Source organism: Crinia signifera, chromosome 2 (assembly GCF_055691185.1).
Source record: "Crinia signifera chromosome 2, ASM5569118v1, whole genome shotgun sequence".
Lineage (NCBI taxonomy): Eukaryota > Metazoa > Chordata > Amphibia > Anura > Myobatrachidae > Crinia > Crinia signifera.
This window is the reverse complement of record NC_139218.1, coordinates 226966351-227110529: the sequence shown is the minus strand read 5'-3', so window position 1 is coordinate 227110529 and position 144179 is coordinate 226966351. Positions and strand designations below refer to the sequence as shown.

The window sequence follows — 144179 nt, the reverse complement described above, 5'->3', positions numbered from 1 at the left end:
TATTACTTCCACTCTCCGGAAAGCAGATATCCCATATCGATGGGGGTACCCTACTAAACTCCTTATTTCCTGTGAAGGCTCCACCATCTCTATTACTAACCCTGAAGAGGGTATGAGACTACATGCTAATTGGAACCTAGCCGATTGCCCGAACGCTCCTCTCCCTAGGCGGTCGACTCCAGCAGGTCTGGTCGACGCATGAGAAATAGCGGTATTATCTGTTCTGCTTATTACAGGTCTTTCTGGCTCGGTGGTTCTATGTTTGGTCTTAGATATATCCATTTGCTCCCCTGATGTTGATGACATGATATACCCAAATCTTCTACATTCTGATACGTAATTTAGCCATGTGTTATACTGCCTAGCTATTTGCAAATTTGATGTTGCTTTTTTGTTAGTTTTTCTCCTTTGTATATTTGTTATGTATGTATTTATACGTATCTTTACATGTGTATGTATGCTGGTGGATCTCTGGCTCTCGGTGATATGCTCAGGAAATGTAAATATACACGGCGGCGGCAGGGCCTCAGGTACCCCTGTCGCTGTTGATGCCAAGCGTCTCCTGTAACAAAACAGGTTTTTCTTCCCTTTTTCGACATTCACCCCAGAGATCCATATTTTCTATGTTCATAAGGTTCTTGGTTTATGTCTGTCTGACTATTGGGTGGCTGTGGGGGAGGGGGGGTTGGCCACCACCCCCTCTCATCTTGATAGGTGAGGCGCTGCCTCTTTGGCGCCTTACTAGGACTCCATATGGAGTCTGTTTGTTATTTCTTTTTTTTATGTGCTTCTTGTCCATTATCCCTCCCCCATGTGTGTTGTCTGTCTCATGTCTTCCCCTCTGCGCACCAAGGTCGTATGCCGTCACCAATACTGTTTCTATGTTTGAAAATTACATATTTCTTCTCTTTCTACTATGGTTAATGTTATATCACTAAATGTCAAGGGTCTGAATTCCCCACAAAAGCGAAAACTGGCGCTTTCCTCTTTTCATAAAATGAGGGCACATCCCAACATATTTGGTGAACTCGGACGACTTTAAATCGTACCTTACCTATCATTGGACCAATTACGTTGATGATAACCTTGACTACTGGAACAAACCAGATGTCTTCTGGGAAGCCTCCAAGGCAGTGATGAGGGGACACATAATCGGCTATGTCTCTAAAAAACGAAAAGAAGCCAAAGCCAAACATGATAGCCTCAATAGAGAAATGACAGCAGCCTTCCAAAACTACTCCAATGACCCGACTGACTCTAACATGCAAACTTACAAACAAGCAAGACAGCTCTTCGAAACATACTTAGCCACGCAGGCAAAACACTCCATGAACTACGCTAGGAATAAATACTATAGGTGGGGGGACAAAGCGGGCAAATTATTGGCAAAAATGTCGAAACCCCTGAAACGACATAATGTCATTACTTCCCTAAAGCACCCGACAACAAGTAGGATTATTAACACGACTCCAGAAATTGCAATGCAGTTTCAAAATTACTTCAAAAAAATATTTACCGCCACTCCAGTGGACCGCAACGCACTAAAATCATCTTTTCCCCCGGAAACACTGCCCCCTCTCACCCCTGACCAGAAACTAGCCCTCACTGGAGACATCACAACGGAGGAAATTAACCAGGTTATTGCCAAACTGCCCAATGGTAAGACTCCAGGTCCAGATGGATTCTCTGGAGAATACTATCGGATGTTACAATTCCAGATCACCCCAACTTTACAGGAATTATACCAACACATTTTTAACGGAAACACAGGAACACCCTTTTTCAATGAGGCCCTTATCACACTTATCCCTAAACCAGAGAGAGACCCCACACTATTATCGTCATATAGACCTATTAGTCTGCTCAACGTGGATTATAAAATATTAACTAAAATAATGGCCATAAGACTCCAGTCCATCCTTCCAGATATACTCACCGACTCACAACTGGGATTTATACAAGGCCGTCACTCGGTCAAAGCCGTTCGCACGGCGTTGGCAGCAATAATCTCCTCCCGTGATACCCACCACTCAAAAAATATGCTCCTGAGCCTAGATGCTAATAAAGCATTCGATATGGTACTATGGCCACACTTGCTTTTTGTTCTAGAGGAGAGAGGATTTGATGTAACTTTCACCACCTTAATTCAATCTATATTCCACAATCCATCAGCATCACTGTTAATTAATGGTCGTAGAGGCGAAAGCTTTATCTTGGAAAGAGGGACCCGCCAAGGCTGCCCGCTGTCACCACTCCTGTTTAATATTGCACTAGACCCTATATTACGAACTCTACATAACTGGCAAGCTTTCAAGGGCATAAAAATAGGTACCCAAGAAGTCAAACTATCAGCTTTTGCAGACGACATACTTTTATACATAAACAACCCAGAACACACTTTACCCCTACTATTGGACAAGTTAAAGACGCTTGAACCCCTGACAGGATTTAGCATAAATGTGGAGAAATCTAGAGCTATGTTACTTTATGGACCTAATAATCCCCCACAATGGACGACGCAATTCTCCCTAAATTGGCAAAAAACATACATACCGTACTTAGGCGTCCTACTGCCCCGGAACCCAAGTAACCTATATAACCTAAACGTCACTAAAGCCATTTCCAACATGACAAATGACATTGCGAAATGGGAACGCCTCACCTTGTCATACATGGGAAGAGCCAACCTACTAAAAATGGTGGCAATCCCTAGATTGCTCTATCCCATACAAACACTACCGGTGTTACTGACAAAAAAAGACACTCAACATCTCAACATGTTATTTCGGAAATTCATCTGGAATAACGGCCGCGCCCGAATTGCACTGAGGAAGATGATGCAGCCGGTATTTAACGGCGGCGTCAACTTCCCGGACATCACTACATACAACTATGCAGCCCTGTTCAGGCACCTACGCGACTGGCTACAGGATAGCGCAGTCTACACAACCACAACACTAGAGCAAGAATTTTTACAAAACACAAATTTGATAAGCTTCCTACACCAACACGATCAAGAAATCCCTGAAAACATAAAGTTAAACCCTCTTCTATGGACCACCAGGAAAATTTGGCACATCTTAAGGCATAAAGCAGGCCTGAACCAATATCACTCCCTATTCCTACCCCTTTTGAAAAACCCGGCATTTTTGGATGGCATGGCTGCTCACCCTTTCACGGCATGGAAACTATCAGGAGTTATGTCGTTAAGATCACTAGTTCAGACAGAGGAAAAACGCGTGCTGCGTTTCAATGAACTCTCGGCCCAAATCCCAATGGTCAGTCCGTACCCGATAGCATTTTTACAAGCTAGATTTTATGTGTCCCATGTGATTGCCCATTTTTCAGATGCTGACTGGACTAACACCTTAGATACAATGCTATCCTATACTGTCCCGACCTCCAGAGCAATATCTATCCATTACACTTATCTAAGGGAAATAATAGACCACTCAAAGATAAAAGGGGGAATGTCCACATGGCTTACCCATTTCCCATCTATGGATGTGGCGCAGTTACAGAAAGGCCTCCTGTACTCTAGACAAACCCTCAAAGCTAGCATGTATACCCAACTTTTTCTCAATATATATCACAACACATACCTATCCCCGGTGAGGAGATATCATATGGGAACCTCGGAAACACATACATGTCCTAAATGTCGAAGGGAAAATGCAGACAACTTTCATTGTTTATGGGGGTGCCCAATAATTAGGTATTTTTGGCTCCTAGTGAAAAGATACGCAGAAGCCACACTAGTCACACATGTTCCTTTCACACCCGAATGGGCGATATTGGGCATTGTAGACCCAAATCTACGTATGACAAAAAACACTAAAAAACTTCTGCTTGCCCTGAGCGCTGCGGGCAGGAAAACAATTCTCCAAAGCTGGACTGACAATATGCCACCCCAGTTCCCGCTGTTTCGAACAAAACTCCACTTCCTATTCAAAATGGATTGGGTGGAGGCCATAGTTGAGAGGAAGAAAAGAGTGGAGACCTTTTTTCAACTGTGGGAGTCTTATATCCCGACCTTACCCCTCACAACACGGAAAATGATACATGCTGGCCTATGCTCAACCACATGGTACCTCACGAGACTTGCAGCCCAGGACACTCCGGTGCCCCTGGACTGAATTTAACTGAAATAACTGTAACAAATACGCATGTTTCATTCAAATGTCTTTATTTAACATGTTGAATTCCATGTAACAAGCAATTTAATGTATAAGATATGTCTGTACAATGTCTCAATAAAAAAAGTTTATGGAAAAAAAAAAAAAAAAATGAGGGCACATATTGTCGCTATCCAGGAAACTCATTTTAGATGCTCTGACCCTCCTCGTTTCTTTGATAGCCATTTCCCCCAGTGTTATATGGCGAATGGCCCGACTAAAAAAGCAGGTGTGGCCATTCTCTTTGCGCTTCACAGCCCCTTCGTATTAGAATCCCAACTAGTGGATCCAGAGGGCCGATATCTTATACTGGTGGGGACCCTGGACGGCATTGCAGTCACCCTAGTATCATGCTACGCCCCTAACTCTAGACAATTAACATTCTGTAGGAAATTATGTGTGAAGGTTCAGCAATGTGCGAAAGGTGCCATAATGATGCTAGGGGACTTTAATTTAGTTGTAGATCCTACAGTTGACAGATCCCGCCCGACGAAATCTCCTCTTCATGGCCCCCAGCCCTCCCACTCCAACCCCTCTGGATTTAGACACTTGCTCGGGGAATATGACCTCTATGACGCATGGCGTACCAAACACCCGACGGTTAGGGACTATTCGTTCTACTCTCATGTGCATTCCTCGTATTCTAGGATTGACTTAGTCCTGACCGATAAATGGACCTTACCGTCAATCACCAAGATTGACATTCTACCTATGACTTGGTCTGACCATTCCCCTATATTTGTTGCCTGGGATATAGGGGACCGTAGAATGACCCCGAGCCCTTGGAGACTTGGCAAATATATGTTGTCCCAACCAGAAGCCTTTCAATCTATTCAGCAATCTATAAAAATGTATATGCACTCCAATGCCCCCGAGGACACATCTGTTTTTAACCATTGGTGTTCCCTTAAAGCAGTGATACGTGGAACAGCCATTCAAACTGCCGCTAGGCTCAAAAGAGCCCAAAAACTTAAATTTGCTCAGGCAGAAAAGGAGGCAGCAAGACTAGAAGAGGCGCATAAAAGAGACCCCCTTAATAAATCCATCTATAGACTTTTGCTTTCTGCGAGGGAGAAGGTTAACACCTTTTCACTCCAGGAAGTGCAGCGTAATCTGTCTCGTATGAATCAGAGATTTTATGTTCTTGGCAATAAAGCTGGTCGGCTTCTAGCCCGTAAATTGAGAGGTCGTCGAGCTAAGGCTCGTATACACCACGTGTACACTTCTAGGGGCTCAAAGGTCTCTGATCCAGACGATATTGCTAACGCCTTTGCTGAATACTATTCCCAGTTATATAATTTGCATTCTGACTCTAATACACCCCAACCTCGGAAGCAGACATATTATCCTTCCTTAACAAACTAGCTCTGCCTAAGTTGGACCCTGAGACTTGCCTGGCCCTAGATTCCCAGTGGTCCCTCCCTGAACTTGAAAAAGCTATTGACGGTCTACCCCGGGATAAGGCCCCTGGACCGGACGGATATCCAATCAATTTTTATAAAAGCTACAAAACGGAATTGGCCCCTATATTACTGAACGTCTTTAACGAGGCATCCAATACCAGGAGGTTCCCAAAATAAATGTTGGAAGCACAGATTGTAGCGATCCCAAAGCCTGGTAAACCCCCCTCCTCAGTTCAAAACTATCGCCCTATAGCGTTGCTGAATACAGATATCAAACTCTATGCCAAACTGGTAGCAAACCGTCTATGCCCCCTTCTCCCTTCCCTTATCTCTGCAGACCAGGTGGGCTTTGTCCCGGGAAGGCAGGCCCCAGATAATACTCGTAGAGTCTTTAATGTCATTGAACATTGTGATTTCCATAACACTCCGCTGTTAGTATTGTCGTTGGATGCAGAAAAAGCATTCGATAAATTACACTGGGGATACCTAAGATCTGTCCTAATGGCATTTGGTTTTCAAGGTAGATTTCTAGACTCTATCTTAGCCCTGTACTCCGACCCGTCTGCAAAGGTATTTGTTAACGGTAATCTCTCCTCTGCGTTTAATATAGGTAACGGCACCAGACAGAGATGCCCTTTGTCGCCCCTTATATTTGCATTAGCGATCGAGCCCCTGGCTGAGACTATTAGAATTGACAGAGAGGTGGAGGGGCCAGTGATTGGAGGTGTAGCCCATAAAATCAGCCTGTTTGCTGACGATATCCTCCTATGCCTGTTGAACCCTGAAACTTCTCTTCCCAGACTCCATGCCATTCTCGACGAATATGCAAAAATATCATATTATAAATTGAATACCTCCAAAACTGAAGCTCTCCCACTTAACATCTCCCTGGCGACACAGGCCTCCCTCAAAGATAGTTATAAATATGCATGGCAACAGCGTTCTATTAAATATCTGGGGGTTCAGTTGGCCAGAGACGCTGACCTTATCGATTGTAATTTCCTACCATTACTCTCCTCATTCGAAAAGCTGATAAAAGAATGGCTGCTTCACAAAATCTCATGGTTGGGGCGTATAGCTGCAGCTAAGATGGTGTTGTTGCCTAAAATGATGTACCTTTTTCGTGCCATCCCGCGACCTATCCCCAGACCCATCAGTCTTAGAGCTAACCAGCTATTTTCACGATATATCTGGAAGGGTTCTAGACCCCGTATTGCCAGACATATCTTAGTTTTGCCTAAACACTCCGGTGTTGCCTATCCAGATCTTAACAGTTATCATTCGGCCTGTATACTCAGTCAAGCCCGTGATTGGTATGATGTCACCTCCCCCAAACCCTGGGGTGTTATAGAAAGATCCTTTCTGGAAAAGTATAATCTCACCGAATTATTTTTACTCCCCGAGCAGGCCATCCCATCCTGGAAGGGCCCTGGAATCTCAATCAGGACCACTCTGCAAGCATGGCACTCTGTGATTTCGAATGACCCTGATGTGACATTACCAGCCCCCAGTCTCACTATTGGGACTCTGGCTAGCCTCATTCCCGATCTTCAACTAGACCCTTGGAGGGAGAGAGGCATTACTTGCTTGAAGGATATTTTTGGTACAGATGCCTTGCTTTCCTTCTCCCAATTACAGGCACAATTTGATATCCCTAAAGCGGATTTCTTTAAATATCTACAAATACGCCACTGGTTATCCACTTATAAGGTTAGGCCGTTCACTACTTTATGTCTGCCTACTGCGGTCTCTTTTAGACTGGCCTCCCCTAACCACAGAGGAGGGATATCCCGTTGGTACCAATATATTACTTTGTTAGGCAAGAAGGGGAAATTAAATTCACAATTTAAATGGGAGAGAGATTTGTCCAAAGTGTTTCTAGATACTGAGTGGGATTCAATCTCTAAGTCATGTTTTAAGGTATCTAAATGCCTCCACCATTGTGAAATGTTCTATAAATTGTGTCATAGGGCCTACTTTACCCCACAGCGGCTGCACCTAATTTGGCCGTCGGTGTCTAGTCTATGTTGGAGAAACTGTGGATGCATCGGAACAATTTTACATACTTTCTGGGAATGCCCAGTTTTGCAGCCGCTGTGGACTGAAGTATTCTCCCTAATCAGCGAAGTTCTTGGGATGCATGTACCTGTCGATCCCGTGGTTGCTCTGTTCCATCATACCCCAAATCCTTCTAGGCTGTGATAGCTACCTACTGGGCCACATTTTGATCTCTACAAAGGCAGCCATAGGACAATTGTGGAAATCGCACTCCATACCCAGTATACAAACTATAATTAATAACACTCACAAACACTTTCTGTTTGAGACAGCGGGCTGCAGATACTCCTCCTCGCCCTCCTCAATTCATATAAAATGGTTTAAATGGAGTGAATATCGGGAGAGACAGGGACATTCTACCATATATAGTGACCCCATTGACATGTCCGTACTACTTTCACCTGAGCTTGGCGACTCCTCCTAACTGAATATGATATCAGTCCTTGGTGTGTGATATGTGCGTCCCCCTACCTTTATTCCTCCTTCTGTGTCTGTGTTGTTCTGTTCTGTTGTGTCCAATACCACTTTTATTGTTTATAGGATAAGCTTGTCCTAAAAATGTCCTACATGCTGACATTGATTTTTGTGTACTTGTACTTTGTTTTCGGATTCTGTGTGTATCAAGTTTATATACATTCCTATCTGTATGTATATTAATATGTTCATTTTTCCAAAACCAATAAAACATTTAATATTTAAAAAAAAAAAGAATACAAAATAATCAGTCCATATGGAAAGGCATTTGGATTTGAAGGGTCTCCAGTTAATATAATTGTGAAATAAATGGTATTTATGAAATTAGCAGCAGTGAATAAGGCAGTTCAAGTGTAGAAATCCGCACATTGAGGGCATAGGTAGTGAAATAAGCCAATCCTTTTTAGCATGTAACACGCAATTGGTATTCCTTGGCAGGAAAGGTCTGTTAGTAAAATCAGCAGTAATTTAGATGTTTACCAAGAGGTTAAGACAGCGCTTGAAACTGGGTGTTCTATTTTATATTCAAACACTTCAAAAAGCGACCAAATATCAGTATCATTTTGAAATTAATATACACATTTTAATTCAATAAATGAATGAACGAATAAAATACATAGAGTATATACACCGGCCGGTGTTTAGTATAAAGGATTCAGTATGAAATCCTGGTGGTCGGGATCCCGGCGTTCAAAATCCCGACGCCGGAATCCCGACCGCCGAAATCCCGACCGCCGAAATCCCGACAAGGGGGGGACGTGGATCGCCCCCCCTTGCGGGCTCACTGCGCTCGCCACGCAGCGGGCCCGGTGCCTCGCTACGCTCGGCACGCTAATTTATTCTCCCACCAGGGGTGTCGTGGACACCCACGGAGGGAGAAAGTGTCGGAATTTCGGCGGTAGGGATTCCAGCGTCGGGATTCTGAACAGAAAAGAAAATAAAAAAGTCCAATATGATGCTTTTTAAAAAAGGCAGTCCTTTGTCTCTTATTGGGTTAGTGCAGTTAATGATTAATTTGTCAGAGATTAGTAGTTCCTCTGTTCCCAATTCTGTATTTCCTTGTTAGTCGCAAAGGTTACTGATAATAGTCATTAAAAATTAAAAAACCTTTAGAGTAAGTAGCCCACCAGATATTGAGGCGGCGGCAAACTCTGCTCCACCAAGTTTCCTGACAACAGGTATATTATACTTGCGGTCTCCGCCCGTGATTTTCAGTCAAAGTGCCGGCCGGCAATTCTCTGTGGCCACAGTTAGTGATTTGACACGTTTCCGTAATGACGCTGCACAGTGTTTGTGGCTGGCGATTCTGGACCTGTACAGCGTGCATACCAATTATCGGCTTCTATCTACAAACAGCCACCGAGCTGTGAGAATCCCTCTATCTAACAAGGACTGGACACCGCACGATTGGGTAAGCAAAATTTACCAACTTTCAGCTCCCTACATTGCAAGGGTAGAGAAATATCTAAATTACTGCTGATTGTACTAACAGACCTTTCCTGCCAACGGAATACCAATTGCGTGTTATGCTTGGCTTATTTCACTACCTATGCCTTCAATGGGCGGTATTCAATGACCTGAATCGTTGGTCACAGCGATTCAGATTTTACATTCGCCAGCCATTCACCGTTTTTTTTACGTCGATTCGCCAAGCGTAGGGATTCGTCGGGAGTCGCCGGGACTAGCTGTGTCACCCTATTCAACGTGGCTGAGAATCGCCGCCCCCAACGGCGATTCTCAGCCAATCCGGCGTTTCCCTAAACAGCTTCAGTACTGTAAGAAATTGCAGTGAAATGCAAGAAAAATGCAAATTACCCTGAAAAAACGATTCCAATACAGCAGACTGCAAAAGCTGTGTAATCTCCTCAAAGGCCAAACGAAGGAGTGAGGTGGGGAGGAGAATCATGGGTAAGTGAGGTGCACCATGGGTAAGAACAGTGCTTTGTGGGAGAAAAAAAAAATACCAGAAAAAATTAAATATATATTTGTATAGCACTTCTACGACCATCAAATCACACAAGGGCAGCAAATAATATTAGATTACACCTGCAGAGTGAAATTAAACACTTAAAACCAATTATTTCACAGGTTCATAACAAAGTTCACCATAAAAAGATGACGAGGGACACTCGGTGAGGAACGGCGATATGAAACAAGAAATAAGAATCGCCAACTTCTCATTGAATACACTTTTGGCGATTCATGGTGATTCCCGTCGACTACCGTCGAATCCCCATGAAAATTCCTAGAGACAAAAACCGGCGATTTGTAGAGAATAACATTTGGCGATTGGTGCTTCATTCACCGGTCGTCATCGGCGAATAGAGGTCGTTGAATAGGGTGATTCGCTTTTTCAGCTCCAAAAATCGCCGGCACACACGAAAAAAACACAGAATCGCCATAAAACTTGGCGATTCTGCCTCATTGAATACCGCCCAGTGTGCGGATTTCTACACTTTACATTGAACTGCCTTAATCACTGCTGCTAATTTCATAAAAGCCGTTTATTTCACAATTATATTAACTGGAGACCCTTCAAATCCAAATGCCTTTCCATATGGACTGACTATTTTTTATTCTTATTTACATTTTTGTTTTTATTACTTGTTTCTATATGTATTGTATTTTACGTGTCTTAATTTTATTGATATAAAGGGGGAAATTTACCAATATGAAAAACCTAGTTTTTCGTATTGGTATTTCCCCTACGGTTGCATACGACTGTTTAAGTCGTATGCAAAGTCGTGTTCCGGAGGGGAAATTACAAAGCAGTCAGATACGACTGCTTTGTAACCCTCCGATGGTGTAACAATTCGTATTAGCTGGCCATATAGAAAAATAAATAAATAAAAAAAAAAAAACGGCGTGGGGTCCCCCCCCCCACAGCCGAAACCAGCACCAGGCTGAAGGAGCCGGGGCCGGTAATTAAAAATCAGGGAACCCGACAAATAGGGGTTCCCCGATTTTTAACAACCAGCCCCAGGCTCCAGGTCCGGGGCTGGTTCCCAAAATACGGGGGACAAAATGACTAGGGAGTGGGGACCCCCCCAATGAAGGGGTCCCCCCCCTCCAGGACTTACCTGACCAGGCTGAAGCCTGGTACTGTCCCCGATGCCCCTGGGCGGTGGGCATCGGGCTGATTATGGTGTAAAAAAATAGATTAAACTATTGTTTTTTACTGTGGCACTACAAGTGCCAGCAAGCCTCCCCAGCAAGCTGGGACTTGGAGAACCACAAGTCCCAGCCTGCTGGGCATTAAAGGGCCCGCTGGCACTTGTAGTTCCACAGTTAAAAAAATAGTACACAAAACACACTGACACACTTTTAAAATAAAACTTTAATACATACAAAGCCCACACATACTAATACTTACCTATCTTCTTTCCGTAGGTAGCCCTGATGTCCTGGTCCTGTGTCGTCGTCTTCTGGTCCTGTGTCGTCTTCTGGCTCCATGTCGACCGTCGCTGTCACTGTTGCCATCCGGATCCGACGAAATCCATTTGGGAAGCTGTGGAAGGAAACCATACTCACCTGTCCCAGCGCGACGTAGTCCAGGTAAGTGTCTTGGCAAAAAAACAAACCGACACCCCGAAACCAGCCGGACTGAGGGAGCTGCACGGTACTCTGTGTACATCGTGCGGCTCCGCCTCCCGAATGCCGCTATTGGCCGCCTTGCGGCCTAGCGGCCAATCAGGAGCCGCTAGGCCGCAAGGCGGCCAATAGCGGCATTCGGGAGGCGGAGCCGCACAATGTAAACAAACACCGTGCGACTCTCTGTCCGGCTGGTTTCGGGTGTCGGTTTGTTTTTTTGTCAAGACACTTACCTGGACTACGTCGCGCTGGGACAGGTGAGTATGGTTTCCTTCCACAGCTTCCTCCATGGATTTCGTCGGATCCGGACGGCAACGGCGACAGCGACGGTCGACATGGAGCCAGAAGACGACACAGGACCAGAAGACGACGACACAGGACCAGGACATCAGGGCTACCTACGGAAAGAAGATAGGTAAGTATTAGTATGTGTGGGCTTTGTATGTATTAAAGTTTTATTTTAAATGTGTGTCAGTGTGTTTTGTGTACTATTTTTTTAACTGTGGAACTACAAGTGCCAGCGGGCCCTTTAATGCCCAGCAGGCTGGGACTTGTGGTTCTCCAAGTCCCAGCTTGCTGGGGAGGCTTGCTGGCACTTGTAGTGCCACAGTAAAAAACAATAGATTAGTCTATTTTTTTACACCATAATCAGCCCGATGCCCACCGCCCAGGGGCATCGGGGACAGTACCAGGCTTCAGCCTGGTCAGGTAAGTCCTGGAGGGGGGGGACCCCTTCATTGGGGGGGTCCCCACTCCCCCAGGGCCCCTGGCCAGGCTGACCGGTCAGGGGGTTAATGTTTTGGCCGCGGGACCTTATATCATAAGTGTCCCCCGGCTGTTACATTACCCTGCTGGCTGGTTGTGCCTGGGACTGGTTCTTGAAATACGGGGGACCCCTAGTCATTTTGTCCCCCGTATTTTGGGAACCAGCCCCGGACCTGGAGCCTGGGGCTGGTTGTTAAAAATCGGGGAACCCCTATTTGTCGGGTTCCCTGATTTTTAATTACCGGCCCCGGCTCCTTCAGCCTGGTGCTGGTTACAGCTGTGGGGGGGACCCCACGCCGTTTTTTTTTTAATATTTATTTGTTTTTTCTATTTTTTTACACCGCAGCCTGCACGGATCTGACTGATCCGTGCAAGCTTAAAGCAAATAGAACAGGAAAATGGTGTTCTATTTTCCTGTCGTATTTGCGTGGGTGTTTCACACCACTTAGCAGCCGTATTATCAGTACGGCTGCTTAGTACATCAGGAACCACCATTCTTTTGAATGGTGATTTCTGTCGTATCCTATCGATGGTGTAGGACATTCGTATTTGTAAATACAAATACGAATGTTCCATCTTTAGGACTACGAATTGTTGTATTTTTGGGATTGTAAATCCCGAAAATACAAATTCGTAAAAAAAAGGTGTATTTCTCCCTACGAATACACCTTTTTTCTACGAATCCATTTTGGTAAATGTCCCCCAAAGTTGTTACAATTTAAGCAGTGTGTCCAGATTTATTTCTATTCAGCATATACTCATCCAGCAGCACAAAAGCATTACAACTTTGTAATTTCTGCCTCCATACCCTGGCCTACACTAAATCATTGACCCCTCTATACCCACCACTACATCAATGACTCTTTCATACTCTACACTACATCACTTGACCCCTCCATATCCTGCACTACATCACTGAGCCCTCTACACCCTGCGCTACATTACTGATCCCTCTATATCCTGCACTACATCACTGACCCCTCCATATCCTGTACTCCTTGCTATTAGTATGGCTGACAGACACTGCTTAGGTCGACAGTCAATAGGATGTCACCATATCCTCGACATATGGCCAAATTGTCAACATATGTATATTCGACAAATGAAAATGACAGCATGAGTTTCCTTGGGGTTTGACATTTTTTTACTTTTTTATATTTTACTATCCACGTGGACACAGATGAGGGGACATGGTACACTAATTAAGGGTCCTTGGGGGAGGTGCTCTAACATTCCCGGCGAATGTGTCAGTTTACTGTTTTTTTTCCACTGTAAATACGTGGCGATATCCCTTTAATCTTCTCCATATTCTCTATCCTTTTGATTACCGCATTCACTTTGCGGTATTGTCCTCCTGCGCGATCTCCGTTTTAAATTTTTTTATCTTCTGCGCATGCGCCCGCTCTGAGCTGTGCGGACATGCGTACTGGCTTCATATGGGCGCCGCCTGTGCCTGTCCCCCGATTGGCTAGATCATTACAATAATTTGGTATGCTGCTGATATAATAAATAAATAAATAAAAAACACAACATAAAACAAAATTTTATAAATAAAATAAAGATTAAAGGCACCACAAACGTCACTGCAAAAAAACCCACCAATTTCTAAACTATATTACTACCTCTCCGTAACCCTAAGAGGGGCGAATTAGAAAGTGGCTCTAATTAGCGCGGCGGGGCTCAGAGCATAAGGTGCGCGCGCCTTTCCAATACAAAGCTATGGGGAGGGAAGCTCGCACCGAAAAGGAGAGGAATGCAGAAGTGCTGAGAGACGCACTAATCCGCCGGATGAAAGAGCATACAGAGAAGAGACAGCGGTGCCGTTAAAGTCGGCTCACCGCTGCGTACAAGGTTAGAGAATCTCCCCCCATGTGCTTAAGTGTCAACATTAACACCAAAAAATTGTGAAAAAGTCATGCTGACCTTTCACGTGTCAACCTTCATGTGCAAACTTTTGCCCATGTTGACCTTGAGCATGTCGACCTAGACAGTGTTGACCTAATATACAGTACCACACCTTTTGCTACTTCAGAGTTTATAGCAGATTCCCTGTTCTACTGTACTTGCACAGACTGGGCTGCACTTGACTCATGCACTGAACACCAACCCACCCTTCACCTTTTCTCCAGTCTGCACCATCAATGTATTTACACTGCACCTGGCTGCTCAGGCTTTTACTGCTCATTTACATATGGAGGGCAGGAGGAGTCGTAGGATGGGCCAGGGGATAGGCAGAGCAGTGGAGAGGCAGCCAGAAACTTCAGCACAGACAAAGTCATGAGGGGAAACACAGGACATCCGAGGGGGCGTAGCAGAGGAGAGGAGAAAGCAGCACGGCCACGAACCAGGGGTGGAGAAGGTACGCAGTGGAGACAGACAGGGACCCTGCATCAGAAAGTATACAAACTTGCCGATGCAGGGGGCAATGGAGCAACATGCAATGATATGCTACATTTTGCAATATGACATCGCTACAGATGTCTTTGTCGGCCATGCAGTATGAACGACAGGGGCCCGATATGGGGTATGGGTCATAGGGTCGACAGTAAGAAGATCGACATACGTTAGGTCAACCACTAAAGGTCGACAGGGCTTAGGTCGACACATATAAAAAGGTTGACAAGCCCAAGGTCGACAGAGTCGGAAGGTCAACACAAGCATTAGGTCCACAGTGGGAAGGTCGACAGTCAAAAGGTTGATATAAGTTTTTCACATTTTATTTGTATGTCAAATGTTGGCATAAGTTGACATGGACACCGTATCAGTGTACCGTGTCCTCTCGCAAATGGACACCGTATCAGTGTACTGCATCCCATCGCTGCGTGCTCCATGCTTCGGGCACACTATTCTATTCTCCCTCCGTTCCCTAGTGGATGGTAGGGTATGAGGATACCGCCTGTTTTTGAAACTCATGTCAAACCTTTGACTCTCGACCTTCCCATTGTCGAATAATGCTGTGTCGACATTTCAACCCTATCGACCTTAGGCCTGATGACCTATTTCTGTGTCAACATAAGCCCTGTCCACCTAATATTTGGGCAACCTAATGTACAATATGTCGACCTGCATACTAAGAAACTGTAAATAATAATAATACTGTTGGCCTAGCGACCGTATCTGCATATGTGCCAATGTAAATGATATGTTGTTCCGATCATCCAGATCAGACAATATATCGCCTAGTGCCCTAGTGTGTACCCAGCTTTACCAGCTGCTGGAGAGGCAAATCAACAGTAAACATCACCTAACCTTCTACCTCCCTCTCTTTGTGGCTACTATTCTTGTTACTACCTTCCTGATTCGAGTCTGCGTAATATGGCTGCAGGGAATGAATAAAATTGGGTACTTGTGTATTATCACGGCGCCCACAAAATCGGCCAAAAATCGGCCGCAAATCGCATGCAAAAATCGGATGCGATTTTGCGGCCGATTTTCGGCCGATTTGCATGCTGTTCCATCATTGCACACCCCCGATTTCTATCGTAGTGCATTGCATGCAATATAGTGGCATGTGATGCATGCCATGCGATGCATGGGAAGCGATTTGATTTGTAATTGTACAATCACCCTGATGGGTGCTTACAATGTTAAATGCACCCCCATTGTCAACACCACCCCCACTATCAATGCCAACCCGAAGTGTGGCGAGCGCAGCGAGCCCGCGAGGGGCAGCGGTACGCGTCCTTTCGACCTTTTCATAACCCCACTATCCACGTCGGCGTGGAGTTGATTTTAGATAGTGTGGCGAGCCACCGAGCCCGAAGCGTGGCGAGCGCAGCGAGCCCCACGAGGGGACGCAGAATACATGTAAAGTAATCCGCGTCCGCTCGCCACGCTTCGGGCTCGGTGGCTCGCTGCGCCCGCCACACTATCTAGTATCAACTCCACGCCAACGTGGATAGTGGGGGTATGAAAAGGTCGGAGGACGCGTACTGCCGCCCCTCGCGGGCTCACTGCGCTCGCCACTCTTTGGGTTGGCATTGATAGTAGGGGTGGCGTTAACAATGGGGGTGCATTTAACATTGCGAATCACATCGCATCGCATGCCACTTGCTGGCGTGCAATGCTATGCGATATTTAATTGTACAATCAGGGGCATTTCCCGAAAATCACATCGCATACCATTGCATACCATCGCATACCATCGCATAGTACCTGGGAGTGTGCAAGGATGGAATAACATGAAAATCGGCAGGAAATGGCCGAAAATCGGCAAAAAATCGGCCGAAAAATCTCATCGCAGGTCGAATCGGCCAAAAAAACCGACCGCAAATCGGCCGATAAATTGGGCGCCATGATAATACAAAAGTACCGAAAATTGCATTACACATTTGTCACATAAGTGCCACTTACCTACATGCTCATTGCCAGGAACTTCATGCTCTATGCCAGGGGCTTCATGCTCATTGCCAAGGGGGATTGACCTTGCTTGTTACTAAGGGGACTGACCTTGCTCTCCAGCTTGCACATCCATGAGCTGACTGCAGAATCACCCTTAAGCTGGGTAAACATTAGCCAATACCATAATATAATGAGATTGTTAAAGATTTCCCTTTAACTGGCTGGAACTCCTTAAGCCAGTGATGGGGAACCTTTGGCCCTCCAGCTGTTGTTGAACTACACATCCTAGCATGCCCTGCTACAGTTTTGCTATTTGGCCATGCTTAAACTGTTGCAAGGCATGCTGGGATGTGTAGTTCAACAACAATGTTGTTGATGTGCAATGTGCAAGCAGAATAAACCTACCAAAGGTGGTAAAAAATATGCAAAGTGAACCTTCATAGTGTCCATTTATGTGTAACTAAAATTTTCAGCCCTACGCTACCCATACATCAGCGATGAATTGGGGGCAGTTTGACGAGTTTGTGATGATTACCCTAATTGAGATGTATGGGCTTCCGCAATTAAGGATTACAATTAAAAAGCAATTGACATTTTGGACAATCTGCGAAGGATCGGATTTGCGATTGCTAATGTATGGTGGCAATCTGCCTTCTGTGCGACCGTTTTGACATTCGTACAATTCTTCCATTGCTGACAATCACTGTTATAAAGACTACAATTAAGAGGTGTATAGGCATTTTCAGATTTGAAGATCTAATGTGAAGCTAAAAAATCTGTAGTGTGTGGGTGCAAATTGCAAGATTGGGAATTTGTTCAATCGTGAAATAAATTGCAAAATCATCAAATTGTTGATTTCAGATCACTGATGTATGGGAGCCTTAAGTCTGTAAAACATGCAGAGGCGTAGCTATGGCGGAGCATGAGCTCCGGGCGCCAACATATCACCGGGCGCCGGAGCCATGCACTCTGCCGCTGGCTCCCCCGCTCCCTGCTCGCCCGCCCCCCCAACACCCGGGGGTCTAGGTGGCCGGTGGCCACCTACGTGCTGTTGGGAGAGGCCGCAGGAGGGAGCTTCATCAGCTCTTCTGCATTCCACCCCTGCTGGCCTCTCTGGATCCGGCCGCCATCTTCCTTTCTTCTGCTGCTGGCCTGTCCTTCTTTTCTTAATGTAGAAGGGGCGCCGGAGATCTTTTTTCTTGATCCCAGCGTCTTCTGGTCTCTTCCGCGGCCGCCGTAACCCTTGTCTCCGCCGCCGCCGTCTTCTGCTCTCCCTGGCGTCTTCACTCTTCACTCCTGGGCCCCGCTGGCGTTGGACCCTCCTCCTTCTTCGGCTCCCGGCGGCGTCTGACGCCGGGGGAGGGGCTGAGTACGGCGCGACAAGCGCCGATAGGCTCGCTGCAGCCGTTTTGAATTGGCGCCAATGTTTAAATGCCGGGGGCGGCGGTTTTCATTGGCGGGCAAAAAGGTGCCAATTTCAAACAGCTGCCTCTCTCCACCGCAGCGTTGCTCCCTCGCCCGGAATGTCAGCACTGGGATCGGTTCTTTGATCCCATGACTATCTGGAGCTGGGTCCTGCTGGAGACACAGCTCCATCTCCTCTGCCTGCCACTGGTATACCTCCCAACTTTTGAAGTCCCGCAGGCGGGACGATGCTCCTGCGCGCCAGAGGCGCGTCGAAATTTTCGGGGCGTGGCCTAATTTAGGGCGTGGCCTATACTCGCGGCTCTTCCGCGAGGCCACGCCCCCATTGTGCCGCTATGGGGGCATGACCCAGAGGCTCTGTGAGCCTCTAGCCATGCCCCCAGGCTGCGGGAATAGACGCTGTGCGCATGCGCACAGCATTTATTCCCCGCTGCTTAGCAGCTGACAGGGGGGACTCCCAACAGCCCCCCCACACCGCGGGACACTGCCGCCCGCGGGTGGGACATCGGGACAGGCCCTGACAATCGGGACTGTCCCGATAAAATCGGGACTGTTGGGAGGTATGCACTGGGGCTCCGTTGCTGGGAGCATGGAACCTGTCCGAGCACCGGGGCACATTATTACATATGCATACCTCCCAACTTTTGAAGTTGGGAGGTCGGGATGTTCACGCGGCTTCGCCGCGCGCGCTCCCGATAAGGGGGCGTGGCCTCAAGAAAAGGGGCGTGGCCTCACGGGGTGACGCGGCCTCCGGCCACGCCCCCGTTTTCGCCGCTCGTCGGCGCTGAATAGACGCCATGCGCACAGCGTCTATTCTCGGCAAGCTGGGGGGGCTCCCAACTGTCCCCCCCACCGTGGGACAATTACACAGAGCCAAATAAGAAGTGATTAAGAAGCTGGAGCCGAATAAGAAGTGAATAAGAAGCAGGCCGAATAAGAAGCCAACTTCAGCCTCGTCGCTTCTTAGGAGGCACTGGCAATTCCCCCCCACACACACACCAACCAACCCGCCCCCCCCCCCCCCCCCCCCGCCCGCCCGTCTGTCCGTACTTACCGCTCGCTGGCTCTGCAGGACTTCAGGCTCCACTCAGACACGCAGAGATGGCAGCTGCTGGATAGGAAGAGGACGTCACTGTGACCGCCCAGCAGCTTGCGCACATAGGCTGGAGGCACAGTGACGTCCTAGAGAGCGCGGGGGCGTGGTTTATATCTCCCAACCGTCTCGGGAAGCCGGGACTGCGGTAAGCAGTACCGGGACGGAGGGACATCGGCCGTAAATCGGGAATGTCCCGCCGAATCCGGGACGGTTGGGAGGTATGCATATGCACAAAAATATAGTGAACAATATCAATATTGTGCATATCGTTAACTAAAATCAGTAATGTGCACATAGCTTTATATAAGGTAACAAGCACATCCAATGGAAATCATTAGTACAGCCTCTGTGCTACAGCCTTTTAAATTTGTGATGTTTATGTAACAATCAGTTGTTTTTGTAAATGGTGAAAGCTATAATGCCAGAAATTTTTTTCCAGATATTTATTGCTTTAAAACCTGTTGCTTCACCAGGATATTGGTGACCCTTCACAGAATAAGAAAAAAAATGTTTATGTACTGCAGCAGGCTGCTTTAGAACTACATATCCCAGCATGCCCTACCACAGTTTAGCTATTTGACCATGCTAAAACTGTTGTAGAGCATGCTGGGATGTGTAGTTTACCAGCAGCTTGATGGTAAAAGTTTAAACATAAAAATGTAATTCATTACGTGTAAAACTACTTGAAAAACACATGATTTTGTTATTAATTTGTACATGCCGTTATTTACTACAATGTTTTTTCGCGACAGTTTTTTTTTTAATCTAATTTTGCCAGTCTTCAAAATGGCCGCGGTGGGTTCGCTCTCCATAACACCCGCAGTCTCCTACTCGCGTGCTCCACGCTGTGCGTGCTGCGGAAGGGGCTGAGTGGGAGGCAGCGTGCATATGGTGGTATATGTCTGGAAGTTTGGCGGGATCCTCCTCCGGCTGCGTCACTAGCGCACGCTCTCTCGTCTTTTTTCTCGCGCGGGAAGTAGCAGCTCCTCCGGTGACCGGCTGGCGGCCTCTGTCCCCGCTGCTGTGGCAGGTCGTTTAGACGAGGCGGGAAAAATGGCGAATAAAGAAAGTAAGGGAGCTCTCATACCGCTATTACCAGGACGGCTTGCCGTTAGGGCCGAGGGAGCGGCGGTTTCGTCGCACATGCCGTTAATCTCTATGTTGCTGATGGCGCTCTGTACATAGATGCCCGTCTCCTCATCCAGCCTCCGCGTTTAGTGGCTACAGCCACATGCCCCGTATGTGTTGTGCACTGCAGCCATTCCCACGTCTCACCAGGCTGTCTACTATTCGTACTGAGTGCTGCACAATAGACCTGCATCGTAGTGTTGGTAGAAACCTGCAGATTGGCCTGGTGTAAGGGTTCTCCTATATGCCATTAGTAGACGGCACTAGACCCTCTGTTTACCCATGTATTCTGGTGGGTAAATACCCAATTCATGAAATGATTCCACTATATAGATCTGATGGGGACTATGTAAAAACCGGACCGGACTACACTCCGGAGACCACCAGACAGGACATCACAATCTGCAGTCTGGAGCTTGTAGGGTCCTGTCCGGGGGGTGTCCTGTCCGGGGGGTGTCCTGTCCGGGGGGTGTCCTGTCCGGGGGGTGTCCTGTCCGGGGGGTGTCCTGTCCGGGGGGTGTCCTGTCCGGGGGGTGTCTTGTACAGGGGGGTCCCTGTGATAGCTATCGCCAGGGACATGGGGAATGGGTGATTACAGCCTCCCTGTGTGGTCCGGACCGTCCGGTTTTTGCTACATGACCGGACCATGCAGGGAGTCTTTATACTGCTCCTTTCCCTGGTGACAGGCAGTGCGCCCCCCCCCCCCGACAGGACACCCCCCGGACCGGAGGCTACAAGCTCCAAAATGCAGAGTTTGATGTCTGGTCCCGTTTTCACCCATACCCGATCTGATGGTATTTTATTTACAGTTTCTTATATAGCACAGCATATTCCTTTGCGCTTTACAATTGGATCAAACAAACTGGGTAGATACAAACTGGTACTTCCTCACTTTTGTGTCCACTGTAGTTAGCCGCTACTTAATTGTCACATAAAGATTTTCTGCGAGGGAACGGTTACAAATCTGCTTTAGATGCATTGGTCCATGCCACCATCTATTAAACCTTCAGTAAAGTTGTAGCGAGCCTGTAGCGTGGTGAGCTGACAATGATGCTTGCCAGCACCACGTAAGTCCCGTAGCGTAAGCGGTGGCCGCAAAGATGAGGATGTACCAATCCTATTTTATGCATGTAATTCTGTACGTATGCAATCAAAATACTGTTACTTTCCAATCTTGCTAGCCATAAATAGGCTTTTCAGAATGTGCCTTTTATCTGGGGTACAGGTTCTATGGCTGGGTAGAGCCAGCTTTAATTTAGCATGCAACAGAACCCATAATTCATATGCCCTGTACACACTATGCAATTAGGGTTAGGTATTCATTTTTTTTATATAGTAAAAATCGAATAGACATCAAATGGTTTTCATCTGCATTCCATCCTTTTGCGTGACATCGGAATCAAGTAGAAAACTAAACTAAAATCGAATGTGTACACTATGCCATGCGATTTGATCCTGATCGAATCCGGATTGAATTAGACTATTGCTGCCCATACACGCCCCGATACGGGCGTGCGTTTCGTGCTTAACAAGCACGGATTGCATTGCATTGCCTGTGCATGCAATGTGATGAAAACAAAGTACAAAACGTATGTGCAAGCACATACTTTTTGTACTGTGCGATGAGGTGCCGCGGGAGCGCGCGCCTCAAAGCACAGAACGCACAGCCCGCATCGCAGCATGTATGGGCTGCTTATGAATCACACTGTGTATGGCAAGCATTCCCAACCACGGTCCTCAAGGCACACCAACAGTACAGGTTTTGTAGATATCCAGGCTTGAGCACAGGTGACTTATTTAGTATCTGAGGGATTCTGATTAAACCATTTGCTGAAGCCTGAATATCACTAAAACGTGCACTGTTGGTGTGCCTTGAGGACCGTGGTTGGGAATGCCTTGTGTATGGGGCTATTGGTGTCCTAGTCCATAGGGATATTATGGCAAGTGTTGAATGTTATCTTATTCTATTGGCATATTATTGAAGTTGTTCAGGTGCCTTATTAAAACTGTCTGTTTCTAGTGTTTGAAGATACTGTTGAGGAACGTGTTATCAATGAGGAGTACAAGATCTGGAAGAAGAATACTCCATTCCTCTATGACCTGGTTATGACACATGCCCTGGAGTGGCCGAGTCTCACTGTGCAGTGGCTTCCTGATGTTACTAGGTAATGATCAGCTTATATAATTAGGCCGCTGTGTATATTTGTTGCTGTGCACACCTCTGATACTGATCTTTTCAAAACATGCATTCTTTACAATGTAAGTTCTCGCAAGCAGGGCACTCGTCCTTCATTTGCTTCATTGGCTGCTATTGTATTCACGGTACAATTACAAGGTGTGATGCACGTTTTAGCGCACAGCACAAAGTATGTGCTGCCAGTACTTTTTGAACTGGAATGCATTGCATCTAGTTCAAAATGCAGTTCTTTAGCTCGTCGCATGCGTTTTGAACTAGATGTGATACACTCTAGTTCAAAAGTCTATCGCTCATAAGTCTCATTCATATTTTGCTTATTTGTTTGTTCTGTAATAGGGTGCTGTGGATCCCTTGTGGCACCATATAAATAAAGGTTAATATCTATAGGATCTAGCTAGTACATAAGTCATATTTAAAGTGTGATTAAATTACTGAAGTGGGCGTTTACCAATTGGAGACAAGTGGCCTGAATCTTAAAATAAAAACTTACTAATTCTGATTTACTTTGCCTATAAGGGCAGATTGACTTCAGGTAAGAACCAGGTCAGTTACTATAGATTTTTAGCAAGTCTTATCTGATGGATCCCCATTTACTTTGCATTTTCCTATGATGAGCAATAATAAACCACAAGTATTGCTAGTGAGCAAGTATGCCAACTTTAGGTGTAGCCAATGCTATTGAAGACTTATGGGTTATTCCACCACTTCTAGTTTATCAAAACACTTTGCGCTATTGAGGTGTGTGCCCAACTTTAGTGAGGAGTGTTTTTTTTTTTTTTTTTCTTTTGAAGCTATTACTTGATGATTGGCAATGTTTACCTTCATTATACCGTATAAAACTTTAGGTACTTGTGTAATAGCATGGCGCCCGTTACGTAGTTAGCGTAGTGTTCACGCGACCAGCGTAGTCGGCGTCCTTGTCAAGAAGTAGCATAGTGTTCCCGCGGCCAGCGTAGTCAGTCAGTGTTACCGTAGTCAGTGAGAGGTGAAGTGATTGCAGAAAGGCTGCAGAACCTCTCACTATGTTTAACCTGCCGCCGACAGGAGAAGTCGGTGGCTTTTTTTTCAGCAGCACCATTTGCTGCCACTGACACAAACCTGTGTTAATGGACACCCAATGCACTTGAGTATGAAGGAGTGCATTAAAACCTGCCGAAAGAAGATAAGTCTCCGTGCGGCACATTGGTTTCCGGGGTATCGTATCCCATTTCTTATCCTTATTTATTCATGGGCAGAGGAGCTCACAAGCATATTGTGAGCAACAAATAAACCACCGTGCTGTACAATAACCTTGGACTTAATGTTGCAGCCCCAATGACGGATTGGCGGTCCGGGAAAAATAGTTGAGGTGGACGAGTCTTTTTGTACAGATAGACATGTCTGGCGCATGCTGCTTCAACAGTGGTTGTTTGGAGGCATATCCAGAGACACCGGTGAGTGTTTTATAATGCCGGTGGACAGATGTGACTCCAGCACCCTGATGTCCACCATCAACAAATGTATAGAACCGGGAACGACTATATACTCTGATTGCTGACGTGCATATAACACTCAACAGCTGGAGCAGGCAGGGTACCACCGCTATAATTTTGTTGATCCGGAGACTGGGGTTCGTACCCAAAACATTGAATGCCTTTAGGGATCTTGTAAGAGGTGTAACAAGGCAAAGGGGCACTGCACGCCAAAATCTGGACTCCTATCTCCAGGAATTCATTTGGCGCAAAACTGTCAGCGCAAAAAATGCTCTCCAGCGGATTCTACATGCCCAAACCTGCTCGCAAAGGCTGACAACTGCGTCAACTTCAGCTGCAGTTTCTATGAATGCAGAAGCTGAAGAATAACTTATTTTCTTTGGTCTTTCATATTGTACTTTAAGTGTGTTTTTTTTGTATTTTTTTATTATTCACTAAAATCCAGTTACCTGTTATCATACATCTGAGACTGCAATGACGACATGTGTTATGTCAGGTGTGAATGTGTTCCTGAAACACCCCCACTATTCACGCCAGCCCGAAGTGGACTTTACATGTATTCAGCGGGGCTCACTGCGCTTGCCACACTTTATAACATCAACTCCACTCCGATGTGTATAGTGGGAGTATGAACAGGTCGGCGGGACGCTTAACGCATCCCCTCGCGGTGGATAGTGGGGGTTTGAAAAGGAGGCATTTGCCAGTATGTAACATGGAGCACTGGCAAATGCCTCCTTTTTTGTGCATAAGACGCACTTGCGCCCGCATACCCCCTTTGTGAACGAGACGTACATGCTACTGAACCCCCGGAGTGTCTCCCTGAAGCGGGCACGGTTGCCGTACCCTGCTGCAATAATTACTGAGACGCACCTGCGTCTCAGACAACTGGAGCGTGCCGGCGCTAGCATGATCCACTCTCCGCCAGCGCAGGTGATCCGGCGATGTGTGAGGCGCTCACTAGGCTTGCCATGGATGCCGGGGACAGAGCCGGGCTGCCGCGGAGTCATTACGCTAACTATGCTATGCAGCTGTTGGGCTACGCTGACAGCATAGTTTAGCCTACGCTGAAAACGTAGCGTAGCCGGTCGCCATGCTATTACACAAGTACCAAAGCGTATTTTAAAATGATACACTGTAGAAGATAATGTCGTCCTGTAAATGTTGTAAAAATGCATATGCAGGCCAATAATGAAAGCCTGTAAGTGGAAAACATAAGCTGGGCACACAGTTGAGATGAGAGATTCACTTTATTGTCATTACCCCACAATAGGGCAACAAAATTAAGTTTTAACATCTTCCCTAATTCATTGTATGGCAACGACAAACTTAATCACAGTACATGAAACATTAAAGCACTTACACTACCTAGAATTTAAAGCTACAACTGCTGTAAGAAAAAAACTATTCCTCGGTCTGCTTGCCCTATTTTTAAAACATCTAAAACACCTACCAGAAGGTAAAAGTGTGATTAAACCCTTTGCTGGGTGAGTCAAATCCTTTATAATATTTGCACGGCGCTTACAGCGTTTCCGCTGAATAGCTTCCACCGTTTGAAGTGTGGTCCCTACAATCCACTGGGCCGTTTTAACAACCCTCTGTAACATCTTACGCTCTGCAACTGTGCAATTACCGTACCATACTATAGCACGGCAATAAAAAATCATCAGAATACTTGCTGACAACTGATGTATTTTTAACACCCTTAAACAATGTAGTTTCTGTGCAAAACATTACTTGGATCATTCAGTGTTTACGGTAAATTGTGCGTACGCCTGGTTTACTGATAGCTGCATGGCCAATCAGAAGAGTGCGTACTATTTACGGCTTTTTGTGTATCGCAGAATATTCTGTTGAGCTTTACATGATGTTTGTCAGAATTGCACAGTAGGTATAGCCAATCTAGCTTTGTCTAGGAGGGGAGGGAATGCTTCCTGACCATTGCTGTGACAGGCTTTTCTGGTGTGTTCCCCTCATGTTAAGTGCATAAATCTGGTAATATATGGGCGTAAATTAACAATTTATTCCCAGACACTAGAAAATGGCCAAAAAAAGTAAGTGTTTGGATAAATTTGTTAAACAGAATGGTTGATATTCATTTGCTCCCATACATTACAAGATTTTCTTCTTCAGGTTTTATGGTCCCCACAGGGTGACATCGGGGTTGTAAGTGGATCCAGAGGACTGTAGCACCAATCAGCACAGCTTTGAGACATCCCAGGATGCATTACTCCTCACCCCTATTACCCCTCTTCCATGCTCAGCTCCTCTGGGTTTTTTTTGTTGGTGCCAGCAGGAAGGAAGGGTGCACCATTGTTTTGTCAGCAGGGACTGCCTGAGACAGGCTTTTTTTAATTATTATTTTTTTTCTTACAAACTTTATTTTTTACTAATGTTAGAAGGGCTAGCAGCGCTGTCAGTCCTAGTGACTACAGCGCAGCAGCCCCATCACCCCTATTGGTGCCAAAACTCCCCCACGACCTGGGTGAAGTGGGGTTCTTGCAGCAAAGCTAGTGCCCGGTGTTTAGCACCGCTGGACGCCGAAATCCTTGGGCAGCGTGGCCGGCAATACAGGGGCAGGTAAGGCTCTGTCTGAGTGCATAAATCTTTGTCACACTGTGGGACAGCGAGACGGCCTTCAGTGGATGGTGTGGACACTTCTGCTTGCAGCTTGAGCACTTGGGTGTCCATGATACAGGAAGGTGGTAATCTCCTACTGATAGCCCCAGCCTTTCCTCAACGTCATTGGTTTGTAGACCTGCAACATCTGTCAGTACAGCAACAGTTTAGTTTGTCTCTCCGATCGCACTTAGTCAGGGGCCTTGCCTACACCCAGATCTACGGCGCCTGTCTTTGAAGGCATGGTGCTTGAGTCTGATCTTCTAAAAAATGAAAGGATTCTCCAAAAATAAAAACCAGGCAATACTCGGCTAGTAAACACGCTTCTGCCAGAATATACTATAGTGTGGCATACATATTTCATCTGGTGTGCAGCTTGGGGCTATGTTCAAAATGGCAAGACTACTTACTTTTCTACAGAGAGGCTTAGACTTGGGTCTAAGACTAGCTTAATTGAAAGTGCATTGCATATCTCGGGCCTTTCCATCTGGTTCTAAAGAAAGATTGCATCTATCCCAGACATACGTACTTTCCTTCAAGGAGTGATACGTATCCGACGGAAGCGGTACATCTGTCAGAACAGACTTAGGTCTACAGTCATTAGGTCGACCCCGGAAGGTCGACAGGGTTAAAGGTCGACATGGCTCAATGTCAACATGGGCCAAGGTCGACATGGTTTTAGGTCGACAGTCATTAGGTCGACATGAGTTTTTCACTGTTTTTTTTACCTGAATGTCGACAGTCGACATGGACACAGTTGGAGTCGAACCACAGCCCCTCGCATCGCTCGCTATGCTTCGGGCACGGTGCCTCGCTGCTCTCGGCACACTATTTTATTCTCCCACCATGCCCTAGTGGATGGTAGGGCATGAAATACCGCCTGTCGGCTCAAAAAACTGTGAAAAACTCATGTCGACCTAATGACTGTCGACCTTGAGCCATGTCTACCTTTAACCCTGTCGACCTTCCGGGGTCGACCTAATGACTGTCGACCTAAGTCTGGTCTGACAAATGACAGTTTCCCTATCCGACATCCATATGTGCCGCCAATGACACCGTGGGGTCTGTCCTTGGTTTTGCAGGCATTCGGAAAACCTCCTTTCGAAGCACTGCACACAGTGGAATTTAAGTGGCTCACTGCTATGTTGCGCTTCCTGTTGGCAATTGCTTCTGCTAGACATGTATTGGACTTGATTGCCCTCTCATGCCATTCCCCTTTTCTTCCACTCAGGGCGGCTCTGAGAACCAGTTCTACACACCTTCCTAAAGTAGTTTCCAGGCTTCATATAAACCAGGAAATTGTTGTCCCACCCTTCAACTCAGAGGATCTGTCTCCGGCTGAGCGTTCTTTGGATTTAGATAGGGCTCTAACTACATAAGTTGACTGTACTGCTTCTATTTGGAAGTCAGAGGCATTATTTGTATACAGTGAGCCAGAAACTGGCTCACTGGATACGATTGGCCATTCAGCAGGCTTACCAGCAAGCTGATCTTCCACTACCACCGTCTATTCGTGCACATTCTACCAGGTCGGTAGGTCCCTCATGGGCAGCATGCCGAGGGGCATCTGCTGAGCAATTTTGCAAGGCCGTAACGTGGTAATCTGTTCATACATTCACTGTATTCTATGCATTTGACACGTTCACCTCCCAGGATGCTTCCTTTGGTCAAGTTCTTCTGACACCTCAGGCTGGTAGCCTCCCTTGAGTACTGCTATTGGTCATCCCTGATGTCACCCTATGGGGACCATGAAATCCGAAGAAGAAAACTAGTTATGGTAGAATTACCTTCGGTTAACTTTCTTCGGGTTTCATGGGACCCACAGGGCACCCACCCTTATAGGCCTGAGGTATTCCTTGTGGTATACAAGATCTGATTTAAACTACCTTTTTCACTACTTCCCCCTGTGTGAGTGTTCTGGTATGTTCATCACCTGTCTTCTCCATTTCCTGCTATTGGCTTGTTAACAAACTGAGGTGCTGAGCATGGAAGCGGAGTTATAGGCGAGAGGAGCTGTGCATCCTGGGATTCGAGAAAAAGGGGTGTACACTACGTATCTATAGGCGCTGTCTTTAGCTGCTGCTCTAGAGGGCATTGTGGGGGCCCTCTGGAAATGACAAAAGTGAAAAAAGAAGGGGTTTTGAGCAGCGCTGAGTTTCACTGAGAATCACAAATACAAAGTTAAACAGTTTAATGTGTGCACAAATAACAAACAAGATAAAAAGCAAATTGAATAAAATTGATAAAATGGGTCAATGTTGCAACAGATTAATCCTGCATAATTGAGGAATAGAGGAGATTTACTCCGCAAAAGGCTTGGTCTCAAATAAGGCCTTTAAGATCTCCAATCACTTATTGGTGTAATATGGTTCACCACAAAACTTGGAGTGAAAAGAGAAAAATAGTTCTGGAATATTACCCAGCTTTTTGATGTTGGTTGGCCAATATGCAGTCCTTCTTGAGTAGTCCACAGTAGGCGAATAGCACTTCGCTGGCAAAAGTGGAGACGGCAGGGTCCTATGCTGTCAATAAAATTCCAGTCTGAAACCAAGGCGATGAGATGGCTCAATGCCTTTCGGCACCTAAAAGGCACATTCCTCAGGTGCCGAAACACGTTGAGCCATCTCATCGCCTTGGTTTCAAACTGGCATTTTACTGACAGCATAGGACCCTGCCGTCTCCACTTTTGTCAGCGAAATGCTTTTCGCCTACTGTGGACTACTCAAGACGGACTGCATATTGGCCAACCAACATCAAAAAGCTGGGTAATATTCCAGAACAATTTTTCTCTTTTCACTCCAAGTTTTGTGGTGAACCATATCACACCAATAAGTGATTGGAGATCTTAAAGGCCTTATTTGAGACCAAGGGGGATATTCAATCGCCGTCGAGCATCTCCCGTGGGGGAGATGCTCGACGGGCCCTATTCAATGCTGTCTTCCCCGACAGCATTGAACAGGGTTTCCCGGCAGAACGAGCCCGACATCTCTAGCTGTCGGGCTCGTTCTGCCGAGAACAGCCGGGAAGTGACGAGCTGCCTGCTGCAGCTCGTCACTTCCCGGCCGCAACTCGCGGCCACGCCCCCTTCTCGTCCTGCTGCAGGCGGGACATTGAATCCCGCCTGCATGTTCTCGGTCGAGCTGACCGAGAACAGGACTGGGTCACGGCGGGCGAGCAAGCTCATCTGCCGTGACCCGAAGATTGAATACCCCCCCAAGCCTCTTGCGGAGTAAATCTCCTCTATTCCTCAATTATGCAGGATTAATCTGTTGCAACATTGACCCATTTTATTCAATTTGCTTTTTATCTTGTTTGTTATTTGTGCACACATTAAACTGTTTAATTAACTTTGTATTTGTGATTCTCTCAGTGAAACCCAGCGCTGCTCAAAACCCCCTTTTTTTTTTTTTCACGTGCATCCTGGGATGTCTCAACGCTTTGCTGATTGATGCCACAGTCCTCTGGGTCTGCTTACAACCCCAGTGGTTCCCATGAACCTCACGGAAAGAGTCAACTGAAGATAATGGGCCCCATACATCAGCAATCACAATTAATGGATTTCCAGATCCAGGGATTTTTTGGCCAGATAAATGGATTCTACAATCTATCTGACTTTCCCACACATTACAGATTTATTTCACTGATCGGCAGATTTTTCCATCTAAAGATTGCATCTTCATTTCTGGAAATTGCCCAATCGATTTTGTCATTTCAGCTGTTCATAATGTAAATAATGGGCCCCATACATCAGCCATTAATTGTGACAATCCTGAGATCTGGAGATGATTGCCACAATTAATTTTAGATGTGTGGGCTCCCCCTTTTGGCAATCCCAATCAAAAAGTTATAGGGATCGCCAATCGAATGCTTATTAAATTTTTAAACATGCTTAATAATCTGGTATTATCTGTGGATCTTTTTTGTGTGGGCAAGTCAAAAAGATTGTAGAATCCATTTATCTGGCCAAAAAAATCCCTGGATCTGGAAATCCATTAATTGTGATTGCTGATGTATGGGGCCCATAAAGATTGCACCTTCATATCTGGAAATTGCCCAATTGATTGTCATTTCAGCTGTTCATAATTTAAATAGATGAAGACGAATTGGGAATGCCCACACATATAAAAAAGATCTGCAGATAATACCAGATTATTAAGCATGTTTAAAAATCTGAGTAAGCAATCGATTGGCGATCCCTATTAACTTTTGATTGGGATTGCCAAAAGGGGAAGCCCACACATCTAAAATTAATTGTGGCAATCATCTCCCGATCTCAGGATTGTCACAATTAATTGCTGATGTATGTGGCCCATTACTCTTGTTTTTGATCCCACCTGACAAATTTGACAGAGAAAAGATTAGGGGGAAATTTACGAAGATATGTGATGTTGCTATGGGCAACCAATCCGATACGGTCTACTATATTCTAGAGCAGGGCTGGGCAACACCGGCCCTCCAGATGTTAATGAACTACACATTCCAGGATGCTTTGCATTAGTTTTGCTATGTGGCCATGCTGAAACTGATGCAAGGCATGCTGGGATGTGTAGTTCATCAACATCTGGAGGGCCGGTGTTGCCCAGCCCTGTTCTAGAGGGTGCTAAATAAGTGGATTCTGATTGGTTGCCCATAGCAACAGAACATGAGAAGTAGAATACACATCTTAGTAAATTTCCCCCTAGGTGTGTACCCAGCTTTAGAAACAGTAGAAATCCATTCATGTGTGTTTTTTTTTTTTACCCAGTCAGTTAACATGTGGTTTTTTTATAAAGTAACTTGTATTTTGCAGCGTTGGAATTTTGGCTTTTAATTGCACACTATGGGGGAAATTTACTAAGATGGGAGTTCTTTCACATGGATGCTGCAATTACAATCTACTTATTTAGCACTTTCTTGGTGATGATAGATAATATCTGGTTGCTCATAGCAACATCCCATGTAACCTAGAACTCCCATCTTAGTGAATGTCCCCCTATATTTTGAAAAGTGATTCAATTACATTCCTTGTGGAAAAATGTGAACATTTAACCCAATCTAGTCTTTCTACTTTTTTTTTTTCCCCGTTATCTCATTTTTCCATTACTATACATTTTCAAAAAGTGCATGTGGTCTTACACAAGTCTGTTTGCATCTGTTGCCCCTGTAGACCAGAAGGAAAAGACTATGCCTTGCATTGGTTGGTGCTTGGGACTCACACATCAGATGAACAAAATCACCTTGTAGTGGCTCGAGTACAAATTCCCAATGATGATGCACAGTTCGATGCTTCTCACTACGACAGTGAGAAAGGAGGTAAGACTCAATGACATGCTGCTATGAGGCTACCTAGTTATCACTCTTCAGCTGTGGCCATATGTTATGTGATTTTTGGGCTTTTAATTGCATAAGGTAGGACTGGTATAAGAAAAGGGATAAATGCAATACAACTGGCAAGTTCCACATTCCTTCTATTTTTGTGTTTCCAGAGTTTGGTGGCTTTGGTTCGGTTAGTGGCAAAATTGAAACTGAAATAAAAATTAACCATGAAGGCGAAGTAAATCGGGCCAGGTACATGCCACAGAATCCATGTATTATTGCAACTAAAACTCCCTCATCGGATGTGCTTGTATTTGATTATACAAAGCACCCATCCAAACCTGGTGAGTATGGCAATTGTCTGAAGTTAACAAATAACCCTTAATGATGATTTGCAAGATAATACATCCTATCTAATGGTTTAAATTGTGTAAGGGCTAGACCACTGCTCCAGAGCATCTTCAAAACAGAATGTCTTTTATGTGTGGTGAATTTTTATTACCCATGAACCTGTGATGGGGCCATGTGTGCCCAGGCCTCATTGATGTGTGTGGTGAGTGAATGCTAGCCTGCCTAGTCCTGTCCAACAGAAGAACTACTTTTGCACAAATAGCTGAAAGTTTGTGCTGGCTACTATAGAAAGGAGTCAGATATGGTGCATTGCTGCGTCGTTGCAGAGTTGTCAGTGTTTGCCCATGCTGATCCCTGTCTACCTCAGAAAACTTCTTTTTTGTGTCAGAGCTTCAGAACTGGATCATGGAGCAACGGAAGAAGGTAGGCTGGTCTGAAGCATTTTCGTACATGTTACATGGAAGGCTGTGTGTGTGAGTTCTCCTGGCAAAGACGAAGGCAAGCTGTTGGGAGAGTGTGAGATTCTTTGGCCAATGTCTGCTGGGAAGCACTGGTCTTGAATTAATGTGAATGTTATTTTGATGGGTACCAGCTACCTTATTGTTGAAGACTACACTCTGTAAAATGCAGAGGTATCACTGATGACTGTGGCTTCTTGGAGCAGGATAATGCACCCTTCCATACAAAAATTGTTTGGTATTGGTTTGAGGACCATGAATGTTCAAGATGGTTTGGCCTCCACAATTTCTAGATTTCAATCCAATTAGGCATCTGTGATGTGCTGGGAAAACCAGTGTGAGCCATGGAGGCCCCACCTCCCAATGCACAGGATTTAAGTCTGCTGCCAACATACTAGTGCCACATACCACACTTTCAGAGGTCTTGTGGAGTCCATGCCTCCTGTTTCATCATGTTCAACAACCAAAAAACAGGTCTCATCAAATTTCAGTTAATGGTTATTAGCTTTTGCTCTTCAGTATCCCCTGTAACTGCATCTCTTCTGTAGGGAGAAATCGCATTGATTTATTACATAGAAGGCAAAATATGATATGTATAAATGCCACTCCACTCTTACTGGGTTTTTGTTATTTAACAATATAAAGAAAAAAATTGATATTCTGAGAACTACATTCTTGTTTGCTGTTATCTGAATTCTGGTCTTTAGTTAATTTTAATGTCTCGCTTTCAAACCTTATTTACTAATCAAAGATTTGGTAGCCCAAGAAACACTTTTATGCTATTAAGTTTATGAGTTTCCTGGCCTTGATTGTAGATCCTAGTGGAGAATGTAATCCTGATCTTCGGTTGAGAGGTCACCAGAAGGAGGGTTATGGCCTCTCCTGGAATTCCAACTTGAGTGGACACTTGCTAAGTGCATCAGATGATCATGTAAGTAAGCGCTTCTCTTACCATTAGCAGATATTGTGATGTAGCAACTAATGCTTCCACATGCAGTTCAGCTTTCTTAAACACCCTCGTTGTTTAAGGAAGATGGAAATCCCGGTCTCATGTTTGGTGCATTATTGGTAATTTTAAAATGCTGTGGTCTACTATTGCACCTATTTTACTGCCCACTAGTAGCACTTATGCAGTGGACGTATAGATTATTTCTGGGCTTGATAAACTATAGGTTTTAATCTTACATGCAGGGTACACCTCCAATACACTAATTATATGGATATTGAGATGCCCTCGAAGTTATGATGTAACTACGAGTATTACTACAGCTAAAGGAATGATTCCATTGGGGGTATTTTGGGTGTCTGTCAGTGATTCAGCTGTTGCTTTAATTTGGCGCCCATTAGCATCTGGTTTAGCTGTGTGAAGCGACTAAACCAGATTATTCGTGCCCTATACATGCAAAATCCCATTTGGAATATAATAGCACATATCTGCTTGCCGACTGAAGAAGCTGCCAGCAGAATAGTAAGCGCTTGTGGTGAACATGCCCTAGTAGCAGAACAATTTTTCAGGCACCATCTAGTGGCCAGCATCTAAAAAACAATTGAATTGCCCATAGTGGGGTATTTTTTTATTTTATTTTTTTAATGCATTTCTTATGCATTTTCCCTTTTAGTTCTTACGCTTTTTTTGTTTGTTTTATTTACTTATTGCAGACTGTTTGCTTGTGGGATATAAGCGCTGGACCAAAAGAAGGCAAAATAGTTGATGCTAAAGCTATTTTTACTGGACACTCAGCTGTGGTTGAGGATGTCGCATGGCACCTTTTGCATGAATCTTTGTTTGGCTCCGTGGCAGATGATCAGAAGCTCATGATGTAAGTTGTTTAATTTTTTTATAGAATTTGTATGGTTTCTATACTTTTTGGTTACTGCTTATGGTTAAGTTAGTGTCTGAAAATTTAGTAAAAAATAAAAAGGGATACTATTAAGGGTAAGCTGCTAAAATATGTAATGGAAATTACCAAGGGAAATATATTCAGAATGTGGTGCACCTGATTAAGGTAATGAATCAACAAATCCAAAAATGTTCACATAAACCTCAATGTAAAAGAGCAAATTGGCACACATTCAGATATAAACACAAAGACAGTGAATTCATGTCTGGTTTGTACCCACATATGAGCTGCTAAGGTCCCAGCTATACAGTGTGGCAAAAAAGTATTTGGACAGCCACCGATTGTGCAAGTTGACCTACTTAAAAAGATGAGGTCTGTAATTTCCATCATAGGTACACTTCAACTGTGAGACAGAATGTGTGTGAAAAAAATCTGGAAATCACATTGTATGATTTGTAAAAAATGCATTTGTATATTCTTGCGAAAAATAAATATTTGGACATTCAAAGTTATGGTGTGTACAAACTTGTCTATATAGTCAAAATATCATCTAGATCTCATGCAGATCGCACAAGTTTTAACCCTAACGATCCCGATGCGCGCTCTTGTATCGCAGCCAGAAAGTCTTGGCTGCATAGACTATATAGTGCAGATCTGCACTATATAGTCTAAATTGTATGCAGATAGTCTAAATTGTATGCAGATAGTCTAAATCAGGCATGTCCAACGTTGGCCCTCCAGATGTTGGGAAACTACACATCCCAGCATGCTTTGCCACAGTTTTGCTATTAGAGAATGCTAAAACTATTGCAAAGCATGCTGGGATGTCTAGTTTCAAAACATCTGGAGGGCCAACGTTGGACATAATTGTATGCAGATGTCTAAATCTGTGGTAGCCAACCCTAGTCCTCGAGAGCTACCAACAGTGCATGTTTTGCAGGTCTCCTCACAGAATCACAAGTGAGCAAATTAGCTCCATCTGTATCTTTTAAAATGTGTCAGTGATTAATGAGTGCACCTGTGCAGCAGCTAGGTTGTCTGGAAAATGTGAACTGTTGGTAGCTCTCAAGGGCTAGGGTTGGCTACCACTGGTCTAAATTGTATGCAGATAGTCTAAATCAGGCATTCCCAACCACGGTCCTCAAGGCACACCAACAGTGCAGGTTTTGTAGATATCCAGGCTTGAGCACAGGTGACTTAATTAGTACCTGAGTGATTCTGATTAAACCATCTGTGCTGAAGCCTGGATATTACTAAAACCTGCACTGTTGGTGTGCCTTGAGGACCGTGGTTGGGACTGCCTGGTCTAAATTGTAATATAGTCATGATTGTACAAGTGTGTACACACCATAAGGTATAAGGAAATGTTTTGTAATATAACCTCTGTTGCCAATTACAGAGGTCAAAAGTTTCCTGTAGTTCTTGAACAGGTTTGCACACACTGTAGCAGGTATTTTGGCCCACTCTTCCATCTGTTCTTTTCGATATGTCATGTTTTTGGGTTGTCACCGGGCAACACAGATTTTCAGTCCCTCCACATACTTTCAATTGGGTTGAGGTCTGGAGACTGACTAGGCCACTCCAGGACCTTGAAATGCTCCTTGCGGAGCCACTCCTTAGTTGCCCGGGTGGTGTGTTTGGGTTCATTGTCATGCTGGAAGACCCAGCCACGTTCCATCTTCAATGCTCTTATGCTGGGTACACACCAGAATGATTTGGCCTCCATTACCCCAAGTTCAATACGGTCTCGACCGATTGTATGTAAATTGGGATTGTTTTGGCATGTTTTAGTTCCGATCCGCGTCCCGTCCCTGCGTTTTGCAGATCTACCTGCTGCAGTCTGGATTTGAAAACTACCCCTTCAACTGGGTACAGATCGGGATTGGAATCTGATCGGATGCAGATCGTGTGCTCCAGCAGATCGTGCGACCATCGAATGGTCGTCTCTCGATCATGATCGTTCTGTTGTGTACCTAGCATTACTGAGGGAAGGAGGGTTTAGGCCAAAATCTCACGATGCATGGCCCCATTCATCCTCTCCTTAATACAGATCAGTCATCCTATGCCCTTTGCAGAAAAGCAACCCCCAAGTATGATGTTTCCACCCCCATGGGTATGGTGTTTTTGGGATGCCACTCATTCTTCTCCCTCCAAACACTGCAAGTGTGGAGTTTATACAAAAAAGTTCTATTTTGTTCCCATCTGACCACATGACATTCTCCCATTTCTTCTCTGGATCATCCAGATGGTCAATGGCAAACTTTAGACGGGCCTGGACATGTGCTGGCTTAAGCAGGTGGACCTTTCAGGCACTGCAGGATTTGAATCCATGATGACGTAGTGTTACTAATGGTAACCTGTGACTGGTCCCAGCTCTCTTGAGGTCATTGACCAGGTCTCCCTGTGTTGTTCTGGGCTTATCTCTCATCGTTCTCAAGATCATTGATACCCCACGAGGTGAGAGCTTGCATTGAACCCCAGGTCGAAGGAGAGCCACAGGTGTTTGAAGATCAGCAGCCATTTGAATGGGGGGTTGCCAACCTCCAATAGGACATAACCAACCCCCCCACCCCCCCCCCCCCCCCCCAAAAAAAAAAAAAGTGGCGCATAGTCCAAACAGTAAGTAACTATTCCAGCCACGTCCAGTACCCCCAGACATGCCCCTCAAATACTCTGCTGAGCGGCATGCCCCCCACGACCCAGATGTGCCATGCTGGGGAGAAGGAGAGGAGGCTTCATACCATTTTGACACAGAAAAGGTCAAGTAGGACCCCAATTTTTTTTTTTTTTGTAATCAGTAATTTTTATTAATTTTTCAATTACCAAAGTGCCCAAGTGGGCAAACACGTCAATCCATAAACATTTTACATACAGTAGAATATATGTTACAACACGGGTAGCAGAGAGTGAGTACATTCCAAGGACCACAATTCCTGTAGGGATTATAAAACAGGAATACCCGAAGGCGCCATTCGGGTAGATGTCCAGCATATAGAGACATGAATGCTCATAATATCTTATCATAATAGGATATTTAGTATTGCTTAACATAAATTCCTAACAAATTGGCCGCATAGCAAGTAAAATGAAATTTCAAAATAGTCTGTTAGCATTGACGTGTCAAACATAAAACAATATACCTCCCCATTATCCACTAACACCCACAAAAATAACCCACCCACAAATCCCAATGCAACCCTCCCGCATAACCCCCCCACCCTGTACAACCCACCCCCAACTAAGGCGTACCTGGATCCCCCCCCCCCCCCCCCCCCCAGCAAACTAAACTGCTAATTTAATAAGGGATAAATTAGTGGCCTGCTGCTGTAAATAGCTAGCCTAAGATCCTAATTTCACCCTTTCTCATATCCCCCCAGTTCCTACGCTATAATACCTATCTAACCCCCCTCCCGTCCCCCCCACCCCATATAAAGGATAACAAAAGGAATGCCTAACAAAGGCAGTACAAAACAGGATCAGAGCATATAAATATGGAAGGATATAGAAAGGATAACGAACAGGGGCTAAGATAATGACCATATCAAGACCAGGATTAGTTCCAGAGCTTAAACAGCATGGGTCACCAGGGGCAACTGACTCATAGCATATAGTAAGGCAGACCTGAGCCTTATGGGACAACAGGAGAATAATCAAATATTGCCCTGTAATATAAAAGCATAAAATGCAAATGTAACAACATAGCAATAAGGAAAAACACAGGAGTATAAAAGACGTATCCGACGGATCATGGTATCTGTGGCAACAGGTCCATATACGTATATTAATACACTAATCTGGCCAACGTCCAGCATAAGTATAGGAGAAAGACAAAGTCAGTAGTGACCCATCTTACATGGGAAGAAGCAGGAGAGCGATCAGCACATGGTTTTTGTGCCCGAGGATGTATACATGGGATGCCGAGGTAGCACAGCATGAGGTTCAGAGATGAGTCGCATGTTCTAGGAGTATATAGGTTCCGGAGGTAGGTAAAGAAAGACTCCTGAAAAATGAAATCTGAAGCAGTCACGTAACAGAAGCATGGAGCCATCATGGCGGACGGATACTCAGTGAAAGGATTTCAGGTACAGGGGTGTATCCATCCAGTATACTGGAAAGTTTCTGAGATGCCCCTATTGTAGGAGATCTGGAGATAGCATCTAGAGCAGTGGTAGCCAACCCTAGCCCTCGAGAGCTACCAACAGTTCACATTTTGCAGACAACCTAGCTGCTGCACTCATTAATCACTGACACATTTTAAAAGACCCACAGATGGAGCTAATTAGCTAATTAGCTCATTTGTGATTCTGTGAGGAGACCTGGAAAACATGCACTGTTGGTAGCTCTCGAGGACTAGGGTTGGCTACCCCAGATCTAGAGCATCTGAGACTGCAGGTAGCATCAATCTCAGTGGATATCTCATCGAATGCTGGATAAATTTTGTATATTTGTGATCAAGTCAATTGTAGGTGCCGACATTATAGTATCAAGTTTAGTGATCATAGTACGAATACCTGTATCATGAAAGCCAGAGATAGAAAGAACATCCCCCTGCATAACAGTGAGCCTGCCGAGTAGCCTGTCAGTAGAGGCATTTATAGCCTGTAGAAGTATTTGAAAGGAAGCATCAATGCTCATAGGCAGAGTAAACACAGCTGGGCTTATAAACGTGCAGGAATATAGATTGGCTGCCGTGAAGGAGCCGTAAATAACGACGGGGGTGGCTAGCACACCTCCAAGTCTGCAAAAGAGAACTGCAGCTAAAGGGTTTCTTGTACGGCCAACCAGGCAGTTCAGAAAGTATGGTCGGCGGCGTTCATTCAATGCAGGCCCTCACCAGGGTAGCCACGTACCGCAGTCTGCGTCCCACCGGCCAGTCTCCTCATCAGCAGGGAGTTACACACAGGAGGGCGTCTGGTTTGGACCGCCAGAGGCAGCGCCGACCACAGGCAGCGGGATGCTCTCACCCCCTGGCACCCCACACCCAATATGGCGTCTCACTCCAGCAAGTATATGCTGGCCGGGGATGCGCAGCAACAGGGAGGACAGCGCAGCGGCAGCGATCTCCCTGCCGCCGAGGACAGATCCCAGGTGCTCCACAGGTCAGGAAGGATAGGCTCAGGCACTTTTGGGGCAGATATGACCCCAGAAAAAGGATATTTAAACAGGATAGATGCAGAGCTCTCAGTCCCTGCTTCCTCCTACACGCTCGGCCAAGCCACGCCCCTAGGACCCCAATTTTACACGATCACTGTTATGGCACACGCTGTAATGCCGCTTGCATATACCACACAACATAAAGCCCATTGCACATGGCATGCACCGTAATACCCATTACACATGATGGCACACATCGAAAGTTCTCAGCGGCATGTCAGCGTAGTGGGTGAGGGCAGGGTGGTGCATTTTGAGGTTTTAAAAATGGGCAGGGTGCGGCACCCTGCAAAAGAAGCTTAGAGGGAACACTAAATTTAAAACACATTGTTTCAGTGCTGACGGGGACTTTTGTCAAGATAACATTGTGTCTGAAGAGATCAATATAAAGCAGACAAAGTAATGTGCAAAGTAAGGATTCTTTCAAATATGAAAGGTAATAGTTTATTTTTTTTTTATCAATTAACAAAATGCAAAGTGAATGAACAGAAAAATATAATTTAAAGCAGTATTTGGTGTGACCACCCTTTGCCTTCAAAACTGCATCAATTCTAGGTACACTTGTAGTTATATTTTTCAAGAAACTTTGCAGGGAGGTTGTTTCAAACATTTTCAAGCATTATCTACAGGTCTTAGCAAAGAATTTGCGCAAACCTATATCCTAACTTGTATAATCCCAGTCACTCTATATTGATCTGGGTCTGTTGGGGACATACTGTCATCACTTCCAGGACTCCTTGTTCTTTACACTGAAGATGGCCTGCAGACACATTCTTGTACCGCTTTTTGGCCCTACAGCAAACTGCCTCCTGTTACAGCCAAAGTTTTTAAAATTTTGGCTCGGTCTGGAGCACCTGCTGCCACATTCTCACATTCTGGTTACTATATTTTTGTGTATTAAGTAGTTTGGCCTTGTCTCCACATTGAAGGTATGGCATTGTGGCTGCAATTCTTCCATGAAGACCAAACATTAGATGGGCATACTTGGATTGCCACTGGTTTCTGCTAGTTCTGAGCCGATTGCACTACTAAACTTATTTCAATTTTGAAGGGAAGCAAGCTTGATGTGGTGGGCATCCACTGCATCTTCAGTCTTCAAAATTACCCCATTTTTTTATTTATTTTTGTGTTTCTAAAGCGCTTGGACTGCACATCTTGAAACCCCAGTCTACTTTGAAAGCTTTGCCTGGGATAGTACTTGTTGATGCAATTAAACAACCATGTCTGGTTTGTGTTCAGTCTTGCCATGGCGTATGACCATCACTTCACCAAGAGTTTAGCTGTTCCTTACCCAGTTAAGACATCTACACAGCAGTTTTTCCATTTAAAGACTTTAACCCTAAATATGAAACTGATCATTTATCACCTGTTTAGCATGACTTACTAATCCTACACCTAGCTTTCTATTTTTGAAAGCATTCTTAAGGTGGCCATCCAATAGTGCAACTACTGTGACGGATCGCATGTCATTTACATGCGTTTGCAATGTGAGGAGCGTTCCTCACTTTGCAGTTCCAGATCCTATGGGCTGTCATGAATATTTGATGTATCCCCTGCTAGGATCTCACATTGTATGCAACAGGACCGCATACAATGTATGGCATGTGATCCTGTCCCCTGGGAGCTGCCGGGTGAGTCGGAGTATTGCATGCAAGACCTCGTCCTGATGGATGGAGGACTTTACTTTGCAGAATTTTCTTTCCACACTTGCCTAATACTTTTACACAGTAATTTGTATGTATATGATTCTATTTTCTGTGTTTGCTGTGCAGTAACATTTTCCACCTTTTTGACTGAGGTAAAGTAGGGACTATTTGTGTTTTTCAAGTAAGTATTAAGTTTTGGAACTGGCATTGACCACAGTGTTCATCTTGAGCATTCAGATAGGTTTCTCACTGAAAACATTATTAAAATTTGCATCCTTTTGTTTAGTCATCTCGGACTGTGTAAATTACGTTGAAATCCTATTCTTAGTATCTGTATGCCGAATGACAGCAATTTTTTCAGTTTTTTTTTTTTTTTTTTACTAGATGGGACACACGGTCTAATACCACATCTAAACCAAGTCATTCAGTGGATGCGCACACGGCAGAGGTCAACTGCTTGTCATTTAACCCATACAGTGAGTTTATTCTGGCTACCGGTTCTGCTGATAAGGTATAGCTTTTTTTTTTCTTGTTTGTTTTCCACTTTATTTTTCCAGAAGCAACATTTCTCATGCCTTCTTTTTTGGAAACGCAAACAACCAACAAAATGTTTGTGCGCTGTAGTTTGAAACGGTTAAGCACTATTTTAAAATTGATAATGTTAATCAGTTTTTCTTTTTAAGCAGCAGTCAGGTGAGGGTATACTCAACCCACACAAATGAAGAAACATATAGACTGCGCTAAAATAAAGCAGCTTTGGTACTTATGTATTATCTGGGCTGCCGATTTTTTTTTTTGATTGTATGCCTTAACTTAAGGCATACAATCAGATGCGATATCGCATCGCATGCGACCATATCGCATGCGATGCCCCGATTTTTCCATAGGATTCAATGTTAAAATGGACTGAGTCCATTTTAACATGGAATTCAATGGGAAAAAGGGGTCCTTTTCATACCCCTACTATCCAAGTGGGCATGGAGTTGGGTATAAACCTGTGGCGAGCGAACGGTATTCTGTGTCCCCTCGCGGGGCTCGCTACGCACGCCACGCTTCAGGCTCAGGTTTATATCCAACTCCATGCCCACTTGGATAGTGGGGCAAGGAACAGGACCCCTTTTTCCCATTATATTCTATGTTAAAATGGACTCAGACCATTTTAACATTGAATCCTATGGAAAAATCGGGTCCATCGCATCGCATCCGATTTGGTCGCATGCGATGTGCCCGATCCGACCCCTAAATCGGGCGCCCAGATACTACATAAGTACCGCACCTTTAATTAAAATAGATCCCTGTTAATTCCATGTTGGGGTAAAATATACTAAAACTAAAGCAATATAAACAATGAAACATCAGAGTTTATGGCCATCAATATAGTTACGCATGCAGGTATAGGGCGGTATTCAATGAGAATACCTGTGAGGTGCAGCGAATCCTTTTAAGAATTCGCTGCACATTCGCCACGTTCCGGAGCCGGCGGGCTCCGGTATTCAACGTGTCAGGGGCTCGCTGCCCCTGACTGGCGAATATGAGCTCCTGCGGCGATTGCCGCAGGGAGCCTGAGGACGGTGGCAGGCAGAGAGATGGAAGTCTCTCTACCTGCCCCAGAACTTTGTGGGGGGGAGGTGGGCTCCCCGGGTGCCTGGCAGCACAGGCTGCCCCCCGGGGGTGCCAGCAGGGGACCGTATATTCACTATACCCGATCGTAACGATCGGGTGCAGTGAATATATGAATATGTAATGCTCGGCTCCGGCGCCCCCTGCTGGCTGCTGTGTAAAATATATATATATAATTTTTTTTTTTTATTAAATATATATTCATGTGCTTACAGAACATGAATAAAAATAGCATGCCCCTCCTCAGAATAAAATCCCTGATTTTTTTTTTTTACACCAAATGTAAAAAACAAAACACTTTATTTTAAAAGTTCACATTCCACTTCTCCATAAAAAGATAGCGATTGCTACTCGGTGAATCATGGCGAAAAAAACCTTGAAATGTATTCGCCATGTGGTCATTGAATAGGGTGATTCACCGTTTTAGTCAGAAATTCGCCAAACAGCACAAATTCGCCATAAAAACATGGCGAATCAGGCTCATTGAATACCGCCCATTGTGTTGGTAAGTCCAGCTATCAACTGTAATTAGTAAAAATCAACTAGATTGGAATTGTCCTGTTAGTGCTATACAGTCCATATATCCAGACACCAGAAACTGATGGTCAGTAGACCCAAACTACTCCCCATCAGTTTCTGGTGTTACCATGCCCCACACACAATGTTACATGGCATATACTGACAAATATCTATCAAACCAAAAAAAGCAATTTTCTGGCATGCAAAAAGCATTGGATAGCTTGGCCATAAAGATATCTTCCCTCGCATGAATTACAGGGGAGGGAATATATAATTTGCTTAATAGGCTTGCTTACACACAGGAAGTATTCTACAAATGACAAGGAGAATGCTGCTAAAACTAAAATAAAAAATAAAGTGTATATGTATGCCTCAGTTAGGTGCGAGACTAATTGAGTTTTGTTTTAATGAAATTTTTAATTTGTGTACATTAGAAATTCATTGCAGCATTTGCCGTTGTCTCTCCCACACACACAGTTGTGCCAAAACCCTTATCACCTGTGCAGACAACCCCCTTCCTCTATCAGTAGACGCTGGCTATAGCAAACACACCCCCCCCCCTCCCCCCCCTTACACACACACAATGAGGGAGAGCTGATGGTGCAGAGAGGGGGACACAGTAAGGGACAGATCTACAGTACTCTGCACGTTACTGATCCTGCTGCTGTCTCCGTCACACACATAGCTGCTGCTGTGCTTGCACTTTACTTGTGTTGTAGAAAACAACTGCATCGCTGCACACCCTGTGCAATAAGTGGTTGTGTGTGACTAATACAACCAATTATTACGCACGCAATGAATTTATTACAAAACAGTGTAAAGGTGCCCATACACAATGCAATAATTGCATGCGTTTTGGTCTAGATCGCATCGCACGCGATTTGCATGTGATACGATCAGGACTTTTTGAACTATGTGCAATGGATACTTTTTGATCTGCAACGAGTTGTGTGCGGAAGCGCACGTCTCACCCGCACAGTGTATTGGCACCTTAAGAACTGTCTCTTGCAGCTTGAGCTGAGGTGCTTCTGTCTGCTATGTGTGATACTGTCTGGAAAGTCATTGGCTCAGAACAGGAAGGAAGGTTAAAGTGCCCATACACGGTGCAATAACTGCATGCATTTTTGGTCTAGATCACATTGCATGTGATTTTGTATGCAATGTGATCTGGACCCAGTTGGAAAACTATATGCAGCATATCACACCCGCAAATTGCAGTGTATGGGCACCTTTAGTACTGTACAAAGCTGCACACCTGGGTGCTTGGGCAAGGGTAGCATACACTATCCGATGTGGCTGACTTTTAATGGACTGTCTGGCATGCCTGACTGATCAATATACCAGATCAGTCGCGCATGCAAGTTATAAAACTCTCTGGATACAATTATCTGGTTAATCAATGTATGCGCGACATGATCTGGCCAGTCTGCTAATATCAGGCTTATAGGACAGATCATTTAGTTTATGCCCAGCAATGGGAACAGGAGCCTTAATTCAGGTGTCTGTAACCACTTTATTTTTGCATGTCTTTGTGCTAGGTTTTTTTTCTTCACATTTTCTCCTGCCTAGCTATTCTGCAGGGAAGGGGATGCGGTCAATATGCCGGCTGTCGGAATCCCCACGGATGAAATATCGGCACCCCGATGGCTGAAATACCAGCACCGGAATCCCGATTGCCGTAATGCCTGCACTTTGTCCCTCTATGGGTGACCACGACACCCATAGGAGGAGAATAAAATAGTGTGCCGAGCGCAGTGAAGCACCGGGCCCGCTGCAATGGCAGGGCGATCCACGGCCCCCCTTGTCAGCATTTTGACGTTCGGGATACCGGCGTCGGTATTTCGCCTGTCGGGATTCTGACCGCCGGCATTTCATACCAAATCCCAGGGAAGTATGCTTGTTTCCATTTCTCTTGAGAGTAAGAACATTATGTACAAAGTAGTCCAAAATGTATAACCTTTTTTATTAATATTTTTGATGTTCCCCTGTATTGTAGCTTCTGTAGTTGTACTGCTGTATTGCAAACATCTTTCTGCTATTATGTTTGAACTGATTATATTCACAGCATTATGGTCATCAGGTTACCAAGTGTATTTGGGTATGGATCATTGGGTCGGCAGAATTAATGTTGACATACATTAGCTCGACCACTGAGTCAACACATTAAAAAGGTCAACATGCCTAAGGTAGACAGGCTCATAAGGTCGACACAATCATTAGGTTGACATTGGGAACGTCGACAGTCAAAAAGTTGACATGGGTTTTTCAGGTTTTATTGTCCCGAATGTCGACCGTTATGGACACAAAGTGCACCACGTCCCCTCACATGGCTCTCTGCACTCGCCATGCTTTGGGTACAATCTCTCCACGCCGTAATGGATGGTTGTGCATGATATACCACCTTTCAGCTCAAAAAAACCTGAGCAACCCATGTCCAACTAATGCTTGCCTACCTCTTGACCCTGTCAACCATTTTCTTGTGTCGAACTAAGGCCCGTCTACCTTCAGTGGCGGACCCAAATGTATGGCAACCTTAATAGTGTCGGCCTAATACCCGTATACTGTGTACTTGCCTTTCCATTTCAATAAGGCAGGAACTATGGCGTTATATTTGCCAAATTGATTCAATATCAAGATGTAAGAAGAATGTCTAGCAAAGTAATAGTGATCATATCTTATATGTATTTTACTCCCAACATTGGTGTGATTGCAAAAATGTGGCAACTATGCCAGTAAATCCATAAATCTGTAGAAAACTATGCTTAATGAAAAGCTCAGACTTAACTTTTGGATGTATAATTTGTAAGTTCTGCCCTTCGGAGTCCTACAAGAGGAATAGTTTGTGTAAAACCCTGGTTTTGTATTCAAACCATACACTATACTGTATTTTGCTAGTAGAGGTTGAGTATCCCTTATCCAAAATGCTCGGCACCAGAAGAATTTTGGATAACTGATTATTCCGGATTTCAGAATATTTTTATATTTCAATGAGGTAACTTCAGCTATTTTACATTTATGTTGTATAAACACATGAAATACACAAATATTTTTGTGCATAAAACAAGGTTTCAAAACAAACCGTTTGTGTACTATCTCATGCACTGAATTTGGATGCAAAGCAATCCTGGTCTTGCACATATTCAGTGCCAGTTACATATCATGTCCCCAGAAGTGCCAGTTACAGATGTTCCCAGTAGTGCTTATAGCAAGAATTGTTTGTTTGTTTTGTTTTTTTAACTTTCTGAAATGTATGGTTTTCGGAATAATTTGGATAAGGGATACTCAACATACAAATTAAATGAAACCATGGGGCAGGCTAGGTTTATTTTATTTGCCTGGTTTTTAAGAGCTGGTTATGTTTCTTTTTTTATAGACTGTTGCTCTTTGGGATCTTCGGAATCTAAAGCTGAAACTTCATTCTTTTGAATCCCATAAAGATGAAATTTTTCAGGTGAGAGGAACAGTAGTACCCTTCTTAAAAATAAATTTTTGGCTGTGTTCATCTGATAAGTAAATGACCGTTTGTGCTCTGCACATTTCCCTATAACTTATAAGATGGGTTCGAGATAGTACAGTATTTATCCAGACAAGTTTGAAATTTGACTGTGTAATTGAGGTTTTTCTTTTGTTTATAAAGGTACATTGGTCTCCTCATAATGAAACCATTCTTGCTTCCAGCGGTACTGATCGTAGACTTAATGTTTGGGATTTGAGGTAGGTATTAAATTGCACCCTTAAATTGAGTTTTTTTGTTCTTGCTCTGTACCTGACCGCAACACACTAATTCTCTACAGTGCAGCAGCTGTTAACTCATCTGAAAACCATGGTGCCATGTAGTGGATGTAATACTGAAAAATGTGTGCACTTTTGTGTTTAAAGTATATTGACTGACTAATAAACAATGGGGTGACATAATGACAGTATGTGTGGTGGTGGATGCTTAACACACACAGGAGAAACTGCAAATTCTTATTTTTTCTTTAATATATTCCAGTAAAATTGGTGAGGAACAGTCAGCAGAAGATGCCGAGGATGGACCCCCTGAACTTTTGGTATGCTCCCATGCAAACTGTTACACATTAATCCTCATCCTTATTTGTAAAATATTGCTGATCATTTGATCTAATGTATGTATCAACTCTGTATTTTCTCCATACTTAATGAAATGTGAATTTCAAATTGTTTTTGTATAGGATTCCTAAAAATGTAAAGCAAAATAAAATTAAATGCATTTTGCAATATGCTACACTAGAAAGACCTGACTTTTTTTTTTTTTTTTTTTGTGTTGAAATAGTTTATTCATGGTGGACACACTGCAAAGATTTCTGACTTCAGCTGGAACCCAAATGAGCCCTGGGTTATCTGTTCAGTGTCTGAAGATAACATTATGCAGATTTGGCAGATGGTGAGTGCAATCTGATGAAGTATTTCAAAAACTTGTCACTAAACCTGCGTTGACTACTGAAATGAATAATTAGCAGCCCAGTTTGAAGTTTAGACGAGGGTTTTCCACCCTCATCCCTCAAGGCATACTAATATGAACAGCTCCTGTTTACGTTATATCCATGCTTTAATACAGATGGTTACTACAAAATAGCATGTGCTCTTTTAAGCCATATAAGGAATAGTTATTGTACATGTATATCCTACATAAGTCTTAACTGATTATACCACTTTTACACCAGAATGCCGGGTAGGACCCGGGAAATTGAACCCGGGAAATTACCAGGGCATGCCCTGCCTCAGACCCCATTTACACTGCACTTCAATCCAGGTTATTCCCAGGTAATGCCCTTTTACACTGAGAACGGATCAGCCCTGCCTTTCCTTGCTGCTGTCATTAAAAAATGGATTTTTGGCCTGTTGATGAGGTCACAACAAATGGAACATGACACTCCTCAAGTTTTTTTGCTTTATTAAGCTGAAAATATGCATAAAATCATCATACATTGGAATCTTTATAGATGTAATGCATTCTCATAAAGAAAGATGAAGATGCGTATGAATACAAACGTGTAACACACTGGGACACACTGTGTGACAGCCAGCGTGTGTTCCTGCAGATGAGGCTGTAAACTCACTGGGGAGAGTGCTTCCAGCACAGACTGTTGCTGTAGTGTAGGGCACAGTCTGCACACAGCGTGGTAACGCTGCTTCTGCTGCTGCTCCATGTGCCCTGTGCGGTAGAAGTATCCAATCAGCTCTTCGTGGCCTTCTCCCTGCTAAATAACCCGGATAATGACCATTTACACCACCCTGAGCCCCGGATAAGCCCCGTGTCCGACCCTGAACATTTGCCGGGTCAGATCCCCGGGAAACAGGACCCGGGTTATTTTTTTTCACCCCATTTACACCATGCCCTGCCCCTGACTGGAGAGGCAATATCCCAGGTCCAACCTCTGGTGTAAAAGGGGTATTAGAGAGTATGTCCTGGCAATTACAGAAGAGAATATTTATTTTTCTGTAATTTAAAAATATACATAGTTGTTGAACAATTAGCAGTGCTCACCTAGTCAGTTCTAACAACCTTACCATGTTGGGAGTACTCTTCAATAACCAAACTTTTTTATATTCTATGAAGAATACCAACAATAAAAGAAAACTATAGTAAATGATGGAAAATTGATTCATTTTTGGTCATGGTTCTGAACTCATGGTTGAGATCAAGGGTAGCCAACGTCAAGAGTTACCACCATTTATGGTTCCCACACTCTGTGTGATGGTCCTATCCAGTTTGAACTTTTTAGTTAAAAATGCATTGTGTGAAGTTCACAACACACCAGGTTTCTTTTGCCTTGTGGTGTGTGCTACCTCGTAGTTCACATCGCAAGCCAAATAATTATGTGCAGGCACTACTTTTTGTACTAGACCACATTGCATCTAGTTCAGATTGCACGCTGTTGTAGCGTATCACTTATGATTTGAAGTAGATTTAAGGCAATCTAGTACAAAACCCATTTAGCACAAATAGCATTGTGTGCTATTTCTTGAGGACTGGACTTGGCTACTCATGGTGAAGATAAATGTATTTTGCAGAATATGAAAACTAGTGTTGAAAAGGGTGTTCTCAAATATACAAGAGGATGGCCAACTGTAGCCTTTAATATAAACTTGGATCTATAGTACTTCTCAGACATGTTGATAACCTGCTGATAAGGTGTGGATTTTCTTTCAGAATCATGTTTAGTTATTTGTTCTAATAAACATTTGTTCTGTTTCAGGCTGAAAACATTTACAATGACGAAGAGCCAGACATACAACCGTCTGAGTTGGAAGCACAGGGATCCTAGATCTAGAGATTTTGGGTGGAATTCGCCTTTTTTTTTTTTTTTTGTTAAAATGGCAGATGTTAACAAAAGTTGTGAAGTGGTTGATATTCATTTAAGTTAACTTTTTTTATCATTGAATACAGCACACTGACAGTTGAGTTTCCCTATCTGTTGTATTGTATTAAACATGTTTGTATGTGATACAGAGCTGGTTGGAATTTAAAAAAGTAAAAATAAAATAAAAAATAGCTCCCACACTAAAGTTTTTCATTAACTGAAGTGTAAAAGTGCTATGACTAATGTAGATTGCTCAAAAAGAGTCACGTTTGAAAGTAACTATGTAGGGGAATGCTATATGGATCCTTGCACTCGCCAAATACATTATTGGCTCACTCAAGTCATCCCCTCTGCTACACATAAAAGTGGCCACACTCTTGATCTTGTCTTCCAGATTGGACTAGAAGTATCTGACCTAAAGATAAACCCAGTCACATGGTCAGACCACCACTCAATATGGTTCTCAGTCGCAACCCCTCAAAATAGATCTGTGCCCATGGAATTGACCAAATATCGCCCTAGGAGGGCTATGACTCCTCAGGCCATGGCAGCTAACTTGAACCTCTCAGCAGTGATGGGGACCTGTAAAGATCCATGTTCCCTAGTCCATTTTTATAACAGGGCTGTGACAGAGGCACTGGATACTATAGCCCCATTGCGTATTCGACCCTGCAAACCACACCATCAAGCTCCCTGGTTTGACAACAGTATTCGTGATCTCAAGAAAAGGGGTCGTATACTTGAAAGACGATGGAGGAAGACAAACCTGGCAGAGGATAAATTAAATCTAATCAAACACATTGGAATATACCAATCAACAATCACCCGCAAGAAAACAGTGTTCCTTTCAAATGAGATCAGGACAGCAAAAAATAGGCCCGCTCAGCTTTTCCGTACAGTGGAGATGCTTTGCAAACCAGCATGCCTGCAGCCTGATGTAACCCTCTCTCAGTCAAGATGCAATGAGTTTGCCAAATTCTTTGCAGATAAAGTATCTATCATCCGGGCTGGAATCCCCACAGTGACACCAAAGGAGTTCCAACAGACCAAGCCTGCCAGTTTAAGACACTTGCCTTCATGGGACATCTTTGACCAAGTGGATGTACAATACATTGCTGGAATTTCCAGACTGTTGCGTCCCTCCTCCTGTGATCTGGACCCTGCCCCATCCAAGCTTCTTTTAGGGTGTATGGAAATAATCGGCCCTGCATTTGCAAAAATAGTTCAATGCTCTTTGCAGACAGGCGTTTTTCCCGAACCACTAAAGGAAGCATTAGTCAGACCACTTCTTAAAAAATCTAATTTAGACCCTGACTGCATGACCAACTACAGGCCAGTATCAAATCTTCCTTTTCTAGGAAAGGTTATTGAGAAAGTGGTTGCAACTCAACTAGAGACCCACCTGTTAACCCATGACATTTATGATCCATTCCATCCATTCCAGTCAGGATTCAGGAGAAGACATAGCACAGAAACAGCTCTGGTATGTGTGCTCAATGATCTTCTAAATGCAAGGGATAGAGGAGACTGTTCAATCCTAATCCTTCTGGACCTCTCTGCAGCATTTGACACCATTGACCATGGGATTCTAATTGAGCGCCTGAAGAATCTCTGTGGCCTGGGTGGCACAGTCCTTAGCTGGTTCAAATCATTTCTCGCTGGCAGGTCACAGAGAGTTGCATCGGGAGTATACTCTTCACCACCAGTGCCGTTGTCTTGTGGTGTCCCACAGGGCTCTATACTATCTCCCATGCTTTTTGCAGTATACATGCTTCCACTTGGTGACATAATCAGACGTCACGGCCTGGTCTACCACTGCTATGCAGATGATACCCAACTGTACCTGTCCTTTGCTCCAGGCACCGATAACACAATAACAACCTTAAATGGCTGCCTAGCTGAGCTCCAGGAGTGGATGAGTGCCAGTTGGCTGAGACTGAACCCAGATAAAACAGAAGTCCTGATGATAAATCACAGGACAAGACGGCAGCATAGCCAACTGACAGGTCTTAAGCTGGGGGGCACAGCACTAAAAAACTCTGATCATGTGCGGAATCTTGGTGTTGTCCTGGATAATGGCCTGACACTTAAACATCAGGTGTCAGCCACAATCAAATCCTCATTCTTTCATCTGAGAAACATAGCCAGAATCAAGCATTTAATTCCCTCAGAAGACCTTCCTAAAGTCATACATGCATTTATATCATCACGACTAGACTACTGCAATGCTCTCTACCTGGGTCTTCCAGCAAAAGAATTGCACCGCTTGCAGCTGGTACAAAATGCAGCCGCCAGACTATTAACTAACCAGCCCCGCTCCTGCCACATAACTCCCATTCTCTACGCCCTTCACTGGCTACCTGTAAAATGGCGAATCGTTTTCAAGATTGGCTTACTCACTTTCAAGGCCCTACATGACCAGGGCCCAAGGTACCTGCAACAGCTGCTGATCCCTTACTGTCCTACTCGATTACTACGATCCACTGAAGAAGGACTACTAACAGTACCCAGAATCTCCCTGAATTCATCTGGGGGTCGAGCTTTCAACTTTGCTGCTCCAACTCTGTGGAACTTTCTTCCTCGCACAGTGCGAGAAGCGCCCACTATAGAATCCTTTAAAAATAGACTAAAGACATACTTATTTACTCAAGCATTTCACTGACATCTACTGTTAAGTTTGTTTTGTATTTCGAGCTGTAAAGACAATGTGTGAAGCACTTTGAGTCCTATTGGGAGAAAAGTGCTATATAAATATCATTATTATTATTATTGATGCAACTTCAGGCTTTCTATTCTGTAATATGGAAAAGGGAATTCACTGCTCCACGTACTGCAATATTTGATAAGCTGATCACTTCATGCTAAAGTCTGCCTTCTTGGCCTGGCCAGTCCTGTGACCAATGTAGACACCTTTTTTAATTTGAATTACACCACCATTATTTCTTGCCTTTCAATTGTTGTGGGTTTCCTGCACACTGTTAAAATGCAATTACTCCCCAAGCAATAAGTTACCAGTAAAAACTGTTGCACAAGATGGGTGTGACCACATTTATATAAACAGGCATCGATCCTCTAAACTCAGACTGTAGCGTTTTCCATCTAGCTCAAGCCATATGATATATTACACTACATTTTGCTAGGATAAAATGGTATATGTGTGTAACTTCAAACCAAAAATATTTGTGATTGGAATTATATGTTTTTGGCAAGGCTTTTCAGGACTGTAAGGACTCTGCATGACCATATGCAGTTAAAAGAAATGAGAAACCATTTGTTACCTTGTTCAGCACAGCTTTCTGTATGGCATATGGAGCAAGCCTGAATGCATATTGTGAAGTTATCAAGAGTGGCTTAATGTTATCCTCTGCTTAAGATGGATGTGTTTAAATGTAATCTGCATAAGGTGGGTGCCTTTACCAGTCCTTGCTTCACTGGTCGTACTACTCTGATCTTAAATGCTGAAACTTCTAAGGATGTTTTGTTTTATTATATTTTATTGAAATTTTGGCATAAAAGAAAAATGACAAACACCCCAAACATATAGGAGGGCCGTTCGGGCAACAATGTAAAACTGCAAAACATGTGGAAATACAGCATAAATATACAATCGTATGTGGATGAGCAAGGTTTGTCTATCACATGGATACTGAATATCTCCAGAATCAATCATGGTACTTCATTCCCTGAAGGTGCCATTCGGGCATGACAATGCAAAAGCATTATAGAATGTTTAGTGAAATATTGATTGCAGACTGGGGTAAACAGCTTCCTCCTGCTTAGTAGGGATCGCTTATTATATTTTGCAGTGACCAAGTTGACCTAGAATAAAAAATATATGCCAAACTACCAAATATAAAAAGTATAATGATTCCCAAAGCAAACCAACTCCAAACCCCCACCCTGTATAACCTACCCCTAATTTAGGCATACCTGGAGCCCTTAAACCATATAAACCTTACCCCACTAACAATACTATGTCCTAAACTATACTAACCTAGTTAGACCCTCCCTCCCCGATAAGAAAGCAATAAACTAGTGGTCCTTAGACTAAGGGGGATATTCAATCTGGGGGTCTGTCTCCTTGACTGAGAACAGGCAGACGGGATTCAATGTCCCGCCGGCAGTGGGACGAGAAGGACATGGCGGCGAGTTGCGGCCGGGTAGAGGCGAGCTACAGCCGGCAGCTCATCACGAGACCGACTGCTTGTGAAGTCGGGCTCGTTCTGCCGAGCTCCCCTGTTCAATGTTGTCGGAAGACAGCATTGATTTGGGCCTGGCGGCCATCTCCCGCTCAGAAGATGGTCGGCGGTGATTGACTACCCCCCTAATATAAAACCCACTTAACCATCAGGATAGAAACATATACATCATAACTAAGCTATACCACTCTAATTAACCCCTTCTAACCACCCCACACACCCAATTGAAGGATAAAAGCAATATGAATAAACTGGGGCAGTGGTCCTGCAGTAGGTGCCTGTAACCAGGATCAGAGCAGACAGGAGGCAGCGAGAAGGCTTTCCAACCACCTCAAGTGGTTTGGTAGAAGTGAGCGTGGTCCGGATGGGCTTACAGGATATCTGCAGATGGAGAAAGTGTCCCCTCACATGTCTGCTGAAGCCACACCCCCTCTAAGGATGTTTTTAATAGCAACCTAGTCAATTATGTTTATTTACTTGGTGTTTGATGTGCCCTGCAATGTCAGATCAATGGGGCAGTAGCATAGTGCTTGGAGCAACTTCTGGAGTAGGCCTAGGTAAAGATTAGTGATTGGAATTTGATCTGCAGTTGACATCAATTGAAAAAATAAAACATGGGATCAAAGCCTGATTTAACTTGAATCCATAAGAATAAAGTCACAGGATATAGACAGTGTGGTAGCTGTTGTAGAATATTGCAACAAGTATTTGAAATGAGTCTTATGGTTTCCTTAACCCCTTGAGTGCCAACATTTAATTACCACATCCAAATATACAGTCTCAGTACATTAAAGCAAAGTACAAAGAAATGGTATAATTGGGACCCTTTTGTTGTAGAAACTGGAGGCAGTTCTTCATTACGAGCTGCCTCCAGCCACAAAAGACTAGACAGCAAGCAGAACCACACTTCTAATGTGGTGTTCCATCTTAGCTGCCAAGTTCTGCATTTACAACCACACCGGACAACAGGAACTGTAAACTACTAAAAGCTGTTACGGTGCCCATACACAGTGCGATCAGTGCATGCGTTTTGTACTCTTGCATGCAATACTTTTTTAACTAGCTTTGGATCGCATGTGCAGCACATACTTTTTGAACTGTGAGATGGGATGTGTGCGGGAGCACGCATCACGCCAGCAAAACGTACCGTGTATGGGCACCTTTAGACCTCAAACCTAAATGTACTTCGATATCCATGGCAGCCATTAGATTAGTTTTAAGTTCTTAACTAGGCAAGCAGAGACAGATCATTTTCAACATGCCTAATGACTGCATGTATAGGACTACTTGTATCTTGCAAATGCATGCAAGCAGAGGCGTACCTAGATATTCGTAGGCCCCATAGCAAAATTTTGTAAGGGTCCCCTTTTTAGCAACTGATGGTGATAAATGTATGTAAAACATATTACTTAGACAGCAAAGATGGGCCCCCTTCAGCTCTGGGCCCCATAGCAGCTGCACCCCTTGCACCTATGGTCGTTACGCCCTTGCATGCAAGTTATATTTGTATTTTTTGCTTCTTTATGGTCTATATACACACTATTAATGCTCCTAAACAAGAGAACACGATGGCTGTCAGGGCACTTCCATTCGGGTTCTGGTAGCTATAATGAATTGTCTGGGGACAACATTAATACCCCTTTCACACTGCAGCTCTTAGCTGGTATATTCCTGATTTTTTTTTTTTTTTTTTATAACCCTTTTAAAAGGGTAAGAGCTGCAGTGTGATAGCACCAGTCTGCATTTACTGGTTATAAATAACTGATATTTGCAAACTGGTAAAAAGCAGAGTCCTACACGGTTCAGAGCCATTTTTTATGCAGTGTGAACCGCTTAAGTACCCCCAACAGTGCATGTTTTCCAGGTCACCCGGCAGGTGCACTCATTATTCAGGCACATTTGAAAAGATCCACAGGTGGAGCTAATTATAGCACTTGTGATTCTGTGTGGAGACCTGCAAAACATGCACTGTTGGGGTTACTTGTGGACCAGGGTTGGGAACCACTGCTCTACACCATCAGTTTGTGAACAATAAAACTTTATATTTTACATTAAAAAATTAATGGTACTCTTTACCTAGAAGGGCGCCCGTCGCGGGCATCGCGGGTACATTTATGTGTGCCCGCGACGCGACCGACGCGATGACTGCGATTTCCCATTGAAACCCATGTTAAACATGGAAATCGTGTCGGTCGCGGCCGGCCATAAATGTACCTGCGATGCCCGCGACGCGATGCTCCCGATTTCCCATAGGAATCAATGTTAAAAGGCGCGATGGACCCGATTTTACTGTTAAATGGCTCAATGGACCCGATTTGGCCATAGGAATCAATGTTAAATGGGCCACAGAGCCCATTAACCCTTAAATGTCCACCCCAATTTTTAACGCCACCCCACGATCCACGTCAACCCGAAGCGTGGCGAGCGCAGCGAGCCCGCGAGGGGCGGCGGTACGCGTCCTCCGACCTTTTCATGCCCTACTATCCATTAGGGCGTGGAGTGAGAATAGAATAGTGTGGCGAGCGCAGCGAGCCACCGAGCCCGAAGCGTGGCGAGCGCACGCGGATACCTTCAAAGTTATACGCGTCCCCTCGCGGGCTTCACAGGTGTCCGTGGCGACGCCGACACCTGTGAAGCCCGCGAGGGGACGCGTCTACCTGTGAAGGTATCCGCGTGCGCTCGCCACGCTTCGGGCTCGCTGCGCTCGCCACACTATTCTATTCTCACTCCACGCCCTAGTGGATAGTAGGGCATGAAAAGGTCGGAGGACGCGTACCGCCGCCCCTCGCGGGCTCGCTGCGCTCGCCACGCTTCGGGTTGGCGTGGATCGTGGGGTGGCGTTAAAAATTGGGGGGGACATTTAAGGGTTAATGGGCTCTGTGGCCCATTTAACATTGATTCCTATGGCCAAATCGGGTCCATTGAGCCATTTAACAGTAAAATCGCGGTCAATCAGCCTTTTTAACATTGTTCCCTATGGAAAAATCGCGGTCATCGCGGCCATCCCGATTTACCCGCGATGCCCGCGATTTCAATCGCTGGCGCCCTTCTAGGTAAAGAGTACCAAAAAAAAAAATTATTTTACACTCAAAACAAACAGACACAACAACATATAGGCAGCGCTAAAGCCCACTCAAATACAACGAATTTGAACTACAGTAGGTTGGGTAGTTTCAGCTTCCTCCACAACTGCTGCATTGCCATCCAATGTGGTTGGGAAAGGGCAATGTTATGTAACATGCAGCAAGCCTGGACAATTACAACTTTTGCTAGGTGGTAAAGCAGTATACCTGATGATCTGTCCAAACACCTGAAACGACTTTTCAGCACCCCGAAGGTGCGTTCTATGACATTGCGGGTGGCAATGTGTGCTTCGGTATAGCGGTGCTGTGCATGGCCTTGCAGGGAACGCAGAGGTGTCATGAGCCGCAGGAGACACCCATATCACCTTCAAAGAAAAAAATGAGGTCAATACAGTATATGGTAACATATGTCCATTTGTTTTAAATGAGCAAGGGGAAAAAATGATATTTAAAGAAGTATGGTAAAAGAGAGGGACAGATTACACCTATATATTGGACACATCAGAAGCCACAACACACGAAAGGGTCACTTCTGAGTACAAAAACATGCACTATTGTACAGGGTACACTTACTGTTGGTAATTAGTGACGTTATAAACATGCATACCCGTAATTTATCCAGATTGACATGACCTTTAAAAGTGATTGAGGGTTAGATACATTTCTGGCTAAACTTTACACACTATTCACACACACTACACAGGAGTGCAATAAATGTATAGTATGTAAACGAACACATGATAGCACTATACATAGTGCCCAATCATTTACATAAATTAAATTGTACTTGCCAAGTTGCCAGCCCTCCGGCATTTGGTGGTCCTGGAATCGGTCCCAGAGGGCTGAGTTACGCAGAATATAGGCATCATGGCAGTTCCTTGGGTAGCCTGCAACCACACTGAGTATTTTGAGGTTTGCATGACATACCACCTGCCCGTTAAGAGAGTGACACCCATGCCGATTGATGTAGACGTGTCCCCTCACGTGCGGTGCCCGAAGCCCAATGTGGCTGCAATCTATGGTTCCGAGCACATTTGGGAATGCTGAGAGCCGATAGAAAGCCACCTTAAGGTCCTGCCACTGACTCACAATGTGGGAATCCGATATATGTGCACCAAAACTTCTTGAAAGCAAGTAACACTTGAGTTAAATGCTTAGAGAAAGTGGCTTGTGAGACCCCCAACAACCATGAGGTCACAGCCTGAGTGGAGCCTGTGGTCAAGAAGTAGAGGGCACACAGTAATTTCTGTAGCCCAGACACTGCATAGTTGGCACTCCCATAAGGGTCCAAATCATCTGTCACCTGCTCATATAAGTTCAAAAGGTTAGTGCGGTTCAGCCTAAACATCCCCACAACCTGTTGATCAGAGAGGGAGTCCAGGTACAGCCTATCACGATATACCTACGTGAAGCATGCAGTAGTCGGGGTACCTGGATCTGGCGTGCTGCTTCTTCCCTCCTCCAAACAGGCAAAATCACAAACAGCCAACTCCAAAACACTCTGCACAATCTCCATCTCTCAAACCCTCATAAGTGTCCTTAATGATGTTTGGGTATATGTAGGGGAGTTTATGAATAAAATTGTGGACACCTGTGTGAAAATTAAACATTTCTGCATTTGTACAAAGTTGCTTTTGGGTTAATTCGCCCATCAGGACCTGGTCTGCATCAGTGGTGATTTTTAGACACTTTTGAAATGCGCAATCCATTCAATAAGCGATTTGTATACTTTTCAATGCGAAAACATCTGGATGCGATAGAGTCGAATTATACTCACCGATAATTTCTTTTTCTTCCTAGAGATCCCATGGCAGCCATAACACTGGGATGTTCCCTTCCCCCATAGAATCAGACAGGATAATTTTTCTCTAGGACCGCCCACCTTGGGTATAATAGCCTCCTCTTCCTCCTCCTCCATGTCTTTTCATGTCTCCGAAATATGTCCTGGAGAAAAATACATAACATAGGGAGGGAAAAACCAGTGGCTGCCATTGGATCTCTAGGAAGAAAAAAGGAATTATCGGTGAGTATAATTCGACTCTTTCTTCTACGATCCCCATGGCAGCCATAACACTGGGACATACCCAAGTAAACACACGGGAGGGCTAAATACTGCATGAACTTATTTATATATAGAAGTTACTTGCCCAATAGGGCTTCTTGTAATACATGCGTCCCAAAGTGGGCAGTAGAAACGTTAAGAGAATAATGGTTCGAGAAAGTATGGATAGATGACCATGTTGCCGCCTTACAGATCTCAGCTGTTGACGCCTTCGCCTTATTCGCCCATGAAGTAGACACTGCCCGGGTAGAGTGTGCCTGCACAATAGAAGGTGGTGCTTTGCCCTCTTTCTTATAAGCGAATAAGATGGTCTCTCTAATCCAACGGGATATGGTCTGCTTCACAGGCGCTTTGCCCTTTTTTATTCCTTCCGGAATTACAAACAGGTGTTTAGTTAACCTAAAGGCCTTAGTTCTTTCCAGGTACAGCGTTATCCCTCTCACCAGGTCTAACGTGTGCCAGGCCTCTTCATCTCTATCTTTTGGCTGAGGGTAGAAGTCAGGTAAGGTTATCTCCTGGTTCAGGTGAAAAGCGGACACCACTTTAGGAATGAAATCTGGATGTGTCCGTAATACTACCCTATCAGGGAATATTATCAAATATGGTTCCTCCATCCATAGCGCTTGAAGCTCACTGACTCGTCGAGCTGAAGTCACAGCTTCTAGGAATACAACTTTCCAGGTTAGAAGTTTTAGCGGGCAATCTTCCAGTGGTTCAAAAGGATCTTTTGTCAACACCGTCAGGAGCAGATTTAGGTCCCAGGTGGCCACAATTGATTTAATCGGCGGTCTGATCCTCTTCATCGCCCTGCCGAACCTCTTAACAATTCTCTCCTCTGCTAGAGGCCTGTCCAATAACACACTTAATGCAGAGATCTGTGCCTTAATCGTTGCTGCGGCCAACCCCATCTGGAAGCCCTCAAACAAGAATTGTAATACTTGATCAGTAGGAATGTCCGTAAAGCCATCTTTAAACTGTCCCCAACTGATAAACTTATACCAGGTTTTATAGTAGGCCTCCGAAGAAACTTTCTTCCTGGCTCTCAGCATCATCTCAGTCACTTGTGGTGATAAATTGTGTCTCTTTAGGATCTGCCGCTCAATTTCCATGCCTCTAGTTGTAAAGTCGCCGGCTCTGGGTGCAACATAGGCCCCTGATGCAGGAGGTCTGGCCTGTTTGGTAACCGCCATGGCCCTTGTATTGCCATCCTTAAGACATTCGAAAACCAAGCTCTTCTTGGCCAATGTGGAAGAATTATCAGTACTAGTATTTGGTCTTCCCTGATCTTTTTCAGCACTTTGGTTATCATAGGGAATGGAGGGAACAGGTATCCTAGTTCGAACTCCCATCTGGTTGAGAAAGTGTCTAATGTCCTCGCTTGTGGATGATAATACTTTGCGTAGAATTCGCTCACCTTCCTGTTCGAATAGGTGGCCATCAGGTCCACTTCCGGCATCCCAAAGATCCTCGTTATCTGGAGAAAAACTTCTCCGTTCAGCTCCCATTCCCCTGGCAAAACAGTCTTGCGACTTAGATAGTCTGCTATCACATTTTTCTTGCCTGGAATATAGGTTGCAGAGATTGACCTCAGGTTCTTCTCTGACCACGTCATAATTTCTTCTGACATCCTCATCAATTTCAGACTTCTGGTCCCCCCTTGATGGTTTATGTGTGCGACTACCGTCACATTGTAGGACATAATTCTTAGATGTGTGTCCCGAATCTTGGACTTTAACTGGCACATAGCTTCCCAGACTGCCTGCAGTTCTCTGAGATTGGAAGAGTTTCTTGCTTCTCCCTTGGACCATGTTCCTTGGACCGACATCTTCCCGAGATGACCTCCCCACCCTACTAAACTGGCGTCCGTCATCAGAACCAGAAACTGTGGGTTCTCTAAGCTTGAGGTCTTGTTCTCCAAGTCCTGAATCCACCATCTCAGAGACTGTTTCACATGACTCGGTAGCCCTATCATATGATGATCTTTTAGGCCTCTTTTTAGCAAAGGCAGAAGGAACCACTGAAGTTGTCTCGAATTCCACTGAGCCCACGGTATCACTTTTATGCAGGAAACCATCATTCCTAGTAACTGCACCCCTTTTATTAGAGGAATCTTCTTTTCTTGCAAGATCTCTAGGATTAACTTCCTCATTTTCATGCATCTCTCGAGTGATAGAGCTACAGAATACCTTCTGGTATCTATCCTTACCCCCAAAAAAAGAATATTTTGGGTAGGTATCAGTTGGCTTTTGTCCTTGTTTATCACCCATCCGTGGCTTTGCAGGGTTTTCATGACCAAACTCAGACTTTGCTTCACTTCTTCCACTGAGCTCCCAGCTATCAATAAGTCGTCCAAGTATGGCCAGATCTGGACCTTCAGCTTTCTCATCTCCGCCACCAGCGTAATCAGTACTTTGGTGAAGACTCTTGGGGACGTTCTTAGCCCGAACGGGAGGCATGTGAATTGAAAATGCTGACCGGCCACATAGAACCTCAGGAACCTTCGGTGTTCTAGACAAATTGGAATATGGTAATAGGCGTCTTTGAGGTCGATTGACACTAAGTATTCGTCCTGTCTTATGCCCGTCACTATGGACGACAGACACTCCATGCGAAATTTTATTTTCTTGATAAAACAATTCAGATCTCTGAGATCCAGGATCGTCCTGAATCCTCCACTGTTCTTTTCCACCAAGAATAGATTGGAGTAGAACCCTTTCTTGTGATGAATTTTGGGTACTATCTCGATCGCCCCCTGCTCCAGTAGTTGATTTATCTTGGAGCATAAAGCTGACCTTTTTTCTTTTTCTGTAGGTATTCTGGATCTCAGAAATCTGTTCTGCCCTGGAATTATCATGAATTCGATATGATAACCCTGTTGGATTATCTTTAGTACCCATCTGTCGGTTATGGTATTCTCCCATCGACCTTTGAACCAGAGAAGTCTGGCTCCTATCACTGTCTCTTGGACATAGTCATGATCTTCCTCTGTCAGGCTGGAAGCGCCCACGAAAGGGCTGACAAAAGGCTTGCCGCGACGTATTAGCTCCGCCTCTCCTATAGTAAGGCCTACCCGGCCTGTAGCTCCTGGAGTCCCTATAGGATTGTTTAGCCGTGCTTGGATAAGGAAACCAACTTCTCTTGTCCTGTGGGAGACGTACAGATTTCCCTCCTGACAATCTCTGTATCATTGTGTCCAGGTTTGAGCCGAATAGGAATTTTCCTTCAAACTGCAGGGTAGTTAGTTTGTTCTTGGAATTTGCGTCGGCGCTCCAGGGCTTCAGCCACAAGGCTCTCCTCGCTGTTACCCCTGCCGCCATTGTTTTTGCCGCAAAAGCCACCGAATCCAGCGAGGCCTCGCACAGGTAATCTATGGATTTCTGCATAACGTCCAGACTTTTCAATACATAGTGTTTAGAGATTGTTTCTTCTATGTCTGTCTGCAGGTTAGATGCCCACAGTCTCAGCGCCCTGGACACTGATGCCACTGCCACCGTAGCCTTAAGCGATCCAGCAGAGGCTGTATGAACCTTCCTTAGTCCATTCTCAATCTTTCTACCCATTGAGTCTTTAAACGCTGCTGCGTCCTCCACCGGGATTGTAGACTTTGAGGTCAGCTCCGCTACAGCAGCGTCTACCTTAGGGATAGAGCACCATCCCAGGAATTCGTCATCTTTATATGGGTACATTTTCTCAATACGATTCCCAGAGTAAATTTTTTATCCATATTCGTCCACTCCTTAAAAATGGTCTCCCTGACCATTTTGTGAACTGGAAAAGTTCTCCCCTTCTTCTCTCTATCTTCGAATAAGGGATTCTTTGCCTCTGACGTACCTGATTCTTCTTTATAATTCATCGCTTTATAAATATTTTTTAGTACATTTTCAACCAGCTCTAAATTAAAAGATCTCACATCTTCCAATTCGCCTTCATCTGTAGAATCCTTTCTGTCACCTTCTATTTCTTCAGCTGAACCTTCCTCCTGGCTGAACTCTGCCTGGGATCTGGACCTTTTCTGAGTCTGAGACTGCGCAAACTCCTGCTTTGACACAAAGGACTCCTTCATCCAGTCCATAAGTTCTCTAAGGACATCTGACTTTTTCTCTTTCTTCTCCAATCTATCTTGTCCTGCCTCACATTCTTCACATAAAGATTTCTTCTGGGCAGATGCAAAGGTTCTATCACATGACATGCAGTTAGTCTGTATAAATTTCTTTTTGGCTGTTCTTTTCTTAGGAATAGCAGATACATCCTCATTTTGTTCTATAGGCACACTACAAAAGAAGAAAGTACTAAGTACTACTCTGTAGAAAAAACGCTAAAAATAAAACAACTAATGCCCACAAAAACCAAGGGCTTACCTCTGAGGGGCATTATCCGGCTTATGGGGAGAAGGCTCATCCATGATGCAAACAGGAATCAGACAGCCAGGCACTGAGAACACAGTGTAACACACGCTGTCCATCGCGTCTTTAAATATGGCGCCTTAACCCTCAGTTCCCTGGTTCACCTTAATTCAGGATGGCCGAGCGGAACCAATATGCTTCCCCTTGTTTCCGTGGGGAAGCATTTAACGCCCGTCCCCCGGCGTCTCAGGCGGAAGTGACGCGCGCGCACACTTCCGCCCCGTCTGCCTGATATGTCTGGAGTGTACAGACGCGGCTTCCAGCCGGTCTGCATCTGCTCCTCGTGGAACACGCACACAGCCCCGCTGCAGCCCTGCGCCATCCCAGCAACCTCGTTGTATACAGGCAGGAAACTGCACTAACATAGCTAAAGCTAGTTAGGCACCTCTTCTCCCCGGGGAGCCACCCCTTCAGCTCCATGCTGCATGAGGTAACCCTGCTTAAAATAAATAAAAACAGCCTACTCTGTCCTAACTCTAACGGAGACAGGAAAAAAGACATGGAGGAGGAGGAAGAGGAGGCTATTATACCCAAGGTGGGCGGTCCTAGAGAAAAATTATCCTGTCTGATTCTATGGGGGAAGGGAACATCCCAGTGTTATGGCTGCCATGGGGATCGTAGAAGAAAAAAATGCGAATTAAAACCGGCAAGTGAAAAAGTGTGAATTACCGCACAAAATTTACGTGACTTAGCGCACCCTATTAATTAAGCGCTTTTGCCAAAATGTGCGAAAACGCCATTTTGTTGACTAAAAATCACACAAATTTAACTAGCACATCCAATTAAATGTCACCCCCAGTGTCAATCCCTAAAACATCTGTGTTGGGGGGAGTTGGAACGAAGCACACACATGGAAAATACACCAATGTTCACACTCCAGGGCATGGTTTATGTTGCTGTTTTTGTGCTGTTTATCAGTAACATGCAAAATTATTCAGGAGGAAGAAGTTGCATCATGATATACATTCCCCCCCTCCCCCTCCCTCCTCCTTACAGAATAGTAGTGAAATACCAGCAATGTCGACATAGACCCCCAATTAGTGAAACGCCTTACTCGCCATGCTTTGCTCTGCACACCTTACCGTGCTCAGTTGTAGTCCGTGTGGATGGTAAAGTATGTAAAAGTCCAAAATATGAAGAAAAAAAAAATTATGAAAAACATGTCAACCCTTTCTTATGTCAACATTCTGACCCTGTTCTTTTTGCTGATACTACTCAAATGTTATTCACACTCCCCCTAGAAGGCCATTTACACTGCATCCATACACACCCTTGTTCCTTCCTCCCCCCCCCCAGACTTTACTATCAGCTAGTTTTACTTCTATATCTGTATACATATTATTTGTATTCTTTATAGTTATTTTCATTACCAAGTATTTTGATACTTAGTCATAGAACATTCTTGATCCGTGTGTCCATCATTTGTCTCATTTAATACCTACAAATCCTGTAGTGTTACTGTAGGTGCCTACAACTTCCATGAAACACCGGCCCTCATGTCTGTCAATTCAGATAGTTTCGGTCACACCACTCCCCCCGCAACATCTTCCCCCTGGCTGCCATTGGATTTGTCAGCACATTAGTATCCTGCACAGGAATCCCCTCCTCACAGCATCCTTTGAGAGAGCCCAGACGAAACACCTGTCAGGATGCCTCCGACACACCCCCAGCTTCCGTCCCCGTCTCCAGTCCCGGCAACCACGGTAAGCAGCTGCCTACTTCATCTCGGCAGAAGGCACAGCTTACAAGCTAAGTGTGCCCAGCGCAGGACCTTCAGCAACTTTTAGGCTCCAGGATAACTGATTGAACATAATATTGACACAATGTGAGCATAGCTGTAGCGGGTGTGGTATAGTAGCCCGGCCATCGGGATTCCGACAGTCATTAGTCAGACGTCGGAATCCCGATTGCACAGCGTGGGGAGCGCAATGAAGCCCCTTGCGGGCACGCTGCGCTCGCCACGCTGCGACCCCCACGAGGGAGCAGTCGGGATTCCGACGTCGGAGGAATGACTGTCGGAATCCCGACTGTCGGGGAGCCGTCCGGCACCCAGCTGTAGCAGACCTATTTAAACCCCAGGTTAATTTTGGTGGTTTCTGACTGTTGATTATTTCCACCAACAATATTGTTTTGTGTGAACAGCCTACTATATACCATACAGCATTTTAGGTCGCCCAGACTGGTTAAAGACCTGGGGAATAACAGATGTTAATTTTCTCCATCTTCCAAAACTCTACAGACCAGCCAATTTAGGAGAATACCCTCAGGCTGTCATGAAGGTCCCAGTTATATAATTTGATACTGGCACCAGTGGCAACCACTTGCACCAGCAACGAGGGCACATTCTTTACTTAATCTGAAACTGATGCATCCATCGGCCTAGATTCATATCGTTTTGTTGATCTGATACTCTGTAGTTTCTTAATATTAATTTTTCTTCACCTGCCCTTCCTTTTCTCATTTCCTCTCTCCTTTTAATCTTTGTGTCTTCTTTCTGGGAAGGTGGTCAGCGGTCCCCACCCCTCTCATCCACCATTGGATACCAACAGTAGATGGTGGACAGCAGAAGGGGAGACCCCACTACAACCACCAACACACCTTTTTCTGAAACTATTTTCTGTGCTCTCTCATCAGTTGTGCCATATTTGACCTCCTTGCAATGCTATTAAGTAACAGGGTGAGCCACTGAAAGCACTTCAGAAAGCAGAAGCACCTGCTTTTCCTTGGGCATTGATACTGGTGCCCTCTCATCTTGTTCCCATTACTACCATACATCACTGGGTCACCTGATCCCATTTCAATCTCAGCAGCTGAGCAGTGATTGGCTGGATCTGTACCCCTGGGAATATCCAGTGTTGTAATTTTTCAGGAAAGCAGATGCACTTTTCTGTCCAGCCAAGGTTTTCAATCTCATTTGACTTTTTCTATACCGAATCTATACCATCCACTCTCTGAACCTTTGCAATCCCCACAAGGGGCATATTGTATTGACATTACGTCACTCATTGAATGTAATCCACATTATTGGCTGCATGGACAGAGGTTGCCTCTTTGGATGTGTGTCAGGCGTCACTAATTGATAATTATTGGTATTAATGTCATGCATTTGTGCTATTTGATTTCCAATACTTCCTATCAGGTAGTTTATACTCTCACATTATTCTATCATTCCGCAGAATTAGCACCACTTATTAACATTTGTTTGTTTGTGAATTGACAGGCTTACCTATTTTAGCTTGAAATACATTAAAAGTTATATTTTAAACTAACCTCACAATTTACATTTTGTCACACCGTTTCAAGCGTGCCCTAAAAAACCTCACATATGTTCTCTTGCAGTCATCCTCATGACCACCCTTTTTCAGTTATATTGCTGATCATCTTTTTCGGAGCATCACCAACCAGACACATCCAGCAATTTAGCAGATGCAGTAATGACATTGGTTATTTAATCAAATTTAACTAAAAAAAAACATCGCAATTTAAAAGCCTGTGCCAATCCTTTTTGCTACTTTACCAGTCGACAAGTTGCATGTTGACTTATAACCCTACTATACCAAAAACACTGGATCGCACCCAGGTTTTTGATCCGCGCTTCAAGACGGGTGCAACCCGGTGTTTGCTCCCTTTTACACCACCACCGCATCCCCCCACCGTTTGGAGATGATGTCATCGCCACTACCTGGACCCGGACCGCTGTGCTGGGGGCAAGCCCAGCAATAAGGTAATCTGCTGGGCTGCCCCCAGCCCTTGTTCGGAAGGTGAATGGATGCCGCACACCTTCTCCGCTATCTGCAGGGTATAGCAGACAGCAGCACAGGTTGCACGTCCCCCATTGATTTAATGATGACCTGACGTACCCATTTATACCGCCCTGTAGCTCCACCTGTGCATCTTTTAAAATGTGTCTGAATAATGAGTGCACCTGCTGGGTGACCTGGAAAACATGCACTGTTGGGGGTACTTGAGGACCAGGGTTGGGAACCACTGATCTAAAGTGACACTAGCTTTATTAATCAGCACCAAAATGATGCAGTAGAGCAGGCTTGTCCAACCCGCGGCCCGCGGGCCGCATGCGGCCCAGGTCGGCTAGCAATGCGGCCCAGTGCAATTTTTTAAAGAGTAAAAAAAAAAACCTGCTGGGAACGGGCTTCAATGGCTGTTGTGGGGCATGATGTTTCTTCTGAAGCCCGGTCCCAGCAGTCCTTTGCGGAGGTGCGCGGGTGACGTCATCACACACCCGCGCACTGACGTACGGCGCTTACTAGATGTCAGACGCCAAAAGGAGTTGGTGGAGGCTGGCACTCAACGTGCAGTCGGCCGCCATAGGGAAGGGAAACAAAGCATATCTGCCGGCATAAAGACAGCGCTGGGTCCTGCTGCAGTGCTGAAGGTGGAGGGGCGGACGGCGCAGCAAGAATAGTAAGACTTTTTACAGGTCGGGTGGGGTGGTTTGGGGGGGGGGGGGGTGAAGAAGAGGAACTGTGGGGCATGTGTGTCACCTGGCACTGTGGGGGCATGTGTGTCACCTGGCACTGTGGGGGCATGGGTGTCACCTGGCACTGTGGGGGCATGTGTGTCACCTGGCACTGTGGGGGCATGTGTGTCACCTGGCACTGTGGGGGCATGTGTGTCACCTGGCACTGTGGGGGCATGTGTGTCACCTGGCACTGTGGGGGCATGTGTGTCACCTGGCACTGTGGGGGCATATGGCACTGTGGGGGCATATGTGTCACCTGGTACTGTGGGGGCATGTGTGTCACCTGGCACTGTGGGGGCATGTGTGTCACCTGGCACTGTGGGGGCATATGGCACTGTGGGGGCATATGTGCACCTGGCACTGTGGGGGCATGTGTGTCACCTGGCACTGTGGGGGCATGTGTGTCACCTGGCACTGTGGGGACATGTGTGTCACATGGCACTGTGGGGGCATGTGTGTCATATGGCACTGTGGGGACATGTGTGTCATATGGCACTGTGGGGGCATGTGTGTTATCTGGCACCCTGTGTCAGAATGTGAATTTTTTACTCATTCCCTGTGTCAGAATGTGTATTTCAGCTTATTTTCTGTGTCACAATGTGAATTACGGCTTATTCTCTGTGTCAAAATGTGAATTTTTACTCATTCCCTGTGTCACATTGTGAATTTTGGCTTATTCTCTGTGTCAGAAAGTGAATTTTGGCTTATTCTCTGTGTCAGAAAGTGAATTTCAGCTTATTCTCTGTGTCACAATGTGAATTTTGGCTTATTCTCTGTGTCAGAATGTGAGAAACAATGTCAAACATCTCACTAACTTCATTTCCAATTAAGTTTAATATGTTAACTATGTTTTCTATGTTTTTTTGGATGATCAGGTATCGTTACTGTTATTTTATTTTATGTGCGGCCCAAACCAAATTTTCATCTTCTAATGTGGCCCAGGGAAGGTGAAAGGTTGGACACCCCTGCAGTAGAGGGACATCATGCTGGCTCCGTACTCAGCCACCAGTATAGTGTACAGTGTTACCCAAGTGGAACACCTTTAAGCAAAACATTACAATCGTTTCTAGGATTACTGGCCCTATTATAACCATCAATTACACTTGAAAAACAACAGCTGAAAAAAGTAACAAGAATACGGAACGTGTTGGAAAAAAGAAAAAGGACACAGACTTCTCAATGAGCATACGTATTTACTTGATCTATACATGAATGAAAAAAAATGCCAGATTTACATTTGAGAAAAATCTCTATAGAATAATTTCTACTAAGCAAGAATTATCAACCAAATGCCCATTTTCCTATTTAAATCCAGGAAACAAAATATTGGTTGTAAAAATAAAGCAGTGTATTAACAGAAATTGTGTTTTTAGAATTTCACAGTTATTTTGCTACACAGACTGAAGAGGTAGATTTTCTTAAGAACACCTGAGCAAATGGAATGTTCCAACCAGATGCAACACAGACCAGGAATAAAAGAGGAAAAACAGAGTTATCAAGCAGCAGAGTGTAAGGGGGTAAGTTTACTAAAGTGGCTAAAAACTAAGCGGAGATGTTCCCATAGCAACCACAAATTTTGTCTATCATTTTATAGAATGCAAAAGAGAAAGGATACAGAAACTGGTTGCTATTGGCAACATCACCTCTTCATTTTTAGAAGCTTTAGTTAATGTACCCCTCGGGACAGTGATCGGAAAGACTTTAGATTTTAATTCTCAGAATAAAAAAAAAAAAAAAATCCTCATCAGGATTCACAAATATTAACCCGATTTACTAATAAAATGTTGATTGTTTTATTTTTATATAATTTTTCCAGACGCACTTCATGTTTGCATAAGGCAGCAGTTCCCAAACAGTGTACCGTGGTACCCTAGGGTGTCTTTTGGGACTTGCTGAGGTGCCCTGGATTGGTGGTCCATGACGAATTCAAATTATTTATAGTCAAAGTAATAGGCAAATTGTGGACAAACAGAAGGGAGTCCTGTCCATTATCCTATAACTGACAAGGATGAGATAAACACAATTTACTTAAAATCATTAAAAAAAATAATATTCTATCAATACGAAACTTATAACCGAGGGTAGTACAATTTAAACATGCTTGGGATAGGCATATTGATATCCTTACAAAAAAAATAAGGATCAAATATGGTTTGAGGTAACATGTTTTAAAGGGGCAGACTAGATGGGCCAAGTGGTTCTTATCTGCCGTCAAATTCTATGTTTCTATGGTTGCCATAAAAAAATTCTGATACTCAGGGACGCCATGACTCAAAAGTTGAAATGCCCAACACTGTACTACTTCTTAAGAGTATCTAAAATCAATTACTAAGAGACATTTATTTCTATAAAACAAACCTTATCAAGCAAGTTAGAGGTAATAATAATAAAAAAAAATATAAGAAAGCTATGCCCATATTTATGGAGGGATCAATCAAAATTTAGAGAGAAATAAAATTGATAAAAAGTACCAAAAAAAAAAGCATGTTAAATAAAAGGTAGAATCGGATTGGTCCATTTGATCTCCTTTAGCCATAGCATGCAACCCCGTTCCCTGCCATCAGGAGGGACACCATCCAGAGATCATATGTGCAGCAAGATTCCGTTAGATTCTGACAGATCGGACCGGTGTATGGGGGCCTTTACACTTGTCAAAAGGCCTAATAATGTGTTCTAACAGACTAGATACCACTGTCAAAATTATGGAACATTAGAACAGTAATGTCAGGACTGGTGGCTATATGCACCCAAATGGCGCAATACTTGAAGTACACTGTCAGGCCACATGTACTGACCGCCATTGTGCAAATTACTAAAATCCCTCCATAATTCCTCCTTTAATTAAATGTATTTATTTAAGTTGCTACTGAGATTAAGACTATCCTGTCGGAGGTTAGAGGGCCTCCAGAGTGGCCTGCACAGTTCATAGGTTCCCCATCACTGCTGTAGAGTCGTCCCTCCATACAATTCGGTGTCAATCATTACCCCAGAGAATAAACCTTTGAGTGCCAAGAGAATTTGTCAAAGGTGTGAAAATTGCCAAGCAAACATTTTTATTCATCATAATGACTTGTAATGTTTACCTTATACAGGAAATATATTTTTATTTTTTTACATAACATTTGTGGTTTTTTTTGGGGATATAGTGGATATTTTGCGCATCTCTCAGAGATGTTGGCATTTAAAGGGTTAAGACCTCAGAGTTCATAGTATGTCAAACCATAAAACTTGAAACTCCATTCTTCCTTTTGCAGAACCAATAATTAATAAGTGGAAGAACGATTCCATATGTAACATTGCATTATTTGTTCAGATTAATACAAGTATGTAAAAGTCTCTGAAGAAATTATTGGAAAGAGACAGCATTTAAAGCCCCGTACAATACTCCATCAAAAAAATAAATGAAAACAAATATCACTCACAGGGACCCTCCTGAATGATTTCATTTTTTTTTATTTCATAAAAACTGGCGACCATATTGCCAGTGATGGGAGTGTGTCCCAGCAATAAAAATCGCCGGGTGCGCGCTCCCATTTTCAGCCCCGTTCTAAATCGATTGTCTGATTACCTCTGCGGCACCTCCGGCAGAGGTTCCCTTTCATCAGCAACCATCTCTGGTCGCTGATGAAAAGGAGAAACTGAGCAATACATGGCTCAGCCATATATCTTTCCCATGTGTACGGGGCTTTACATAGTTACTTGCTTTGTTTTTACTTCCAACTCAAAATCAGACCCATTATGTGATTCAAAATGAGTTGCAGTGATCTCTTCTTTGGATCGAACGGCAATAACAGCTTCTGGTGGCTCACAAAGTAGAACTTAATGATGCCTTCGGACATCCAGCATGAATAGGTGAGGACAGTCATCATTAACAAGGGCAAGCATGGCCCTCTGACCCCTCTTCCAAGGTCCTACCCTTATTGGCAAGCGTGTATGCGCTTACCAATGCTGGCACTGTGCCAAGGCCCCACCACATTAACATTGCCAGGTACACAAAAATTTGAAATGTGTTCCCAGCTGAGGGTGGGTGTTTAAAAGGAATTTAAAATTGTTGAATGCTGAAATAATGGCTAATGGCATGGACCAACATGTTTATACAGAAATTACAATACTATGGGGCAGATGTATTAAGCCATAACAAGAGATGAATGCAAGGGTGATAACGAGAGAAGCGCCCAGCCAACACTTCCTAACTGCCATGTTACAGGCTGTGTTTGATAAAGTCAGTAAGGAGCTGATTGGCTGGACATTTAATCTCTCTTTATAACCCTTGCATTTATCTTTTGTTAAGGCTTAATACATCTGCCCCAATGTGATCAATTCATTTCACTCTCTGTTCTGCATATGGTTAGATCTGGTTTTCTTAGATACCACAGTAGTGTGGGCAATGATTGTGACAACATAACCCCACTGTGGCAAACTTGAATGGAGCCTGATACTTATTAAAAACAATGGAGTCGGGAAATGTAACATCATGGCAATGATTTAACCAAAGCATCTAAATCCGCAAATGCAAAATGTACCACTAAATAAAGGTGCATTTTGCTAAGCGTGCAGTCGGATCTATACACAAGATGTCATCAGCTTGGCCAGATAATATATACTCCTGCTTTACTCTTGTAGAGAACAGCAGCATAGAATGCATCACAAGAGTGAATGGAACACAAACAAAAGTTTAAAAAAGTGGGATGGGCAGGAGATGCCAGATGCATTTGCGTCAAATTCTACACGAGCCCTACTTTATTCAAAAGATAATCACAAATATTATAGAATATTCTGTTTTATTATTTACCATGGAGGGTAATGTGGTAATAGATCGTATGGCTGATTTTCAGTTTAATTTGGATTAAAGCGGTCTGGTTCCCTGAGCAGACATTACTGCTCATGGTTCGGGTATGGGTCGACCAAACTAAGGTCAACAAGCATTGACACTATTCTATTCTCCGTCCCGGCCTAGCGGATGGTAGGGCATGAAATACCGTCTGTCAGCACATATTGACTTAAAAAATAAATAAATGCTGACCTAATGCTTGCCTATGTCAACTTATTTCAGGTATCAACCCAAGCCATGTCAACCTTAAGTGCATTGACCCAATGACCATATACCCATGGTTCTTACCCTTCAGATTAATAGAGAAGACTTGTATGTGAATAAAACAAAACATTATAAGTAAACCATGTGTGTACCCTGTTATAAAATGTTTCACTTTGGATATTTGCAGGACTAGTAATATTTAATCATCATAAATTCAAGTAGACTACAGTGACAATGGGAACTTATTTGTACCAGTTGCATAACCACCAGACCAGCAAATCTTTGAGAAATGAAGCCAATTCTATGGATAATAAATGGAACTGTAAGATCAGCGGTTCCATGGGCATTTGAATGAAAGGCTGCATTAATTCACATTGCACAGCACTAGAATTGTCTGGGTGTAAGGGCCAAATAAAATGTCTACTAGGAACAGTTGAGTAAAACAAAATTGAAATAAATGGAAAGAGGCCAATGGGTCCTACTATGACTGCTATCCTGTATCAAAATGCAGGCTGCCACCTATAGAGACAGGTTACTCAACACTAGGAACATGCACTCTTCCCTTAGTATTGACAATGAAAGAGACATCCGTCAATCTAGAATGTGAAAATATCTATTAGACTGTGAGAAGCTGCCAGGAAGATTGATGCACTACATGTACTCCAGTAGTCCTAGGAAAATACATATATGGTAGAAAAAGTAAGAAATTTGTCACCACAAAAAAAAAAAAAAATATCACCAACAAACTTCTACACAAAATATATATATGCATATTTTTCTTATATACATATGTTGTGTAACTTTTTTTTACAATGCCTTATTTTAGTCAACTGAATCAATGCTAGAAGGTGGCCCTGTGGAGAGAGTCTTTTGTACAAGAATCTGTCCCTCTGATAATTGCGGTTCAGTAATGGGCTGGATTCCAGATTCTTTTCCATTTTGGATTACATTCATCTCTTCCAAAGATTCAACTGTATTTGTCTCTAACGAATCAGCATTAGCTGCATCACCGTCTTCGTCATCTAGTACAGAAACCTGATCTTGAAGAACCTCAACCTTCTTGTTCAGCTCATTACGTTCACTTTGGAGGGCCCTGCAAAGTTTCTCCAACCGCTCCAACTTGACCTGCATCCCTTTATGTTCCTTATCCCGCACAGTTTTCTGAGGAGGAATGGTACAGCGTTACACAATTTAGTATTAGATTTGTTGGACAATGAACGTAAAAAGTATATAGTTAGAGTAGAAGCAAATGTGTACCAATATAAATTAAATCATGCCCAGGTTTTCAGAAAAAAAGAAAAAAAAAAAAAAAGGGTTGGGCGCATTTTATATAATACTGTAGAGTGAATGAGACAGTCTGGCCCCAGGGCTACATTATATTTAAGGGCTTTTGACAGCCATAAAAAATTTGCCCTCAGTTACATCCGCATTTAAGTCTTTAGCTTGTTGTTCAACATTACAGGGGAAACTTGGGACAATGTACAGCAGAAGAAAAAATAATAATAATTCTACACACATAATTATTATTAAGAAAAGCTATATATCTGTCAAAAAACCACCCCTTCAGTTCACACTATTAAAAAAAAGTGAAAAAAAAAGTGAAAAAATTAGAGCGAAAGGGAGGCAATTAGGATAAACATGGCACCAGGCAGCACAAAGTTTTTAAACTCAGTAAATAGCAAATGAAATTGTTGAATATAAAACTACAGTCATCATTCATGCAAAATGACCATAAGGCTAAAATCTAGGTTGACTCGGTCCAACAGTACTTAATATTGTTTGGTCAGAGACCTTTAGTAACTGGTTGCAGATCTCTGCATATTTAGATATTACAAGGTCATAAAATATTTATGTATATAGGTCTCAAAACGCTATAGTAGGAGTATCTCTTATAGCAGTGAGGAATAGTATCTTGAGGAGTTTGACCAGGAGGTGGTTTGGATATCAGTGCGCAGTGAGCTCCATCAAACAGAAGGTAAGAGTCCTCTATAATGGGGAGAGCATGCTTCAATTGCTGCTTGAAGAATGTTGTGAGTCAAAAGGAGAAACTATTTCATGTACACTTCTAATGCAGAGGCTATTACCCTTGGATCTCTTCATGCTCTTTAATACGGATAGATCATCTCAGTAAAGATATTTCTATAGCCACCCTGGTAATGGCAAAGAAAATCAGTTTTGGTTTCTAGTGCGTCTGTTCTAGTATTTAAAATCTTCTGCTTTATAAATTCCTGCTGACCGGTTACTATATTGGCATCCAGACCTGTAGCGAGATCCACATCCAAACTTCACAGCCATGACGCGCTAGAGCTGTCTGCAGGTTTGGATTATGTCGGTCTATACTAAACATACTCAGAGGCGACAGTCGCACCTCTTTGTGTGACATTTGATAAACAACGAGGGACCATGATATGTGTGGTTATACTTACAAACAGAAGGAGGTAGAGTAAAATTATAAAGAAAAAAAACAAGGTACACTGATCCGGTCAGCCTCACTGTAGGAGTGTCAGATAGTAGAAATGCTAAGCAGCATGCCAAACAGAAATTAGAGGTACAAGTCATCGCGGAAAGCTGTAGCGAGTGTGCATAAATGACACTAAAGATAATGTTAAATGGGGGCTTTGTATTAATCCAAAAAAAGGATGTGAACTAATTAATCCGTTATAAATGATGTTGTGAAGCCCTACAGTGCAGTATTTCCCAATCTCAGAGAAAAGGTGTAAAACGCTCAACAAGAGGCTCTGCCACTCAGGAGGCGGCAGGTGAGAAGTGGCTTCAGTGACATGACTGGAGAGCCAACAGTAAGCGATGGCGCCAGCAGCGCTCCTCTATAACGCTTCTGCTGTCTTATCCAGGCAGGCTCAGATTAAAAGCGACAGACACAGGTGCATTTGGAATTATGTTCCATGATTAATCCTTATTACCGTTATCTTAAAAGAAATCTTAGAGACTTTCCATCTGGGGGAACCTCTGCCAGAAAGGACTGCCTCCATTGGATCCTGTTCAAGAGGATCTTGATTCTTCTTCTCCTTTCAAGGCAGCAACCACTGGCGTTTGTTTAGGGAATTAAATCCAGCCAATTAAGGCACTGGTTCTAAATCCCGACACATGTATGAAGAAGCCTAAAATACTGCTCAATGTCTCCTGTACTTTCAGCAACTCACCTCTTCAGCCATCTGTAGTAAAGCTTTATTATTATTTTCCCACTTAGTACGCCAAACTACGGTCTCTTTTTCTAGCTTCTTTATTTTCTTGGTCATCTAGGGCAAAATATATCAACTTATTAATTCATTCTGCTGACATTTACCACCTTCCCATGTGCACCATGCACTTACCAACCAGTCAACTGAGAATTAAAGTTAAGGTGCCCATACACATTCCAATTATTGTATACAATATCACATCTCATCGCATCTTGGTTTTGCAATGAGATGACATCTAGTACAAAAAGTATGTGCTGCACATACTTTATGTACTAGATCTCATCGCAAAACCAAGATGCGATATTGCATACAATAATTGTAATGTGTATGGGCACCTTAAGTGTGACTTGCATACAAGTGTATGTAGGTAACACTGCTACAGTGTGGCATTCCTTTAGTGCTGCTTTCAGACCGCATAACTGGCTTTGACCCTGTATTTGGAAACGTTTCCAAAAACGGGTCTGCCAGATAAAACCCCTTTCAGACCGCAGCACTTAAACGGTATATTACCGTTTAAGTGCCGATTTTTTGACACTGGCAGACCCGTTTTTGGAAACTTTCCAAATACAGGGTTAAAGCCAGTGCAGCCTTCAGCACTCCCCTCCGTGCAGCCCCCCCCCCCCTCGCGTGTCGACCGAGCGCATGTCGACGCCCCCCCGCGCATGTCGACGCCCCCCCCCCCCGCATGTCGGCGCCCCCCCCCCCCGTGTCGACTTACCCCGTGCCGGTACCTCCGTTGTGGACTGCAGCTCAGTATGCTCGGAAAGCACTTATGAAAAAAGTGTCTTCCAGAAAATGGCTGCCCCATAGGAAACCCAGTTTAAAAAAACTGTCTTCCGTATGGGGGCAGCCATTTTCTGAAAGACACTTTTTTCATAAGTGCTTTCCGAGCATACTGAGCTGCAGTGCCGGGAACCACAACGGAGATACCGGCACGGGGTAAGTCGACACAGGGGGGCCGTCGACACGCGCGGGGGGGTCGACACGCGGGGGGAGTCGACACGCGCGGGGGGCGTCGACACGCGCGCGGGGGCGTCGACACGCGCGGGGGGGTGTCGACACGCGCGGGGGGGGGCTCCAGTGCTGTGAATACTTAATGAGCGCTCATTAAGTATTCACTGTGCTGAATTTAGGACCCAGCTCATTGGCTGGGTCCTAAATACCGTTTCTGAGCCGATTTTTTGGCTAAAATACCGGTTCAGAAACGGGTAGGACCCTGCATTTTAACCGGTTAGAAAAAACTGCATTTTCTAACCGGTTAAGTGGGACTGGACCTTTCAGACCGCACACATTACCGTTTTAAAACGGTAAAAAAACGGCAATTTACCGTTTTAAAAGTGCGGTCTGAAAGGGGCATAGGTAAACATAAATAAATAAAATACATATATATTTTTTCCCCAGGTGGTTTCTTTGTTTTAGATTGTTAAAATGTGTTTTGACTTATGGAAAAGTATAGAGTCGCATGTGTAGTAAAGTCTGGAAAGAAGTACCAACCAAGACTGTTCTTGACATTTAAAAAAAAATTGGTAGTTTCTCTCCAAGGCTTAATAAATCTGCCTCAGTTCTCTAAAAAGCCAAATATATTCCTTCTATATTGATATCTACTGAATATAGCATTTTTGTATTACATTTTATTTACACCCAAAAGCCCTAAAATGTAAAACTGTAGATATGACCACCTTCCTGGTGTTCCACCTGATGTAGAAGTCCCTCCTAAGACTTTTGCTATGTGTTCATATGATCCTTGCTCCTACCGCGGCTGGCTTTTCCACAGTGAAACACCATGATTATTGACATCACACTGCTGGTAGAAGCAAGGAGTCTCCGCAGACTCGGGTGACCAACTCATCCCTTTAATCCGGGACACATTAATTACACAGGTTCTGTAGCTGTAATTAATGTGTGTCCCGGATTAAAGGGACGAGTTGGTCACCCTACCGCAGATGGACCTGCTGGAGATGATGGAAGGTTGGATCCCAGGTAAATAATACACTAGAATACTTCAACTCAAGGTTCATATTGCTTAGGAGTTTTCAATTAAACCTAACTTCAATTATGGCAAGATGTGTGCTGCAAATATAAAAAGGGCTATAAAAGCAAAAAGGAAAAAAACACACACACACACACACACACACACACACACACACACACTAACCTTTTCCATTTCTTGCCGAAAAGTTGTAAAAAGTTCATTGCTTTTTGCCATTGTGGTCTGAAATTCCTCAAACTTATCCATATAAAGAGACAGCTGAAATAGAATACAGTAATTTAGAGAAAATAATCTAATGCTTGCAATTCTGGATCCTATTTTACATAAAAATGCCAGCATATTTTTTACCTGCTGTTTCAGCTGGCTTTCTTGTTGCTTTAGTTCCTCAAATTTTAGCCTGGTTTCTGTGGCTTCATTCAGCAACTACAAAGTAATAGAAGACTATATAATGCAGCTGCTGGCCCATCATTGTACTTTCCCCACAACAAATACAGTACGGTCAAAATGTTTTAGGCAGGTGTGGATAATATGCTGCAAAGCCAGAATGCTTTTGAAAATAGAAGAAGTGTTAATAGTTTCTGCTTTTCAATTAACCAAATGAAAAGTGCATGAACAGAAGAGAAATCTAAAGAAAATATATTTGGCGTCACCACCCTTTCAAATCGGCATCAATTATTCTAGGTACATCTGTACACCGTTTTTAAAGGAACTCAGCAGGAAGGTTGTTCTAAACCAGACATGTCCAACGTTGGCCCTCCAGATGTTGTGAAACTACACATCCCAGCATGTTTTGCTATTAGAGAATGCTAAAACTATTGCAAAGCATGCTGGGATGTGTAGTTTAAAAACATCTGGAGGGCCAACGTTGGACATGACTGTTCTAAACATATTGGAGAACTAGGGAACAGGTTGTCTACAAAAGCGTACACCTCCTGTCCTGTCGGTATTATGCCAATCTGTATGAGTCTGGAGAAAAATGTACACAAATGGAACTACAGGAATATCTGAGATACATTTCAGTGCCCTCTTTAACAACAGAGGATGCAGATGCCCTGGAGGTTCCATATACTAAAGAAGAGGTAGCAGCGGCTATTTCATCTCTTCCCTCTGCGAAAGCACCGGGGAGAGATGGAATACCTACAGAATTGTATAAAAAATATGCAGATTTCTTTGTACCTTATTTGACAGACTTATTTAATTCTTTGTTGGAATGGGGCTCTCTTCCCCCCACGATGTTGGAAGCAACAATCATATTGATACTGAAGAAGGAAAAAGACCCACTTTCTCCAGACTCATACAGACCAATTTCACTGCTGAACACAGATGCAAAGATACTCGCGAAAATAATAGCCATAAGATTGAATAGGGTGATCGAGCTGATAGTACATAAAGATCAGGCTGGATTTATGCCAGGCAGAACAACAACTCAAAACCTGCGACGCCTCTATTGCCATCTACAGGGGGATCAGAGGGGGGAGTCCGAGGCCTTGGTGGTGTCCTTGGACGCGGCCAAGGCCTTTGACACCGTGGACTGGGATTACCTGTGGGCAGTTCTACAGAAAATGGGCTTTGGGCCACGATTCATTAAATGGATCCAGATGTTGTATTCCTCCCCATGTGCAAGGGTGTCCGTAAATGGATACATTTCGGAGGCCTTTGTATTGGGGAGAGGAACTCGACAGGGATGCCCACTATCTCCTGCCCTGTTTGCTATGGCAATTGAGCCATTGGCATGCAAAATACGTTCAGACCCAGATATTAAGGGAATTGCAATAGGTAAAGTGACAGATGTTATAGCATTATATGCAGATGACATGTTAATTTTTCTACAAGAACCAGGGAAGTCTCTGCAAACTATGCTAAATTTAGAGAATGACTTTGGGAATGTATCAGGACTACAAATAAACTGGGACAAGTCAAGTATGCTCCCGACATCAGGGAAGATACCGAGGGAGTATCGCGACCTGTACCAGCTAAAATGGGCCCTAAAATTCAAGTATTTGGGGATTTGGATCACTCCGAATATGCACAAATTCGTTGAGTTAAATGTGCTACCAATCACTACATGGATGAAAGAAAAAACGCACATATGGAAAAAACTCCCAATTACTGTCACAGGACGTATAAATATGTTTAAAATGGCAGTGCAGCCAAAATATTTGTACATGTGGCAAAACTCACCTGTATATATTCCCAAGGCAGTATTCACATCCATAGAAAAAACTATACTGTCCTTTATTTGGAAAGATAAACAAGCCCGGGTTGCAATTAAAACATTATATAAATCAAAGGAAAACGGAGGCTTAGCCCTACCAAACCTTAGAAATTACTATATAGCCGCACAACTGGTACATGCACAGGGATGGGTTAATAATGAACTGGATCCAACTATCCAGGCCCTGTTTGTGGAACAGATGCGTCAGTGGGAATCCCCAGTATATTTTTTACTAGCTGAATACCCCATGAGTAGAGTCCATCCACTATTGCGACAACTAGCACTAATCTGGAGGCAGGTACATGGAATCTGGGAATGGACGGGAATAGAAATTCAAAGCCCAATATGGTTTAATAAGAAATATAGCGAGCTGGAAAAAATATCTGCAGATAATATATGGAAAAAAAAAGGCATAGTGGAGATAGGACATCTTTATGATAATGGTCTATTTAAGACATTCAACCAATTAAGTATTGAGTTTGGTATACCAAATAATCAATTCTTTAGATACCTTCAGTTGAGACATGCGATACACAAACAATTTGGAGGATATACTTTGGAGACCTCTATATCCCCCATTAAAAAAATGTTACGAACTATGAGCAAGAGGGGGCAGGCATCTAAATTATATGTTAATATTAATTCAGGCCAATACCCTGAGATATTAGAACGGCTAAAAAACAAATGGGAAATGGATATAGGCCAATTATCAGTGGAAAACTGGAAAAGCATAATAGGCTCAATAAAGTATGCTACATTTAGCATTAGATATCAGCAGATACATTTTTATGTCCTCCACAGGGTATACCGTACTCCGGTGTTAATGCACAGGGCAGGCATAAGGGATAATACCAAATGCCCAAAATGTATGGGGGAAGGAGCAGGATTCTGGCACCTGATATGGGAGTGCCCCCGAGTACAAATTTTTTGGGAAGAAGTGTGGGATGATGTTAAACACACTGCTGCTGGTATTGCACAGTTTGGTCCCAGGGCATGCTTATTTGAGCTAGAGTTAGGAGGGAGTAATACTATACAGTTATATCAATACATTATAAGCCTGATTACCTTAGCTAAAGTGATGATAGCGCGCACATGGTTTGCGGTGAAACAACCAGATATAGAAAAATGGAGAGCTCTGGTGAGAGACGTGATTAGACACGAAAAGCATATGTACTATACTAGTAATGCATCAGCTAAGTTTCACGGTAAATGGGATAGGTGGTGCAATTCAAGATTGCATATTGAAGAGGCAGAAGATCTGTCGAATGATGGGCATTAGTTCATACACCTAAACAGTAAAGGAGTGGATGGTGGTAGTGGGTAATAAGTAAACAAAGTATCACAAATTTGGATAACGAAGACTCCACAACACTAGAGACACGATTTGAATATTAGATATATATATAGATATGTGTAAACACTAATATTAGAATAAAACAAAATAAGTAACACAGATGAACATAATATGATAAAATCCTCACATTTAGGGGGTCTTAATTAGAATGGATATATAATAAAATGTTGTATGAATTGATGACTAATAAGATAATTAGAAAGATACGTTTTTTTTTTTTTCTTTTTCTTGGACACGATGTGAACATTGGACATATATAGTTATGCGTAAACACTAATATTAGAATAAAACAAAAAAAAAGTAACACAGATGAATATAATACGATAAAATCCTCACATTTTGGGGTTTAATTAGAATGGATATATAATGAATTGTTGTATGAACTGATGCCCCATAAGATAATCAGAAAGATAAAATAAACTGGGAATAATGATAAGCAAATGAATGTACCAAGAGGGAATACCGGGAATGGGCTTTTTTACATTGTAGAACAACGTTGTAGCTGTTAGAAGACCTGTAATTATGTATATGTTAGTAAGTCATGTTAATGTAATGTATGTAATGGATGTTGTGTGTTCTCTTTGTATTGTTATGTCTCTTTTTTATATGCAAAATCAAATAAAGAATATTGAATTAAAAAAAAAAAAAAAAAAAAAAAAAAGCGTACACCTCCAAAAGTTGCCGCCTGTGGTGACAATATGGAGCTTTGACCAGTGCTCCAATGACATACACAACAAAAGAAAAAATGTGTCCCACAACAGCACTACTACAGGATAACCTTCCACCTTTTAAACATACAGTGGTACTTTCACTGGCCCTTGTGGAAATTCTCACAAGTTCTATGCTCTTTCCTAAAAAGACTTAAAAAAGGCAGACCGTGCAATATTGCCAAATAAGCAGTAATTATTATTTTTCCAATTGCACGCACATTGAGTAATACTTTCATTTGCATATAAACAACCTCCAGTAGCATTTATATCCAATTACATCCCATCAGGACTGTCTTGTAATCTGATGGGACTGCCATGCTATGGAATTCTATCCCTCCTTTTATCCCTATAGATTGTAAGCTTGCAAGCAGGGCCCTCATACCTCCATGTCCGTTTGTATCTACCCAGTTTGTTTTATCACAGTTGTTTCCAATTGTAAAGCGCAACGGAATATGCTGCACTATATAAGAAACTGTAAATAAATCATATTATCACTTCACAGGATTTGTTGTATTTCTTTACACTCAAGATGGTTCTTAATGTCATTGGTGCAGCAGGGCAACTATAAAATGTAGCTTCCCTTCCATACAGCATTTTGTTAATACAAACAGGGATGTTTCTAAGCAATTTGGCTCCCAGTGTCAACCGTTAAAATAACTAAATAGGGGGTGTGGCCTCACTGCAACAGGTGATGTCCTGCCGGAAAAGACTTTACATCATGGTTCTGCAACCTGCACACCCAGACATTGGCAACCACAGGAAAAACCAAACGCCCTGATTCATGCCCCTTACATTAGTTGTCATTTTTACGCATCGCAGTGCCGCTTAACACCATGCCCCCAGTAGTGCCCACCAGTTCAGTATCTGCCGCCACTGCTGCTGAAGCCATATCGGCAGGAGTGTGTGGTGGACATTTCAAATATGGCGCCTGCTTGTAAACCAACCAGAGCTCACGGTCCGGCAGCCAATTGCTAACTATAGCTGCCGTTCTGCGACCTCTGATTGGCTGGCGGCTAGCACCACATCTGATATGTCCACTGACCCTTCTGTGAGCGCCCCCCATGCCCTCAAGGGGGCTATTGCTACGCCATTGCATTGCCATGTTTGGGGTCAACTGGCCACCATCCTGATGGTATTGCATAATGGTTAAGTACCTGCCTGTATTTATCAGCATTGAGGACATCATTAAACCTGACCATATCCCCAACTTAATTTCCTCAATAAAACTGCATTTTCCCTGCATGCAAAAAATAAAAAATAATATCACTGAATGTATTTGCACACCTTGCACTGAAACCACATCACAGATGGAGCAGAATGACCCAGGGTAAGTGAGACTTCTACTACTTACAAACTCTCTTTCCCGCTGATGTCGTTCCTCTGCTTCCTTCATTAGCTCTGTAGTCTGCTGAAGTTTTGCATCAATTAGTTGTTGTTGTAGCTCCTTATGCTTGAAAACTTTGTCAATGTGCTAGATAACAAATAGGGAGAATTACATGGGAAATGTAAATATACTAAAATAACCCAAAACTTAAAACTTGAATGAATGGATACCCAGCTTCCCAAGGCTGGTATTTATTACTCTACTTTTGGATGGCATTTCAAGTTAAATTGAAACCATCATTGGTTTATGCTGGTGTCCCACTGATAGTGAACTCAGTGTGGTTGATGAAATGGAACAGTTTACCAACTTGCAGCTCCGAGACTGATCAGGTACAGTACAAAAGGCAGGAGAAGCATATAAACCATGGCCAGGAAGTACTTAGGGTCTTCTTGTGCAAGTTATCAGTGGGAGATGTTCTACTTGGAGACCGCGAGGTTGCAATATAGCTATAGTTACAGGAGAAATGGTTAGAAGCACCATGCAGGTGCTTCCATGATTAACTATTTCAGAGGTCAGAGAAAAAACATTTCTAGAGCCCATTTTCCTTGGTAAGGAACAGTTTCCATGTGCGAGGCCGGGGTACGCACACATGGGAATGCCCAGCGTTCCCATGGTAAGTTGCTCAGTGACGTGGGCGCAGGCAGCCGACATCACTATTCTTCCTTTAGTAGCATAACCTTCACAGCAAAATCATGAGGGCACCTTGAAAGTAGACAGGGCTTCCACCCTCACTGCAGATAAATAGCACATACTGTATACTACACTAGACACAAACGTTAGGACAGGATGTTCCAACCTTAAAAATACAATCAAACCTTGGAAAACCGACCGTTACAGATGTTTGCTGTATTCCCCAAATGCATAAAGGAGGTTTGCAGCAGATATCTTATATCACCACCAACACTACAGTACCCATACAATGCTAGGAGGCTACGATGTGCCAGTATACATCAAGCTCCAGAAAGCCAAGCTCACTGGTGCTTTAAAGGCAGGGTGATCTCTTTTCGATGATACCTATAGAATATAGGGTTCTTTATGCAACACGCCCTGCCATGGCTTGCACATTCACTAGCAGCACTTGCCAGGTCAAAAATCTGCACATCCACACACCGCAAAGGACAGTTATTCCAATAAGAGTAAAGGGGTTAATAAACTGTGCTATGCATAGAGTGATGGGATATATTGCATTAGAAACATGATCCATCCTGCCCTCAACATATCCATATTTTAATCACTCAGAAAAGTGTCCGGTACAGTCCAAACAAATTCTGTCTTCAAATACAAATTAATGAAATTGAATTCCCTAAAGCAGCAATATACTGATAAGTTGCACAGCATGAAGTGGTAATTATTAATCTATATCTATCTATACACACACATATACTGTATATGATATAGTTTTAGCACAAATAACCACTAAATAGAATACGCGTAACTACATCACATAACAGCAGAAATCTAATAAAAATCCACAAGCAATTCCACAAATGAGGCGGTTTCCTTTCCAACCCTCCAAAATGGTCAATTTATAAATAACTACAGAAGGAAAACTTTAGAAAAATCAAATACATTGCTCAACAAGGGTCTACAGGAGAAGAGCTCTGCATACATTCAGCAGATATAAGATTCCTCATCTAGAAGGTTGCATTGAAAGTCTGCAATATTCTAGTGTAAATTCCTTGACCTAAGCATACTATATGGGTCCCTTCTGTGCATTCTATATAGATAGAAAGAGATTGGATATTTTATATAGAAATTTCATAAAAGAGGAACATAAATAATTGCTGCTGAGAAGTTATGTAAAGTACTGGTAAGCAATAATGTGTAACAGATCTGCTTATACTGTACATCACATTTTATACAATGCCAATATCTGTTCTGAACCTTATGAATGGATTTGTTTTTGGACAGATAAAACCAAGCAAATGGCTTACCTCCTCACGCAGTGCATACTGCTCAATAAGTTTTTTTAACTTATCCCCCAGTTCGATGTTTTCCTGCCGGAGCTTCGCATTGTAGACGTCATGTTGCTCCATCTGTGCTTGGATTTCATTTAGAGTCATCTGGAAATGGGCAGTAGCTTCTTTACGCTCTTCCTCATATTCACGTGCCTGGTGCAGGTTGTCTTCCTGTATCACAAAGACTGCCGTCAGGGTATGGCTTCCCCAACATTAGATACTGAGGAAGTTTCTTACAAGGCGCGTTATTAACCCCTTCAGTGGCAATCGCGGAAAATTCTCAGGATTGCCACTGTTTACAGCCGGGCAGTGCTGCAGAGTTCAATCACTCTGCCCGGCTCCCTCCCCTCTGCGTCGCCTCAGGCTCCCTCCTCCTCCCCCCCCCCCCCTCCCCCCTGGGTTTTGTATGAAGTCCCCGGTGCTGGCTTATGACAAGCCGGCTGCCGGGGACAGGGACGCAGATCCGGACAGCCGCTGATTGACAGTGCAGCGGCGCTGCCCGGACCCAGGGAGGCAGCGGTGGGTTTTTTTAAGGGAGCGCTCCCCATAAAAAACTCGGCCAGTGGGGAGCGCTCCCCCCAAAAAAAACCACCACTGAAGGGGATAAAGAAACACACATTCTGCATGTGAATAGTCATAATAGAATGTAAATGTTGTACAGTAAATACAATAGAACTCTATACTTGTATATACTGTATAAAATGGTTTTGACTGCATAATGCAGATAACATTACCGATTGAATGTGCAGTAAGATAAAACACTGCTCAGGTTACAGCTGACCTTTAATGTTTTGTTGTGTCTCTGGAGCTCTCGGCAGAGTGACTCAAGCTTGCTACGTGCCAGGATAGCTTTGCTGTGCTCGCTCTGTAAGTGAACTTTCTCTTTTACCACTTGAGTCTGCTTCTTTTGCAACACCTTCATCTGTTTCTGGAAGTTACGGCTCTCTTCCAACTAAATGGAATTATTACAAAAAGAAAAATAAGGGTTTCTTACCATCATATTATACAGGCTACATCCAAAAAAAACATGAAATGATTTTAAGTTCTAAAACTGAAAGCAATAAAAAAAATTATTATTATTTTTTTTTTTTTATTATAAAACATGCTTTCAAACTGAATTCGGAAGGTGAATCCAGTCCATCAGATATTTTGCCAGTGTTCAAACTTAAGCCTCAAAGGGTCAAATGCACTGTTTACACACACCAATAGATGGTGTCTTCCTACAGTTTTATGTTTTAGGCAACAGCAAGCAGAAGTTAGTTTGTTATATGGGTAGTATGGCTTAAACCAGGATCAACCTTCCATAAGACATCAGCGGTCGTGCCAAGCTTTTTGCCCCGGGACAGTCTATATGCATTATTAGCATAGCCCATCTCACCACCATATAAGGGTGAGAGGAAGGTTAATGTCATCCCCTGATTTGCATGTTTGTTGTATACACATACAATGCCAATCAAGAACATTCTTTTTATGATTGAAAAATTGAAGTGCTTGCATTTTTCACCTATTTAAATAGTGGCCCTCATTCTGGTTGACTCGCAAAGCTGCGAAATTCACAAGGTCCACCAAACGCCGACCACATGGTCGCCTGTCCCCCCTCGCATGTGGAGTTCCCTGCATGGCTGTGAATGGAGGTTTTGCTAAACCTCCATTCACAGCTTTGGGTGTGGGGGAAGAAATCTACCGATGGTCGCCCACCATTGAATGATTTCTACAGCGCAAGACCTCTGCGAGCACCTTGTGCAGGAAGTGGACGGGCAGCCATCTGCTGATGTCAGCTGCCCACCCCAGGCACCAGTGTTACCGGGACTTTTGCATGGGAACACCCAGTGCCCCCGCCCACACTGCTAGGTGCGAATGGGCCTCTGCGCAGATGCTCGCCATCGCTCCCTTGCGAGAACACGCAGGGGAGCGGAGCAATCAGAATAAGGGCCAATGTTCTTGTATGAACAGCATTAAACCACAACATTTTGTATTATATATAAAATGTAATACACCTCTACACCATAGAATACATACAAGATCTGCATATTTCTTGCAAAGTGCTGCCAACTTTTCTTCTGGAGTCCTTAGTGTGTTCAAAGCATCCATCAAGAGGAGCACTTCCTTACCTGTGGGTAAAATGACCAACAAAGAGTCAGTGTCAGCTCGGTCATGAACATTTTGTGACATACAGTAAGAGGTTTAAAAAGGAAAATAAAAACTTGCGACAGTAGCCTAGAATATCGTACAGCATTCAGCTAGCATTTTGGTTTATATGGCTTGAGATTACAGGTAGCAGTGATTACTTTGTTCCGGAATTCGCACCTTACTTACAACATAGCAGCAGAGCCTCTCAAACCCATTTTACATCACAAAAATAACCTGGGCCGAAGTGCAGTATAAAAGCACCAAACCTTATAACCCAGGTAGAGCAGCTCAGCAATTCAACAAATTAGTAAATGTGTAAACAATGGATAAAGTAGATGACCTGTGGCGAGAGAAGCGAGCCACCGAGCTTGTAGCGTGGTGAACCCGCTGTTAGAGCACCAGTAGTCGGGATTCTAATGTCGGGATATTGACAGTCAGTATCCCGATTGTCAGACCGCTATGCCACACCCAATATACAGATCTGGTTATGGACAATCTTTCTTCTGAGAATCATTTTCGATTAACAGCATGCCTTCTCTAAGTATACCAATAGCAATAACCTCATCTAATAAAGCAATCTGACGGTTCCTGTGAAGAACATGAACCCTCTAAATCCAGTATCCCTTTCTTGATTGAGATAGAAACTCTATACTACTTTCACCACCCTGGAATAGCATGTGCCACAAGTGGGGCTAATTACTTAATTTCAACATGGCATAAAGGTGGTAATATATGTATGGTAATGCCCAAGAGATTATATTTAGACTGAGAATGGTTGAAACCTTTAAGGTCTGACAGCTGTTCCCCTGTCCCTCAAGGCTGCTGTAGCTGCTTCCCCTACCCTCCTGGCCGCAGCAGCCACCCCCCCTCCCCCAAGCTGTGTTACCCCAGTGACATCAGTTCACCCCATCCCCCAAGTTGAATAAACTGGCAGGCAGCACTGCCCCTGTCACTGCCCCGGTGGCCTGTATCTCCAGTGTTTGATTGATCACCTGCAGTGTGATCGGAGGCATGCGCATCTCCCTACCACTGCCAAAGCCAAAAGATCCGGACGGGGCACCTTTTATGAGCGATATATGCCTGACAGTCATTAATACATCGCCAGCACCGTAAACACCAGTGAGGCTTCCTTGGACAGCGGCGCCAAGCGGTAAGGGGCAGGCTGTACTTAGAACATTAAAACATTGCAGAAAACGAAAAGACAAAAAGCAAACATTTATCAAGCGTTAGTGCACTTAACGCTATTTAATACATCTGCCCCAATGCACGATGGCTGCGCGGATATCCTTGATAATATGGGTGGTGCCGCGAAAACAAACGACCCGTGACTAAACACTGAACGATGTAGTTAAGATCATTTAATTCAGTCACCGGGACCTCCAACGAACACGCAGTCACTGACTATCCGCAAGAACTGAATGAAATGCACAACTATATAGTTATCGTGCATATAATTTATGCAGGTCATATAGTGTGTACCCAGCTTAAAGGTCAGATAAGACAAGTTGAGATGCGGCCTACTCTGTAAAGGTTATTGACATTAGATGCAATGGGCATCACATCTTATAAGACAGACTGATCAAGAGACTGCACTTCTACACAACTCTATCCTGAACAGCAGAAGAATGTACACCAGTACTCTAACAGCAGCTGACAAAATCTCTAATCTCTGACAGCCCTGTGTCTATACTGGTTTTCTAGCCTTTATCATGGTTCAAACAGCTTGTTCCGAAAAACTCATTTACTTACATTTACTTATACAGTGGCAGCATATTCCATCGCACTTTACATTTGGAAACAAAACAATAGGTCATAACAGATGGAATACGGCACAAGGTTACAAGAGACAGGAAAATGCCACATGGGGTGCAGCCAATGAAAATGGGAGGGATACACATATTCCCCCAATAGTGCAGTGCCAGATACAGATATGCCACCACCTCACCAGCAGCAGTACAACTCACCATTGTTGCTCCTGCCGGCGGGGAGGAGAGTCCAGTGTCCCCCTGCTGGCTGGCTTGGTTCGTGATGCCCTTGAATCTAGATTTACTACTTTGTGCTAATAACACTCCTTATAGTTAAAAGCCAAATGGCCCACTGTTTTTCTGACAATAGCTGCAGTCGTCATCATTTGTACTTGCACCTCAGTGTTACCAACCACAAATGCCCATTTCTTGCAATGAGATATCCAGAAACCCATATACAAATACTTTACTTTGTCTATGTGGTATGCTGAAACTTATCAACGTCCATATAACAAGTGAAATCGCTCAGACATCAGGCCCCTCCATCCACTTGGGACACATACTGGTATCAGAACAGAATCGAACTCTCCATCCCCAGAACATATACTTCTGGAATTGTAGTAAAAAAAAAAAAAAAAAAAAAAAAAAAACACATTTTGCCCATCATAAGATCCTGGAGGAAAACCCTAATTTCTATCAAACTCCTGAAATACAGTACTCCTGAGTTGGGGAGGGCTGTCAAAACTGTTCTAAGCTCCATTTATTTTCAAAACTTTGAAAATAAGTGGGAGGTTCCATAGACTGAACCAAATATCTATTAATTTACTACTGTGTAAAAACCTGTACTATACTATCCTGTACAGAGTTCAGTTTGGATAGATATATAAATTAGACCAATATCCTTTGGCTTGTAGAAAAAGCCAAATGGAAAAAAAAGCAGCACTCACAGATTTGAAATTAAAGGTTTATCAGATTAAGGTGCAAAATACAGATATGACATGACTGTATTTTGCACCTTAATCTGATAAGCCTTCTATTTCAAATCCGTGAGTGCTGCTTTTTTTCCCCCCATTTGGCTTTTTCTACAAGCCAAAGGATATTGGTCTAAAATTATATATAAAGGGGTAGGGGGACGACTGAACAAATGAGAAAAAAGGTCAAGAGTTATAGAAGTATAAATGATTAAAGAATGAAACAAGGTTTGTATAAAACAATGCATTAAGGTAGGTTGCATTAAAAAACTAAAACACCTGTAGTATTTTATACCCAAAGTTTTTTCTTTATTAGTCTCACTTCCGGGGTCTTGCTGACCATCAGGTGGGCCCAGTCTGGCGTCTTCTCTTCCTGGAGTTTCCTCTCTGGACTCTTTTACCAAGAAGCTAGAAACCAATGTCTCTTTAATATTTGCGCTTTGTACGTCCTCCAGACACTTTGAATGGGAAAGTTCTTTGCCATTGGTCACCGATAAAGACAACCTGGTGGTCAGGTCAGCGTTATTGTCGCCAATTGTTAAAGAATCGCTTTCAGCCATCACAATCTATCAAAGTAAATAAAAAAAGATAGAATTAAAACATGTTAAATGAAAACATTTTTTTAACGAAATTAAGTCACCTGCAAGGTCATTATTCAGAGATGAACAGATCACAGAATGTTCATTTCCAGAATATATATATATATATATATATATATATATATATATATATATATATATATATATATATATATATATATATATATATAGTAGATCAACCCAATAGAAATTGCACTCACACAAATTGCTCACCATATCAGTGAAATCCCAGCTGGCTACAATCTCATCACATGTGACCACAGCAGTGAAATGGTTAAGCAGGTGGTGGTATTGTATCATAATCAGGGAAGATGGGCATTGTAATTGAATGAAAGTAGAATTTTACCTTCTTACCCCAAATTGTGCATCAGGTGTAGTGCTCACTGTGTATGCATTTTTAGGATTGCAATATTTAAGAATACAGGTTACGCAAGATTATACAGAGTGTGGTAAAGATCACAGACCATGTCAAGGTTAAGTCATTAGGTCGACATCTGGCAGTATTCACACACCTGAGCACGTAGACCCCCCAAGTAGTGTATGGCTTTGCATGCCATAGTTTGGTCAAGGTGCCTTGCTACGCTACCACTATGTTTGGCACACCTTACCATCCATTTGGAATCTGATTGGGGTGGTAAAGTATGAAAAAGTAAACAAAATTAATAAATAAAACCCCACAACCTTTATCTTGTGTCGACCTTGGCATTGTCTGCTAGCCAGATTGACCCCACTGCTATTGCAAGTCTTTCTGAATCCAGGTCACACAAGGCAACAACAACAATTAAACGGCGAACCTGGAGAGGACTGAGGTCACAGGGCAGAACTGGTTCATGGCTCTGCAGCAGGATCATGACTCAGGGGCAGATTTATTAATCTCGGTGAAGTGATAAAGGGGGAAATTTACTAAAGGAAATTTGTAAAAAATAGGTGTATTTGTATTTAGAAATACACTTATTTTTGACATTTACTATCCCGAAAATACGGCAATTCGTATTGATGTGCTATCAATACGAATAGCCGTATTTTCGGGATAGTAAATGTCAAAAATAAGTGTATTTCTAAATACAAATACACCTATTTTTTACAAATTTCCTTTAGTAAATTTCCCCCAAAGTGTCTGGTTTTTATCACCGGCCAATCAGCTCCTACCTGTGAAGTTAAAGGCTTGGTTTGAGAAAAAGACAGGTAGGAGCTGATTGGCCGGTGATAAAAACCAGACACTTTATCACTTCACAAAGCTTAATAAATCTACCCCAGAGTAACTAATAAGTGTGGTTCCCCCCATCAGGTAGGGGAGTTTTTGAGCTTTCCAAAGGGTTGCCATTCATTCACTATTTTCCCAAGTGGCTTCTTAACACGCCAACGTACAATAGAGGCTAGGAGTGATGCATTGGTTGCAATTCGCTCAGGGCTGTGCGTTTTCATGGGTTTCTTCCAATGATGTGTAATAGAAAGTGCTACTGTAAATAAACAATTTAGGCTGATGAATTCTACATGATGCCCCTTTCCCACTGCAGCTAAAAAACGGTAAATTGCCGATTTTCAGTGCAATTTACCGTTTTAAGGCTGCAGTGGGAAAGTGCCAGAGTTGAAATACCGTTTAAAGCTAAATGGTATTTCAACCCGTTTTTGAAGCATTTTTGAAGCAGAGTCGTACACGTTAAAATAACGTTTAAGAGGCAGTGGGAATGCCTCTTAAACATTTAGCCTCCAGGCAGTCCCAGTGCCTGATGAGACCTAGTAGTTCTCACTTTGCGCATATGTAATGAGTGCACGTGCATAATAATGAGCCGCTCATTACATATGTGCATATGTAATGAGCGGCTCATTACATATGCACATATGTAATGAGCGGCTCATTATTATGCACATGCACTCATTACATATGCGCAAAGTGAGAACTACTAGTTCTCATCAGGCACTGGGACTGCCTGTACCCCGCATGGACCCCTGCTGCCTCCCCACTGCCCTGCATCCCCGTGCAGGTAAGTACAAGGGGAGGGAGGGGGGGGGGGGGTTTAGGCACTCTACATTTTACACGGTTCACTGCAATGGGAATGGTACTGAAATGGTATTTAAAATGGTAATCTGCTGCAGTGGGAATGCTAATACCGTTTTAAATACCATTTAAGATTACCAGTACTTTAAACTGGTCTGCAGTGGGAAAGCAGCATGATGGTGCATGCCTTATTTATTTATTTACAGTTTCTTATATAGCGCAGCAGATTCCGTAGCGCTTTACAATAGTAGACAGTGATAAAACAAACTGGGTAACAGACAGGCATTGAATAGGTATGCTAGCTGGAAAATCTGGACATAATTGAATACCCCCTCCTAAGCAGTTATCTACCCATGAGTTGCACATATAGTATTCTATGCAATCGCACAAGAATAACACTCCAATCTGAACCCCACCCTACTACATGGCAGCTAAAAGGACACATAAGCAACTATGAGCTTTGCGTTTGCTCCGAGTGCTGCAAGACAAATGGGTCCCCCTAGAGCTAATTGTTTTAACAGATCAACAAGTAAACTACTCTGTTGGATACCATGTAGTGCTGTGATCAAATTAAATTAGGATTGTGTTGGATTTTTTTTTCCAGACTAATACCCCTTTCACACCAGAAGTGAAGAGAACCAACCTGGGAATTCAATTCCAGGGATATTTCCGGGTTGAGACCCATTCACACAGGCTTTTGAAGCAGGGACAACCCGGGTCGGCACCTTTCACACAACCCGGGAAGACCCTGCATTTCTATGAGAATAGCATTGAAATGGCCTTTTTTTGGCTCACAAAGAGGAGGTCATTAGGGAAGAGGTCATTAGGGTAAAGGGAGAGAGGGAGGGTGGGTCTTTGCAGACATTGCAGGCTTTCATATAGCACTGCTGGGGTCTGTTGTGCAGAGCTTGCACAGTGTCTTCCTATAGGTCTTCCTGTGATTGCCAATGCAGACATTCTTGGCTTTCAGGGGGTTAAAAACGCACTTCTGGTGTCTGTGGTGCCACAGAACATGCAGTGTCTCCCTGCACACTGTATGATGCCTCTGGGCGTGTCTTGATATCCCCTTCACACTCGCAGAGCCGGTTCATACCCGGGAATGTGTTCCCGGATGCTTCTTCCCTTTCACACTGCACTCGGGACCAGGGATCGACCCGGGACAGCCCCATTCACACAGATCCCAGGAAATCCCTGCAAATACATATGCATGTCATTAGATATGGACTCCAGGGCTCTGAAAGAGGACATCAGCATTTGGGAGACCAAGAAAGCTCCAATCAGTAGCTTTTTTTTAAAGTCCCGTGTACGGGACCATTCACACTGACCGCATCCCATGTCTATTCCGGAATCTACCCAGGTCAGGACCTGGGTAGAAATCCCGGAATGCTCATCCCGAGATATTCTTCCAAGACGCTTTCACACTGAGCTAAATCCCGGGTTGATGTGCGTTCACGAGCAAAAACCCAGGATATTTTTGCAAGTGTGAAAGGGGTATGAGCGTCCACCACAACAGGAAGTTGACCTGTTAGCAAATCAGCATTAGCAGAGGCAACACGGGAAGGAGGGACATATCCCTTCACCTTTCACACCAGCCAGTAGTCTGGGAAGGACCCGAGAGCAACCCTGCTACTTAGCAGGGTTGAAATGCCGGCAATTTAACCCAAGAATTTGTCCCTGGAACCTTTTACACCAGCTCTAGTCCCGGGTTGTTCCCAGACCCAACCTGGGAATTTAGGCTGGTGCGAAATGGGTATAAGAGGAAATTAACTAAAATGAGAGTTCTATGTCACATGGGATGTTGCTATGGGCAACCAATCAGAATCTGCTTGTTATTTAGCACCTTCTAGAAGATATCGATGAGATCACATTGGTTGCCCATAGCAACATCCCATGTGAAATAGTAATCCCAATTTTAGTAAATTTCCCTCGCACCACAGTATCTTATATGGCTAGGCAGTATAACAAATATGGTTCTACAAACATATTGGTATATGTCCATATAGGAGTATGCCAACAATACAGCAAACATAAAAATCCATGCCTGTTTAAATGATGCTTTTTCTACATGGTCCTATAGGTCCATAGAGAAGAATTAAAGTGTGCCGAGCACAGCAGGCCATGCAAGGGGACATTGTACACTAATGCGGTGTCCATGTCGACAGAGAAACCAAACCTTGAAAACATGTGCGTTAAACTTTTCCTTTGCCCGTCAACAAATAGTGGTCCACCTGATAATACACACCCAGCTGAAAAAGCTGTTGGGCACTTGTCATGATATTTTGATCCCTGCTATTAATAAGATTTGGGGGGGGGAATTCACCAGTTATAATCAGACCCAATCTCCCATCTAAAGTACAGCATAAATTGCTAGCAGTGCTGTCACTACAGCCACAATAATACAAGCACAAGCTTTTCTTTGGTTTCAACTCATGGAGCAGTTACCGAACAGTCTACACTCAGCACTGCAGCTCTTACAGTCCACTATGCTAATTAGGTTACATCTGGCAGCAGGGGTAGTACAGCATCTTTTCAGCAAATATTTTAAGCAGCAGAGTTTGTGGGTCACAAGTAAAACACCATACATACTAAGCGCTATTTTAAACTATATTGCAAATTTTTCCCCTTCTGATCGATATCGTTTGAAATATCGCTTAATGTGTATGATAAATATCAGCAAGGATGCACACTCCCGTGGGTTAACTATGCCCTTTGTCATCCTGCATGCACAGATGAGGGAGCACATTGGCAAGTTTACGCCACCATCATCCCAGAGAACTCACATTGCATAGCGTGTAACTGGCTTAAGACTGCACAGGTGTGTACACAAACCTGCACTTTGATCAGGGCTTCCTATCTTAAGAGTAATCGAAAGTAAAATTGCATCAGAAGATTATTGCAAGCTACTTCAAACACAATTGTCGACATGGACTTGCATGTCCAACTAAACAGTAATAGTTTTCATATAACCCACCAATGTGTATTCCAGCACTGGGACATAAGTCAGACAAAGATAAGAAATCTGGCAACTGTAATTTGGATCAGCTGCCAGTTCCCTCCAGCCATGCAGTGGTTCTCTGCTCCTGATGCTTGATGAGACACTAGGAATCACTGCTGGATAATCACCATTCATACCATACTATTGTCTACAAGGTGTAATGGGGCTGGATTACACACAACGATTTGGAGGCATTTTGTAAGCAATCTCACTAGATCACTTAGAAAATGCCCCTACATTGCTCAGTGTGTAGGGGCATAGCGATGTGCGATGCGATCACCTGGCTATTAATATCCAGCATGGTAGATAAATCTAGTAATATCGCCGGCAAGTGTTCTCTCCGGAGAACACTGGCTCTGACAAATCGCTCATCACACATCGGTGACACATTGTTGTATGCTGTGCAATCTAGCATTGTTCAGAACGCTCAAGAAATTGCTACGCGTGTAGGCCCCTTAAGGACTGATTCCAGTGGATAGATCTACAGTGTCCAGATAGCAGGGCTCAACAATTTTTTTTTTTTTTTTTTTTTTATCTAGGTACCATGATTAAAAAGTGTAGGAGCCAGACAAACTAAAAAACAGGCACGTTTACAACGTATTGCCTATTACATAGTCTACCACATGCCCATTACACGCTATGCCACATGTCGTAATACTTATTGCATATTATCCCACAATGCCTATTACATGTTTTACCAAACACCGTAATGCCCATTAAATATTATGCCACATTAGTGCTACTTACCTACATGCTCGTTGCTGGATGCCAGTATAGGGCAAGGAAGTGGTTAGTGATGCCAAAAAGCTGCATAACTGTATACACCGCCAGTACACCTATGCCAGTGTTTCTCAGAACCCCTCCCTTTCCCCATCCCCTTTCACAATATCAGCACAGGGGAAGATCTCATGCTCACTGTAAGGGGGTGGAGGGTCCACCGTTGGATCAGAAGTAGCAGCGCTGTGAAAGGGCCTCTTAGAGCGGCCACCCCAAATCAGCTACTGGACACTCTATACATCCCTGCCTAGAGCACGGGATCCTGGCAGTGCAGTGGACAACTCACCCAGCTGCCGCTATATCAGAGCAGGTCCGCAAGGCGAATATTTCAAAACTCAAGGCGGCTCACTCCCGATTAGCTGCTGAACCGCCTTGAGTTTTGAAATAGCCACACCACGGACCTGCTTTAATATAGCGGCAGCTGGATGAGATGTCCATCGATCTCTGCACGGCTGCTGCCATTATCACAAAACAAGATGATCAGTGGTAAAGCAAACTTTATCATTTGAAATCATTCAGGGTGTATGCACTATGGCCCTTATTCTGGTTCACTTGAAAAGGCAAATTCCTTCTCAAATGGACAAAACCATGTGCACTGCAGGGGGGCTGCCGTGCACTTACAGTGTGCGGAACTAGACATCTACATCTGCACGCTTAAAAAAAATAAAAAAGTTGACCTGCATTGTCGACATAAGGAGCGACAACCTATCCTGGTCCATACCCCACTAAAATCTGGACTGTTAAGCTTGACATGCATCAGCAATTCGCAATTTGAAGATTAAGGGCCCCCATACATTAGGCCGACTTGTCCTAGGGACAAGTCGGACCCAATTCTCCTGCAAGCCACCCGGCAGCTCCCCAGGAGGCTCACATACAATTTAGCACTTGATGTGCCATTTTTTACAGGTGATAAATTGCATGCAAAAAAACCAGGGAGCTGCAAAGCGGTGAGGAGCAGTGTGTGTGGGGGGGGGCTGGCATCAGCGTCTCTGGGTGCAGCGGGGGATGCCGGTGACAGTGGGGCGGGTGTCGGTGATAATCAGCATGAGGTCACTGTGTGCAGCAAGCGGGCAGCGCTGGCTATTACAACTGTGAAATAACAGGTCAAATGACTGTCCGGCTTTTGACTGGCTGAGAGTGCGCTCTCTCAGCCAATCAAAAGCCGGACAGTCATTAGACCTGTTATTTTAAAGATGTAATATCCGGCGCTGCCCGCCTGCTGCACAGTGACAGCATGCTGATTATCACTGCCGCCCACCCCCCTGTAACCGGCCGACCCGCTGGGCATTCGTTTCAGAGCCGCTGCTGCCCGCCCGCTGCAGGAGGTCATCGTACATGCTGGGAACACTACCAATGATTTCATAGGGCAATTATGAAAGAAAAAAAAAATTGTCAAATTGCTTCAATCTATTGCTGATGTACTGTATAAGCAGTTTGAAGCACAAAGGTTAGAAAACACATATATAGATTTTAAACCGAGACACCTCTGTCTGTAAAAAACACTGTATTACTGGATTTGTTCCCACTACAGAAATAAATATTTTACTTAATAAGCCTTAACAATCACCTATCTTTTAAAGTTACTGTGGTCTGTAATTATGAGCAACTAGGGCAGTGAAGCACGTTTTACCTATAAACTTGAACTTGTTATGTTATTTACTTAATTATCACAAACCACACCTGTGTGGAAGTTCTGAATAAGCATGGCATCTCTCATTTACATTATCCATTTGTTTTACCTTCTACACACATTTCCATTCAATTACAATACACGACCAGGTGTACACACTGGCCAATTTATATCGATGCACCATCGGCCAGTGTGTACAAGCAATATATCTGAACAGTGTCATTCACAAAAACATTCATTATTCTTCTTCTTTAGTGCGCCAGCCAAAAAGACAATCCTTTTCTGTCTTTTTCTTGTACCAGTGTCATTCACAGACATATCGCATTGAGTGTGCACCACAGCCGATGTCCAATATATCTAAAGATACACTGGCGCTTTGTGTACAGGAGATCCGCCGACCGCCCGTGAAACCGTACCGGGAGCCACCAGTGATTGACAACTCAATGGGCACCCATTTGTGATGTCAGTACTGATGGATAGGGCAGCGCGTATAGATCGATTGATCTGCAGATATATCTATTAGTGTGTACCCTGCTTTAAGTATTCATTAAACAAAATGTTTTAATTTTATTAAATCCAATATTTTAAACTCTGTCAAATTCAGAAGCTAAGAAACTGTATATAGGAATGCCACACTAACCCAAGAATAGATTTCTCAGTAATGCCAATTTATGAGGCACTCCTCAATAATAATTTGGAGCAGATTGCATGAATTTCTAACCCACGTGTGTACAACAAAATTCCTACATGTCTGTCCTGAAGGCATCTGGGATACTTTTTGCGCTCAAGACTTCCTAAGCTTAAAGGTGCGTACACACGGGGGAGATATAGTGCTCAGCAATATATTGCTCAGTTTCTCCTTTTTATCAGCGACGCAAGTGCTGGTTGCAAGCTCCTGGGAGCAGCGATTAGAACGGGGCTGAAAACGGGAGCGCGCACACTCCCATCACTGGCAATATGGTCGCCAGCGACCATATTTCCAGCAATTATAGCCTATATCGCTGCTATGTGCACACGGCTTAAGAGGCAAAAAAAGGCTGTAAGAGCGTACAAGCATTGGCAAAAAAAAAGTATGAATATCAGTGATCGCGCTCAGTGGAAAAAAAAAAAAATTAAATAAGTGTGGGGTCCCCAGGACTCTTTACTTTATAAAGTTGGGGTCCTACTCCAGTATTATGGTGTCCTTTCACATATTATGCTTTTTCAAGCGGGGAATGGGCTTGAATGGTATATATTGCATGCGACTTCTCCAGGGGAGCGCAGTAGTATATGGGGGGTTTAAGAGAATGTCAGATAGAGAGAGAAGACATAAGCAAGAGAGTGTAGGTGTCTGGGAGAGAGGAGTTACTGTAGGTAAAATAATTAATGAGTGTCTTCAGGAAAAAAAAAGGGGGAGAGAGACAGTGCCAGGGAGAGACTGTCAGAGAGGGCGAAGGAGCAAATTGAAGGGAAAGATGGGCATGAGAGAGGGGAGAAAGACTAGGGCACAGATAAAAAGACGGTGCAGAGGGAAGAGAGCAGGGGAGAGAGAAAGAGGAGAGAGGCTGGCAAGGTAAGAGCATGGGAGAAAAGAGGGGATGGGGAGAGAGAGCGAAAAAAGGAAAGATAGGGTGGCAGTGATAAAAAGAGAGGGGCGGGGACAGAGGTGATGGGGGAGGCGCAGGGTGGGGAGAGGAGGCAGGTCTAAAGCTGCCCATACACGGTCCGTTTAACGGATCCGTATGGGACTTAAACAGCACACATCGGATTGGATCGCATCCCTAGTGCATGCAGTGTGCATGCACTGCGATCCGATACGATGTATATCTAGTACAAAAAGTATGTGCAGCACATACTTTTTGTACCGTACTATGTGATGCGCGGGAGCGCGCATCGCATAGTACAAAACGGAGCGTCTATGGGCTCCTTAATTCTTACTAGCTGGGATCTCTTGCTCCCATCATCATCCACTACTGCTACAGCCTCTTGTCTCCTGGTGCCACGCACAATGCGACAGATTCTGTTGGGTCCAGCACAGCATGACACCGGTACTATAGGCCGTATTTGCAATCACTGGATGTGTATCGGAGCAGGTCGCTAAGGAAAATCGTCCAATCGGCTGGTAATACCAGCAGACAAACGGCAGGATTATCAGCGCTCATCATCAGGGCAAAACACACTGGGCAGTTTTGAGCTGAAAGCAGCTCAAAACACCAAAAGTAAGCGGCTTTCAGCTCAAAATCACCCAATGTGCGGTTCCCATACACAGTACGATGTGCACCATGCTTTTTCAACTAGATCACATCTAGTTCAAAACACATACGATGTGCTAAAGCGCCATGCATTTTGAACAAGAAAGGATGCAATCATTTAAAAAAAAGAAAAAAGTACGGCCAGCACAGTACTCTATGTGCCGTGCGATGGGTGCCGGACAGCACATCGCATCCATACCTTCCACTGTGTATGGGCACCTTTAAGCTATTTTTACTAGATGCACTGGGGATTTCGTTTATGTTCACTATGGGCGGTATTCAATGACCTGAATCGTTGGTCACAGCGATTCAGATTTTACATTCGCCAGCCATTCGCCTTTTTTTGACGTCGATTCGCCACGCGTAGGGATTCGTCAGGAGTCGCCGGGACTAGCTGTGTCACCCTATTCAACGTGGCTGAGAATCGCCGCCCCCAACGGCGATTCTCAGCCAATCCGGCGTTTCCCTAAACAGCTTCAGTACTGTAAGAAATTGCAGTGAAATGCAAGAAAAATGCAAATTACCCTGATAAAACGATTCCAATACAGCAGACTGCAAAAGCTGTGTAATCTCCTCAAAGGCCAAACGAAGGAGTGAGGTGGGGAGGAGAATCATGGGTAAGTGAGGTGCACCATGGGTAAGAACAGTGCTTTGTGGGAGAAAAAAAAAATACCAGAAAAAATTAAATATATATTTGTATAGCACTTCTATAACCATCAAATCACACAAGGGCAGCAAATAATATTAGATTACACTTGCAGAGTGAAATTAAACACTTAAAACCAATTATTTCACAGGTTCATAACAAAGTTCACCATAAAAAGATGACGAGGGACACTCGGTGAGGAACGGCGATATGAAACAAGAATCGCCAACTTCTCATTGAATACACTTTTGGCGATTCATGGTGATTCCCGTCGACTACCGGCGAATCCCCATGAAAATTCCTATAGACAAAAATCGGCGATTTGTAGAGAATAACATTTGGAGATTGGTGCTTCATTCACCGGTCGTCATCGGCGAATAGAAGTCGTTGAATAGGGTGATTCGCTTTTTCAGCTCAAAAAAACGCCGGCACACACGAAAAAAAACACAGAATCGCCATAAAACTTGGCGAATCTGCCTCATTGAATACCGCCCTATGAGTCTAATGTAGTCAAAACTGCCTTGCCTGCAGTCTGTTTGGCAAAGCAATACTGACCTAGTGGGGCCACGCATCACTATCCCCTGCAGGGTAAACACGGCTTTTGACTATCCAGTTAAGTGGGCAATTCTCATAAAGTTGCTTCACCCAGGGTTAAAATATTCACTTACGAAAAAGAACAGAAACTGTAGAATGGCTGCTATAATCAATCACCGTTCCTCAAATTAAATTTGCAATCTGTCCACAATACAAAAGCAAATTGCCTTTATAAAAAAAATAATATATGAGTTATGTACATGAGAGTTTATTAAAGTACAATGTTGTGCACAAATTGCAAACAGGCCTAGTGCAATTTACTACTAATGCTGTCAGGACACATTTATTGACATAAACAGGGTGCATAAATTACATTTCTGTCCTGGCTTGAACCCAGTGTATATGATAGCCTTGCAAAGCTTTGCCATAGCAAAACTATTTGTTTTTGTGTTTGATTTTTTTGGTGGGAGTGGATTTCACACAGTTTCTCCTGTATACATTTGTCCAACTCAGCACAAGTCCTCTTGTTGCTAAATACTGGAGCAATTTCATACAAGGGTGAGAAGACCAACATTTTTTCAGGTATGGTGATGGCTACAAGTGTCACAGCTAAAAGAAAAAAAAAAGTCAAAATGTGTCATTACAAAACAAGATTTTTTTTTGCAAGGTACATCCTGTTGGTGGAAAAAGCAGAATCACATACCTGTGGCCTGCCCATGCAATAGTGAATGGGTAGACTAAAGGGCCCCTGTGAGATTTGATCCAATTTGAGTCAATTTATCTGACAAAATCTGATGTGCCTGAGGTGTAGGACACAATCCACAATCCCTTGCCATTGGGTATAACCAAGAGATTGAACCTCCTGCACATAGGATAAATCTCGAGTCAATCAAGTTCAATTTGTTGAACAATAAGTTAAACAAGTGTAGGGGACTTTACTGTAAGTGCAGTTGACATTCAACACAAATATTTAGGAGGGTATTTATCAAGCTTAAAAAAAACCAAAACAATATTATATAAAAGGATCAACCAATTCGCTCCTGTAGTGTTTACACTAGGCTTATTTAGCAGGGTGCTGTGCCTTGTCCAATTTTTAAAGGAAAAAATGTGCCCAGCACCTGCCTCCGTGCTAGAAGCTAGTTGTGTACACTTTGGGTGTCCTCTTGGTAACTTTCACGCTCCCCCTGCCCTCCCGGCTCATATGGTATGTCCCGTCACCAGAAACATTTACTGCATGGGATCTATATTCAATCCTGCCTCCGTAGGTATGAGGGTATTGCCAGGCACACACCCCTCTGATGTCGGTGGGGCTGCCCCGTTCCTCTGTGCTGATCCTATCTGGATCAATACTCCCGCCTTTTTTAAACATAGCCTGTAACATGTGACTAAGCTGATTGGTCAGTACTTTATATGCGATTTTATCTCACTCCAAGCTTTGATAAATACATCTAGAAGGAGCCCAGCATTTTCCCAAGGATCTGTGATCATCTGTAAAAGCTACCTAACTAAAGTAGTATATGCACTAATAAGGATAACCCTAACAATTGTTTCAATATGAAATAGAATTTATTTTTATTAGTTTGTTGGAACAAATCTCAGTAAGATTTGCTGGACAGAGAAGTACAAAGCCTTCTGTTATATATTTTATTAAAGATGCCACATATGGACAGACCATGAGAACAGGTCTACAAGTCAAGTTTGGTGCCAAGGATATAATTCAAGCAGAAGATGCCAGCTCTGAGTGATTGCAAGTCTCCCAAACTGCAGCAGGGACAGTCAATGTGCCAGATCTCTATTATACTGGAAGGCAGAACAGGATGTCTAGACGTAAGGGCACTGGGCGATTATGCCCAGCGATGACCGGGGGAAAGCAGCTCAGTGCATACACACTGAGCAGCTTTCCCCCTGCCCGGCACGGTTATGTAGGGTACACACCAGGACGACCCGCTCACGATGCACATCGTGAGCGGGTCGTCAGTGTCTCGTCCGACCCGCTCACAGTGACGCGGGGGGGCACGACCCGCTCACGATGTGCACCGTGAGCGGGTCCGATCCGATGGCAACCCGCACCCGGCTGTATGGTCGTCATTGAGATCCTACCTGCAGCAGGTAGGATCTCAATAACGACCGGCCGACCCGCGGGACCGCGCATCGGATCGGTATCGGTCCACACCAGGTCAGAAAAGGGCCCAATCAGCACACAAACTACATCCAATTGATCGAAATTGGATCTAGATTGTGGGGATCGGACCCTAGTCGTCCTGGTGTGTACCCAGCATTAGGTGGGCAGCTTTGCATAGTGTAGCGCTATGCAAAGCCATCCACAAAGCCACTCATCTGCTGGTAATACCAGCAGATGAGCTGCTTTCCCAGCATGATGTGGGATCGCGCATCACCATTGGGCAGCTTTGAGCTAAAAATCTGCTCAAACTTGCCGTTTTGAGCGGCTTTCAGTTCAATATCGCCCTGTGTGTATGGGCCTTAAGGGATGGTTTTTATCATAGCAGAAACCTGTGCCCCTCTTCTCCCCCCACCTGGTACTTGAGGCCTACCGTTATGGTGGAAGTAAGATTCAAGAGAACCACCATCACAGAGCACTAGAATACAGACAGCGAACAGTCTATGACCAAACTTTACATATATACAAAATATTTATTATACACAACTTATCTGATGGTCAACCTTAAAGGTCCCCATACACTTATGCGATTTCACCTGATTCAGACAGATCAGGTTGAGAAATTCTGTGAAATTGGCAAAAATAACGTGTGTGACATCCTATCCGATCTGATGCACGGTCCCTTGTGCATCAGATCGGAGACAGAGATTGGATCTGCCTACAGGTTCATCCTCCAACTTGGACCCCTCCCAGAGGCGGGGAAGGGAGTCACAAACAATACATCACATGCAAAAGAGCCGTATGCGATATATCACATGCAATCCTGTAGCCGGGATGGTCCATAAGCTATAGATAGGATTGCATTAGTGACCTCTGAGAAATCCCTAAATAACTACAAGTTTTTATTTTTTGAAGTATCATTGACTTTTCAGTTAGGGGAATTGCGCCAGACATGACTTTGCTTGCAAGTGGAATACAGGCTAAAGGCCATTTGGCTCTTCCTTGGACTAACCAAAGAGCAAATGAATTAATAGCTAGTAAAAAGGAAATAGTTTGTTATGCCAATTTGCTACATAATAACAAATAGGGACCTTCCCTACGTTAAATTCAGTGTGTTTGTCTACAACAAATGCACTTAAATATTTGAAGATGACATTTAACATAAAAATGCTAGATTTTAGTAAATGTCCTTTTTATCACAGAAAGATAAAAAAAATCCGGATACACAATTGCTGATGCCAGTGGGAAAGGGAGGGACAGGGGATTGAGAGGGCCACCATAGCATGGCTGCCGTTAACGAAGACCTCACTCATCTGTACATGCAGGGGTCATTAAATATGTGCACTCCCGCACATACTTAACAATATTGAGTGTACACTAAAATATATAGCAAGATATTGCTCATAAAGCCATTTCGGAGTTATATTTATTACTATATCCTTTATTGCAGGCCTACCCAACCTGTGGCTCTAGCTGATGTGAAACTACAAGACCTAGCATATTTTGCCAAGGTTTTTTTTATATTGGGGAATGCTCAAACTATGGCAAGGCATGCTGGGATGTGTAGTTTCCAAACAGAGAGCCACAGGTTGGTCAGGCCTGCTCTAGTGTGTATGGGGTTTTAGAATCTTCTCTCACCTACAATACAATGGCAGAGACACCTTTCTCCACTGGCAATGACAGCACAGCCAGAAAAAAAGTCTGTATACAAGGTACATGATTTTCCCTAACGTGGACAATGTATATTTTGAGCAGGCATTGCCAAACTGTGGCTCTCGAGCTGCTGTGAAACTACACATCCCCAGCATGCCTTGCCATAGTTTTAGCCTTCCCTAATAGCAAACTGTGGCAAGGCATGATGGGACTTGTAGTTTCACAACAGCTGGAGAGCCATAGTTTGGCCATGCCTAATTTAAAGTAAAAAAAAACATTGCTTATTTGTGAAAGATATATTAGGCAAGATGCATTCGCTTCAAAAAGTTATAAAGTGGACAGTTATAAAAGTACCAATCAGCTAGTGTCAGCTTACAGCCTGGGTTTGAAAAATGACATCTAGGAGCCAGTTGGCTGGTACATTATCACTCTCCACTTTAACACTTTGTGAAGCTTAGTGCTTCTGGTCCAATGACCGGTAATGCAATGTAAATGGACAGGACTATTGCTCCGTGTTCCCTATATAACCACCAATTCCTTGGAACAGCTACAATGTGTGTCGGATGAGGTGGCACTCACGAGTCTGGATAGAGAAGTTGTGGCGTGGCATATGGCCTGAAACATGTTGGAATGAGGACCACTTGCTTCAACTTCTGTATCCAGACTTGCTTCATTCGACGCATGTATATGGCTTGTAAGCCATAAGACGGCCCACAGCGTTATACCAGACATTGATGAGTGCCAGGATTTAGGAATATAGATCATACAAATATTTTAGGCCAAAAAAATGGGTGCCGGACGGGGTCCCGACAGTCATTTACCCAACGTCGGGATCCCGACTGTTAAAACACTGGCTATTCTCCCTCATGGGGGTCCATGACCCCCATAGAGGGAGAATAGAATAGGTGGCGAGCGTAGCAAGCCGGCAAAGGGCTTTGTTGCACTCGCCATGCTGTCTGAGTCCGGCCAGTCAGGATCCAGACATTGGTCTAATGACTGTCGGGATCCCGACTGTCGGAACATTATACCACACCCCAAGAAAATATGGTAATGAATTTGTACAGTCGCCAAGCACCAGATGGCAAAACAAATTAGGATTATTTCAGATAATCCAACTACAGCAAATCTCTCCAGAAAGGTCACATCTACAGTCAGCATTAATATGCAAACTGCGGGAAACAAAAAGTCCTATATGAAATGTGAGGAAGGAACACACATTGACTTGCATGTAATTTTAACCCCCATTTAAAATAAATTAAATACCATTTTGTCATCTTGCCCATGGTCTATGTATGTCCCAATTGTTACCACTCTTGGCATATGAATACACAAAGCACTAATGCCACAACAGTTGCTGGGAAAAGCTCAGACCACACACCGGAACTATTATATAATTTCAGGGGTCCAAGGAAGAGCCCGCTGGCCTTTAGCCTTGTTACTGTATTCCACATGTAGGCAAATTCCTGACTGATAGCAGGTTTCCCCAATTCAAGAGTCAATGATATTTCTTAAAAAGCCAGTAGTTTATTAAGGATTAGTCATAACAATTCTATCACATCTTTAGGGAGACCATCTGATACCTGTACTGCATGTATCAAATCTGATTTAATGACCTATGACAAATCCTTAATAACCCACTGACTTTTAGAAGCATCACTGACTGTTCAAGTCAAGAGAACCCAAGCCTGACAGAACTTTGCATACACTTGGATTGTTCCTAAGAGTTTTTGCATTTCTCATTTCAACCAGTAGACAAACACCACTGACTGGTACTGACAGGGTGCTGGCTGATACCTTTGTATGCTGCTGTACAACCTTTCCATCACACAGTCATCACCAGATGTCACTGCTATTGCCCTGTGCAGCATGCTTTCCTGTTCTTCACTGCTGAACCTATTGGTGTCATCATAAAATGTAACAATCTACCCCATCTGTCTCTGCATGGGGTAACATGCTCTAGTAGTACATGACAGCCGGCACAGGCTGAGGACACTAGCTGATTAGTAATCTGGTAATCTCCTTCCCCCCTTCCCCATGCTGCCAGCGAGCAGCCGCCACTAGCCCCAGGGGCGGATTGGACCACCGGGAAACCGGGCCATTTCCCGGTGGGCCGGCCCCTAATAGTCACTAAAAGGCCGCTCACCCCATTGGCGGGGCCGCAGACCGCCATCTCTGCGGTTAACGGGCGGCTGTGGCCGCAGCACTGTGCCCCAAACAAATATGGCTGCGGGCAGCCTCGGCTATTACAGAAATAAAAATGGCCGCGGGAGTGCTGGTGCGCATGTGCGACCGCACGCAGCTGCTCCCGCGGTTCTGTGTGTGGCAAGCACTCACTGTGAGGATGGTTGCGCAGGGAGGCTCTCTCCCTGCTGTACATCCCCGGCCGCTTCTGTCCTCAGACTCTGTAGCTGCCGGCTGCCAGTACACTGTCACACTACATTAGAGGCAGCAGCGCCGGCAGCACAGAGCTCTCTCCCTGACTTCCAACCCACTTTCATGTGTCATCAGTCATGACAGCAGGGACTGGAAAGGGGGCGGAGCAACACGGAGTTGAGGGGCGGGCTACACGAGTGGAAGGGGGCGGAGCTACACGGGAGCACACATCTAATGAAAGGAAGAAGTAGATGAAGTGCCAGCCAGCTTGATTTTAAGGTAACTAAAGTGTGAGAGAGAGGTTCATACTGTGAGGCATATGTATAATGGACATCACGGTGTGGGGCATATGTATAATGGACATCACGGTGTGGGCATATGTATAATGGGCATCAGGGTGTGCGGCATATGTATAATGGGCATCACGGCGTGTGGCATATGTATAATGGAGCATCACGGTGTGGCATATGTATAATGGGCATCACAGTGTGTGGCATATGTATAATGGAGCATCACGGTGTGTGGCATATGTATAATGGGCATCACGGTGTGTGGCATAAGTATATTGGGCATCACGGTGTGTGGCATATGTATAATGGACATCTCTGTGTGGGGCATATGTATAATGGACATCACGGTGTGGGGCATATGTATAATGGACATCACGGTGTGGGCATATGTATAATGGGCATCAGGGTGTGCGGCATATGTATAATGGGCATCACGGCGTGTGGCATATGTATAATGGAGCATCACGGTGTGGCATATGTATAATGGGCATCACGGTGTGCGGCACAAGTATAATGGGCATCACGGTGTGCGGCATATGTATAATGGCATCAGGGTGTGCGGCATATGTATAATGGGCATCACGGTGTGAGGCATATGTGTAATGGGCATCACGGTGTGTGGCATATGTGTAATGGGCATCACGGTGTGTGGCATATGTGTAATGGGCATCACGGTGTGAGGCATATGTATAATGGCATCATGGTGTGTGGCATATGTATAATGGGCATCACGGTGTGCGGCATATGTATAATGGCATCAGGGTGTGCGGCATATGTATAATGGGCATCACGGTGTGAGGCATATGTATAATGGGCATCACGGTGTGCGGCATATGTATAATGGCATCAGGATGTGTGGCATATGTATAATGGGCATCACGGTGTATGGCATATCTATAATGGGCATCACTGTCTCCTCCACCACTTTGTGACTCCCCTCCCTGCATCCCCTGCCACTCTGCATCCCCCCTCCTACCCTGCATCCTGTGCCACCATGCCCCCTCACACTCTGCGTCCTGTGCCACCCTGTGTAAGTCCTCACTCCCTTCGTTCTCAGCCACTCTGCATCTCCCCTCCCAGCATTCTACGGCACCCTCCATCCCCCCTCCCTCCCTGCATCCTCTTCCACCCTGCCACTCTACTGTGTTGGGAGACCCCCTGTCACCCCCCCCCCCCCCCCCCCATCTCTATCTCCCCAGCCCCACAGGCTGTAGAATAAACGCTGTACGCATGCGCCTATTCTGCAGCCTGAGGGGCTGGGGACATGGCCAGCAGCTAAGAGAGCCACTAGCCATGCCCTCACAGCAGCAAAAATTGGGCGTGGCCTTGTTGGAATAGGCCACACCCCCATATTGATAGGACACACCCCCTAAAAATTCGGGCGCGCCTCCGGCGCGCAACAACACTCCCCACCCCCCCTTTTAGGGCTGCTTCAAGATTTTTCCCGGGCTGGTTTTAATTCCCAATCCGCCCCTGACTAGCCCTGCAGCTCACACGCACCAGCCGTCCCGCATCACCCCGCCACCTGTCAGACAGAGGACTAAGCAGCATATGGCGCCCCGCATCCCATTCTATGCTCCCGGGTTGCGCTGCCCCCTATACCCCCAGCCAGCACCACATACACCCTGAGGCACCCATGTGCCTCTGCCTCCTCCCGCCCGCACACACAGCTCTTGTGACAGAGGACACATGTGTCCTGCTGCTGCCGGCGTGAGAGCGGGGCATGGAGGACACAGGTGCGGGAGAATTGACAGGTGTGACCGGGCTCTCCTCCCTCGTGTGCCCGCAGCGAGGGAGGACTTGGGGGGGGGGGGAGATGAGCCCGGACCCCGTCATTACCTGTCTGGGGCTGTCCAGCCTCCCCGGCTCCTCGGGACCCCCGACCACTGCTTCCACCTGGCAGGACATGATATGACGCAGCCTTATGAGTACCGCGCTAGATTCGACACCAGCCGTGTCCCTTGCGCAGCGTTTAGGAACAGAACCCCGCAGACCGCCAGCCAATCAGAGGAATAGCAACAGTACGGAGAGCTCCGGCCCACAGACACGTGACGGATCGAGGCGGGAGACGGAAGCGACCGCGCGGCCATCTTTGGGAAGGGAAGAGCGCGCGAAGTCCATTTATTTGACAGCCTAGAACGTAGCAGTAGCCGCAGTGTACAGCGCTCCCTCCAGTCTTGTTGTGAAATGTGCGGTAGTCTCACGTTTGACTACAACGCGCTGAAACAAGCGTAGAAAATCATGTATCTCTAAATGACGTACAAGTTACAAAACTCGGTTCAAAGATCGGGCTTCGTGATAGCAGCCATTTTGCGGGAGGCGCTTTCCTGCGCCACAGAGCTTATGACTTCTTAAAAATGTTGAAGATTGGAGACCGGTTTGGGACACAAAAGCTTTCCATATGCAGGAGCTGTTGCTTCGGCGCATAGGTGACGTCACACAGTGTGCCACTCACTTGTGTGTTAGTGCTTGTTGTGAGGAGATTTCTGCTAGCCGCCGGTCTGTCACTGAGACACTGAGCGGGCTAGTACTCGCTTCACGCAGGTATGAACGCGCCCCCGGCCTTCGAGTCCTTCCTGCTGTTTGAGGGCGAGAAGAAGTGAGTATTGGGGAAATATAATGTTATTATATCTATCCATATTGTTTACATAAACATCATAGATGCTCTTCTCTATAACACAGCATCGGGGGTGTAGTTCATATAGAGCTAAAAATATTTGCACTTGCAGAATATAGACTGTAACCACCATCCTCTACCCCAAACAAAGATCACAATATACAACACAACAGTGGGTGACCGGGGCAGCTGTACGCCCTGCTACACCAATGGTAGCCTCTGACTGTAATCTAGGCGGGCAAAGCTTTTGAATTAGAAATGACCATCAGAGTCATAATCCGTTTTGTTCGGCCAGGTATACTAGGAATTAGATTTGGATTGCTGTGCAACAGCCAGGTAGGTAACAAATAAACAGTGACAGTACAATTGATGTATCCTGGGGAGGGTGATGGGACATGATAGGGGAGACAATGGAACATATATTTGCTGTGCTGCACAGCACCTAGGCAGTAATCCGCGGCACCACTTGGTCATTGGGGAAAGAGAAGAGAGTCCGTGAGGCTGGGGATAGGAGTTGGCTAGGCTGAGGTCCACCCTCGTTGCCCCTGATGTAGGAGCCATACCAGTTTAGCCATGCTAAAACTGTTGCATGGCATGCTGGGATGTGTAGTTAAACAGCCGATTGATTATTATCAATCCCTGATTGATAATAATTGTGTGTCAATCCGTCATTGTAGTAAAATGATGATCAATTTGCACATCAGCAGTTTCAATTGCTAACAATCTTTAGCATATAGCGATACAAAAAGAGAATGTCTTGTTGAATTGCACTTTCCAATGTTAAAATCGAACTTATTTTGTCTTTCCAAAAGTATATCTATTTGTAGAATTCTACTACAGTTCAGTGAAAATAAAAATAAATGTAGTAAAATATATTAGAAATAAGTTTTCATGTTCTAAGTTTGTTTATTAGTTGTCTCTTTATTCTTTATATTTTCACTTGGGATTACACACCTTCATTAATTTAAGAGGATTCACTTTGTTTCTTTATTATACAGATCAGAGGCCCATAGTTAATATTCTCAAGGGCACTACAAGTCTTGCTTTGCATATGTTAAGTCTAACCGATTGTAACTTTAAGGTTTAAAGTAAAGTAGTACATACTAAAAACAGCTGTAAATATGTATAATGTGTCAGAAACTGAACACTTGTTATAGGTTCTACTTCAGTACTTTGGAGGAAATAGCAAGGTTTTCAATTTATATACATCTAACTTTGAAATCAATTATGTGGTGTATGATTGTATTTTTAAGAGACTGTAAACACTGTCGATTTTTATAGGTTGTTGCCTTATATTCTTATCTCACTTATCCACCTATGCTGATAAGGGGCCTACACACGGGGAGATTTGCTGTGCATTCTGAGTGAAGCTAGATCACTCAGCACACCTCATTGCATAGCGATGTGTCCGCACTGATCTGTCAGGGCCAGTGTTCTCCGGCAAGAGCACTGGCCCTGCAGGGCCGCGCATCGCTATTACTATGGCCCCTTCACACGGAAAGATGTAGGGGCATTTTCTAAGAAATCTAGTTAAGATTGCCCCTGTGTGTAGGCCCTGTTAGTCATTACACTACCCCCCTGTCCCATTTAAATCAGTGCTGAGAGGCAGCAATGCTATCTCACTGCTACTAGAAAGCAAGTGCATCATGGAATTCACCTGTAAATAATGTAACACATGGGAAGGCAGTTGGCATCTGGCTTCCCATGGTCATGATTGCAATATGTTTCAGACCCAAAAACTGCAAACCTTTTATATATGTACCATATGTTGAATGTTTTCTTTTTTAACATTTTTTTTCTAGGATAACTATCACTAAGGACACAAAAGTACCAAATGCCTGCCTGTTCACAATAAATAAGGAAGATCATACAATTGGAAATATTATTAAATCGTAAGTGATAATACTGGTCTAGTACCATTCAGGCTAAGGATAGTTGTATTTTATCAGACTGCATGTTAATCCTGTGTAGTGGGGGAACTGAATCTCGCTAGGATCAAGTGATGGGTGACCCAGTTTGTTTTATCACTGTCTTCTATTGTAAAGCGCAACGGAATCTGCTGTGCTATATAAGAAACTGTAAATAAATATTAATAATGGGTGCTGCAAACATTAATTCATCAACTCCCTTACTGACTGTATTCCGCTATTATTCTGTGCTCTAATTACATTTGATAAAACATGTGATCTAAAACAGGAGATATTAACAACCAACCCCCACTCACTGTCATTGGTATATTTAGTTGATACAAGTGACTGCGTTGCAGTCTGGCACACAACACTGTGTAATAGAAAATATACAGTAGAAAGTAAACAGCAGACCATATTAATGCAGCTCAAGTGATAAATCAACAGGTGACACTTAGGGGGTTATTCTGGTTCACTCCTTCTGGCAACTTCCTTCTTAGATGGACAAAACCATGTGCACTGCAGGGGGGCAGATGTAAAATGTGCAGAGAGAATTAGATTTGGGTGAGTTATTTTGTTTGTGTAGGGATAATACTGACTGGTTTATTTTTGCACTGCAATATAGATCTCACTTTGAAGTAAAACCCCACCAAATCTAACTCTCTCTGCACAAGTTACATCTGCCCCACCTGCAGTGCACATGGTTTTGTCCATCTAAGAAGGAATTTGCCAGAAGAAGTGAACCAGAATAACCCCCTTAAACAGCTGTGAGTCAATATAGAATTACTTTGCACAAGTTGCTTTCAGAGCTGTAACCTGTGTTTTTATGAGGTATATATCAATACATTTAAAAAGAACACATAATAGTCCACCCATCTGTGTAATAATATCCAGTGGGAAATCATGTTGGCGTTCTCCAAAGAAAGAGTGGAGAGGAAACATATCACCAGTATGGGCAGCCTTCCTAATATTATAAAACCAGTGCTAATCTGTTGTTTCTTTACCTTTTCTCCCATTACTATTCTCATGAGGTAATGTTCATACATGTAGATAAACAATAAACTAGTGAAACAATGCCAGTGTTCTCTTAGTAACAAAAACAGGCATGTAACAAGAAGTGCTCACATAAATTCTGTTAATTAACATTTATGACAGAATTGGGTGATAAGGCAATATAACGGTCCTCACAGATAGGAAGAAGTCCATACCGCACTGTCTCTTGTTAATACTTGGATAAAAACAGGAATTGGAGGTTGGGAGAGTAAACAGACTTTCCAGAACTGGAGATTGTGCAGTTTAATTAGTTTTATACTCCTATCATTCACTAGTGTGTACCCAGCATTACAGTATAAGACAATATAGGACTAGTACAGGGCATATAAACATAGCTGCATCAGCAAACCACAAAAAGTATCATGTTGACAGAAAACTGAAGGTTTAGATGCCATCGAGGGGAGTATGAATTGGGAAAAGCACAGGGGGGCCCTGCTCGTGAGCGCTTCCATTGTAAAGGGGAGGGGCAGACAGACAGGGATGACACAGAGGGGGAATGAGTGTGGAACATTAGGTTGTAGATACCTCCCAACTTACAAAGAGATGGCGGAGGGACAGAAGGCTGCGCACCGAAAATTTCTGTGGAGTGTCCTAATTAAAGGGGCATGGCCTATAATCGCTGTTTTCCCGTGAGGCCACGCCCCCGTTTTGACGCTATGGGGGCATGACCCAGAGGCTCTGTGAGCCTCTAGCCATGCCCCCAGCCCCCTGGTTTATTCCCCCCTGCTCAGCTGCCGACAGGGGGGACTCCCAACAGGCCTCCCCCCCCCCCCCCCCCCCCCAGGACACTGCCGGCCGTAGGAAGGGATGCGGGAATGTCCCCAAAAACCGTGACATTCCTGCAGTAATCGGGACTGTTGGGAGGTATGGGTTGTGCGGCATACACATGGGGCAATTGTATCCCTATTTCTAAGCGATCTGACTAGATAGCTTAGAAATAAACATGGATCGCTGAAGAACTGGCTTCTTCTTGCAGCCTGGCAGGATCGCATCTTCTGCAGTAGTGGAATGTAAGTGGGTATGAGACACAGTGTATGTGTGTGTACGCTGGTAGCAGCAGGGGGAACTACATCTCCCAGTAGCCACCTCCCTAGTGGAAAGATGAAGGTGACAGAACAGAGGTAAGTATACGATTATAGATCTTTGGGGGTTATTCTAGTCCATTCTTTCTGACAAAATCCTTCTTAGATGGACAAAACCATGTGCACTGCGGGTGGGGCAGATGTAACTTGTGCAGAGAGAATTAGATTTGGGTGGGGTTTTTCTTCAAAGTGAGATCGATATTGAAGTGTAAAATCATGCAGTCAGTATTTTCCCTGCACAGAAACAAAATAACTCACCCAAATCTAACTCTCTCTGCACATGTTACATCTGCCCCCCTGCAGTGCACATGGTTTTGTCCATCTAAGAAGGATTTCGTCAGAAAGAATGAACTAGAATAAACCCCTTTATGTTTTGTTAATAAAACTGATCTCCTCACTGCTGGGCATTTACTTCTCAAGCATCTGCAAGACGTACAGTATTTGATATATTTTTATATTGCAGATTTTATATGAAAATGTATTTAATAATTTTACTGGATATATATATAATTAAAAGTTGTGGTGGTTTTTGTTTTTTTCGTTTTTTTTTTTAAATCATTTGACTTAGAATTTAAGTTGTCTCCCTGTCCCAATCACTAAAAATAAAATGTTTTGCCTCTCTACCTCATAATGGGGCAGATGTATTAAGCCTGGTAAAGAGATAAACTGGAGATAAAGTGGAAGGAGATAATGCACCAGCCAATCATAATGTGTTTGAAATATGACAGTTGGGAGTTGATTGGCTGGTGTGTTATCTCCTTCCGCTTTTTCTCCAGTTTATCTCTTCGCCAGGCTTAATACATCTGCCCCATTATTACTTATAAGAATTTAGCACTAGTCCTGGATTAGCACCATACAGTGCAACGCTGATGTTTCCACATCACGTACATATTTGTTCATACATAATTTCCCATATTTACTCTTGTGTGGAATCATTTATTTTATTATGTACATAAGAGAAAAGGGAATGTTCCTGCACCTGACCGTGTGCATACAGTATGAAAATAGCACAGGTTTCCCAACAAAGCCTATGCAATACAAATGTTAATTGTACTAGAATGTTAAGGGTTGGTGTAATGATTATTATATTAAAGATGTATAGATTTATAATCTATCAATTATAAGTAAGGTTTTTGCCTATACCGCTTTGTTGTATGTATTGCCTCCACATATGGCACTGCAGGGCATTTTGTGGCACCATATAAATAATAGAAAATGTTTGAATTTGGAAAGTTTTTAATCTCACCACAGACCCATCAACACTTAAAGGAATAACGTAGCAGAATAGTGTTTTTAACAGATTTGATTGGTCAGGGCTAATTGGAAAAAATGGAGTGTGCTTTGCCTCCATCTTGACATGAAATGTGTTGTATGTTGGCGGAGACAGAACTAGAGCGATGAAGTACAGCCCTGCTGAGCAGCAGCTGACAAATAATTAGCAGGTAGTTGCTCCTAGACAGTTGTGGATCTCCAGTGCCCCAGTGTACTTCTTTTTTTTTTCTTTTCATGTCCATGCTAAAAGTTTTGCATTTGCTATGTGAGGAACATGATGACATTCCCGATGGCAGGACTTTCTTCTAGCTGCACCCACTCTGTGGAATGACTCTCCTCCAGTCTCCAAACCTATAAGCGTTCCCTAAAAACTTATCTCTTCAGGCAAGCTTATCAAATTCCAGAACCAGTCACAGAACCTTGCATTCTGGTGGAACCGACAGTATCTATCCTTATGTATCAATGCCTATTTCCCTATAGTTTGTAAGCTTGCGAGCCGGGCCCTCCTACCTTTTGACTGTCTGTAAATACCCTGTTTGTTGTATAACTGTCTCCTTTGTAAAGCGCAATATGCTGCGCTATATAAGAAACTTAATAAATAATAAATAAAATGTTTCCTATATAATTTGCATTTATTGTTTTGCAGGCAGCTGTTGAAAGATCCTCAAGTGCTGTTTGCAGGATACAAAGTTCCACATCCTTTAGAGCATAAGATTATAATAAGAGTTCAAACAACACCTGAATACAGTCCCCAAGAGGCATTTACCAATGCTATCACAGACTTAATAAGTGAGCTTTCCCTTTTGGAGGAAAGATTTCGGGTAAGCTGAATAATTGCCATTATTAATTGTCTTTAACGTAATTGAACTAATGGTGTGTACACACGTTAGATGTGCCTTAAGATCCTATCCACGATCTGATCAGATAGGATCGTGGATAGGATAAGGCACATCCGATTTGCATCCTATCTTGACTATATAGTGCAGATCTGCACTATATAGATAAGGCAGCCAAGACTTTCTGGCTTCCGATACATGAACTCGGATCGGGATTGCAATGGTTAAAACCCTTGTGATCTGCATCCGTTGTTGACTATATCGTCAACATCGGAAAGGAAATCGGACCGTGTGTACACAGCATAACACACACAGACTCATAAGGCCCCCATACACTAGTCCGACTTGTCCTTAGGACAATTCGGACCAGTTTGCCACTTGAGCTCCCCGGGAGGGCTCACTCACAATTTGGCACTTTACATGCGATTTATTGCATGTAAAAAAAATCCCCTGGGGCGGGCAGCGGGGTCCAGGCAGCGGCGACCGGTAGCTATTAGCAGCATTTGCCGGGAGGCGGGAAGCAGCTGGTAAATTTGAAAAAGTATTTTGAAAAGACTGGCCGGCCGGTTATTGCCAGAGTGAATTCTCTCAGGCAGTCAGTGGCCTCCCATCTGCTGAGAGAATTCTCTCACCCAATCGGCGTCAGGCCAGTCTTTTCAAAATATTTTTTTTCAAATTCACCAGCCGCTTTCCGACCCTTCCGTCCAGCAGATACCGCTGCTGCCCAGACCCCACTGCTGCATAATACTCCATCTTCATAAATTGCAGCCTTGCTAACAGGTCTGAATTAGGCCCCAGTGAGTGGTTGACCTAGGGAAAGAGCTTCCATTCTGCTCTATAGCAGAAAAACAGGACTTTTACTAGATTTATATTTATTTTCAATTATAGTATTTTAGCACTTTTATAGTGGGTACACACAGTTCGATCTGACATTCGATTTGATTTATACTGTATAGCCTTGCAAGACTATTCTTCTTTTCGATTTCCACTAAAGGTGAATGCGCATTGAGATCAAATGTGGAAAAACCATTCACTGCACATTTGATTTTGTTTCTATAGGCAAAATGGAATCGAAAAATAGTGGAAATCTCAGTGTGCACCCACCATTAGGTCCATCCAACTGACAAATCACCTTTTTGGTGAACTCCAACCTCTTAATTCCTGGAGAAATACCATCAGAGCTGTAAAGCCGGTGTGTGAGATTTCTCTAGTCACAGAGGCCCTTATTCTAGTTGAATCGGACGGGTGCGTATTTCGGACAGAAACCGAGTGTTTTTAGCCCCGCCTATCGTACGGATCGCTCACACCGTCCGAATGCGGTAAAACACCGACCGGACTGAGTGGATGTTTCATGTGAACACCTCCCCCATCCTCCGATGGTCGCCGATCATCGAATGATGGACCGAGTGCTCCAGAGCACTCTGACATTTTTCCGTATGAAAGCAGGGATATGGGCGGGCAGCTGACATCCGGCTATGTCAGCTGTCCGCCCGCCACACGTGCGTCATGGCCGCATTACCATACGTACGCCCAGCGTTTTCATGGGAACGCCCATGAAACGCGGGGTGTACGTATATGGTAATCTTCACGCCCCTCTCCACCCAATGTTCGGATTGTTCCGACCGATCGTTTTCTGTACAGAATTCACGCCGTATTCGAATGTGCACGGTGTTCGCACATGCGCAAATACGCCTCTGCACATGCGCAAACACCAACCATCGGCTGTCCGTCCGCATTGGCCCTTATTCTGATTGAGTCGTACAGTTCTACGTTGTCTTCTACAGTAATTTGGAGGGAAATGATGATTATGCTAGAGTTTTTCGGTAACAACATTATTTCTATTTTGATTTTCTATTCTAGGTTGCTATCAAAGACAAACAAGAAGGCATTGAATGAAAAGCACATGCAGAAGTTGGCATTGGCTATAATTACTGATGTGCCAATATTTCCCTTTTTGTGGGGAATATACAGCATATGACTAGCATAATGTGTGTATTGCATCCTTTTTTTTGTTTTCTATTTCACACAAAAAAATAAATAAAGTTCTCTTGGTTTTATTAGCATTTTATGTTTTCTCATTCCGATGTTATACTCTCCCAACTAAATGCATTGTGAAGACCAAACTACTTATACTATTGGTACAGACTTGGGTCCTTGGTATTTCTGAACATCTAGAGCCTCTTCCTGTTAGTAAATATCCCAATACAAGTCATGTGTGTGTTTACCATAATCAGAGCTGAAGTTTTGGCAGTCTAGCTTCAGATATAGTATACATAGTTATACGCTTTATATTAAGGCTGAATTGAATAAACTTATTTCTCTGATAGGGAATTTCTGAGATGAGGTGGGCTACACCTCAATAGGGGTTGCGTGGTGCTGTGTGCCAAATTTCTGGGGTAAAACCTGAGTATTTGGGAATCTAAAGTTTCAAATGTAATTGGAAAAATTTCCGCCACTGAGGAGGATTTATTGCTATATTAGCTGTTGATCATCCTTCTAGTTACTCTTCACATCACAGAGTGAGTGTTTGGGATAGTACCCATAAAATAAAAGCACTATTGCAGCCATAGGCAGGCCGGAAGTGGTCAGCGCGAATGTCACAGACCCTCCTCAAAAAACACCACTTGTGCACCCCCGAAAAACATCAGGTTTCCACCCCCAAACATCGGATCACTGTCAGTCATTCTCCGGCCACATTGCGTTTACAACCCCTATGCATTTTCAGTCTTTCACCTTGCATTGTGTGCATTGTTACACATTCGCAGTCGTTTGATTATAGTTTAGGTTGCTAATTCTCTTATTGGTGATCCATGTTGAATAAGGTTTAAAGACCTGTAGGTGGACCTCTGCTGCTAGATCAGATTAACTATGTATAGAGAGAGTACTGCATATGTAATAGGGAGATCAGAAGATGGCATCTTATAGAATGTGTTCCTGCATACCAGCTACTGCTATATAAGCAAGCCTCCCGATTTAACAAAAATATGTATGAGAGAAACTTAGGACATTACCGTAGCACAAGACTATTCCTCAATACACAAGATAGAAAAGCCACAGTACTTAAATGTTCTAGCAGGGGATAAAGCAAGCTTTTTAATTTATTTTTTTATATTATCCTTTAGATTTATCTTAATTTTTTTTACATTTATATCTTTATTGAGTTTTCCAAGTATACAGATCCATACAAAAAAAAAAAAGTTAAATTAAATAAAGGGGTACAGATAAAGAATTTGGAAATATAAGGGTGTAGGGATGGGTATATTCCAGGGGGTTACATTAAAATACAAACTGCACATCCTTTAATATTTGACATTGCCTTACAAATCTTATGTCGCCATGGATTTCATACTTTCCATAGTACACGTTTGCACATCCTGCCTCCTATGTCAAACTATATTACATATTGTTCATACAAAATCGCTTATTCCCTGAGGACAAATTGCGAGGGGTTAGATCTATTCTGATTTTGTGTGGAGATCTCTCCCTAACCTGCTGTAACATGTTCATACCATGCTCTCCACTTCCGCAACAGCGATGTGGCCTCTGTCTCCATTATGTAGTGGAACTGGACTTTAGAGATCACCTTCTGAATAGGGAAGAGTACCCTGCTTCCAGCATTGTGCTAGGGCTGCTTGTGCTGCAATAAGAATGTGTCCCAGTACGTATCGCTGACTTGCTAACACTACTGTCGGGTATATATGCGACAGCCAATTGTGGGGAAGGGGTCATTACAATTCCCAATACCTTACCAATAAAATCAAAGACCTCTCTCAAATATTGTTGTGCTTTTGGGCATAGCCAAAATACATGATAGATATGTCCCACCTCCCCGCATTCCCTCCAACAAAACTGTGAGCATGAGGACCAGAATAAGTGTAGTTTATCTGGGGCCAGGTAGAGCATGTTTAGAAGTTTGACTTTTTGCATTTCTGCATGATTCAAGCATTTAGACATATTAAACGAGGTGGAGTAAATTGTTTCCCATTGATTATCGGATAGGTGCAGGCCCATATCCCCCTCCCACTTTTCTTGGGCAGAGGATCTAGGTACTTGGGGCACCTCTGTTAGGAAATTGTACCACTATGAGATGCATCCCCTTGTTTCCAATTTATTCAGTTGGGTCAGGAGGGCCACTGATACATAGCGCAGTATCTCTGATGCACTGTTCGCTCTCTGTACCCAATTTGTATCTGCATATAGTGCAGGAACTCTGTCCCTGGCAAAGAGAAACGAGTCTGCAAGTCCAAAAACTGTATCAATCTACCTCCCTCAACAATATGTCGTAAATCTGTTAGTCCCAGATTAGTCCATTTAGAAAGGCTCAGGTTGGGGATCAGAAATGTTAACATTCTTCAGGGTATGTTTAATGCTGGGAACGTTAGTGCAGGGATCTTTGGTTTAATTTTATCCCAAACTTTAAGTGTGTCTATAATGGTAGGTAGAAACTGCACCGTATTTGGTCTCATTGTCTGTGGGATCCATATAAGGTCCATTATGGAAAATCCCACACAGTTCTCCCGTTCCATTATCGACCCCCAGATATAGGGGGGGGGGGGGGGTCTTTAAACCACTCTTGCATTTGGGTTAATATACATGCCTCCCTATATCGATCTAAGTGTGGGAGAGCTAGTCCTCCCCTGCGTTTTGGTAAAACCATACGTGATGTTGCTAATCTAGGTGGATGGTTCTTCCATACATAAGTCATCATCAGGGTCTGGCATTTAATTATATACTGATGCGGTATAAAGTATGGGATTGTACGAAAGAGCTACATTAGCTGGGAACCCTGCATTACACTTGGCACTGTTATAAAGGTATGTTGTTTTATTCTGCACCTATTACACCTTGACAAAGGGGTTAGTGAACCCTGAAACGTTGGGAACATTTCTTGTTGCTATTTAAAGTTTTTTGAAAGACCTCCCGGGTGCCTCTGTTTGTTTTTGGACGAGAGAGAGAAAAAGAAAAGAGGACCCGTTATTCAGGGATTAATTATGCTGCTGGAAATAACTTGCTCTGGTGCCTCCAACGTAAGGAGTTGAGGCCTCTGGTATATATGCCATCCTCAGGGTTGCCTACCTGACCCTCTCCAGGAGGGAGAAAATGCTCTGTTCCTGGACTTCCCTGGTAACGTGTGATTGCCATCACCTGCGGTGACACACCTTTCTTATCAATTACCTAGCTCACCACAGGTAATGGCAATCATACATTACCAATGAAGTCCAGGAACAGAGCATTTTCTCCCTCATGGAGAGGGTCAGGTAGGCAACCCTGGCCATACTTGCCTACCTGACCATCTCCTTCAGGGAGAAAATGCTCTGTTCCTGGACATCATTGGTAATGTATGATTGCCATCACCTGTGGTGAAACACCTTTCTTATCAATTACCTAGCTCCCCACAGGTGATGGCAATCATACATTACCAGGGGAGTCCAGGAACAGGGCACTTTCTCCCTCATGGAGAGGGTTTAGGTAGGCAAGTATGATATATGCAGCAAAGAAGCGGCACTCAGAGACCGTCAGTGTTGTAAATTAATGGGACCAATTTAATCCATAATTAGATCAATGTTTCGGGGCCACTGAAATACATAAAAGTGCTACAGCACTGATGCAATCATAGGCAAACTAGAGCAGTACACACATAACCATCCAACATATGTCACTCACTGTCACTGTGACTGAATGCCCTAATCACTGCCTTTAACACAACAAGTGCATGTGTGTGTGCAGTGCAGTGCACTGCGATCGATCATGATGATCAGTATCACGTGATTGCGTGTCAGGCCGCGGCGCTAGGCTGAAAGGTCTGCCCTCTAGCGGATGGGCGTGGCAAAAGCCGGTGACAGGTGGCTATGAGAGGCTGTCGCCGATGACAGTGCCACGTGATCGCCACGGCTCATCCCATTGGCCGGGTTGTCTTTTCGCGACGTACAGCGAGAGACCCGGAAGTTTTGATCGTTTTTTCAAGACAACAACAACAATATTCTCCGGGCACCGGCCCTGAGCGAGCAGAAGCGCAGCATCGGTGTCGGCTCACGGAGCACAGCCGCTGTCATGTTTCGTGGTCTGGGCAGCTGGCTGGGGCTGGACCCGGGCTCGGACACACAGGCAGCAGAAGATAAGGAGCAGAACCAGCAGGACAAGGGCGAGGATAGCAGCGTTGTCAGTGAGGAACAGGGAGAAGACAGGGAACCAGAGGAGCCCTTACTGGAGGTGGAGGATGTGCTGTTCACACAGGCCAAGGGCTTCGGGAGTGAGTAATCTGGCGCTATTCGTTACAGCTGATAGGCTGGCCCCTGGGCAGCACCTTTATGTCTGATGTACTCCCCTGGAACAGGCTAATGGGTGGTTTTATCAAAGCCTGTAGAGAGGTACAGCACCAAACAATCATCTCCTGTCAGGTTTCAAACCCCTAAATAGCTGAGAGAAAAATAAGACTTTTTTAGGGGGGGGGGGTTTCTCTTGAGGTATGATAATAAAACTCGACTTTTATTAATAATAAGGTTAAAAGGGGGGGGGGGGGGGGGGATGATTGGACGATAGGGCCTGTAACCCAATATCACGTACCAGTCTTGCAGTGAGCTTTTGAAAAATATTCTATGTGCTGGGGATTTTGGTACTAAGTTTTGGTTCTACAGTGGAACCAATTGAAAAATGAGGTGTGCCTAGTATGCCCTAAGGTTTATTTTAACTAGGGCTCATTAGAGGCAAATTTAATTAATTAGTAGACGTTCCATGGCCCCCATAAAGGGAAAATAAAATAGATGGCTGTGCTGCTCGCCACCAAGCCCACAGTGTATGGTATAACTTACCATTACTAACTTTATTTATGGTACTTGTGTATTTTGGCGGCGCCCATCGCATCGCATACTATAACACATACGATGGTATGCGATGCGACGCGATATCGTACGATAGAGCTCGATGGCATACAATTTTGAAATTGTATGCCATTGTACATGGCATACGATGCCATACGATGCGATGCGATGCGATTAAACATTGTATAAGCACCCTAATGGGTGCTTATACTATGTTAAGCACCCAAATGGGTGCTTACAATGTTAAATGCACCCCCACGCCACCCCCCACTATAAACGTGAACCCGAAGCGTGGCGAGCGCAGCGAGCCCGCGAGGGGCGGCGGTACGCGTCCTATGACCTTTTCATACCCCCACTATCCACGTCGGCGTGGAGTTGAGAATAGAATAGTGTGGCGAGCGCAGCGAGCCACCGAGCCCGAAGCGTGGCGAGCGGACGCGGATACCTTCACAGGTAAACGCGTCCCCTCGCGGGCTTCACAGGTGTCCGCGTCGCCACGGACACCTGTGAAGCCCGCGAGGGGACGCGTATAACTGTGAAGGTATCCGCGTCCCCTCGCGGGGCTCGCTGCGCTCGCCACACTATTCTATTCTCAACTCCACGCCGACGTGGATAGTGGGGGTATGAAAAGGTCGTAGGACGCGTACCGCCGCCCCTCGCGGGCTCGCTGCGCTCGCCACGCTTCGGGTTCACGTTTATAGTGGGGGGTGGCGTGGGGGTGCATTTAACACTGTAAGCACCCATTTAGGTGCTCAAAAGCACCCTTTAGGGTGCTTATACGATTTTTGGTCGTATAGGGGGTCAAAATCGCGTCGCATCGCATGCCATCGGGTGCATGGCATGCGATGCGATGCGATCTGTTCGTCGTACGACGGACATCGGGGGCGCCGCCAAAATACACAAGTACCTTATTTATATATGATCATATGGAAAAGGACACAACTGGGCAGGTAGCTTTCCTGATGTTTCCATTGTGTTTTTTTTTTTTTTTTTTGCAGAGATAAAACATCCAGACATTTACCTACCTAAGCCACTATTATAAAATGAATTTACTCATTTTCTTGTCCTTGCAGTCCATCTAGACAAACTGTAGTGCCAAGATGAAAAATGAGGGGCTTTTGTCAAGTAATGCACTGTACACTTGGGGTGACGGAAGCAGTGATCTAGTTCAGCACAGATCACTGCATGTAGTATAGATCTAGTCAGTTGATGCACAGGATGGCGCATCCCCGTGACCGGGAGCCATACACATGGAGTGATCCGTGCTTCATTTCTAAGCTGACTAGATAGATTGCTTGGAAATGGGTCTGTAATTGCCTGTGTGTGTATGCCCCATAAGACTCAAGAGCTTCTGTCTGGTGTATAAATGGCTTTAAGACAGTCAACATTTTTTTTCTGCACTTCAGCAAAAGTGGTTTTATTGGTGACCCTGGTGATGAGACCGTTCAGTCCTGAAATATGGGAAAGTAATAATGTGATTTTTCATTTTAAAGCACTTTAATAATGGATCCTGGAGTGCCCATTCTAATGAGAGCATGTGGTTTAAAGTAGTTCCTGCCTCTGACAATGTAATAATCCTCCTGTATATTGAGTACTTTCTCTTTAGTATCTCTCCTGTAAACTTGTCCTGGTGTGCTATTTCTTCCACACATAACAGTGGCTGTGTATAGAATAAAAATATATAATATGTCCTGTATTCATATTTTGTCCTTGTTACAGGTTATCTCTTGAACTTTGCTTCAGTTGCTACAAAAAAAATATCAGATTCCGTCACTGAAACTGCGCACACCATCAAAAAGTCTGTTGAAGAAGGAAAGATTGATGGGATCATTGATAAGGTGTGATTTCATTAGCCACTTAGTTAAAACTAATTGTTTGTATAGCATGTCAGCACAATGGGGGCAGCATAAGGGCGCAGGGTGCATTTTGAGGTTTAAAAAATGTGCAGGGTACTGCACCTTGCAAAAGAAGCTTATAGGGAACATTAGTGTGCATGCTGGGCAGTAGGTGCTGGCGCGATCTCCACCCATTGCTAGGCAACAGACCGGCGCTTCTGTCGTACTAGGTTTTAAATCTCTCAGTTGGGTGAGACCTGCCCGGAAAAGTGTCCAAGTGTGCTGAATGTTCCAGTCTTGCTTCTGTTTCTGGAGTCCTGTTATTCCCAGCATTCTGATTCAGCTATGATCAGCTTTGTCAAAGGTGGTGCACTTGACATAGTGCAGGAGTTCCCTGACAGTAGTGTGATTATTATGGCCAAGGATGCACATCCATACCTTCCCTCGATATTCCCTACCACATGTATGCACATACACTTTAAGTTTTGTTGACAGCCAATTAACTTAATAGTATATTTTTCAATTGTTGGAGGATATCCACACAAGCATGGGAAGAAAATATGAACTCCACACAGTTGGGGTATTGGCAATCAAACCCATGACCCAAACGATGGTAGTATTGCTAGTGGTATTTTAGAGCCTGGTGGCAAGATTATTTTCTGCGGCTTTAGTTGGAGTTATTTCATTTAATTGGCTCTGACATGTCCATAATGTCTGTGACTCTTGACAACATATAAAATCCTTATAGTCTGATTTGTTTCTTACTGTTTGGTGCAGTAGTTATTTCTTCACGTGATTATGTCCACATACCTTGAAAATTTTATATTTATTGAAGCTTGGAGAGGGATAAACTGACAACCAATCAGCTCCTAACTGACCTTTTTCACACCCAGCCTGTGAAATGACCAGTAAAAGTTAATTGGCTGGTACTGTTATCTCTTGCCAAACAAAAAGCTTTTTAGTCTGATAGTATTATTGGGCTATTAAGTGAAGCGTGTTTTACTGTGCAGTAAATAACCAGTTTTGGGTTATTACCGGGTATTCTGCTGATGGGATAATTGGATAGCCGCTGGGCATTTCATTAGCTGCAGAAATTTACTAATAGAATCCCCCACCCCTGTCTGCTATACACAATCAACTAACTTTTGACATTTACTTTGGGTTTTGGAAGACAACCTTGTAGCTTACTGCAAAACTTGGCTGTTTGTTTGGATTTTTTTTTTTTTTTACACGCGTTTTTATAACTTTTTTTATAACGACTTATGAAATGTTGTTTTACAGACTATAATTGGTGATTTCCAGAAAGAGCAGGAAAAGTTTGTGCAGGAAAAGAATGTTAAAAAGACAGGTATGTGTTGCCATATCCTACTTCATTATTTTATTTAGGCAAGAGATGCCCACACAGCCCCCTGAAATGATCACCCTTTCTATTTTATTTGGGGCTTAATGTTAAATTGGATATTTATGGTCAAGTGATGGTAGACATTGGAAACAATAGCCATTTTACATACACGCACTATATTGTTGCCCTGTCAAGTGCAGGCACCTGGTCTATCCTGTTTTTCCTGTACAGAGACTGCCTATCCTGTTCAAGATCATTTGTTTCATTGTGTACTGGCTGATTGCATTCTTATTTGTACTGTAAATGTATCCTGGGGGTTATTCTGGTTCATTTGCTCGGGTGCGAATTCACATGATTGCGAGTGACCCAGATCCCGCCTTGTGAGTGGTGGTACGCCGGCTCACCATTCGCAAGGCACGTACGTTCGCTCTGGCTGCGAATGGATGTTTTACATAAACACCCATTCGTATGCCACTGGGACCCTCCCACATCTTTCGATGGTCGGCGACCATTGAAAGATGTGGAAAGTGCACGCATGTGTAAGGTTGCTCTGAGCAACCTTACATATGCGTGTAAGATCGGGAGGAAATGGGTGGGCAGCTGACATCTGACGATGTCAACTGCCTGCCCCCCCCCCCCCGCATGTCCGTCACAGCTCCATTAGCATATATTATATATATTGGAAAATATATGTTGCTGAAAAGACCTCCGAGTGCCGCTTTCTTTTTGTCCACTACTCCGTACCTTTTGAGGGCACCAGGGCAGCTGACATCGTACAGGAGAGTGCCAGACAGCAGACAGATATATATATAACGATGTGCTGGCACGCTTCCAATCTTCCTCGTCTGCCCTGGTGCCGGCTCAAAAGAACTTCATATATGCATGCTTGGATGGCCGCACTCACGGGACTCTGCTCTCCATACAATCAATCAACAGGCAGAAGCCAATGTTTTTGCGACGTTTTGGGAAAGTTTATTATCCCGTCCTCAGGCTTGAAAAAATGTAACAAACAGTGACACAAATATATATTACCTTGTGTGCCGGCGTGCAGTGTACGTCTTCCGGGTTGGGATCACTCCCCTCCACGTACTGTGTTGCTGGATGACGTCAGGGGGAGCCGATCACCTAACCCCAGCAATGTTACATCGTATCAACTGTGAAAGATAAACAATAAATACCTATAGTTACCTAGTTAAAAACAATGTGGTGAATCAATGAATGTGCTGAATAATATGCATACCAATGTTCTTATCGGTTAATAATTACAATGATGCATACCTGACCGTAAATTAGATAAAATTACATCCTAGTCCTCAAATAAAGAGATTCCAATTTAGCTGCTCATTTAACCCTTTGGGTTTCAGGGTAGCTAGTGTGAATATCCATTTAGCTTCGCACTTCAATAATTTAAGGTGTCTGTCACCTCCTCTCCCATCATCAGGTACATGGATTTAAAAAAAAATTTTGGGAACCGCTGGTCTATAGTAAATCTATTTTCTCACCAATGGATTGGCTGAATAAATTGGTTTGGTCTTTTCTGTCTTGCACTTTTTTTTTTTTTTTTACAACATCTGTCATATTAAGGAGGTCACCATGATACAGGCATAACTCGACTGCAAATAAGCATTAATGACCTTGAGTGAATTGATGATTCTACGGAGCACATCGTTACTCAGTTTGAGTCCTCCCAGCTACTACCTACTACCTAATATAATATTTTATGAAGGCTATTTATCCCCCTCCTGCTGTCATTTCATTGGTATTTCCTCTTCATCGGTTTGCCCTAACTATGATAGACCATATACTTGCCTGTATCAGTTCTGACAGATTGCTTACCCATTTAGAAATTTTGGCCTAAGTCTGAACCATTTGCTATTATATTAAGTACATTTTTGTTTCTGGCATTTTAATGACTGTACCATAGCCCTCCCCAGGTTGCTGTAAATTACTTCTGAAACTTTCATCTGTAGCAATGAAAAGTATACTCCAATAATGGATATGTCCTTCTCTACAAATGTTTATGACCCATTGCATGTTTCCAGTCTATCCCAGAGATGACGCTGGTAAAGTAGACAAAAGAGGCCCTAAATAACTCCCAAAAATATATGGTTTGGAAACCTTGTCATATACAGGACAAAGAATTTAAAACTTTTCTGGTAATTCTTTATTGATAATTTTAACATACAGGTAAAACAAAGAATTCAAAGGGGGAAATTTACTAAGTTGAGCATTCTATTTCATATGGGATGTTGCTATGGGCAACGAATCAGAATCTACTTATTCATTTAGCACCCTCTAGATCAGGGCTGGTCAACACCGGCCCTCCAGATGTTAGTGGACTACACATCCCAGGATGCTTTGCATTAGTTTTGCTATGTGGCCATGCTGAAACTGATTATAGACAAAAAGAAAAATCAATGTCATGTCCAGCGGAGCATATGTAAGATCAAACTTACACTAGTTTGAGGACAGAGTCATATGGATTCCTCTCTTGTTTATATAGAGATGTTCTAGGACCCAAAAAATGAACCCAGTCCATGCACTCCCCCTTTTCTTTCCTCTGTAAATCTAGCAAAGAAAGGAAGATAGTGCAAAACACCTTTGTGTACAGGGGGGAACAATTTTATTCACTCTACAAACTCACAAAGGTATAAGGGTAAAAAACATATAATCACCAGCCGGTGATAACAAATGGGGATGGATCTCACCAACCACTCCTGTGGTAGTGCCGCTGAGAGGTGTCAATTCAAACAGCCACTGGATACCAGGATGGACGGTGGATCCCACGATCAGGACAAGATGCTGTTTTCTCCAGCCACGGGTACAGCTGCTCAATGCATTTCAGACCTTTTGGTCCTTCCTCAGGAGCATGGACCATGCTCCTGGGGAAGGACCAAAAGGTCTGAAATGCATTGAGCAGCTGTACCCGTGGCTGGAGAAAACAGCATCTTGTCCTGATCGTGGGATCCACCGTCCATAACTGTTTGAAGTTTTGGTGTAACTTTATTATCAGTGTCTAAGCTGCTTTGTTGTCTTTGCGCAACTGTACAAAAATTATTCCCAAATCCATGCTGAAACTGATGCAAGGCATGCTGGGATGTGTAGTTCATCAACATCTGGAGGGCCGGTGTTGCCCAGCCCTGCTCTAGATGATCATAGATTGTATCTGCTTGGTTGCCCATAGCAACATCCCACGTGAAATGGAACTCCCATCTTAGTAAATTTCCCACAAAGTGTCTTGCTGCATTATGGTATGAGACCAGGTTTTTGGGATTTTTTCCGGATCCCTTTATCCAAGTTTGATACATATGTTTGATTAGCTATGGGGGATCTTTCCCCTTTGTTCCTAGTTCTACCTACCCCAATGTTCCTGCTTTTTATACTCCTGTTACAGTATGTGTTAGTTTGTCTCTGCTCATTGTGTAGCCTATGTGACTTGTGGTGTTTGAATTTAAAAATGCTTCTTTGTTATTGTGCATTGCATTGTCATTTTGATGTTATTTCTAATATATGAAGCTTTCAATGTAATAATACGCTTTCAAAAATATTTTCAATAAATATAGGTTAAAAACAATAAAAAAAAAAAAAAAATAGCCTGGGGAGACTCTACACAGAGAGTCATACTTATCGGAGTCCTTGCTTAAGCAATAATTTTGGTATAGGAAAGGGAACCCATACCCAAGGCCAGTCAAGACAGTGGGATCAACTTAATTCCTCACCAGATTTATACTCCTATTCCAAAAGGAGATAATGAGGGGACAATCTTCCAGACCTGGGACATCGAGTCTCTTTTATAGCGTCTCCTGCAGAGAAGGGAAACAAGTGGCAATTTTATGTATCACCTGTGCGACCATGTAAGAACGGTATTTTGTGTATCAGGAACTTCAAGTCTAGGTCAACAGGCATTTATATCATATACAGTACCTTCTCTCATGCCAACCTAGCGGTCTCTCATTTGTTATGCTAAAAATGGTTGTATTTGTTCTTAACAGAGGCTGCAGTTCCACCTTGGGTCGGCTATAATGAAGAGGAGACCATTCAACAACAAATCCTGGCCCTGTCAGCAGTAAGAATTTTACAATGTTCTGTCAATTAAATACCCTACCAGGAAAGCCCTATAGTTTTAAGTCTTGAATCACATCCGTTTAACTGTGTGCCTGGCGAAAATGTTTGGTTATTCCTGATAAATTTTCTAGGCACATGAAGCCGAATCCCCAATAAGCAGACCCAGGAGACTAGTTTCCAGCAAAAAAAAAAAAAAAACACGAGCCTAGAAACTTTTTCCTGATCCCATGTGTTACTGCCTGGGAACGGGTCATTTACTGCATGGTAAAAATGGTCTAAAATTGGATAGCCCGATAGTCATATTGCCAGTTTTTACTGTGCGTTAAAGTACTGCATGTTATAAGATACCGCTCTATGCCTGTATATAATGTACCATTGGAAAAGCTTGTGTCTAAATCTATCGGCAGCCTAACCCTGTCAAATGTCAAAATTGTAACAAACTCCTAGCTTCTAATGGAATTTGGTTACAAAGAGAGGGGGTGTGCCGGCGCTAGCTGCTTCAATAAGGTATACTCAACGGTTTAAAAAAGTATAAATTTTATTTTACACAATAATAATTCAATATATTTCTAAAAAAACATATATGTATGCATACATTCCCCGGCTTATCTGTGGCCGGCTTCCTCAGGAGCACTTGCTCATATAAGAAATTTCTTACAGCACATAAATTAATAATTTATTAAATTTTATTTTTTATTTATATATATTTTTTTCAATTTTTTCATGTATGCATACATATGTTTTTTTAGAAATATATTGAATTATTATTGTGTAAAATAAAATTTATACTTTTTTAAACCGTTGAATATACCTTATTGAAGCAGCTAGCGCCGGCACACTGTAACTATTTTTGTTGGGCCTGACAACCCAGTGCCGGCTGCTCAGTGATAGCGCACCACTCAAAACCCCTTTTTCCTCTAATGGAATTTGACATAGCGCAAATTAAATGCTCCATTTAACAATCTTTTTGTGCAAAAATGTACAGGATTGCATCCACTTACATTTCTGTTGGAGCATAGAAGGGTGTGTATATAACATTCTATGTATCACAGGCAATAGCACAGAAAACATGGGAAAAGTCGTATGCTTAATTTGGATGCATGAGTCTGTAGTCTTCACGTAGGCATCCAGAAAAGTGACCTGAATTAAAGGATAATTCCATTTTTAAGTTACAGGCTTTCCTTAAATATATTGAGCTCAAACATATATATTTTTTCTAACAACACTTAGTACTTGTTAGCTTTATCTCACAGAATCAGTGATGACAGACCATGTGGTGTAACATTGCTTAGTTTGGTTACTTTAGATCAGGGGTGGCCAAACTTGTCCTCAAGATCTACCAACGGTGCATGTTTTCCAGGCAACCTGTGGATCTATAGTAGAAATGAATGCAGCAGGTTTGAAAATGTGACAGTTAGTAATGACTACAGCTGTGCACCAGCTAGGTAACCTGGCTACATGTTCCACTTCTCTGCAGCTCCAAGGATGTAGCCATTAGCTGTTGCAACCATGCTTTTATATCTTCAAGAAGAGGAGTAGAATATTCAGTTTTGTTGTTAAAGGCAACAATCATTGCACATATTACTATGATGATCCGATCCCGCAAGCTGCCTCTCCCCAAAACTAGACATGCACTTGGAAAACCTCCAAAACTAGAATACTGCAACAGGTTTTATTATTAGTGTTATATTATTGTTATCCTTTGTTTTATATAATGCCACAAGGGATCCACAGCAACCACTTAAGGTGTGTACACACGGAGAACTTTTAACGGGAGATTTTGACTAGATAGTCAAAATCTCCTAGACGGTTAGCCCCAATCTCCCTATTTTCTATCTCCTGCTTAGTCAATATTGTCTAGCAGAAATTGCTTAGCATAGATTGACTTTGCAGGCAAGGAAATTTTGACTAGATCATAGACTGTCATTGCTTAGTCAAAATCTCTCCCAAAATTGCTAAGTTAAAATTGTCCATTAGTCAAAATCTCCCTGTGTGTACACCCCTTTAGAGTACATAAACAAGTACAAACCATGAACACCGTGACTTGCATTTGAAGACAATATAGGACAAATATAGTGTTAAACTTAAGGGTTGTACACATGGTGAGATTTTGACTAGATAGTCAAAATTTCCTAGAAGGTTAGCCAAAATCTCCCTATTTTTCTGCTGCTTAATCAATATTGTCTAACATAGATTGACTGTGCAGGCAAGGCAATTTTGACTAGATCAAAATCGCTTACTCAAAATCTCCATTGCATCTATCCAAAATCTCTCTCTCAAAATTGCTTAGTCAAAATAGTTTATTAGCGAAAATCTCCCTGTGTTTAAACCCCTTTTGCTGCTTCAGCAAACCCTGAAAGAAGTACGAAGGGAGATGGAAAAGATAGTTTAAATAAGAGAAGGAATAGGACATAAGGGGAGAGGGCCCTGCTTGTGAAAGCTTACTTTCTAAATGGGGCAGACTTGACAGGGTGACACAGATGGGGTATACAGTGAGTAAATAAAATCCTGATTTCCTAGCGAGAAGCTTCAATTATGGCTATAAAAAGTCCAGTTTTGTTTTTTATCTGTAATAAGTCTGGTGCTTTCATATGGTCCCAAAACTCCTGAGACTTCTGTTAGCTGGATAGTTTATGGTAGTGAGTGCACTATCCCATGAGTATATTATATTCTTAAAAAAAAGGTTAATGTACCATTTTTATACTGTCTTTAACTTTGTTTCGGTCAAGACTCCTCTAGAATGATTTTAATTCATTTATATGTTTGATTTTAAGGATAGGAGAAACTTCCTCAGAGACCCTCCTGCTGGGGTCCATTTTAATTTCGACTTTGAACAGATGTACCCTGTTGCTCTTGTAATGCTTCAGGAAGATGAACTGCTTAATCGTATGCGGTTTGATCTTGTTCCAAAACTGTAAGTGGCTGTTTTTTGTAATTAAATATGTTAAGTCTGTTTACTTGTTCACCTACAGCATTGTGATAACACGCCATCGGTAGAATGTTGTCTAAAGCTGCAGGCTTGCTTATTCCTTTTTAAATGGTCAGAGCAAACATCTATTGTCAAATCCAGGAACCGCAAGTGTCATATCTAATGGTTTCACTTGTACATTAAATACTTATACATTTATATATTAGAAGAAATCTTTTGATATCAGCTGTTGGTCTAAAAATTAACAATCACTATTCCACAGGATATTCTTCTATATTATGTCTTTATTGTGGTGTCATATGATTTCTGTGGCATTGACAAGGTATATACAAAAGGGGCATTTTTCTGTATTCTGTAACTTTTTGGTGTAGGTTTCTGTGCAATTTTCGTTTTGTTACCTGGGAAATATCCTGATTCACCAGGTTCCCTTTTTTTTTTTTTTTTTTGTGTGTGTGTGTGTGTGTGTGTGTGTGCGTGCGAAACTTAATGTACTTACTGACTTTCATTTTCTTTCAGTGTGAAAGAAGAAATGTTCTGGAGGAATTATTTCTATAGGGTGTCTCTGATAAAGCAGTCGGCACAGCTGACTGCTCTGGCTGCCCAACAGGCTACTGCACAGTCTGATAAGACAAATGTCCATCAGAATGATGACTTAGAAGGTACAGCAAAAACTATTTTATGGGTGGGTTTCTGTGTGGTGTGTTTTTTTAATTTGGTGGGTTTCTGTGTGGTGTGTTTTTTTAATTTTTTATTATTGGGTTTTGATCATTATTATTATTATTTTTTTTTTATGCATGTTCCTCACCTTATTCACTTTATAAAAGAAATCCTGCAATTTATTGCATGTAAACACTGCACATTATGTGGAGGTATTCAAATGTTTACTTTTGGGCATTCATTTTTCCCCACCTTTCAAATACACGCAACTGATGTCTTTTGAAGTGACGGTTGGGTGCGCTCTTCATTCTTTTTTTTTTTTTTGCTCGTCTTATCGGGAAAGGGAGGGCTTTACTATTGTGCCCTTCTTCTCCCTGCTGTGCAGTGGATTTACTTCTGGCCACCGCAGTCTGCAGAGGCTGGCAGCCAGCGACAGGGAGTAAGTGGCCAGGGATGGCTGTCAGCAGTGCAGAGGAGTGGCTGTCAGTGGGACTAGCGAGGAGGGCTGGCATAGAGTGCTTGCGAGCACTTCAATTAGTGATGGGAGTGGAGCTGTGGGCTGGGTGCAGCAGCAGACAGCGTGTTTGTTTGAGAGGACGTGCAATATTTTAGTATGTGTGCTGTGCCAACATTAACCCCTGCATCACATACACAACGCAGTCAAATTAACCACTGTATTCCTTACATAGCACAGTCACACATTGGGCGGTATTCAATGAGCCTGATTCGCCATGTTTTTATGGCGAATTTGTGCTGTTTGGCGAATTTTTGATAAAAACGGTGAATCACCCTATTCAATGAGCAGATGGCGAATACATTTCAAGGTTTTTTTCGCCATGATTCACCGAGTAGCAATCGCTATCTTTTTATGGTGAAGTGGAATGTGAACTTTTAAAATAAAGTGTTTTGTTTTTTACATTTGGTGTCAAAAAATCAGGAATTTTATTCTGAGGAGGGGCATGCTATTTTTATTCATGTGCTGTAAGCACATGACTATATATTTAATAAAATAAATATATATATATATATTTTTTTTTTTTTTTTACACAGCAGCCAGCAGTGGGTGTCGGAGCCGAGCCGCTCATTATATATTCACTGCACCCGATCGTTATCGGGTGTAGTGAATATACCCGGTCCCCTGCTGGCACCCCCGGGGGGGCAGCCTGTGCTGCCGGGGAGCCCACCTCCCCCCCACATGCGCTCTGGGGCAGGCAGAGAGACTTCCATCTCCCTGCCTGCCACCGTCCTAAGGCTCCCTACGGCATCGCCGCAGGAGCACAAATTCGCCAGTCAGGGGCAGTGAGCCCCTGACTCGTTGAATACTGGAGCCGTCGAGGCTCCGGAACGTGGCGGGCAGTGGCGAATGTGCAGCGAATCCTAAACAGGATTCGCTGCACGTCGCTGGTATTCACATTGAATACCGCCCATTGGGTGGGCACTGCTCTGTGAGGAAGAGGGTGGAGCATGTTCTGGAGGGGGGGGGGGGGTGAAAGCCAAAACACTCGCAAGCTGCTGGAAAAGTGTCCCACTGTGCACTGGAAGAGAAGCTCAATCAAGATCAATGCAGAACTTTTCAAAAGGTCTACCTCACCTCTTACCAAAGTCAGAATCCAAAATTAATGAAAAAACATTACATTAAACATTACTTTTTAAAGAAAAAAAATGACACTTTCATTACCACCCAACACCCAGGTGAATAACATGACAGGAAAATGACCATGTAGCCCATTGAAAATGACTGAAATAAAAGATGTTAAAAAAAAACTGTCAACTTTGAAGAGACAGGAAAGAATTGAATATCACACTAATATCACAACATATAAAAGGTGTGAAAAAGGGAAAAAACATTTGAATACCCCCTATGTGCCAAATCATATGTGAGCCCTCCTGGCCTTCTGCAGTGAGAGCTCAAGGGAAATAGTGTCGTACAGGTCAGCCTGTTAGCATACACAGCCCCTTGCATGTTAGAGAGGGGGATTCACGTAGCGGGGGTGTGTGTGTGTGTGCATTTTGGTGGCATGGTGGGTGGCGTTTGCTTATTCGCTATGCTGCAAACCTATGCAGCCTAGCAAGCGGGTTTGAATCGGGCCCTTGGTTCCATGATTAAAATCTTGTTTGTTAATCTCTGTGCCTAGTAACGCAGTAGGTACTACACATGAAATATTCAATGCTAGTACCTACTGTATGTAAGCACTCTAAATGAGCGAGTGCCTGGTGTCTTACCTGCCTTGCATCTGGATTGCCAGAGAACACTGCATTATTGTACTGTAGGTATTACTAGGACCATGTTTTAGAGCATGCGTATTTCTTGAATGTTTCATGTTGTTTCTATATTCCTTAATGAATGTTTGCAATGATTGCTCGCTCTCACTTTATTGTAGAAAATGTAAGACCAAAGACTCCACCAATAGCTATGAAGACGCAACTTAAAACACATGAGGTAATTTAAAAATCTAGTTTATTTGTACTTCCTAATTCTTTATTCTATAAATGAGCTTTTACATTATTACGGAAACTAATCTATACGTGGTACTATGAGGATAAAACATAAGGATAACCGTTGATGACTTCTGCTGCTCCTTAGAAATGTTGCACAAGGACATTGCATACATCTCCATCTGTTTTGCAGACTGAGTGATTCAGTTGTTGCCTGAGGCATACCAGTTTGACAGACAGATATGTGTGTGCGTGAGGGAGCGAGTGAGACCTGAAGCAACACCATATTAATGCAGTATGAATTGCTAAAGGGTACAGTGCCATACCTACCATCTGTTTGGGGACCAAGGTGTTTATATGGACTTTTATCCCAAGTTGGATGGTTATGAGCAATGTCCATTTGGATGCTCCTTTAGTGCTAGGCCCGGAGAGATGTGTATGATATGAAGGCATGTTTTGGAGCAAAGTAATGGGGCAACCCAGTTCTTCTGAAATGCTTGGCTGTCCTAATGGGACTGGAAGTGTCATACCCCCAGGGTGATGTCCACATCCTCATGAACCATCATGGTGGCAGAGAGGTTCGCTTGACTGCCTCAGAGCTGAAGTCCTGAGTAAAGATCCTGACTAGGGCCCTGTTTGTGTCTTTTGTTTCTCCCTTTTTATGCGAGTGTCCTCACACCCAAAAAACATTCTGCTAGGATAAGTATGCTTGTTTATTGTGGAACTTACAGTAAATGGAAATGGGTAGTTAGTGGTGCTGTAGAAATAAACCTTAATAGTATAAATGAGCAACCATTCTCACATGCCCAGCACTGTGACGCAACAGTGCGACCGTCAATATTAAGTGATCAAAGTTGTGAGGTATGTAATGTAGCTGGTGAGAAAGGGGATACATTTATCTCCAAGCTATATCTTCCAATAGTCATTGTGGAAGGTGTGGTGTATGAGGTATTTGACTGTAAATGTTTGTGTTGTAACAAACAGAAGAAGGATGTATTGTACTGCTTGTAATGGTGTGTAGAGGTTGGCTCTTCTGTTACTGAAATTTAGTGCTGATGGAGGGGTATGCGTCATAGGGTTGACTATAAGAACATCGACCACTTTTGGTCGACACATTAAAAAGGTCAAAGGTTGACACCAGCAATAGGGAAAAAGGTTGACATTAGTTTTTAACTTTTTTGTTTGTCTATATTGACATAGACCTCGTATCAGTCTACCGCATCCCCCTAAATTCTTCCATTTAGATGTCCAAAGAATGAAAAACCGCCTTTTTTTTAATTTTTTTAGATACCGACCTTTCCCGGGTCGACCTATTGTATGTGTGGACCTTTTGACCATGTCCACCTAAGGTATGCTGAACTTTTTAATTTTGTCAACCTATTATTGTTGAACTGCTCACCGCATCCCCTGATGGAGTGCATGGCAGATATTTATAAGTAATGTGCAATGTAATTATTGGAGAAAATGTTAGAGAATTCTTATTTGTGCAGTTTGGAGAAATAGACACACCCTTGCTGGATATTGTAAATGGGAGCTAACATGTTTTCATCCTACAACTAAATGCAAGGTACCTATTATTATTATTATTATTATTATTATTATTATTATTATTATTATTATTATTATTTTTTAAAGCTGAAGAGGAGGATACAAGCTTATTTTTTTTGACCAGATCGGGGAGTCCGTTAGTTCATCATACATATTGGGAGATTATTCCAAATAAATTAATATAATGTGCTGTGCTTATATGCTATTTCAGAAAGCTGCTGCCATCTACTGTCACTTTTGTGTAATTCTTGGACATCTAGAAACCTTTTCACATGTCTTTTCTTCTAGAAGCTTCCGCACTGTCTTCAGTCCGCAGCCTCTCCATGCCTGCTGTCTTCCCTGCTCTGTGCTAACCAATTTCTTTATCTCCTCGTAGCAGGTCCTCTCCTGTTACAAAGCAAGGGGGGTATTAAATGTTGGGTCACAACTGTCGGGCTGGCTGAGAATTTGCAGGCAGGATTCAATGTCCCACCTGCCGTGGGTCGAGAAAGGGGCGTGGCAGCGAGAAGCAGCCGGGAATCTGCGAGCTGCAGCCGGGAGCTTGTCAATTCCCAACCGTTCACGACAGAACAAGCCCGATTGCTTGTGAAGTCGGGCTTGTTCTGCCGAGATTCCCTGTTCAATGCTGTCGGGGAAGACATCATTGAATAGTGCTCCGCAGCCATTTCCGCCGTCGGGAATGACTGCGGGAGATTGAATATCGGTTTACAGGCCCCGATATACAATAACAAGAACTGTACATTAAAAAGCATGTTATTCTGTATTGGATCAGATCTTAGAATTATGTTGCAAGAAGGAAACTAACTAGTCAAAATGTGATGATCAGCTGTCAATCCATATGTACTCTTGCAGTTTGTCATCATCTTGTTCAAAATGTTGTGTTAATAAGCCAAAATGTTGTGTTAATAAGCCATTGACATGGTTGTGTACAATGCTGTGTTACACATTAATGACTGTACATATTGTCTTCACAGGAAGAAGAGGAGATCTCCACCAGCCCTGAGGTATCCGAGTTTGTAAGTGAAGCATTCGACTCCTGCAACATAAACCAGGACGACCTGAGGAAAGAAATGGAGCAGCTTGTCCTTGACAACAAAGATGAGCTTGACACTGCAGAAGGTAATTGCTCCTTATGTGAATAGTGAAGGCATCGCTTTCCCAATGCCACACAGCTGAATGAAACCTAGCTTCTGCATATTACGTGTTATCTTTTCAATGTGAACTTGTGTATAAGACTAATGGGACTTCATTATCACTCTCTTGCTCTTATCAGAGGAATCCGAGGACTGGATAAAGGAATTGCAGGAAGTGGTCCAAGAATATGAAGTGGTGTCTGGTGCTGACAAAATGAAGGATGAGAGCTGGGACAAAGAAATTGAGGATCTGCTCCAGGAAAATTAACTGTGTCCTATGCAAATATAATCTAACATCACTACTATTATTCCTGAAAACTGTCCCCGCCTTGCTGAAGTTGGGGGTGGGGTTATTAGTATGGCTTTCCTTTTATGGCAACTAAAGTGTACGGCTAGAAGATTACAAGTGAACTTTCCGTTACATCAGCAGGAAAAATGATGCCGTGTGGGGACCTATGGCTTTGCTTTTATACTGTACAAGGTGTTTTTTTCTGTTTTTTTGTTTTTCCCATAAGAGATCAGTTCATGATATAACAAACTGAAATTGTGATTTCAACTTCTGTAACTTACCAACCCGTATACTGTATAGTCTGATTTCAAATTCAGTCTACATTCTGCAACAATTGCGTAGTATTTTTGTAACCAAATGTATCTAATTTTTCTTTATAATTTAATATTTGTATGATTGGTCGTACAGAATTGGTTAAATAATATTGTCAATTAAATTCGACAACTATTTTGTTTAGTGCTTTATACTTTAAAAAAACTACTACTTCTAGATTTCTCCATCTGGCACTAAGCCATGCAGTCATCCATGAATCTTTGGTTCTTGTTTAGTTTCATGGCGGCACCGTGCGCACACACTAGCTATGAATCTTGGCCGCTTACCAAACTGCCTTACTCTTCTCATCTATGTTATCAGCGCAGCGCATGTTTGAATTCTGGCAGCTCGCCAGCTGTTTTACATCTGTAATCTACTTTATCAGCAGCGTGAAAAGTAGCGTAGTGTGGGCAGTACTGTTTACGCGAGTAGCGTATTTACTGAAAAGGCGTCTAGCGTCTAGTTATAAAAGTGTCTAGCGTCTTTTTCTAGTCAGAATTAGCGTCACAGTCAGAAACAGTATCTAGTTCCTGCGACTAAGTCAGTCAGGTGTGAATGTGTTCCTGAAACAACCCCACCATCCACGCCATCCCGAAGCGCGGCGAACGTCTTTTCGACCTTTTCATACCCCCACTATACACGTTGGCGGGGAGTTGATTTTATATAGTGTGGTGAGCGGATGCGGATAACTTCACATGTATTTCGCGGGGCTCGCCACACTATATAGAATCAACTCCACACCGACGTGGATAGTGGGGGCATGAAAAGGTCGGGAGGATGCGTACCGCGGTGCTCGCTACGCTTCGGGATGGTGGAATAAACAAGGTCGACAAGTTTTACGTCGACTAGTGTCATTGTGAACAGGTTTAATAGTGTTTTGCACACTGCACCCCTATGTACCCCTATACACAACTAAATTTAGACACCCCCGTTGTTAGCGGTGTGCCAGGCTGTCTTATTTCACTGTGGAACTACAAGTCCCACAATGACCTGTCAGCGCTGGGCTGCCACGTGCGCTGCTGCTGGAGCAAGGCTGATAACATAGCTTAGAGAAGCGGTGTGCCGGGGTGTCTACTTGAGACTCCCCCGTTGTTAGCGGTGTCTTTCACGGTATCATCTGACCCTAAATCCAAATTTTGTCATGCAGTCCGCAGCTGCCCAGTTTTGGTAAGCCTGTGCCTGCTGTAGCCCGTTTCCTGTTAGTTGACAGGAGGGGCATTAAGTTTGGCAGTAGCAAATGCAATTCAAAGCATAATTCAGTGTTTCTTTTTTCTAGAATCTCTATACCAGACTGCTGCAATTATAGTATTTAAGCTATAATATTTCAAAAACTGAGACCAACGCTTTGCAGAGTGCTCTCACTATTTTATATAGCAGAGGATGCCTGGATACAATTTGAACTGTATATGTTTTATTAATTTAGTAATATCAAAAGGGCAATAAAGTCTGTTCGTATTAAATGTTGAGCTTAGCAGTCTATGTAAAAATTTGACTTTGTTAGGTTTCTCGTGACTAATGATAAGCTTCTTGGACTTAGCATTGAAATCCAGTTTACATTGAAGCTATAGTCAAGATGGGGGGGGGGGGGGTTCTAATTTGACTACATAATGTTTACTTGCCTGGGTAGAACCAGTATCAGATCCTCTTTTATATGCTAGCTCAGTGACTACACAGGCAGGTGGCCTTGAGCTTATTAAAAAAAACTCGGTACTTGTGGAGTATCACGGCTCCCATCGTATGGCATCGTATGCCATATGTAGTGGCATACGATGCGATGCGATTTTTACAGATTTTTCAGCATTTTTGGTCAAAAATCGTATGCGATCGCATCGGATGCCATACGATGCGATGGCATACGTTTTTGATCTTAAATGCATCCAAATGCATTAAAATTAGTATGAAACATGTTAATTGGCCCCCAACTGTCATTTTCACTGTGTACCACCCCCAATATCAACGCCAACCCGAAGCGTGGCGAGCGCAGCAGTACGCGTCCTACGACCTTTTCATACCCCCACTATCCACGTTGGCGTGGAGTTGAGAATAGAAAGTGTGGCGAGCCACCGAGCCCGAAGCGTGCCGAGGGGACACGGATACCTGTGAAGCCCGCGAGGGGACGCGTATAGCTGTGAAGGTATCCGCGTCCCCTCGCGGGGCTCGCCACGCTTCGGCCTCGGTGGCTCGCCACACTTTCTATTCTCAACTCCACGCCGACGTGGATAGTGGGGGTATGAAAAGGTCGTAGGACGCGTACCTCCGCCCCTCGCGGGCTCGCCACGCTTCGGGTTGACGTTAATAGTGGGGGTGGTACACTATGAAAAATGGCATTTGGGGGCATTTCACATGTTTACTACACATTTCAGTGCAAAATCGGGTGCGATCGCATCGCATGCGATGCGATTTTTTTTATCATACGATCAAGGTCGTGGGAGCCGTGATACTCCACAAGTACCAAAAACTCTACTGTGGACTGGACGCAAGCTGCTATGCAATAGTAAGCGTCTAATTGCCAGTGGACCACAATATAGTAGAACAGAACCGATGGGGGAAAAAAGCACTCTAAAGCAATTTACTTTGAGTAATTTTGAAGAACACCATAAAATGAAACCCAATAATATAGGCCAATGTCAGGCATAAAGAGATAATTATTTAAATTATAATAGCTTAGGTCGGTATCTGACAAGAAATCATGGCACAGGTATCCGCAACAAGGTGCAGCTCAAGTATTGCATAAAGCAGGAATGCTCACCTGCATCAGGATCGAATGCATTTGATTTTGCTTATATAAGCAACATTGAATAGAAAAAGAGACCACATCTAACCATGGACCTTATTCTGGCCCATTCTCGTTCGCAAGGGGACTGATTTTGGCATATGTGCATGCGCAGCCGCATTTCTGCATGTGTTTATGCCGGGTGCGTGCGGCCACGGCACCCAAGGTTGCGGACGGGGTGCGAGGGGCAGTGGCGGATAGTTGCGCTCATGGGATCACCCAGCGTTTCATGGGCATTCTCATGGTAATTGGGCCATGATGTGGGTGCCAGGGGTGGGCAGCTGACAACACCAGATGTCTGCTGCCTGCCTACTTCCTCCTGAGGGTGCACATCAGTGACCAGAGAGTAACTTAGATATGCATGCAGGTTCCAGATCATTTGATGGATGGTGACCATCAAATGATGTGGATATTTACCCACAGGCTGAAAGTGGATGTTTATGTTAAACATCCATTTGCAGGCCCTGCGTGCGAACACACTCTGCAGGGGGGAGGGGGCTGGGGCATACCACCATTCGCATAATGAATTCTGGCAAGGGTGCAATTTTGAATTTGAGCGTGA

General features: G+C 43.6%; 4 protein-coding genes across 5 annotated transcripts; 3 read left to right on the top strand and 1 right to left on the bottom strand.

The window, feature by feature from the left end:
• Nucleotides 1-20191: 20191 nt before the first annotated feature.
• Nucleotides 20192-50092, top strand: RBBP7 (RB binding protein 7, chromatin remodeling factor). Its single transcript, XM_083173944.1, has 12 exons — nucleotides 20192-20397; nucleotides 22477-22621; nucleotides 31888-32033; nucleotides 32207-32380; nucleotides 33661-33776; nucleotides 34505-34665; nucleotides 41868-41994; nucleotides 46996-47073; nucleotides 47260-47336; nucleotides 47617-47674; nucleotides 47917-48027; nucleotides 49844-50092. The coding sequence occupies exons 1-12, from the start codon at nucleotides 20382-20384 to the stop codon at nucleotides 49910-49912; spliced, it is 1278 nt and encodes a 425-aa protein (XP_083030070.1). The 5' UTR covers nucleotides 20192-20381; the 3' UTR covers nucleotides 49913-50092.
• Nucleotides 50093-71189: 21097 nt separating this feature from the next.
• TXLNG (taxilin gamma) lies at nucleotides 71190-110776 on the bottom strand. 2 transcript variants are annotated; one of them, XM_083173942.1, is made up of 10 exons: nucleotides 110553-110776; nucleotides 91190-91433; nucleotides 88041-88132; nucleotides 86803-86973; nucleotides 85998-86192; nucleotides 84031-84150; nucleotides 78749-78823; nucleotides 78566-78658; nucleotides 76372-76467; nucleotides 71190-74371 (listed from the first exon to the last, which is right to left on the bottom strand). In XM_083173942.1, the coding sequence occupies exons 1-10, from the start codon at nucleotides 110619-110621 to the stop codon at nucleotides 74033-74035; spliced, it is 1494 nt and encodes a 497-aa protein (XP_083030068.1). In that variant the 5' UTR covers nucleotides 110622-110776; the 3' UTR covers nucleotides 71190-74032. The 2 variants fall into 2 exon arrangements, with proteins under 2 accessions (XP_083030068.1, XP_083030067.1); XM_083173941.1 differs by having other exon boundaries at nucleotides 91163-91433; nucleotides 110553-110775.
• An 8-nt stretch (nucleotides 110777-110784) lies between these two features.
• Nucleotides 110785-119543, top strand: LOC146060577 (DNA-directed RNA polymerase II subunit RPB11-a). Its single transcript, XM_083173943.1, has 4 exons — nucleotides 110785-111312; nucleotides 113133-113222; nucleotides 117291-117465; nucleotides 119341-119543. The coding sequence occupies exons 1-4, from the start codon at nucleotides 111260-111262 to the stop codon at nucleotides 119374-119376; spliced, it is 354 nt and encodes a 117-aa protein (XP_083030069.1). The 5' UTR covers nucleotides 110785-111259; the 3' UTR covers nucleotides 119377-119543.
• Nucleotides 119544-123378: 3835 nt separating this feature from the next.
• On the top strand, nucleotides 123379-140980 carry SYAP1 (synapse associated protein 1). Its single transcript, XM_083173940.1, has 9 exons — nucleotides 123379-123730; nucleotides 126018-126136; nucleotides 127415-127481; nucleotides 131468-131541; nucleotides 134315-134454; nucleotides 134986-135128; nucleotides 137508-137566; nucleotides 140085-140229; nucleotides 140384-140980. The coding sequence occupies exons 1-9, from the start codon at nucleotides 123532-123534 to the stop codon at nucleotides 140509-140511; spliced, it is 1074 nt and encodes a 357-aa protein (XP_083030066.1). The 5' UTR covers nucleotides 123379-123531; the 3' UTR covers nucleotides 140512-140980.
• The last annotated feature ends 3199 nt before the right edge of the window (nucleotides 140981-144179 follow it).

What these genes read in the sequence shown, in the direction of transcription:
- RBBP7 (XM_083173944.1), top strand. An exon ending in CTACCGGTTCTGCTGATAAG is followed by an intron (nt 41,995 to 46,995) that starts GTATAGCTTTTT and finishes CTTTTTTTATAG; the next exon opens with ACTGTTGCTCTTTGGGATCT. An exon ending in CTTAATGTTTGGGATTTGAG is followed by an intron (nt 47,337 to 47,616) that starts GTAGGTATTAAA and finishes AATATATTCCAG; the next exon opens with TAAAATTGGTGAGGAACAGT.
- TXLNG (XM_083173941.1), bottom strand. Translation starts at nt 110,621, where the DNA reads ATGTCCTGCCAGGTGGAAGCAGTGGTCGGGGGTCCCGAGGAGCCGGGG. An exon ending in GGCTGGACAGCCCCAGACAG is followed by an intron (nt 91,434 to 110,552) that starts GTAATGACGGGG and finishes TTACTTTGATAG; the next exon opens with ATTGTGATGGCTGAAAGCGA. An exon ending in TTCGGCAAGAAATGGAAAAG is followed by an intron (nt 76,468 to 78,565) that starts GTTAGTGTGTGT and finishes ATTTTGCCCTAG; the next exon opens with ATGACCAAGAAAATAAAGAA.
- LOC146060577 (XM_083173943.1), top strand. Translation starts at nt 111,260, where the DNA reads ATGAACGCGCCCCCGGCCTTCGAGTCCTTCCTGCTGTTTGAGGGCGAG. An exon ending in CTGTTTGAGGGCGAGAAGAA is followed by an intron (nt 111,313 to 113,132) that starts GTGAGTATTGGG and finishes TTTTTTTTCTAG; the next exon opens with GATAACTATCACTAAGGACA. An exon ending in ATTGGAAATATTATTAAATC is followed by an intron (nt 113,223 to 117,290) that starts GTAAGTGATAAT and finishes ATTGTTTTGCAG; the next exon opens with GCAGCTGTTGAAAGATCCTC.
- SYAP1 (XM_083173940.1), top strand. Translation starts at nt 123,532, where the DNA reads ATGTTTCGTGGTCTGGGCAGCTGGCTGGGGCTGGACCCGGGCTCGGAC. An exon ending in TTGATGGGATCATTGATAAG is followed by an intron (nt 126,137 to 127,414) that starts GTGTGATTTCAT and finishes GTTGTTTTACAG; the next exon opens with ACTATAATTGGTGATTTCCA. An exon ending in TCAGAATGATGACTTAGAAG is followed by an intron (nt 135,129 to 137,507) that starts GTACAGCAAAAA and finishes ACTTTATTGTAG; the next exon opens with AAAATGTAAGACCAAAGACT.